The 144,179-nt window shown below is 45.4% G+C and overlaps 1 protein-coding gene and 1 long non-coding RNA gene across 4 annotated transcripts; one reads left to right on the plus strand and one right to left on the minus strand.

The window, feature by feature from the left end:
* The first annotated feature begins 15,433 nt into the window (after positions 1-15,433).
* Positions 15,434-103,894, plus strand: Uaca (uveal autoantigen with coiled-coil domains and ankyrin repeats). Of its 3 annotated transcripts, none has more exons than XM_087562029.1 (19): positions 15,434-15,614; positions 65,366-65,499; positions 70,552-70,640; positions 72,600-72,664; positions 73,422-73,479; positions 74,144-74,214; positions 74,311-74,417; positions 77,904-78,085; positions 80,002-80,039; positions 82,988-83,056; positions 84,881-84,988; positions 86,649-86,681; positions 86,841-86,939; positions 89,696-89,732; positions 90,799-90,851; positions 92,901-95,609; positions 97,071-97,223; positions 100,351-100,416; positions 103,697-103,894. In XM_087562029.1, the coding sequence occupies exons 1-19, from the start codon at positions 15,531-15,533 to the stop codon at positions 103,766-103,768; spliced, it is 4,227 nt and encodes a 1,408-aa protein (XP_087418155.1). In that variant the 5' UTR covers positions 15,434-15,530; the 3' UTR covers positions 103,769-103,894.
* LOC148004179 (uncharacterized) lies at positions 54,931-62,473 on the minus strand. Its single transcript, XR_015627755.1, has 2 exons — positions 62,311-62,473; positions 54,931-55,111 (listed from the first exon to the last, which is right to left on the minus strand). It is a non-coding gene; the product is annotated as an uncharacterized LOC148004179 (long non-coding RNA).
* Positions 103,895-144,179: the final 40,285 nt, after the last annotated feature.

Genomic DNA, 144,179 nt, shown 5'->3' on the forward strand with positions numbered 1-144,179 from the left:
GACTTCTGCGATGGCAGTTCATATGGAAGACCAGGCTTGTCTTCAGCTGCTCACCCGACGTTTATTGTGTGGCTGGCTTTATGCTCTTCCCTCCTGCGAAAACCATGAGAGAAAGGAAAACACTTGTAAATGTCATAATGAAAACCATACAGGATTTGTGTGCCAAACATATTTATGTGTCAGTCATTGCATATGACTGGTAGATTGGTGACCCACCTAGGAAGAGGTGACCGTGCGTGACAAAAAAAAAAAAAAAAGCCATTAAAAATGTGACTAAATCTGAGACTTTGATATGGAGAGATAATCCTGCTGGGCCGGATCTGATCATACCTCCTTAAAACAAAGAACCTTTATGATTGAGTTCAGAACCAGAGGGAGATATGACTTCAGCTGTTTTTCAGGATGGAAGGGACCATAAGCTAAGGAACGTGAGCTTACTCCCAGACACTGGGAAAAACCCAACACTTTGCCACACCTGAACTCAGCTGTGTGAACAAAACATAATCTCTGTCGTAAAGAATTTATCTATTATCAGGGCTTATTCAGGTGGACATGTTTGTTTGTTCGTTTGGTGTGTGTGTGCTTGTGTGTGGTGTGTCGAGCGCACACTCGTGCCAAGATTCTGAGTCTACATCTGTGCACCACATGCATGCAGGTGCCTGAGGCCAGAAGAGCAGGTCGGATTCCCTGGAGCTAAAATTACAGACAGTCGGGAGTTGTAAGCTACGAGCCCTAGGAAGCAAATCTGGGCCCCCTGTAAGAGCGGTAAGTGCTCTTAACCTCTGACCCTCCACTCCAGCCCCTAGGTAGAGATACAGAAAGAATAGAGTAGAGTTGCTAAGGGAGTGTTTACAAAGAGCTATGTACATAAAATTCGCTGGGTGGCATTCTGCTAATATGTTCTATCTTGGAAAAAACTCCACCAGCAACATTGCTCACACTTCTGCAGTCCCCTTTCCCTGTAGGATTCCTTAAAGAACTCACCCATTGAGACAGTCCCCATTCTTCCAGAATTGCCTCTGAAAGTTAAGTGTAGCTGGCTTTTGTGTCCACCATGCCACCAACACTGCTTGCTTGTGGTCCAGGTGGGCAATGACCTCTACTCAAAGCTATCCTGGTTGTCAGTCCTCAACCAGCACACAGCCGCATGACTACAGCTGGCCACACCTCTTTCCCATCATCCTCTTGGTGCTCCTCTTTCACTTCTCTATCTCCTTTGTAGGTTTCTTGTCTTTTCCTTTGCGTCTTTTGTTTACATTGCTTTCACGGGTAACCTCACGATGTCTTGCACCAACCACAAGCTGAGGACCTCCAAATGTTGACACTTCACCTCAGACCTCATCTATGGCCTCTAGATGAGTAGATCTAGCCTGCCACATGGACATGCCATTAACCTGCTGCTAAACATGGGAAATAGGGATGTCCAGTCATCCCAGATCCTCTCTACCACCTGCTCCACCCATAATTGTCTCCATCCTCCTAGCCTGAGTAGATTTATAACTAATTTTATTAGATTTATAACTGACTCTTATATATCCTATCAGCCATTAGAAACTTTGACTGGCTTGTGTATCCAGAATCCAATCACTTCTACTGTTGTAATCCCAGTTGTCTTAAGTTTCTTTTGCTGTGGTAAAGACCGTAATCAAAAGCATCTAGGGAAGGAGCAGGTTTATTTCAGCTTATACTTCCAAGTCACAGTCATCATCATGAAGGAAGTCAGGACAAGATCCTGGAATCAGGAACTAAGGCAGAGACTATGGGGGAGTGCTGTTTACTCTTGGCTTGCTCAGTCTGCTTTTTGAAAAAAAAAAATTATGTGCATTGACGTGTTGTCTGCATGTATGTGTGACTGAGGGTGCCAGATCCTATGGAACTGGAATTACAGATGGTTTTGAGCCACCATGTGGGTGTTGGGAATTGAACTCAGGTCCTCTGGAGGAGGAGTCAGTGCTCTTAACCTTGGAATCATCTCTCTATCTCTTGAACCCTCAACCTGCTGCCTTTTCCTCCTTAATCCAACTCAGGACCAAATGCTCAGAGATGTCATCGTGCTAAGTAGGCTGGGCCCTCGCATCAACTGTCAACCAAGAAAATGCCCACAAGCCAATCTGGTAGAGAATTTCCTCAGTTGAGGTTTCTTCTTCCACAATGAGTGTAGCTTGTGTCAAGTTGACATAAAACAAGCCAGCATATTAATCTAGTCACCATCGCCCCTGACAAAGCCCTGGTGCCTCCTGCCAGGTAAAGTCCCAAGCCCATACCACATCCTACCAGGCAGGTTCTGCACGCTTTACACACTTGCCCACGTGTTACCTCTCAGGCTGCCTCCTCCATGCTCATTCTGCTCCAGTTGCACCAGCACGGGCTATTGCTTGTGTTCTACTTGAGTGTTGGGGTATCATGGCGGAAGAAGGCATGTCAGTGCTTCAGGTGTGATGTTGGTGCCTCTGATGTGGCCCAGATGGGGGAATGCAGAGTAGGCCAGAGTGGGAGGCAATAAAGAGGGGACATTGTGAAGAGCATGAGAAGGGCCCGGGAAAGTCCTTTGGTGGATTTCCAGTATTCCAAACAGCTTTTGGCTCAGAGTAAGCGTTCAGTGAATGTTTAGTGAGCTTATAGATAAAGTTTTGGTCATAAATTCTCACATGGCCTAATTCTCTCTATTTTGAAGAATGCTATTTGTCATGTCACCTTTAAAAGTTTTGTATATTTACTTAGAATCTTGATTTGGAGACACCATTGACTGGGTTTTTAATTTAAGTGACAGAAGTCTATAGGTTTTGGTTGGTGAGAAAGCTCAGCAGGTAAGGGAGCTTGCATGAAAGCCTGGGGATCCACGTTCAATCCCTGAGGTCCACAGAGTGGAAGGAAAGAACCAGCTCTCTTTGCTCTGACTTCCACATGTATGATATGGTGTGGTACAGCCTCCCTCCACCACATACATACATACATACATACATACATACATACATACATACATACATAAAAAATCATAATATTGATGTGACGCCAGGGTCGCTGACATTAAGAAGTAGATGGACTAGAGGACAGATCTAAAAGGAAACCCAGCTCTACCTAAAAGGTTTGTTTTAAGCCTAGAATCTAAGCCTTACCTGTTCCAACATGATCGTGAGGGAAACAGGGAGGACACATTCTGAAGGTTCACCTCCCAGTCACCCCTGCCTCTGTGAATGCTCCTCTCTGGTAAGCATTACTGCCCTAAACCGGGAGCTAGAAGGTCAATGAATCCTTTATTTAGATGGAATTAAGCTAAGTCTCTTTGAGTGAACTGTTTTCATACAGAGACCTCAGCGGCTTACATGGTTGGATAAATTGACAGCAAGCAATGTCTCAGTCTCCTACTCTGGGAAGCCGTGTCAGCTTTTGTTCAAGGACATGGGTCTGAAGTCACACACGCAGACACACATGTATGCATGCACACAAATTACATGTTTCACACAGGAAACGATCACTCTGAAAATCTCTATACAGAAACTTTGCATGCACATGCATACATGCACTCATACACACACACACACTCTATGGTGAACATTTGCTCAGTAGTTGTCTTGCTCAGAGTCCTTTCAGTACTTCGTACAAAGGAAAGACCAGGACTGGAATAACTGCCTATCACGCCTATTCCTCACTCCGATATCAGCAGTACATTCAGATCTTTATAATGTATATTTGGGTCTCCTATTTGGTTGTATTAACTTGGTCCATAGGAGGTTTGGTGCATGATGCGTACTTGGGGGTTCCCCGTTTTGTCTCATTAGCTTGGTCCACGGTGTGTGATGGGGGTTCTATAATCCCAAGTGCATCCTCTTCTCCTCACTTGATAGCCCAGAAAACATTTGTGGTCTCCGGTCTCATCCTACGCTCTTTCAGTGCTGAGCTGCAGTTATCTCACAGAGAAGTTTCCAAGAATTTGGCTGAACCGGTTGGGGTCACACGATAGCTTGAACTCCAGGACGGAAGTATTTACACCCTGGAAATTGGCTGAGATGAGTCAGGTCTCTTCCCACCCAGTTGCAAAAAGCCAGTTGTTAACTACACCTCTGGTGGAGTCTTTCTTCCAACAGGATTGATGATGTCAGAGCTTCCTTTTTTTTTTTTTTTCCCAACAGGGGCTGACTTTCTGTCTGAATACAGCTTTCCATGGCATATGATGTATATATGTACACTGTTTCATTTGCATCTTGGTTTTCCAGTTTTATATGTGTACAAAGTATTTACAGACACGAACACAGCTTCCGGTTGTGGCTTGACGCCCATTTACACTCCCCGGACAGAAGAGCATGGCCTGATTCGTAATTGCTAGCTCTCCGTCCTTCTCCTGGACAGCTCTAATGTTGATATAACTTAGCAGTGTAAGTTTCAGGTCCATCATTTAATAAAACTGGGTTATTATTATAGAATGCATTACCCACTTAGTTGCTGGGAGTATTCAAGTAATGCTTATAAAGAATTTAGCACAGTGCTTGACAGTAGGTGTTACTTTAATAAGTGTTACTCATAGTGCTTGTAGTGTGAGGGGCACAGAAGGGTGGAATATAGTGTGTTGTTCACAAGTCTTTTGATCAGTCTCCATCTAGCTTTTGAACATAAATAAACTGTGCTCCTGGTGGCTCAACTGTTGGGAGTCGGGTATATGCTGCCCTTGGAAATTCATCAGCTGATAAATTATCTCCACTTTAGGGAGAACACTAGTTATTTCTGAGAGCAGGTACACCTGTTGGTGCTCAGGGGCTCTAAGTGTGAAATGTCCTAGCCTCCACATCAGACCTCGCCATTTCTTTTCAAACTTGCCTAAGCACTGATGATTGTGGCTCTTGGGAGACACTTCCTTCTATGTGCCAGCCCATTCACATGGTTCCTGAAACTTTCCCCTTTATATTATCCCTATTCCATGCTGCATAAAAGTAATAGCTCCTACCTCCGAAAGGAGAGCTTCCCACAGACAAGCCACCACTCTCTAGATACACCCACATTTTCCTGCTCCCTCCACACCACAGTCTCTACCTTACCATCTTCCATTCTCCATAAAGTCTACTCTAACCAACCTTCCCTCCCCTCAACTCCTGGGAGCTGCTTTACCAAGGTCATTGGTAACACCTATAGTGTAGAACCAATCGGCTACACTAGATCTCCGTCTTTCACAGGTCTTTGAAAACCCACCCTCTCCTGGCTGCTGTCTCATTATACTCTCTGGTCTGCTGCCCCTCTCTAGCCGTTCCCACCAGGCTCTTCTGCTGGTACCTTGTCTCTGTTCGATTTCTGAACATTGCAGTACCTATGTCATAGGCCCGTGAATCTTAAATCTATGTCTCCAAGACCACCTTACTAATGAGGTTCAGACTTATACTTGAACTCCCTTTTTGTAGCCTCCCTCAGCTGCTCTGTGATCAGCCCAAACTAGTATGGCTGAAGAGACTGTTTAAGCTTCCCTTCAAAACGTCATCATTCCCACCCACTCAGAGTCACTATCCACCTACTTGCTTAATGGCTCCTGTTGAGTCTCTATCAGTGTCTTACACATCAGCTGTGACCAGCCCATAATGGCTATAGGAATGGAGGGATGCCCAACAAAGACATTTCTTAGAGCCGAGATTGCCTCTTAACAATGCTCCCTGCCCTATGTCATGCATGGCCACTCCTGCATAGCATTTATTTCAGAATGCTGCACGGACAATTGCTGAGGACCTGCTGTCTTTGACTTGTGATGCAACAGCTGTCATGCACAGTTTTGTTCATTAGGAATCTAAAGTCACCTTTCAAACTTAAGAGCCACCATCCCTGGTTGTCTAACGTGGACCATGCTCGCCCTTCCTGTGCTCCATTCTCTCCTTAAGGAAAGAAAAAAACACTATGGTAATGAAATGTGTTACCTGTCTTGTCAACTTCTTTTGGGAGAAAATCTGACTTAGGGGAGAAGGGGAGGCAGAAGGGTGGACTGGCGCTCCAAAGTTATAAGTAGATAGAAGAAATAACTTCTGGAATCCTGTCCCATATCAATGATGTATCATGTGGTGGGTTTTTGTTCTTGGTTTTATTGTTTTGGTTTGGTTTTTGTGGGTTTGTGTTATATAAACATTTTTATATAAATCAATGGTAGGTGTTTGAAGAGAGAGATGAACATTGCATATATAGAAACATATCACAGCTCTCCTTGAGTATGTACTGTGTTCATATATTAGTCAACAGTTGCAAAACCGAACTGGGATTTAAATAAAACCATTGAAAACAGGTAGTGTTCAGCTGCTTATTGGAGATCCTGACTTGGACTGGTGTGGAACTGGATGGGAGCTTTCTGGTTGAAAGGGTTATGTGGCAGCGTGAACAACCGTCACTGTTGTCAGATGTTGTCAGATGACGTCCACATTTGGGAATTTCCCAAGATACCACTAGTTAGGGTTTGATTTGCTGCTAAGAGCCCAGTCACCTGAGGGGCTTGGATTCATTTGCATTTTTTACTTGACACGTGTCACTGAAGAGTCACGAGCCAAAAGGCTGACAGGTCTTAGGCATCTCTTGCTCTCTCGGGACTCCATCTCAGAAGTGGGAGAAGGTTCACCTTTTAGTTAGCTTTAGAATGCTATGCCTTGATCTTGGGTAAATGCATGGCTCCACCCTTCTGGAGTTCAAAGGAATGGTTCTTAATTGCTGTTTAGTCCTAGGGTGGTTTTTGAAGTTTATGGAGCGTAATAGACACATACTTCTTCCCAGCCTGATGAAATTAAAATGTCACTTGTTTGAAGTCCAGAGCATGTTGGTGTCTTAGTTTATTGGTTATTATCATATATATTCACTTGTGGTAACAACATTTATTAAAGCAGAGATAGGAAAAAAGTTAAATAAGTTCATTATGTTTGAATATTCGTTGATTTTTTTACTATATAAACAAAGATGATAAAATTTTAATCATGATCAAGCCATGAAAGCACTCCAGCAGGCAGAAGTCTCAGAATAAGAGCTTTAAGAAACAGTTCTAATGTCCTAGATGCAGGACTGACTTGTCCCTTGATTTTAAATTACTTCTATCCTAAACATGGCAATAAAATATGACTTAGCAACTGGATATAAAATTATATCTTAAGTTTCAATGAAATATTATGCATTACTGTAGACAATTTTCTAGAAAGAGGTACACAGAAGAAGAAATCACTAGCCATTCTTTTCCAGGGGACAAAAGTCTTAGTCTTCATAATCAAACTAAAAAAATTTCTCTTGGTGAATGATGTATCATGCAAAAAAAATTAAGATTAATTTTTGTGTGAACTGGTGTCTTCTCCAATAACTCTCATTTTATTCTTGGACCAGGAACTCAGCCACACTGGCTGACCAGCTGGACCCAGCAATCCTCCTGTCCCTGCATCCCCAGTGCTGGGACTCCAAGGGTGATCCACTGTCAGCTTTTTACATGCTGGGTTTTGTTTTAGGGCCCCATGCTTGTCCAGCAAGCCTTTATCAATTCCTCCAGCTTCCCTGCCCCCAACATTAATCTTTTACCAGGTACATTTTATCTAGATTTATACTTTACATAAAGTCAAGATTTACATAAAATTGTATTCATTTGTTAGCATATTTGATGAAAAAATTCAAAATAGCCCATTAAAACGTTTGAAGTGTCTCCTACCATCTCATATAAAGCATTCTGTCATGAATAAAAAAATAATACACTATCTTACAAATGTGTACATGTGACTTTATTTGTGCATTTCTGTGCAACAGAACTTAATATAGTCAATAATAATTTTCAATTTAAGTGACTAGAAAATGGTAAGGTCACTGTTGACCCCCAGGAAGCTTAATTAGGTTGCTTTTTATGTGCATTAGAAAGTGAGATGGACTCCTTTCCGCCAGGGCAGCCATCTTCCAGTAACTAGCCAAAATGACGAACACAAAAGGAAAGAGGAGAGGTACTCAGTATATGTCCTCTAGACCTTTTAGGAAACATGGAGTCATTCCTTTGGCCACATACATGTGAATCGCCAAGAAGGGTGATATTGTAGACATCAAGGGAATGGGCACTGTTCAAAAAGGAATGCCCCATAAGTGTTACCACGGCAAAACCAGAAGAGTCTACAATATCACCCAGCATGCCATGGGCATCATTGTAAAGAAGCAAGTTAAAGGAAAGACTCTGGCTAAGAGGATCAATGTGCGGACTGAGCACATCAAGCACTCGAAGAGCAGAGACAGCTTCCTGAAGCGGGTGAAGGAGAACGATCAGAAGAAAAAGGAAGCCAAAGAGAAGGGCACCTGGGTTCAGCTGAAGCGCCAGCCTGCGCCACCCAGAGAAGCCCACTTTGTGAGGACTAACGGGAAGGAGCCCGAGCTGCTGGAGCCCAGTCCATACGGACTCATGGCCTAATGTACACAAAGGAAATAAAGGAGCTGGACTGCAAAGTGAAAAGAAAAAAAAAAAAAAAGAAAGAAAGTGAGATGGAGCTTGATTTTCTGTTGTTGTTTTTAATAGTGCCTTGCTCTGTAGCCTAGGCCAGCCTTGAACTTATGATCTTTGCTTCATCCTCCTGTGTGCAGACTTATACCACCACACCCATCTTAGTTTAACATATTCCTTGTCTTCACACTTATTTGTGTGTGTGCGTGCGCGTGCGTGCGCGTTTGTGTTGTGTGTATATGTGTGCGTATGGGTGTATTTCTGCCACAGTATTTTTGTGGAGGTCAGAGGACAACTTGCAATAGTGCACTCTCTCCTTCCACCCACATAAGAAAGGGTCAGGCACAGTTTGCCAGGCTTGGCTGCGACCCCTTCACTGACTGAGCCATCCACCAGACATGGCTTGACTTGCTCTTCCTATGAAGTTCTTTGTCGGAACCCAGCAGCATGTGATGTGGAGCTGGCTACCTTATGCACTGGTAGTTTAATCAGCCAATGAAAACTATCGGGGTGGGGTGCGGGGAGACTGAGTACATTTACCGCTTTACATCTTCAGAGGTAGACTGCCATCTTTTCGATTCAAATTCCAAAACCTTTCCTGGTATCTCACAGAGCTCCCCACAGGGCTTATCTTGGCAACCCAGTTAAGATAAAACTCCAGGGTCCAGAAATCTTTCAGCCAGATCCCTGAGCTGAATTCCTGGCAGTTCCCTTCACTCTGGGTTAAATCAGCTTGCTTTGAAAGGGTGATCAGGAGCTTCAGTCTTGAGCCTGGCCTCATGGACCCATCGGTCATCTCATTAAAGGGAAGGCCACCGAATTCCTGGAGAATTCCTGGAGCTCTGTGTGCACGAGCTTGACAACCAAGTTTAACTTTCACAACAGAAACCAGTTGGATTGTCTTCCTGAATCCGGTGAAACAAACAACCTTAAGTATCTGCTGCTTTCAGGTATGAGGCCAGCAACAGCGATGGGGTGGGGTGGGGGGATCTGGCTTCCATCTGGACCGTGACACCCCACTCCACCCCTCTGCTGCTTCTTAGCTCAGTCTTTCCATAATGAAACTAATGGCGTGCTGTGTGTCATGGATCAACGGCAGCCTGTAAACGTCAAGGAAGACAGAAAGCAGCCCTTTCTGAGAGATAACTGGTAAACAGGAGCCATTGCTAAGCTAAACAGGAAGAAACCTTTGCAGGGGGAGAGGAGAGAAGCTGTTTCCGCAGCTAAGAGAGATGTCTCAGTGGGCAAAGTGCTTGCCTTTCACTCACAAGGACCTGAGTACAATTCCTAGAACCTATGTTTTTGTTTTATTAAAAAAAGCCATGCAGGCTGAACACTTCTCCAATTCCAGCATCAGGGAGGCAGAGGCAGGCAGATCTCTGGGACTCGCTGGTCAGCCTACTTGGTGAGTTTCAGGCTCAAGACAGTGGCTGACCACTGCAGTCTGGCCTCCATGTGCACACACATCTGCGTTTATTACACCTGCCCACTCACTGATTTGTTCGTGTGTGGATATTTTCTAAAAGGTTGTTTCTGTTAGAGGGCATTGATAGGCCTAGGAGGTTTAGTGCAAACAAACGTATGCAAGCGCTGAAGGTTTTATGGCGCAGAAACCAGCTCCTATTCCCCCATTCCAGTTTTGCCGGATGGAGTCATCAGACTCAGCTGATTTTACAATTAGGGCCAAAGATGAGCTGTTTATTTTTTAAAGCTCACTCACACAACACGTTTTAGTTTTCAGTATGGCAAGGGAGGAGGGTGTGAGAACTGCCTTGGGGCTCTCATTGTGGGGCTGAGTTCTGGATCGAGGTTTCCTTCCTCATGACCCTGTGGCTGGAGGGTTCGCCAGCTATCTGCCTTGGCATCAGAACTAGGAGAGGAAAATTGATGTCCTGGCCTCTCCGTGGGACTGCTAACTGCCTCCATTAGCCAGGATCACTGAGAAGCCACCAGGCATGCGATTCTGGGGCTTGCTTAGGAGGCAATGGTCCTGTTTGGAGAGGGATCATTTAGGATTTGACGGTTAGGTTCACTGTGTTTCTTCTTTGTGCTCCTCCTCCTGAGAAGCCGTCTTTGTCATCAGATGCCATCTGAGCCTCTTTCACCTAGGGTCTCTTCCCTGTTTCTGCAGGTCCCCTGGGTACCCTGGCCTACCTGGTTCTGTTTCTCACTCTTGCCCTCTCAATGGGTGGGGTCTGCAACCTTGAGGTCTTCTCTCTCTGTATCTTCTGTTTCCCCTCTCTGACCATGGGTCACATCTACAGCCCTGCTATACGGTTTAGGAAGTAGACACCGATCAAGCTATGTAGGATGGCTCTCTGTGCTTTTATCTTATGTTTCTTGACAGGAGGTCAGAGAAACAGAACACTAAGGCAGTGTGAGCCCACTGTAGTGCTGAGACATCTTTGTTAGCTTGTTATTTATGTATACACACACACACACACACACACACGCTCCTACACACTCTCCCACCAACCCCCAGCGTGTGTATTGTAGCATATTGTTGTTGTTTCTCAAGACACGTGTGTGTGTGTGTGTGTGTGTGTGTGTGTGTAGCTAGAATTCCTAGAACTCACTCTGTAGTCCAGGCTGGCTTCGGACTCAAAAATCTGCCTGCTTCTGCCTCCTGAGTGCTGGGATTAAAGGCATGAGCCACCATTTCTTGGCTACTAAAACACTTTTTAATGTGTATCACTAAGGAGCTGGAGAGATGGCTTTGTGGTTAAGAGGACTTGCTGCTCTTCTAGAAGGCCCAAGTTCAGCTGCTAGCATCTGTGTTGGACGGCTCACAGGGGCCTGTAACTGCACCTTCAGGAGATCTGATGCCTTCTTCTGGCCTCTTTGAGCATCCATGCACACAGGCATATTCACCTACACAGGACTAAACATGTTTTATTATTTTTAAGTACATTGTCCTTTCTATTTATGTATGTTGCTAAAAGGCAAAACTTAAAACTGGCTTCTGCAGATTTAGTATGATAAGAAATAATTTTTTAAAAGTTTTCTCTGAAGGTGTGTGTGTGTGTGTGTGTGTGTGTGTGTGTGTGTAGACAGGGTTTCTCTTTTTAGTTCTGGCTGTCCTGGAACTCACTCTGCAGACCAGGTTGGCCTTGAACTGACAGAGATCCTCCTGCCTCTGCCTCCAGAGTGCTGGAATTGAAAGTGTGTTCCACCACTGCCTGGCTAAAATAATTTTTTTTAAAAGTGAGAGTAATGAACCAGACCATACCAAGCATGTCTGGCTAAATGCTGATAATGGTGGCTTAACTTCACACAGGATGCTTCTAGATCAACACGGAAAACTATGCTTCATACTCAAAGCAGTGCTCTTTACTTAGTTGCTCTCAAATGGGAACGAGCAGACATCAGCTATCAAGTTTCTAGACTGGAAAAATCCCAAAAGGCCACTGGACATAGACACCATGGGGACATCATGCAGACAGTTCATAAAAATAACTTGCCCAACATTTTTGGAACCTGATGCAAACTATACTTGTGGCTGTGGCTATTTCCTTTGCTTTATCCAGTAACAAACAAAAAGAAACCACTTGCCCAGGCTACAATAACCTCTGATGCCCCAGGAGACACCAGCAGAGAGTAAGGCCGCAATTAACTTGACAGCAAATTATGTAGGGGAGACATGCTACTGAAGGCTCCACGTGTAAGATTCAGTCAGGAGACCAGGATGCAGGGTCAGGGTGCCCATCTCAGGGCCCGAGTGCTGCAAGCGTTGAGTGAGCGGCAGCACAGCCCCCAGACTATTCTACCTGTGTTCAGATCTGATCGGGTTCCAATTAAAGGGCACATGGAAACTCAGGAAGAACAGCCACAATTCACTCCACTAAGCACAAACCACGGATCAAGTCACTCCAAAGTGTTTATTGAGTGTTCCCTATGCTAGCATTATAGGAGATTCAATACATGGCTTCCGGGCTAGGAGAAGACTCAGTGGCTCAAGTAGTTGCTACTTGTGCAGGAGTTTGAGTTCAAGTCCCCAGTCCCCATGTAGAAAGTCAGACGGGCTGTGAGTCGTAGTTCCAGCCCTGGGAGGTGGAGATGGGTGAATTCCAGGAGCTTGCTGGTTCAGCTGAACCACTGAGCCTCAGGCCCAGTGAGAGAGCTTTCCTTGAGAAAAATAAGGTGAAGAATGACCAAGAGAAACACCCAGTGCTGACTTCTGGCCTCCACATAGCACATACCCCCACCACTCATATATTACACACAACATGCAAAAATACACAATAAAAATGTTGTTATTCTCTTACGTTAAGGGATGAACTTCAAAGACAGTGACATCCGAGAGTCTCAGAACCTCTTCAGAAGGGTGGTGTGTTGTGGGGGAAGGGTAGCCAGCTTTCAGTTGAGCCATCAGGGAAATTATTGCTAGGGAAACATACTTGGGAAGGACTCCTGCTTATTTTTTAAATCGCCTTTTAATTGGAGCACAGCACAGATGAGCTGGGCGCGGTGACGCATGCCTGTAATCCCAGCACTCAGGAGGCAGAGGCAGAAGACTGCGAGGTTCCCTTCCCCGCCCTGGCCCCCTCCAGCCTGACCTACATATCAAAACTGGTCTCAAAACAAACAAGCTAGCAAACTAATACTTAAGCACGCACAAGTCCCACGGATTGTGACAAACTGCCTATACCGATTATGTGACAGGCACCTGTGTATGGGTGTGCAGCTCTTTGGAGTACTCCTGTGCCCTGCAGACTTTTTTAACTGCTCTTGGAGAACAGAATCTTATTAGGTGAATGCAGACGGAGGAGAAACTCTTAGAAGGTTTCGAAGTCTCTGTGCTGGTAGCCATGAGTGAAGAATGGGCCCAGGGTAGCTTGCTTCCCGTGCCAGGTGGAGAAAAGGGTAGTCTGTGCTGTAGGGCCTCGGGTGGCAGTAGTTAGATTTTTACTCAAGTCGATAAAGAGACCCTTTGCATGTTCTCACTTAGTCTTTCTTTCCTTTCTTCTCTGTTTTCTTCTTTTAAAGATTTATTTATTTATTATATATAAGTACACTGTAGCTATATCCAGACACACCAGAAGAGGGCGTCAGATCTCATTACAGATGGTTGTGAGCCACCATGTGGTTGCTGGGAATTGAACTCAGGACCTCTGGAAGAGCAATCAGTGCTCTAAACCACTGAGCCATCTCTCCTTCTCCCCTACCCCCATTCTTCTTCCTCCTCTTCCCCTTCTTTCTCCTCCTCCCTCAGCGTCTTGCCATGTGCCTGGCCTTGAACTCACAATTCTTCAGCCTTAGTTATTTTGTGGCAGTTTGAATACATGGTCCCCATTTGGCCAGTTTGGGGAGGATTAAGAAGCATGGTCTTGCTGGAGGAAACGTGTCATTGGGGACGTGCTTTGAGGTTTCAAAAGACTCCAGCCATTTTAAGTTAGCTCAACTAGGAATCAAGAAAATGCCCCATAGACACCCTTATATGCTAAGATGATGGGAGTCGGGGCAGTTCTTCAACTGAGGTTGTCTCTTCCCAGGTGTGTCAAGTTGACAACCAAGATGAGCCATCTGTTTAGTCACTTGCTGTGATGGGCAGGTGAGAACTAGAATCTGGGACAATGGCCGGGAGTCCAGCATGAGACAATGCTGGCTTTCTCTGCTAGCAGTGTAGACAGAGGGGAACCTGCCACCCACAAACAGCTGGATTACACTCAGCTGAGTCAGACCAGCTGTGGATCTTCACAGGGAGGAGGAGTCAAGATTCCTTAAGTCTCACCAAGAGAAACTTTAGCCATTTTCTCCCTTTTTTTGGTTACTGATTTTCTGCTCAGGATTAATGGTCTCTGAATACTGTATCTTCAGGAGATTTCTGAAAATTTTCTCACTTTTACAATCAAGCCTAGATCCACTCTAAGGGGAAGGTGAAGAAAGAAACTGCCCTTGGAGACAAAAAGGAGCCTTTGTGAGTTCAGGCTGTTTGTCTTTTCATGTCATCCTATGTGAGACCTAACATTTTGGGAAAATCTCACAACAAGGAAGATTTTTTGAAGCCTCCTGTTGTTTGCCAGAAAGTGTCCTCATCCCAGCCTTAAATAGTTTTCCTTGGTTCAGACTTCTGTGTCAGATGAGCTAATGCCTTGCGTACTTATGCCTGTTGTGTCTACAAAAAGGACATGGCACTTTAAAAATATAATATTTTACATTTTTTGGAGAATTTTATATACAATGTATTTCAGTTATACATATCCCCAACTTCTCCTTCCAATCCCTCTTGGTCATTTTTTCCCCCTCACTTTTGGTTACGAGTGAAGTTTTATTGACTACACTCTGTTCCATTTTTCCCTCCACAGCAGTATACTAACACTTAACCACGGAGGCCAGAAGACAGCATCGCCTCCCCTGGGGGGAAGGTTAAAGCCATTTGTGTGCTGCCATGTGGGTCCTGAGAAAAAACCACCCTCCACAAGAACAGCCAGTGCTCATAACTGCTAAACTATCTCTCCCGCAGCACTGCATACACTGACTCCTAGCGTGTTAACTCTCCATCTAAAAATGCAGCTCCCTTTTCTTATAGGTTGTTGGCCCCAGAGATTCCCATGTGTGTGGCGGTAAGACTTGTGGTCCTTTTTCTCATGAAGATCCTAGATGGGAAGTTGCTCCTGCAAGCTGGTTTGTATGTAGGTTAAGCTGGGACCCGATAAGAGGAAGATAATTTTAACCTATAAAGGGCTTGTGTATGGGAAGAAGAGTGGAGCCTGGGGAGATAAGAACAGGTCTAGGCTGGATCTTTCTAACCTTAGACCACCCAAGTGTGCAGGAACCACAGGCCAGGAGCCGGCGCTATGCCTCCGTTCACTGAGTAGCACAACTCTACACGCCCTCATAGCTGAAGTTCTCCAACTTTTCCTCCAGAGGGGAGAGGAAGGGTGTTATGAAGTTTAAAAGGGAAGTCCCGCCCCCTTCCCGGTTTCCGATTGGTTTGGACCGACCCCACCCCAGCCAGGCGACGGGCCCAATTGGCTGCCGGAGGGACGGGGTTGAGCGTAGCCCCCGGGGCCCCAGGTGGCAGGTGGGGCGGGCCCCGCGCGCGCCCGGGCGTCAGCAGCTCCGGCTCTTGCCCTCGCAGCCCGCAACCTGGTGGGGACCCGGACCCTTCAGAGCCGCGGCCATGAAGAGCCTCAAGTCCCGGCTGTGGAGGCAGGACGCGCCCGGTCCCACGTCACCCACATCTCCCACCGCGGTGACCAGTTCGGTGAGCAGCTCTTGAGGAGGGGACCTCGGGGATCCTCTCCTCTCTCTTGCGCCTCTCATAGCAGATCAGAACTTCTCGGAGAAGTCCTGCGTCCCCTTCTCACTTTGGCCTTTGTACCCTATTCCCACCCCTTTCCTCCGGGAGACCCCCTCTCTGTCTTCCCGTGGTGCCATCCCGCTCTTCGCTTGTCCGGTCGCGCTGGGCGCCCGGGATACCGGGCCAGGTAGCTCCGGTCTTCCACCCGGTGCCGCCCGCGCCGCCTGTGCGGACTCCGGACCCACCATTCTCCGCGGCTTTCAGGCGTGCCAGAGTTGGGAGAGACGTTGTGTGTCCTCCGCTGAGACTGTCACAGGGGAAGTCTGGTTCTTAGCCAGGCTGGGCAAGAATAGGGATCTCTCGAATACAGACAAAGCCCCGCTTGTGTTTGACCCTGGAGTTGGCGAAGTCGGGAAGGTGATTGTCCTGTTGGCAGAGTAAATCCCACCTGTGGGGCAGGTGGGTGCGGAACATGGGTGCCGAGCTGAAGCCTGGCCTCCGTGTGCGAGCGGAGAGAAGTGGAGTTGTAAGGCTTCTCTGTAAATTGGCAGAGAGAACAGAAATCTTGGGAAACATCCTGACTGCAGATGTTGGAACTTGGATAGTTTGGCAGGTTAGAATGGCCGTCTCATCATAATTCTGTTATTAAGGAAGTTCTATTTTAAAAGTCTTTCAGAGTCAAATACAGAGGAAATGGAATGTGCAAATTGCCCGATGTTCCTAATTAAAAAGGACCTTTATAATTTTGTGCAGCTTTCAGCTAGGGGTTATATGCTTTTTATGAGATACAAATTCATTTGTGCCTGGTTTTGAACTAATTCAGATCAGTGTCTGTCTAAAGGATTACTTTTACTAGTAGTTTAGTTGGCCTTCAAGGGAACTGGAGAAACTAGACTTAAAAAAAGGGGGGGGGGGTTGGGGATTTAGCTCAGTGGTAGAGCGCTTGCCTAGGAAGCGCAAGGCCCTGGCTTCGGTCCCCAGCTCCGAAAAAAAGAACCAAAAAAAAAAAAAGGAAAAATGTTTTGGAGTCTGGGTGTGGCGATGCTTGTCTGTAATCCCAGCATTTGGGTGGCAGAGGCAGGAGGATCACAAATTCAAGGCCAGCCTGGGAGTTGAAGTCCAGCCTAGGTTATATGAAAACGTGATTCAAAAACGTGATTCAAACAACCAAGGTGGGAGAGTGCAGGGCAGAGAAAGAAATGATAAAATCCGGATGGCAGACTTGTTCTTTGATGTTTGACCACGCCTCAGTGTGTTTTGTAAAGTCATAGAAAAAGTTTTTTTTTTTTTTTTTTTTTTTTTTTGGCCTGGCTTAAAAAAAATATTTGGCAGAAAAATGTAGTGTATCTGGGGTAGCCATGGTTACAGAGTTACAGATCCGCTTCTTTCCCAGTTCCTAGCAGAAGATCTGCCTTTCTCCAGACTTGCAGCTGCATTTGCCCTGGTTGGTTTGCACCAAGGGTTTATGTTCCCAGTTAGAGGAAGCCCTCCGAGGTTGTGGCCACTGCTGCGGCTGGTGTTTTCTGTATGCACGTTGGCTTGACACCCACGAGTCTCTTGCGTTTGCCCTCAGCGTGCACTGAACTGAACATTCTGCCATTGCTTAAAACAACACCATCAACAGTTAAATGTGTGGTGCAAACCGTTCTCCCCGAAGCAACACACACTTTCAGTTTGTAAAGGTGCAGAATATTTTTTGTAGGGTTTTTTTTTTTTTTTTTTTTTTACTGAAAGGAGCTAGATAAACCAGCCAAGCATCAACGATAATGTGGGTGAACAGGAAGAACAGACCCTGTAGCTTTTCAGCCTATATAGCCCAGAATCTCTGGTTTGGTTCTCTGTCTCTGTCTCTCTCTCTCTCTTTCTCTCTCTCTGTCTCTGTCTCTGTCTCTCTCTCTTTCTCTGTCTTTCTCTCTCTCTCTCTCAATAGCAGCACATGTGACAGGTAAGATACAGTGTGTCCTGGTACTTTAATTTTTTAAAAATTGTAATCTAATTAATTAGCCAATTGATTGTGTGTGTTTGCTTGTGTATGCGCACATGTGTGTCTCAGTGTGTATGTAAGAGGTCAAAGGACAGCTAGCAGGAGTCTCTCTCTCTTTCCATGTGGATCCTGGGATCAAACCCAGGCTTGGTTTGGTGACTGACCCTTTTACTCACTGAGTTGTTTCACAGATCCTCAAGATCTGAATTTCCCTTGTGAGTGAACTGACTCTCTTTTGGTGTCCTGAACCTCCTGCATCTTTTGCTAGGAACAGGTCGTCCTTTTTACCTTTCTGTCCATTGTTGACTTGTATATGCTCTTCAAATTCAGGAAACTGAGGCCTTTCATAAAAAGTCTAAGATTAATTCTTAGCTATTTGTTGTTCTTCTTTATGGTCATAGCATTCCTTTGTGCTGAAAGTGGTTGTTCTGATACAATGCAACCTTTGGTTTTATGACTTTATGCTACATGTTGGTCTTCTTAAGTGGCAACATTGAACACAACCCTTCCAAATTTCTTCCTATGTTTTTTTTTTTATTTCTTAATTTCATTACATTTATTTATTTAGGCAGGATCTCACTATGTAACCTTGGCTACCCTGAAATACACTATGTAGACTAGGCTGTCTTAATAGACCTGCCTGCCTCTGTTTCCCAAGTGCTGGGATTGGAGGCATGGGCTGCCCCGCCGGCTTGGCTCAGTTTTATTTTTAAACATTTATTCCCTGTGATTTAAGAGGGTTTACAGCTTGGTTTCTCTTTCTTCTCCCTGCTCCCTTCCAAGTTCTGAATCTCTTAATGTGAGTTTTAAAACATTCATTTAACTTTCATGGGAATGATCATAATTTACTCTGAACAACTTCGGTATGTTTTTACCGTAGCTGTCTCTGCTTAAATCTCAGCGTAACCAGCTGAGCAACAGACTGAGAGCTGTAGATGTGTGAAGATTTGACGATGGTGTGCAGTACACAGCGTCATTCCCTGCCAAGTTACAGTTGCATGTAGGTGAAGTGAGTTTAAATATTCTCAACAGCAGCGGTGTCAGATCAATGCCTAGGTGTTGGAGTTCAGTGACTACGGTGCGTTTATATACTTGTAAGAAAGAAGTAGGTAGGTGTGATGTCACAGCGGTACATAGGTAGTAGATATTTGAACATTGATTGTCTTACTGCTCAAATTTGGAAATAGCCACATCAATTAACTGCAAACTTGGAAATCTCTGTGTTATATTTGTTTTGTTTTGAGATGAGGTTTCACTTGGCTGGCCTGGAACTCCCTATAAAGTCTAGACTTGCCTCAAATTCATGGCAGTCCCCCTGCTTCGGTCTCCCAAATGTTGAATTAACAGGTATGAGCCACTGTAACCCTCCCCCCCCTCTTTCTGTCCTTTTTAAAAGTGATTTATTTATTTTTATATTACATGCATTGGCACTTTGCCTGCATGATGTCTGTGTGAGGGTGCCAGATCCCCTGGAACTACACGTTTATTCTTAATTACTAAATTGGAGCTTCGGATTCCCCGCGGGGTCATTAAATGACTGGCAATACTACATCAGATCTGTATCAGTTATGTGCTGTACAGTAATAGTAGGCTGGCTCATTCTCACGGAGTTCAGATTGGGACATTTGAGCAATAAGTTTAAGGGACTGAGGATGGAGCAGAGGTGCCGCAAACATTCTGTAAGCCCCTTCAGGTGGAGCTCTCTCCTTCAAATCGCACCTATCCCCAGTGCGGTAATGTATTAGGCGCTTTAAAAAATTACTCAATGTGTGAGTTGTGTGTGTGTGTGTGTGTGTGTGTGTGTGTGTGTGCATGCATGTGGGTGTGTACATGCTGGGGTGAGTCATGTGTTTGTGTGTGTGTGTGTGTGAGTGTGTGTGTGCATGCATGTGGGTGTGTACATGCTGGTGTGTATGTGTGTGTGAGTGTGTGAGTGTGTGAGTGTGTGAGTGTGTGCATGCATGTGGGTGTGTACATGCTGGGGTGTGTGTGTCATGTGTGTGTGAGTGTGTGTGCGTGTGTGTGAGTGTGCGTGAGTGTGTGGGGACTGTGCTTGTGGGTGTAGTGTCTGTAGAGGCTAGAATATATATAGGTGCTAAGTTCCCAACTTGGATCCCCTGTAAGAGCATCAAGTGCTCTTAACTGTTGAGCTGCAGCCCGGTTTATTAAGTTCTTGACCGTAAACCTCATTTTGATTTTTCCCCCCATCTGGGCTGTTTGTTACTTAAAACTGTGGATTTTATAAGTCAACTGAAATATCTCTTCGGAAGCATCTTGCCAGTCTCAGTCAGTACTCAACCAAAAACAAACAAACAAACAAAAAATCAGTGTTTCTAAAGGATGAAAATTACAAATGGAGCCACTGAAAAAAAGAAACAACAACAAGTAAAAAACCCAAACCATACTTTTTCCCCCCACCAGGGATATTAGCTCCTAATTAGAAAGCATAAAGGTTTAAACAGGTAATTGTTTTAGTTGTGGCTCTGAGAATGAGGGCTCGTGTGTTAGGCCCTGGGGTTTGAATGCTCTTGATGCGATGCGGTCAGGGCTGCAATGCGGTCAGGGCTGCGATGCTCTCAGTGCTGCGATGCTCTCAGTGCTGCGATGCTCTCAGTGCTGCGATGCTCTCAGTGCTGCGATGCTCTCAGTGCTGCGATGCTCTCAGTGCTGCAGTGACTTTGGGATAATGTGAATAATTAAGACGGGAAATTGTTATGCTTATCCGCTCATTCTAAACTTAGGATGTTACTAAGCACAGTTTACCCATTGTCATCAAGGAACCCACCCTTTAATTAAAAATGTTTGCCTTAATTAATGCCTTGTTTAGACAGCTTCTTATTGTCATCCTGGTGGCCCTGGAAGGGAAGGTACAAACCAGACTCTTCTTTTGAGTTATGGAGATGGCTCTGTTGAGAAAATACTTGCTTTACAGGCCCAAGCCCCACAATCCAGGTGAGAAAAACTGATGTCATGACGCTGCTTATAATCCAACTCGGGGAGGCAGATGGGGCAGACCCTGGGCAGTGCTGACCAGCCTTGCCAGCCTACTTAGAGACTGCGCCCAGGAGAGACCCCTCTCAGAGCAAGGGGGACTGCCACTCCCCAGGCATGGCATTCCAGGTTGTCCTCCGCCTTTCATGTGATGCTGGGCACACACAGTTCTCTCCTCACACCTCAGCACTGGCAATAAGGCCGTATCAGGCTCACCTGGAAACAGATGCACATCGGAGCCGCAGACTCGGACTGTCGTTCCCCTACAGTGTTCAAGCTCGTGTGTGTGTGTGTGTGTGTGTGTTGCACGCGTGAGTGTGGGTGCTCTTAGAAGCCGGATGAGAGGGTCAGATCCAGTGAAGCTGTAGTTCCTGACATGAATGTTGGGAACCAAACTTACATCCTTTGTAAGACCTGCAAGTACTCTTAACTGCTTTTTCCAGCCTATCAAGATCATACATATGAGATATATATATATATATATATATACAAATATATATGATATATATAAAAATATATACACAAATATATATGATATATAAATATATATCATATATAAACATAATATAGTATATAAAATAATATATATATATACACACAGGTATACATGCGCATATATACACTTTCCCCTTCAACATCTTCTCAATATGTCATCCTTCCTGCTTTGTGTCTTTCCTCCCATATAGTCCACTTGAGTGATAGTTTAAATTTTAATTACCTTATTATGCATCATCTATACACGTTCAAAACCATCAGGTTAGACACCAAAACTCACTTTATTTTTTAAATCTATGTGTGTGTGTGTGTGTGTGTGTGTGTGTGTGTGTGTATGTGTATTCACGTGTGTGAGGGTGTGTGCTTGTGCATGTGGAAGGCAGAGGGCAACCTCAGACGTCATCTTCAGGTGTCCACCTTTGAGACTTGTATAGACTGAAACTCATCAGTTAAGCTAGCTCTGCTAGCCAGCAAGTCCCACAATTCCTCAGTTTCCACTTTCCCAGGGCTGGGTTACAAGCACATGCCGTCCCGGCTTTCTGTGTAGATTTAGAAACTCAAATTCAGGTTTCCAAGCTTGCAAGGCAAGCACTTAACCAGCTGAGCCGTCTCTCCAGCCTCACAGTTACCTTATCTTGTTCTGAAGCTATGAAAACATAAATTGGTCTTAAAAATGGGTTAATAATTATACCCTCTTTGGAGAACTAGGTTAATTCCAAGGCAAGGACAGAAAAGCAAAGCTAGAATCACTTTTTAGATTGGAGTGGAAGAATGCTATCAAAGATTGGACTTTGGAACCACAGGGAAGAGCCCCTCCTCCCCCACCAGGATGGGACGTTTTAAGCATCAATAAAGATAATGCTAGGGGCCTGCAGTCTACTAATGATTTAAAATTGAAATCGTTAGTCACCTTTGGAAGATGCTAGGACACAGTTGCACTGTTTTAATCTGGAGAAACAAATAAACTGTTTGGGTTTCTTCCTTTGTGTGAGCTGTATTATCTCAGCATAACAAAATCTGTGAGAGGGAAAGCTCCCAATAGAAGAGGAAGGGCTGAACTAGTATATCGAATATTCTGTTCTAGCTACTGAATGAGGGAGGGGCAGTGGGGCTCACACATTACAGGTTTACAGTTCTGAATGAGTTAATGGATTTAGAGTCAGTGACCATTAGAGGCTATCAGTGTCTCAGTACAGAAAGACAAATAGACATAATTTATTCCTGGTCACTCCCACATTAGAATTCTTAAGAGGAGAGCCACACCTGGACACAAAAGCTCTTCACATTCATCACCAGTGTTTTTAGAAATACTGAGGACAGAGGAACATGGGAAGTAGCCACCAAGATTCTGGCTGTGGGAAACTCTTAGATGAACCAGTTTCTTTATAAGAGGGACGAGATGGAGTAGGAACCTAGTGATCCCAAGAGATTAAGGGTTTAGAAACCATTAACCAATCGGAATGGTGGACATTTTGAGTCCCCAATAAATAACTGTAAAATGTACATACTTCCTATGTGCAGACCATTGTGGAAATGGAACCAGCAGTTATAAACTCGATATGGAATTTTATTCAGCAGATTCTAGTGTGACAGCGGTGGCGATGGGATATCGTTCATAAGGGATATCTCTCAGAGAATATCTAGAAGAACACTGACGGATGTTTGGGGTTTACTTGAGGATGTCCTAGGGTGCGAGAGGGGATACAGTTAGAGCAGGATTGGCCATGAATCCACATTTGAAGCTCAGTGCTCACAATCAATGTGTTTTCTTCAATGGTCTTACTGAATTTAGCTAATGTCCTAAATGTTAGGTCTCAAAGAAACCCAGGACAAACCTCACTCAGTACCTGTGGCTCCTCCCAGCACTTGTCATCCCACTGTCCCTACCCTAAACCCCTCCTTCCCAGGGGTCGGGCTTCTGCTTCCCCTTCCCCATCTTTTCTTCCCTATAGAGCTCAGCCATTTTAGCCGTGCACTCTCTTGGCCTCTTGGTCAGCTTGCCCCTCCTTCTCCTATCTCACTCTCCTACCCTCATAGCCCAGTTCAGTCTGCTGGCCATATTCAGTCTGGACCCTTCTGGAAGCCTCTGACTAAGTTCTCCCTCATATCGACAATAAACCATCTCCTCATTCATACTTTAGAGTGGCCAGTTTTTATTTACTATAAAGTTTCTATAATAAAGATCTAGTCACAGCCTGCAAGAACTTGAAGAGAGGTAGACATAAACCCTCACAAGAAATGGTGTGAGAACCATGATAGAGATCGGTATAGGTGAGGTGCTGAGGGGATGGCTCGACAGTAAGGCGCTCCAAAAGTGTAAGGACTTGAGTTTGATCTGCAAACCTAGGTGTCATGGTACATGCTTGTAATCCTAACCCTGGTGGGTGGTGGGGTAGAGCCTAGGGAATCTCTGGGGCTAGCTGACCAGCCAGCACAGCCTGCTTAGCAAAGTGAGACCCAGGAGAGCCTCTGTCTCAAGCAACTAGGTGAGGGGCCACTGAGGAAGGTCAACTGGGATTGTCTTCTGTTTTTCACATGTGCGTGCATGAACATGCACATATCTGCACACACTCTTCACACACAGTCTTATGCACACAAAGTCTGTACAGATTGTTGTAGGTGCACCCGTGTGTAAGGTGAGCTCAGAGGAAAGATTGGGAACTAACCAACTAGGATGGCCTTCTGAGGCTGAAGAACAGGTACTGTGCCTGCGTTCATACATGTAATTAAGCAGCCCACTCGAGGGGCAGCAAGTTTGGAAAGCAGCTCTGGTGTTACAGTGTAGATGACGCAAACTATCCCCGTTTAAGAGTTCGGGAGGCAGTGGGATGGCAGAAGGCTACCGTGGGGCATTAGGAAACTTTTTTTCTTTAAAACAAACAAACAAACAAAAAACCTTGAATTAAAATTTTGAATTCCTTGACAAGTTTAAAACATTATTTGGAGAAATCTTGGCAGGGCTGTGGGACTTTGATTCTCAGAAATGATTACAGTAGAGAAATAACAGCTTCATCTTCCTCTCTCCTTCTTGGACAGAGCTAAGGGTGAGCAGAATTAAGTTATCAGCCATGCTGAACTTACAGTGGAGTCTTGGGAAAGAGAGCTAAGAAGACTAGCTAAACATCATAGCATGTGTGTACTGTCTCTGACTCCTTCCCATTACTGGAATCCTTTACTGTTCCCTATCTGAGTTAGGCAGGTATTTGCCCTGCCCCCTAAGGGTGCTAAAGTTCTCACGGGCATGAGCAATAGGCCCAAATGATTTCTTTAGGGAACTTGCCCCCAGAACACTTCAGAAATGGCTCTCTGACATCAGAAGCAGGAGCAGGGATGGTTGACTCCTATTGCCTTGCCCTTTCCCCTAAATGGTAACGTGATGGATGGAAGTTCTATATCAATGTTCCATAGTTAAACACAGTATGTGTTTCTTTCATCCAAACAATCAAACAAACAAACAAACAAACAAACAATCAAACAAAAGAACCAACTCCCAAACCAACCACTACAAACAAATTGGGTGGTTTTATTGATACTTACAAGGGGACATCTTTAAATGGTGACATCTCCAACATGGTGCTCCAAAGAGGAGATGATGTGTTAGTGCCACCAGTGGCCGTGGCAGTGTCCTGTGTCGAGAAGTGATTGTGTAATCCAGTGTGACACGGCATAGACCCTTCGGAGAAAGACAGGTTAGGAGTACACCTGTTAGGGTAAAAGACGGTCTGTGATTTAAAACCGTCCACGGCAGGGAACGCCGTTCTCTGGTAGAGCCCTGAATGAGCCCATGTGAGGCCTCAGATTCTTTCCACAGTATCAGAAAGCTTCTGCCTGGGAGGCAGACTTTCCTTCCCATAAGATCATGCATGTTTATTGTAGAAAACAAAATATAGTTGAAGAGAATCAGGTGGATAGGAGTCCATTCTCAGTACCATTAATGGTGGCTCTGTCTGTTTGAGAGATGCCAAGCTCCCTTTTGGTTATCCAATTAGCGTATGATCCCTTTGATAACAGTAATGATTTCTGAATCATATTTTATTCAAATAAACTTTGTACTTGGGATCTGTCCATGGGCTGGCAAAATGCTAAGGGCGTAAAAGTTCTTGTCCCTGAGCTTGATGTCCTGAGTTCCATCCCCCACATACACATAGTCTAAGGAAAGAACCGAGTCCTCCAGATTGTCCTCTGACCTTCACACACAAGCACATGTGCACACACACAAAGCAGATACATACGAGAAAGTATTTTTAGAAAGCTATTAGTAACTTGAAATGACGTGAGCAGCTACAAAGAGCACCCTGATTGCTCATCATTGTTTGCAGATATTACTTATGAGTAAGGAGTTTTAGCGACAGTACCCATAACTCGTTAATTCCTGGGTGTGTTGCCTGGTCCGTGTCTGAGTGATACGTGCTCACTCTGTTCTCACAGCAATTCTGACAAATGGTCCTGTTGCCTTCAGAGTTAAACAATTTACCTGCCTGTGGTTTATAGCTAGTAGCGAATAGCAAGTTTGGTAACCTGGCTCGGAAACTCAGGATACTGACCATTCTGAGTGGATATAGTATAAAATTTAGCACTGGGTATGGTGTACACGCCTTTAATCCCAGCCCTTGAAGACAGAAGCAGGTGGAGCTCTATGAGTTTCAGGCCAGCCTGGTCTACAAAGCTCTATGTAGCCAAGGCTACATAGAGAGACCCGCCTCAAAAAAGGCACAACAAAAATTTAAATCTGGGGATTTGTACCTTGAAAGGAATTGTTTAAGAGCAAGGAAGGGCTTCATACAGGAACTCTCAAAGCCCATTTGTGTTTCTCAGTGATGTATGAAGCTGTGTCTCTGTACCCTTCTGCTGACAAAGACCTTAAGGATCTCTGCCAACTTTATGTTGTATGGCTTTAAGTATGGCTTTAAATGGATTCTGTTAATGGGACGTTCGAACGTGTTCCCTTTCTCTGGCTCCTTGATGTTTAGCGATTACTTGTTTGAGCTCTTTGTTTCTTCCTCTGAGGTCTCCTTCCAGCCATCTGCAGGAGTGCTACATCTTTGCTTTTGCTACTTGGCCAGTTACAGCCTTGAGAGGGAGGGGCTTGTTTCCTCTGTCTCCTTCCCTCCTTTCTGGGAGTTTCTGTCTTAGGTGTTTGATTTTGTGACAGTTGTTACATTAAGGCTTAGCTGTTTTATCTTTACAGAGAGTGTAACTCTCACGGGTATCGGGTCTCTAGTGTGTAACTGGTAGGTATACAGGTCTATGGAGTGTGACTCTCGTGGGTGTACAGGTCTCTAGTGTCTAACTTGAAGGTAGTAGGTCTCTAGTGTGTAACCCATAGTTATACAGGTCTCTAGTGTGTAACTCATAGGTATACAGGTCTCTAGTGTGCAACTTGTGGGTGTACAGGTCTCTGGTGTGACTCTCATGGGTGTACAGGTCTCTGGTGTATAACTCTTGGGCGTACTCTTGGGTATACAGGTCTCTAGTGTGTAACTCGTAGGTATGCAGGTCTCTGGTGTGTAACTCTTGGGTATACAGGTCTCTGGTGTGTAACTCGTGGGTATACAGGTCTCTGGTGTGTAACTCGTGGGTATACAGGTCTCTGGTGTGTAACTCGTGGGTATACAGGTCTCTGGTGTGTAACTCGTGGGTATACGGGTCTCTGGTGTGTTCTGTTAGAACTGCCACCTCTGATTCTACAGTGTCTGATGTCATACTTTCACGCTGCTGTCTGCCCTTTATATACATGTGTGAGTTCACTGGCATAGAATCCATCAACCCCAGTCTCAACAATTGACATTTAAGAAGGTATAAGTCATGAGGACCTAATCAAACTAAATTTGTCCAACTTGTTGTCTGGAACATCTTGGCACGTGTGTTTGTGTTTGTGTTTGTGTGTGTGTGTGTGTGTGTGTGTGTGTGTGTGTGTAAAGGTATATAGTGTTTTTGAGATGACATATTTTTAGTGTTGACTGTATCGATCAGTTGTCAAGACTGACATTTCCTTCCTGGTTAGGCTTTTCCTTTCATGTGCACACAGTGGTCATTGTCCTCATCATCACATCATCATCGTCATCATCATTGTCGTCCCTGTGACTGGGTTGGAATCGCATAGGAGATGGGTGAAGATGCCTCTGGTGCCCTAGTGAAGGCATTTCCAAGGGGACTGAGGGAGGAAGACCCCCGTGAGGGTGGGTGGCTGGGGTCTAGGCACCAGACTCTATTGGGGAAGCCAGTAGAGAGTCCTCTTCTCTGTGCACACTGCTTGGTGTCTGTCAGGCTGACCCAAGCTAAAGGGATCTGAGACAGAAAAGTGAACTGAGAAACACCTCCCTCAAAGTGACCTGTAGGCAAGTCTGTGCGGTATTTTCTTGATTAATAATTGATGTGGGAGCGCTACTGTGGGCAGTGCTACTCCTGGACAGGTGGTCCTGCTTTGTGCAAGAAAGCAAGAGCTAGCAGTGGGGAACAAGCCGGTGAGTAATATTCTTCTATGGTTCCTGCTTCAGTTCCTATCTCCAGGTTCCTGCCACTAGGTTCCTGCCTGAGTTACTCCAGTGATGGTCTGTAATCCAGAAGTAAAAGCCCCTTTCTTCCTGAAGCTGCGTATGGTCATAGAGTTTTACTGCAGCAATAGAAAGCACATTAAGACACCGTGCTTCCTGGTGGAGGCCTCCTCTTTCTCCTTCCCCACCCCTTCTTCTTCACCAGGCGGGTGCTCTAACCACTGTACGGCACAGCCCCATACAGTAATGCTTTCTAAACCAACGAGAGTATATAGTTCTGCCTTCTTTGTTCTGTTATTTCTTGTTTCTCTCATTTGCATGGTGCTACTCTCTGGCGGTTGGGGTATTTTGAAAGTGAACCTTCAGTGAGGAGCCTTTGAGGGTGGTTCTGGTAAAGCAGGCACACTACCGAATTGAAGAGGGATTCTAAGGAAACACGTGCTTCTGGCTTATGGAAGGGTTTGACTGGCTCTTATCTATCTAACCCTGGCCTCAAACTATGGTACAGCATGGCTCTGAACTCCTGTTCCTTCTGCCTACACCTTCCAAGTGCTGGAATTGCAGGCAGGTACCCCCACTCCCCGCCAGAGGTCCCATAACTGAGGTAGCTTTTCTTTAGTCATTTCTGTCCTTTTGGTAGATTTTTTTAAAGAGATTTAAATTTTTACTACTTATAACTGTTTCTGTGGATATATGCCTGTGAGCTTAGGTGGCGGAAAGGTTAGAAGCATAGCATGCCTTCCTTGGAGCTGGAGTTATTTCAGGCTGCCACTGTGGGTGCTGGGAACTGACTTGGTCCTCTGTAAGAGCAGGAAGTGCTTATATCCATTCAAAACAAAGCAAAACAAAACCAGTCAGCCAGCCAGCCCATTGTAAAATGTAAGCAGTAATGGTGGTGATGCACAAGCAGGCATGTGAGGAGAATGAAAGCACTTTTCAGTCTTAGCAATGGCCTACTGAGGACCAAAGGATGTCTGTCCATAGCTTCTGGAAGTACCCGGACAGAGGGAAGGGCAGTGTGAGCACGCTGGTGCTCCCGAAGCCTGGGCAGTTTGAACTGAGTCTTGCTAATTGCTGTCACGACCTTTGAGAAACAACTTAAGTACATTTATTTCGAAGTCTGGAAAATGGGAGCTAATGATTGTGTTTTTCCAGAAGTGAGATAAGGTGTAACCAGTGCTTGGCCAAAAGGGCCACACCTGTCCTGTGGCCACCTCCCGAGAGACACTGTCAGCCATCAACTGTAGCAACTTGGCTCTGTTGCCTTCCTATTTGTGCATTTGCAAAAGTTTTTCCAGTATTTTCATTCTTAAGGAATACAAGCCCTTGTAGGCTCCTATTTAGACTAGACCTCCAGAATTCAGCCACGTCTGCCTCTGGTAGCTCCTGTAGGGACACACTGCAGTCTCTATTTATCAACAACAGGAAAGTAGTATTTCTCGAGCATTCAGTCTCGTAGTTTGAGCACTGGGAGATGAGAGGCTCACAGCTTTTTAAAGGAGCTCTGTCAAGATAATGAACCAGGCATGTGATGGGAAGCTACTGGCCTAGGAGGGAATGTGTGGTAGAGTGCAAAGTACTGACCGGAAGGAGTGTGTGATACAGTGCAAGCTGTCCAGGGTAGGGCCGAGGCACGGGGAGTGGGAGCCAGTCAGGTGTCCTTTTATTTTGAACTGCTCACAGACTCTTGGTGCACTGACAATGCTATCAGATCCAGTAGGTGTTTATATCTACTTAGTTACAGCCTTCACCCCATTAGGCAGTCTCTTCCTACTCTCTCTTCTCCTGCCCCCTGGCAACCACCAATCTGCTGAGTGAGCTGCTTAATCTGAAGCTTAAAAGAGGTGGGTGGAAGCCGTCCAGGATAGGGCAGCGACCGTTGAGAGGGAAACGCTAAGGCACAGGGACGAGAAATAGAGTAGAGCAAGGAAGTTGGTTTGATTGGATCCTACAGTAATATCCAGGACGTTGGGTGGCAAGTAGGCAGGGAGATAAAGTCACGGTATCTTGAAGGACTCCATCTTTAAGAGTATTGCGCTTGGGGCTGGATAGATGGGTCATTTTTTACGAGTACTGGCTGTTCTTCTAGAGAACCTGAGTTGTATTCCCATCGCTTACACACAGTTGTAACTCCAGACCCAGGAGATCTGACAGCCTCTTCTGGCTCCCTGGACGGGAAAAACACATAAATATATATCTACATGTCTATATAGTTTATCTGTCTGCCTGCCTGCCTGCCTGCCTGCTCTATCTATCTATCTATCTATCTATCTATCTATCTATCTATCTATCTATCTATCTATCTATCTATCATATCCAAACACATATGTATATACATACACACTTACATATATTTAAAAATAAGAGAGATTGTTGGTGTGTGCTATGAACACAGAGGTGGGAGTGCCATGTTCAGTGCAGTTTTCGTGGATTTCTGTGGGAGCACTAGTGAGAACGGCTTTGAGAGGGTCAAGCTTGGAGCAGTTCCGAGCAGTTGTAGTGGTGCAGCCTGGAGGTGGTGAGGGTCCGGAGCCTACAGTGCTGGAGAGACTGGAGAGTCGGGCACCCAAGGCCTACAAAGCGACCGACCAAAGCCATCCAGCCAATAGACAGATTGTCAGAATCCCACCCACTCCTAGCCCGAGAGAGTCCCACAAGCCCTGTGTTTGAAGCCCCGGGTGTGACTACCTGGTAATTATGCTCTTAGCAGGTAACCACACATCAGCAGCCCAGGTGGGTGTTTAAATATTCTTATCTATAGTCAGATGAGTGGCTCAGTGTGCTGTTGGAGATGGGAAAATACCCCGACAGCTAAACTTAGTAGGCTGATAATCATTGTAAGCACAGAGTAAGCAGATAGGTGTTTGGCGAAAAATTGAAACATAATTAAAGAGACTAGCACAACAAGCTAGGGGGGAATTTGCCTGCTAGATTCAGAAGCAGATGCTTGGCTGTATTTTCTCTTAAACTTCTATTTTCTGGATTGTGTGTGTTTGCATGTATTGTGTTGTGTGTGTGTGTGTGTGTGTGTGTGTGTGTGTGTGTGTGTGTGTGTGTAATTCAGCAGGTAACTTGAAGGAGGTATTTTTCTCTCTCTTCCACGTGGGTTCAGAGGATTAAAGTCAAGTCATGGGGCTTAGCACCAAATGCCTTAACATGCTGAGCCGTCTTGTGGGTCTTGTGGTTCTGTCTATATTTTCTCTGCATTTGACTATGTATACAAAATAGTTTATATACGACTTTTCAACCAACCATTTGAAGGCAAGTTATAGAATTCTATTTCAGCTCAAATACTACGTCACATACCACTTAAGGACAGGACAGCTTTAGTCAGAGAAATGACTCAGCAGTTAAGACGCTGGCTGCTCTTCCACAGGGTTTGTGTTCAGTTCCCAGTTCTCACACGGAAGCTCCCAACTGCCTGTAACTTCAGTTTCAGAGGATCGGACTCCCTCTTCTGGCTTCTGTCAGCATTGCACACGTGTAGTGAGCAGACAAATGTGTAAGCCAAACACCCATATACATGAAACAAAAACAAATCCTAAAAAAAAAAAGGAATAGGACCCTTCCATATCTCCAGTGTAATGTGCTGTGTGAAACCATAGCTCAAAGATGAGGAAACAGAAAGCTGGTATAAGTGAGAGTCTGAGACAGTGAAGCTTGCTGTCTTTCACAGTCTAGCCCTGCCAAGGCGTGCTGTGGACGATTTCTGACGTACCTGTGGACACTCATGCTAACCGGTATGAGTCCCTTAAAGCACTATAACACCAGGATGCCCATTTAGTCAGGAAACTATGTGTCGGCCAACAGGTGAAGGAGCGCCGGTGCTCCCTGTAGGCTGCGGAGAACAGTCATGATTACTGACAGGACGTGTGAGAACAGGATGTTCATGTGTCAAGCGGGTGGCCTCAGGCTGTGCGTGAGATTTGGAGCTGGCTGCTGTTGGGCCTTTTATTGGGCCTTTTACTTCTACTCCCCCACCTCCCCACAAATGTCTCTAGAGCCCATTCCTTCAGCGGAATGACACGAAACTTCAGATGGAGTCTCCAGGAGACAGCTGCCTGAGAGCCATAGAGACACCACTCTCAGGGGCTCTGAGCCTTTACTCTGATAAGTAAATGCTTTCCTGTGTGGTGTTTCTGCTAGACTGGGTCAGCAAACTTCCTACTGGGGTTACACATGTGCATAGCATTACTTGGCTTTTTCTGTTTTCAAGATTTATTTATGCGTGTGTGCTCGTGTGTGCTTGTTGTCTAGGGAATGCTAACAAAAAAATTCAGTGCATACCTTTACATGTCTAAAGCTTGTTTGTTTTTTAATTTTTAAAGTTAATCAGTCTTAAGGCTATAATATTATTTTCAAATAGCTACATAAACTATTGAAATATTCAGAACAGCTCATATGATTCTGGAAATTAGATTATTATGTCTCATATTTGACCATTAAAATACATTTTCTGGTTTTAATTTTAGCTAACAGTAGTATACTTTCTGTTGGTTTATTTAAGTAGGATTTTTATAAAAAATGAACTCTGATGTAAATTTTTCTATTACTCTACCTTTTTAAAGATTTATGTATATGAATGCTTACCATTTGGGTGCTTGGGAGATAAGGTGGTGATAAGATAAGGTCCTCTGCTAGACCACAAGTGTCCTTAATTGCTGAACTGTCTCCCCAGGCCCCTACTTTGCTTTTTTATTTGTTTGTTTAAATAAAAAAGAAAAATTTAGAAGTGGCCAAAGCAATGTCTTTAAACATTAGCTCTTTTGAGCAGAGACAGTCTGTAGTGGAAAAGACCAGAGATGGCAAGATGGTAGAAAATTTTGCTTTGGGTCTTAGCACCGCATCTAAAACTGGGGCAAAGCACTTTACCTCAGTGAGCTTTCATGTGTTTCTCGTACCTGACCAGAAATTTTAAGGTCTACAAAAGAAAATATTTTGGAGCATTGGTGGCTAATTTGTCAACCATTCAGTCTTGCCAGGTATGTCTGAAGACTGGATTAGCTCAACTCTGAAATTAGAAAACGGGGCTCACACCCTGAGGTAAACCGTGAAATTTGCTGCTTAGGTGAAGAAGGGGGAAAAAGGTGTCGAGATTTTTAACTCAAATTGCTTTTCATGTTGGTTCATGAGTTGTTTCTCTGCAGAGTGGGGTTGAGTGGCTAGTCGAACAAAGTCTTCCTGATAGGGGACGATCTTCATAAAGGTGACAGGGGGCACGTTTTTCCCTCAGCTAACCTTCAGCACAGAGTGGACACTGTGTGACGAAGGGTTTCATACTTAGGGCCGTCTGAATGCCACATTCCTTTGTGGCATTCGTAGCTGTCAATGTGCTCTTTCAATTGGCTCACATGAATGGACACAATCGTCTCGTTTTATTGAGAACGAGTCATTGGAACAACTCGTAGGTTTGCCAGTGTTGAAGTCATAGTTACTTCAAAAATAATAATCCCAGTGAAGATTTTTACACCCTTTTTTCCTTTAAAATCTTGATTCTTTCTTGCCTACTCCGGTGTTATTCCTGGGAACTCCTATTGGTCCCCTCGTCGACTGCCCCTCTCTGGATCTAGTACCAGCATGGCTTGGCATTAGTAGGTTTTGTTTTTGTTTTTTTTTTTCTCACTGGCAGCTCTGACTAGAGGTGAAACACTGACGACTGTAATGTATTTATGGCCTACTGTGTACTGTCTATGTAGCATATATTTACCACCCATTGTATACCAACACGGCATGATACCCATAGGTAGGTAGGTAGGTGTATATATATTTGAATGTTTGGTCATGGGGGGGGGGTGGTACTACTTGACAGGGATTAGGAGGTGTAGCCTTGTTGGAGGAGGTGTGGGCTTACTGGAGAAAGTGTGTCTCTGGGCATGGGCTTTGGTGTTTCAAGTGCTCAGATCAGGCCCAGTGCCCCTCTCTCTTCTTGCGGCCTGCTCATCCAGGTGTAGAACTCAGCTACCTCCCCAGTAAGTGTCTGGCTGGATGACAACATGCTAACTGCCATGCCAATAATGGACTACACCTCCAAACTGTAAGTCAGCCCCAGTTGAATGCTTTCCTTTAGAAGAGTTGCTGTGGTCATGATGTCTCTACATCAATAGAAACCCTAAGACCATGTTCTTCCCTTTCTTTCTCTTCTTCACCCCCACTTCTTTATCTCTCCCCTACTCCCTTCCTCTTCTTCTTTCCTTACTCTCTCTCCCTGGTAGGGATAGGCTATCTTAGCTGGGAGTCTACAAGCTGAGTCCTCGATGTTAAGAGGCCTGCCTACCCAATCCCTGGCTTGGATCCCTTAGTTGTAATTTCTTGTAATGACCCTTAGGCAGGATGCCCTATAAATGGCTTGGTCTCTGGCAGACCTCTTCACCTCCTCTGATTTTGTAGCTAGGATTGGACTGAAGTTTGTTCTATGGAGATTGTCATTGGTTCAGAGTTTTGTGGTTCTAGCCTCTCCTGAGATACGACCTGTCACTCAAGTGGCAGCAAACCTCACCTGCACGCTTATGCTTCTCTCTCCCCCAGATATGCAACCTGTGACCAGCCAGAGTGTTTGCCTACCATGTACAAAGCCCTGGGTTTGATTGCTAGCACTGTACAATTCTAGTGCTGTGGTACACATCTGTAAACCCAGCACCAGAAATTCTGAATCATCCTTGGCTACACAGTGCATTTGAAGCTGGCCTAAACTACATGAGATCTTGTCCTAATAATTATTAATTCTTAATAAATAAATAATAAATAAATAAATAGATAAATGTATGTGTTGTATTCCTATTTGCTTTAGCATCCTTTAAATTCAGGTCTATTTTCCTTTCCAGCACATTACATTGTATTTTTTAAATATTTATTAAATGTTTACAATCTTATGATTTGAAAGGACCTTGCAATTTTCTAGTGCAGTGCTCGTCACCTCTGAGCTTTTTGACTACAGCTTCTCGAATGTGATGCAGAGGTGCTGGGTGATGGACAGAATTCCAGATCCTTGTCCCTAATGCCCAGGACCTAGAATAAGATAAGGAAATGAGCTCATTCGCTATGCCTGGCGAAGGGTCCTGGTTACTTTGTTCCCAGTGAGAGGCTCAGGTCTCTTAGCTCTATTAAGATGAGGGCTTATGAACTGGGCTGACAGACTCAAGAGAATGGTAGCTCTAAACATTGAAACTATAGACTTTCACTTATGGCTCTGGGTGCTGGTTTGAGGCATGACAGTTGCCAGTGATTAGCTCTTGGAAACCACAAAATCCCCAGCCATATATACACAGCGGTTATCAGCAGCATCAGTCCATACCAGCAAACACCTCAGCTCTTGGCTTTGAATGTTGGGACCCTTAGGAACACCTCTAGCCACTGATGCTGGATCTTTAGCTTTCAAGACTTTGTAGCTCCTCAGAGCCTTCCAGTAGCTGCAGCCTGTGGTCTCTCATCAGCTTGCCTTTGGCAGTCTGGACTCTGCCACTTGTTTGTTTTGTATTCTACTGTATCTGCCATCTTGCCCAGGCTGACCTCTGTCTTAGCCACTGCCTCTGCTGCTAACCTGCATGGTGTTGCTGGCTTGGCCTGAACAATTTAGGAAAACAGTCACAAGCAGGCAAGAAAAAAAAAACATCATTCCACAGACACCTTTTTTTTTTTTTTTTGGAGGGGTGGACTGTTGGAATATCTAGGGCAGCATGGGAGGGTGTCTCCTTGCTGACTCAACAAAACAAAACAAAACAAAGCAAAACAAAACAGCTTTTAGTGAATTGGGAGGGCCAGCGTGGGTGGGGCATGCAAATGAAGCACCAATGGCACCAATCACTGGCCTCCTAGTCAGGAAGCCCTCCCCTCATGCAGGAGGGAGAATAGTTGGGGTTATCTGTAGTTCACCAAGGCTTCTGGGTTCCCTTCCCAGGCTTCTCCGGTGGTCTGATGTGTTTGTGACTTGGGTGAGGCCTCTGGAGGAGGAGTCAGGACTTCATTTGCTGTGGTCCTTGTAGCAGGAATGTTATCAAAGGGACAGCAGGATGTCCAGATCACCCAGGCTGCCCTGGGGGTTTCAGGTTGACAGGTACAAGGGAAGAGTGGATCCATGCTATCTAAAAGCCTGATTGGCTCATACTTGGCAAATTTGCTCATTCATGGAAAACAAAAGATAGAGAAGAAAAGCCATGACAGGGAGCTTACAGTAAAGCCGTAATGAGAGCCCAACATAAACATAAAATGCTCAGCATTCCCCAGTACCTAACTCTGCTCCTATGCCTAGTGGGTGTCAAGTCCCTCTGGTCCACCACAGCAACTTTAGTGCAGTCAAAAGAGATATTAGGCGGGTCTCTTCTGACTACACCAGCCCCTTTAAAAGCAATTCAGGGGACCAAGAGGTAACTTAGTGGTTAAGCCAGAGCATTTGTTGCTTTCCCAGAAGACCCTGCACATAAAGACCACATACACGCATGCCTACAAACATGCACAAATAAGTAAATAAATCTTTTTTCCATGTAAAAAAGCAGTCTAGTTTTCTCTGCCTCAAAATAGATCTGCAAGCCTGGGAGATGAGAAGGGTGGGAAGGATTGTTCTATTCTTACTGGTTTGATAATGGCAGGGATCACAGACATGGGATGTTGGTGGCCTTTAGTGGCTGAGAGAGTTTCCTTGGTCACAGCTAGTAAAGAAACAAAGACCTCAGTTCTGTAACTACAAGGAAGCGTGTTCTGCCAGCAGCCAAGTTACCCTGGGTGGATTCTTCTATTCAGGAGCTCAGGCTCATCTCCCCTTTTTTGCCTTGGGCAGACCAGGCCTTAGGCAGAGTGTGGTCAGTCCTACCCAGACTTCTGACCTATAGGACTGTGAACTTACATATTTGTAGTGATTTTTATATGGTATAGAAATTAATATAGGGAACGTTTATGTAAACATACATATGTATACATACACATACATATGTAAAGAAATATGTCAGAAAATTGAATTAGAAGAAGATGTAGTCATGACTCTAAAGGAGTCAGAAAAATATTGCACGCAGGCAATGGCCTGGAACAAATTCACAGATGATCAGAGAGGGTGAGGCAAGGTTTAAAAAATGTAAAGACTTTCTATTTCTTTGTTACAATGCATTTGTAATTAAAATACTTTCCTTAGTGTAATAAACATTTATACAATGCTAGGATTTTTGTTTAGAGAGTAACTACTAGGAAAATACATATTGAAAGGCACGAAAGAAATACTTGCTAGATGGACATATGAAGATACTCTGTGGATGACTTAATTTTGTTTAACCATCAATGTGATAGTTGTCAAAATCTGTAGGTAATAAAAACAGGCCAGTTCACTAGTTTACCAATGAAATGTCTGTAAACACATTTTAGCATATTAATAAAATTTACTTTCTGTGTATGTATGTGCCCACATGTGACACATGTTAGGAGGTGGAAGGTTTTTCCTTCCACCATGTGGGCCCTGAAGGTTGAACTTGGGTCTTCAGGCTTGGTTGCAAGCGCCTTCATCTACTGTGTCATCTCTCCAGCCCCTGCTTTTGCCCAGTGTTGGTAAGGGGGATGCACAGGCCTGTACCTGTTTTAAAAAGAGGTTCTACGTAGGGGTATAGGTGGGAAGAATCATTTCAAGTTGGCTGTTTCGTGGAGGAGTTAAGGGCCTATGTCTGCTGTCTCTGTAGCTTAAGGTCAGCTCTGTTGATCATGGCTTTTTCCTTGTGTACAGCAGAGAATGTAGAAGGAAGGTTTCCTGATTGCTCTGCACTGATTGCGTTTTAGCTTGGGAACCTCTGTTCTTTGTGGGTGAGGCAGAGCCAGGAAGAGGAAGGAACTGTACTTTGGACCCATTACAGACACTTTAGGGTGTGGTTATATGTACCTCCAAGAAAACTCTGCCTCATTTAAGTAGTCTGGCCCACCTGCAGGTTTGTTACATTGGTTCTAACCTGGGAGATATACTTTTTTGTGGTTGCTTCTGACTGCTTAGAATTGAGGATGCTCCTTAAGACGACCATGTTTAGGAAAGGCATACTATTGTGCTCTGAAGAGGAGAACTCTGTCTGCCCTCAATTTTGCATGAAACTTAAGAATTAAAATTAACATTCCTGGGGGCTAGAAAGATGGCTCAGTGACTAAGAACACTTGCTATTCATCCAGAGAACTAGAGTTCATTTCCAAGTAACCACATCAAATGGCTTACAATCTCCTGAACCGCTCCTGGTTCAGAATGGTAACAATATAAAAATATATAACTGCCTAGAATCTAACACCCTCTTCTGGTCTCCCTGGGTACCACACACACACACACACACACACACACACACACACACACACACACACACACACACTAAAGCTTAAATAAAACAGTCTACAACTTGAGTTTGTGTAAACTTTTTAATTATGAGATTTAGGTAAATATAAGAGACAAGAATATTAGCCACCAGGAGTGGCATGGTTGGGTTAGGTTAAGCAAGCATTCTACAAGTCTAGAGAGATGGCTCAACTGTTTAGAGCCATTGCTGCTCTTGTAGAGGACCTGGGTTCCACTCCCAGCACCTCTGTGTGGCTCACAGCTATTCATATTCCTAATTTCCTCAAATCTTCCATCTGTACTAGACACACACACGGTACATATACATGCAGGCAAAAAATTAAATACGTCTAAAAATTTTTATAAAAAGAAAAAATTATAGAGTGTGCAGAATTAACCAGTGGAGGAGAAAGGAGAAGCAGGATGAGGGAAACCAGCCATTAATGTAGCCCAGGATGCAGAGGCAGAAAACACCGTGAGTGGTTGCCATGCTTTTGCCATTTGATGCTATGCTGGTTTTATTCTAGGCTGTTTTTACAGTGTTCATTTGCATATTTCCATATATTTGCACTTGAAGTAAAGAAAACAGTAGAGATGCTGATTAAAAATAATACACACACAAGTTTATTTTAAAAACTCATATTTCCCATCTTTGGTGTGAAGTCTAAAGGAACAGCAAGCAGCTCCAATTCAATGTATACTGTAAGCCAATATAAATACATTCTAACAGCACTTCCTAGAAGAGTCTTCTAGGGCACTGAGTCCTAGTGTCCTGGAATTTATGGAAGCTATGGAGCTACTGGTTCAGAGTGGCAACAATATAAAAATATATAACCGGCTAGAATTCAGGTATGTTCATTATTAAACATTTCCCTTAACCCTGAAGTTAAAGAAAAAAATCCAGGCATGGTAGCTCACGCCTATAATCACCCAGAGTCGGGGGATGGGGATGGGGATGGGGCGGGGACAGGGACGAGAAGATCTTTGTGAACCAGGGTCTATATAGTGAGGCTAGCCATGGCTACATAATGAGACTCTGACTTTAAAACATTGGTGTGTGTGTGTGTGTGTGTGTGTGTGTGTGTGTGTGTTTTACAAAACACTCATAGAAGAGTACTATGGTGGGTATGCAAGCCGCCCGCACCTCCTGACAGACAATACTGGGATGTGAAAGACAGTGAGCTAAAACTTGCACAGAGCATCCGTGCCCCACGATCAGCTAAGACCACAACACTTGCCTCCATCAGACAAGAGGTTACAGATGCCAGCCTTTATGTACTGTAACGTGATATTTCTATCGATATAGGTAACTACAATCTCATAGTAACAAGGACGCGGAACTTTAGGGCCCTGTAACTTTTCAGAAAATAGTAATTTGAAAGTAGGTTGAATTCTTCAGCATTCTCTGCTCCTCTAGGTAGAAATGGTTTTATTCCAATCACATAGTGAGATATAGAACGGTTTGATAGGAGCAAGAAGCTGACCAGGATGCTGAAGACTTTAGGCATATTGACTGATTTGGGGACCACTGATGCCAAGCTCTCATCTTACCTGCAGACTCCCTCTCAGGATGTCCCTTACCTTCCACAGCTGTGTCCTAAAGCATGAAAAGGAAGGGTTCAGGTGTGAACGGCTGGACTGTGTCCAACTTGTGCATCTTGGGAAGCATGAGGAAGTGTGTGCTCCTAGCTCTAAGCTGCCTGAGGGGTGACAGCACGTACTTACCCAGCAGCTGTCTTCCTGTCCACCAAACTCACTTCTTGTTTTGTGTTTGGAGACAAGGTCTCTTTGTGTAACCCAGGCACACCTAGACCTTGCCATCTAGCTTAGGTGGATGTCACCCTAGTGACAACTCTGCTTTAGCCTCCCAAGCAATGCTACCACAGTTGTGTGCCATCATGCCTGTGTGGAGCTAATCTTGCAAAGTCTTGAATTTGGATGGAGGCAGGGTGACGGTGTTCACAGTAAGAGTGGAGGAACAAACCTGGCCTCTGATTGAGCAGGGAGCATGGTAGAGGCCTCTTTCTTACCAGCCTCCCAGTCTTAGCTCTCTGCCCTCTCACTGCAGGCTTAGGGCCTATTGCTGTGGTGACTCCCACTATCAGTGTTCTGTAAGAGTTCCTGTGCGGCCCCTTGTGTCTAAGAGGAATCCTGGGTTTCTTATGGCAACTGAATGGTTCCTTAGTCCTTCCTAGTTAAGACACCTGGACAGAGCAATGCTCCTTGTAGAAAATGTGGCAAATCCAGAGAGTCTAAGGAAAACAGATTTCTTATCCCGCACCTTACAGCGTGAACTTGGTGTTACATTATTTTGTGGAGGGTTTATATGTTAACACTGAGGTTCTTACTAGGTCCAATGTGCCGGGCTCTACCTCCTTATTCCTAGTCCAACTGAGAAGGCAACTGAAGCCAATCGAAGGGGACATACCTGAGAATCTAAGATCTCAATTTTGGAGAGGTTTGCTTGAATGGTTAAGAGAACAGTAGAGAATCTATCTGCTTTTAGCTGTTGAGAAAAATCAGTACTATTGTAATTTTCAGTCTTCTCTGCTTCTCATAAGTTTGTAAAATTTTATTAGGTGACATCCATGACCACCAGAAGACTTTTTGCCACCTCAATACATTCACTTTAGTTTTGTTTAATCAGAGACTCAACCCTGGCTGTGTTTTGAGGTACAGAGTCCCGCTGAAATTTTGCTGATACGTTGAAGTTCCTCTCATCATTACATAATGAGAACTGAATAGCTGACGGGTGGGTGGTACCTTCATCCAGAGCCTCCAGTGGAGAAGGAAGCTTGGCAGTGAGGTAGAAGGAATCAGAACAATGGCTGCACATCAGTCAAGGCTGTTAAGTGACCCTGACAGAGGAGGCATGGTCTCTCCTCCCATCTTCCTTTCTTATGTCTCTGCATGGCTGGTGCCAAAGACCCTGTTAACTGTCCTGAGCATCCCTGTCATTTCATCCAGGTATACCCAGTGTGTCCTGCTCTTGGTCCCCATTTCTGGGTTAAACGATAATTGAGGAAGTATCTTAGTCAGGTCAGGGTCCACCCATCTGCATGGAGATTGCTGACTTAGCTCTACCACAGAGGTCTTTGTTCAGATTGGAAGGACAGTGTGGAAGGTGATGGATTTCCCCCTGTGAAATGTTGGCTGCTGCCTCACGCATGGTCAGCAGTATGCGTTCCCTGTGGCAATTTATACAGGACTCCATGTTTCTTGTATTATTGGTTCTTCGGGAGCCAGGGACGGCTTGGTCATAGGAATCAGTGTTAAGACTGAATTACCCATTTCTCTATCGGAGAGGTCCACAGATTTACCACAGGCCAGTTCTTGTAGCTGAACAAGATGACTTCCTAGGAAAACCCAATTCTATCATAAACAAATATGAACTATATTTAGAAATCTAATGTCCTTTAATATCGCAAGGGGGATTTCTTAGCTATCTGTACCTCATTACAGCTTGTGGGGGAAGATAGTTACTGTTTCAAAGTCGTTAAATTTGCTAAAAATCCACCAGTTAAGAATATCAATTATTCTAACATCACTTTATTGTGAGAGAAGTATGGGGACTCTCAAGGGTTTTTAAATTGAGCATTTTAGGTCTCCTTTCTCCAACACATTTTCCACATGTATATGTGCATATGATAAGAGTGCATATGTCTGGCTATGTGTGTGTGGGATGCACATGCATACGCATGCATGCCGGGGACCAAAGCTGACACCGAGTATTTTTTTTTTTTTTTTGATCACTGTTTATTTACTGAGTCACAGTCTCTCCATGAGCAGGAGAAGTTACTAACTCTAGTCAGCTTGCCCTGGGGCAGTCCCTGGTCTCTGTCTCTTGAGTGCTGGGATTATGGGTAGAAGCCACATCTCTCTTTTCCTTGGGTTCTAGGATCTGAGCTCTAGTCTTCATGCTCAAATAGCAAGTGCTTTATCCACTGGGCCACCTCCCTCTCTCAGGAGCCACTGTTTTAAAAAACAGAGAAAAGTTATTTGGTGCCACAGCCCACTATCTGCTTGGGAATGCTTACCATATGGGAAAATGTTAACGGAATAATAATCCCATTTGAGGCAGTTGCGGGTATGCCTCCGTTTGCATTAGTGCAGACCACGCCCATGAAGCTCTGAGGCAGACGGACGGTAGAGCTAGGTAGGCATCAATACTGCCTGCTGCTGACTTGACGCTGATAGAATCGGAAGGGAACACTCCACGCAGCTATAAACCACTTCTCAGCTGAATATTTATTATAAGAAGCATACTGGGGCTGGGGATTTAGCTCAGCGGTAGAGCGCTTACCTAGGAAGCGCAAGGCCCTGGGTTCGGTCCCCAGCTCCGAAAAAAAAAAAAAGAACCAAAAAAAAAAAAAAAAAAAAAGAAGCATACTCTGTGCACTCCTCAGAAAGATAATGTACTTTTCAAGGATATGTGTTTAGATTCCTGTGCTCTTAAAGATTCTTCTCTGCAGGACACAGCTCGGTCCAGCTATTTATCCTGCCAAAATTGTGTTGTATAATAAGAATATTAACTCAGAAAGTGTCTATTGAACATGGTCTACCCAATCTATGCACCCAAATAATTTAACTTATGCATATGTCCTTTAGTAACAAAAACTAGTCTTGGGTGGATCTTTTTTTCTTTTTCTTTTTTGATTTTTCCACTAAGGCGAAAAACAGGTTTCTCATGGTGGCCACCAGGGGGAGCCAGAGAGATTGACATTTTAATAAAAGCCATGGCAGTTGTTGATAATATTTATCGGCACTTCTGTTGAAGTCATAGTAAGAATAATTTGCTTAAGTGAAATATATGTGTATTATGGTCCCATTTTGAGGTCAAGGTTTAATATGTATTTAGGTATTAAAAAGTCTGTAAATATCAGTAACAAAAATACAACATTAATTTGATCTTTTTAAAAGGAAGATTTATGGGCTGGGGATTTAGCTCAGTGGTAGAGCGCTTACCTAGGAAGCGCAAGGCCCTGGGTTCGGTCCCCAGCTCCGAAAAAAAAGAACCAAAAAAAAAAAAAAAAGGAAGATTTATTTTTAATTATGTGTATGTGTCCCAATGTGAGCATGTACATGTGAGTGCAGTGCCCACAGAGGCCAGAGGCATCAGGTCCCTCTGGAGCTAGAATTGTGGACAGTTGTGAGCCGCCGGACGTGGGTGCTGGAGACGGAACAGATCCTCTGTAACGGCTTACATGTTCTGAACTGCGGAACCATCCCTCCCACTCCTAGTATAGTGGCTTTCATGGCGACTTTTCTTTTCCCCTTTCACCATCTTATTTGGGGTATGTATTAGTATTTTGTTAGTATTTGCTTTTTTTCCTACTGTGATCACAGTGCTGTAGAACAATATAACCCTTGCATGTAGTTTAGAAAGGAGCTTGAAGGCCTCTAAATGATTGCTGGGGTTTAAAGTGCTTGACATGCATCACTCATTAGTTTGATTGATCATTAATTTGCCTTAAACTTTTTGTTCTGCATTTTGAAAAGTTATAGAGGATATCATGTGAATTTGCAGAGCCTGAATTTCTGTGGCATAAACTTAAGATTTATTGAGTAGAGAACAAAGGTTATATTGTTTTAGATTCTTGGCCATTGCATCTATAAGAACAATCAGAGTATAAAAAAATCTGATGAGGGGTTGGGGATTTAGCTCAGTGGTAGAGCGCTTGCCTAGGAAGCTCAAGGCCCTGGGTTCGGTCCCCAGCCCCCCCCCCCCAAAAAAAAACCTGATGAATAATACATCTTTCAACAGAATTTAGCCTTAGAACTGAGTTTTAGGTATAAATACACTCCTGTCTACTTGGTGTGTTTGTTCATGGTGTGTTCGTGTGTGTGTGTGTGTGTGTGTGTGTGTGTGTGTGTGTGTGTGTGTGTGTGTGGTGGGGCACACATGTGTACCTAGAAAGGCTAAAGATTGACTTGGGTGTTTTCCCCTGTCCCTCGTCATTTGCTGAGGCAAGGTCTTTGGCCAAAGCTTTCCCCTCAGCTGGCCGGGCTAGCCAGCTTGTCCTAGGAATCTGTAGATTCTAGGCAGGCCACCACACCTACCTGACTGGGTTCTTATGCTTGCACGACAAGGGCTCTCTCCTGAGCCATCTCTCTCTAGCCCCACTTTTATGAATCAATTAGTAAATCTTTACCCTCTCTTTGATAGTCTGACATAGGAGAAGGGAACTTCAGGGCTAGCCCAGGAACTCCAGCCCAGGGTCGGAGGTTTAGCTGGCATTGGCATCTGTGCAGTGCTGATAGTCGCTGAGCTACTGCGAGACTCTTTTCATGTGTGGAATGAAGATGGTAATAAAACTGTCTTGGTTGTAGCTGAGAGCTGCGTGAGGTGCTGCCTCAGTAAATGCGGATGGACTTAGTTTTTTGCCGCTGTGATAAAATATACTAATGAGAGCAATTTAAGGGAGGAGAGGTTTATGTTCACTTACAGTTCAAGGATATTGCCCTTCATGGTGGGGGAGTCAGGGCACCAGGAGCTGGAAGCAGTTAGTCACGTTACATCTCTACAGCCATAGTCAGAAGAGTGATGGATGCCCATCTGCCTGTGAGTGCTCAGCTCCCTTTCTCCATTCTGACACAGCCTAGGGTCCCCTGCCCAGGGGAATGGTGCCACCCATGGTGGGCAAGTCTTCCCACCTCAATCAGTATGATTAGGATGCCCCTCAACAGACATGCCCAGAGGCCAGAGCCCCAATCTCTGTCCTTTTTTTTTTTAAGATTTATTTATTTTTAGTTATGTAAGTACATTGTCGCTGTCTTCAGACACACTAGAAGAGGGCATCAGATCCTATTACAGATGGTTGTGAGCCACCATGTGGTTGCTGGGAATTGAAATTATTTGGGTTGCTGGAAGAGCAGTCAGTGCTCTTAACCTCTGAGCCATCTCTCCAGCCCCCAGTCTTTGTTCTTGATGACTGACACTAACCATGTGGGCAATCTTGGGTTAATTTTGGCCAGGGCCTCACTTCTAGCAACCAATAAGACTGATTTTCCCTTTAAAGAACCTGCATTCGCCCAGTTTCCCCTTTTCCCCTTGGCTTATCTATTTCTGTGCTAATCACCTTTGCTGCAGAGCAACCCTAAATACTGGAGGATTATCACCATCTTCTGGCTCTGTAGGCTTTGGTTCATTGCAGAATGGCTAAGACCCTTGGTTTAAATAAGAATGCCCTTCATAGGATCATATATTTGAATGCTTAGGGAGTGGCACTATTTGAAAGGATTAGGAGGTGTGGCCTTGTTGGAGGAGCTGTGTCGCTGGGAATCAGCTTTGAGGTTTCAAGGCCAAACCAGGCCCAGGGTCTCTCTCTTCCTGCTGCCTGCAGCTCTGGATGCAGAACTCTCTCGACTTCTCCAGCACCGTGTCTGCCTGTGTGCTGCCGTGCCTCCCTCCATGATGATAATGGCCTAGCCTCTGAACCTGTAAGGCAGCCCCAACTGCTTTCTTTGATGCCATGGTCATGTGTCTCTTCACAGTAATAGGACAGTGATTAAGACAGACCCCCATCTGAAGAAACTGTCCCTTTGTCCACCTGCCCTTGCACAGTGTGAGCAGCACCTGGGCTGGCTGCAATCTGGCATCCCTCCCAAAGCCCTGGAGGGATGTGAGGACGCCCATCACCCAGGGACAGGGACATCAGCAGCAGGGTATGCAAGCCTCTTCCAGTGATGGGGTCAGCAGTGGACAGTAGGTAGCACTCTCTGGATCACAGCTCTAACCTTCTTCTCTGCATTCAAAATATATCTATTCCTCCCTGAAGGAAGGCCTTCAAGACTCTCAGTCACTCAGATCTTGATGTTAAACCCCACCAGCATTTCTCTATATCGGAGCTGGAGAAGTGAAGCATTTGCTGCTGTACCAGAGGACCTATCAGTATGATTCCTGACAATCACCTCTATCAACTCCAAATCCTCAGCACCAGATCCCCTCTTCTGGCCTCTGTGGGTACTGCACACACTTGCACATAGCCACTCAGACACACAGACACACACACCGATGTACAAATTTAGATTTTCAGGGACCAGAAAGCAGGGAACTGAAAGACCAGATGTAGCTCCCAGTCTCCTCCAACATGCTGTGGTAGGGCAGAGTGGGGCCGTCACACTGCAAACATTCCCATTGAAAAAGAGAACAGCGCTTGGCAGCTCAGACCTTGTGGTTCTGAAAGTCACCTTGGGCACAGGTCACCATCCCTTTTCCCGTGCACTGGCTGGGCCCTTTGGTCATTCACAGTGTGGCTCTGTGAGGTGTTTTATTTAGGGGCCATCATCCTCGTCCACATTGATGAGACAATGAAGTAAGGTTTAGGCAGCTTTCCCAGGCTGCTTCCTGTTGGGGAAGTCAGAGGCCCACAGAAGAGTATCATCCTCTACCCTAACAGCCAGGGCTGTTGTTGGCTGCCTGTTGTCTTTTTTATCTATTTGGTAGCGGTCATATCTGTGTGCCAGCAGCTACCTCTTCCAGTCTTTAAATGTACATTTTTATTTTCTTTTTAAGCTCTTTTTAAATATTTATCTTTAGTGTGTGTGTGTGTGTGTGTGTGTGTGTGTGTGTGTGTGTGTGTTCAGAGGACAACCTGCAGGAGTTGATTCTTTCCTTCTGCCATGTGGATCATAGGAATCGGACTCAGATCGTCAGGTTCAGTGGCCTTGACCTGCTGAGCCACCTCAAAGGCCCTGAGATGTCACACAATTTTAGTCTCTTCCCCTTTGCATGCGTCCTCTAAGCATTTGTTCCACTGAAGGGTGTTTTGGAGCAGCATCAATTCAGAGGTCCGTAGTCTGAGCTACAGGTCTGATTTGGCCTCAGCCGTAAATGTGTGGCCTGGCTCTCGTATGGAGGTGGGTATAGACCTCATAAAGGGTCCACATATGGATCGATTTGATCCAAGCTAATAAACTAGGCTTGCCTGGCTGAAGACAGTGCACTGGGCACCTAAAACAGGGATGCAACCTATGACCTACTGCCCATAATGTATAACCTGTCAGGGAGCACAGGAAGTAACATACTGTACTAGTTACTGTGGTAAGACACCGTAACCAGGACAACCTATGGAAAAGAAGTTTATTTGGGCTTACGGTTCCTGAGGGACAAGAGTCTGTTGTGTGAGAGCAGAGGCATGACAGCAAACAGCCTTCACAGGGGCAGGAGCAGGAAGTTGAGAGCCCACATGGTGAACTGCAATCACAAAGCAGAAAGAAATGGCTCAAAGTCCACTTCCAGTGTGGCACTCCTCTAGCAAGGCTGACCACTTAAGCCTTCCCCAACAGGGCATCAACTGGGAACCAAGTGCTCCAATGTCTTAGCTTAAGGGGGACATTCAAATGGCTGCCTATTCTGTCTGTGGCTGTTTTTAATTCTATAACGGCATAGTAGAGAATCTGCAGCTGAGAATGTGTCTACCAAGCTCAAAACATTGCTCAACCTTTCACCAAGAAATTTGCCAGGCTGTGCAGGGTTGCTATGGAGCAGGTGAGAATTACCTGTGCACCTTTGGGGAAAGAGGGAGGAGTATTTCTTCTATACAATTTTATCAGCATTGTATATTATTATAAACAACTACTGAAGTGTGTCTGCCTTCTCTTTTTAAGATAGTAAAAAAGGTTGGTGGTGGGGCCGGAGAGATGGCTCAGTGGTTAAGAGCAAACACCAGTGGAATAGAGGGCCTGAGTTTGTTGTTCAGCACCCACGTTGTAGTGCTCATGATTGCCTGTAACTCCATCACCAGGATCTGATGCCCTCTCCTGGCTTCCACAAGAGACTTCAAACATTTACTTTACATCAGCCGAGTCTGTAAGTCACTGTTTATCTGCTCTCGGTTCCATGTTGTGCTGGTCCAGGGCACTCTCATGGCTACAGCAGTGAAGTGGGACCACTAGCACTAGATGACCTAACATGGTGACATTCTAGAGTGCTTGCTTGGCTGGGCAGCTGCGTGGTGAGCTCCTTTTCTTTCATGATTGCTTATCCTCAAGGCCCCAGTCTTGTCCAGTGAGGCAGTGATATTTTAAGAGAACCACAGTGGCAAGCACAGCTTCCTTGAGGCCTCACTTTAGAGTCCCGCAGGTTACCCCTGCTGCATTCTGTTGGTCAAGTAAAACAAGTTCTCAGGCCAGCTCACACTCAGTGGATGAGGAAGTGTGTGCCAAGCCCTGATGGGAGGAGTGGAGAAGTCACTCTTCAAAGGGATCAGCTTACCAGAGGGGAGGGAAACAATTCTGTGTCACCACCCACCACTGTAAATGAACTGGCTTCCTTAGATCTCATTTACCAGGGAGGGAAAAAGCAATAGAACCCAAACTTAAGGGGCTCGTTTCTGAGTGAGTGTAGCAGTTGTGTGTGCACCTAGGAGTGTTTCTCGACAACTTTGAAGAAGAGAGCTGTTATAGAGGCTATATTTTTAAGATAAACATGACCGCAGGCTGTACACTTTAGTTTTCTTACATGTGTGTTTTGTGAGTGTATGTATGTGTACACATGTGTGGAGGTGCACATGCATATGTGTGTACATGCATGTGGAAGTCAGATCTGGGCGTCGAGGCACTGCCCTCAGTTACTTCTTTAGTGTTTTGAAACTGTCTCTTGCTGAATCTGTTGTTCACCGATTAGCTACTCGGGGTGGCCAATGAGCCGAAGGCTCCCCCTGCCTCTACCTCCCAGCACTGGGATGACAGACTCAACACCAGGCTTGCTTTTTAATATGGGTGCTGGGGATCTGAGCTCAGTCCCTCCTGATTGCACAGCAGACCCTTTACTGATAAAGCTATCTTCCCAGCCCCAGTCATATACCGGGCTCTATGTATGAGGCATATACTAAGACTCCCTGGGACAGGTCCTCTGTGAGGCAGCTATGAGAAAGAGTTAAGCATTCATGTAGAAATACTGACTTGATGTGTGAGGAAAAAACCACTTTCTTACAACTGTCTCCTTTCCTGTGAAGCTTTTAATGTTTCTCATTTTAAATAAAAAAAAAATATTGACCGGAATTACAAGGCTTGCTTCCAGTTTCATTCTTCTCTAATGAAAGAATTTAGTTTTGATTATGTTCGCATGTGTGTATCTGAAAGTGGGTATATGCATATGAGTGCAATGCCCCTGGAGTCCAGAAGAGGGCATCGGATCCTTTGTAGCTGCATTTTCAGGTGGTTATGAGCTGCCTGTCTTGGGTCTGGCAACTTGGGTCCTCTGCAAGAGCAGAGCAAGATCTTCACTACGGATCCATCTCTCCAGCCCCTCTGCTTGATTCTTGAAGAGTCTTTTGAACTCTTGGGTCTGTATTTGGATTTCATTGTTGTATCTTTGCAAACCATACTAAAAAGCAGCTTGTGAAAGGGTTAGACTAGCAATAGATTGTTTCCCCTGTAGTCCAGCTTGAGGCTCTCTCTTGAGCTAGTATATGTGTTTTGCCTTTTACTTAGTACATCCTAAAACTGGCCAGTGTTTGAAGCTTGCAGAAACATTTGTTAAACTGTTTCACATATCTTTGTTGTCTGTTGTGTGTAGGTGCAGAAGCTTTTAAAAGTCTCTCCTTGGGTAAATACTTTAATATAGGTAAAACTCTATATTAAAAAAATTACTCATAGTATTTGAGACATTTAAAAAACTGTAATGTGTGTACTTTTTCAGAAAATATTTGGGAGTTTACTTTTTTCAGTTACCAATTGTTAAACGTTTTAAAGGGGACACTGCCTAAGATCTGAGTAGCCCAAGAACTCTGTTCTGTGCACTGTGGTTTGTTCTGTTTGAGATGTGTGGGAGCAGTTGCCTTGGAATTTAGTGCATTTCCTTTTGGAGAGGTGAGATAAGAAAACAAACAGAGGCATGCATTTGAATCAGAGTGGTATTATGCTAACTAGTTTTATGTCAGCCTCACACAAGCTAGAGTCACCAGAAAAGAGGAAGCATCAACTGAGAGGATGCCTCCAGAAGGTGGGTTGTAGGCAAGCCTCTAGGACGCTTTGTTGATTGGTGATTGGTGGAGATTGTGGCTGGGGCCACCTCTGGAGGCTGGTGGTCCTTTGTTCTGTAAGAAAGCAGAGCCATGCAAGCAGTCTGGTAAGCATTACCCCACTTATGGGCTTTTCATCAGCCCCTGCCTCCAGGTTTCTGCCCTGGTTGAGTTCCGGTCCTGACTTCTGCTGATGATGAACAGTGATGTGGAAGCTTAAACTGAATAAACCTTTTTCTCCCCAAGTAGTTTTGTCCATGGTGTCTTATCACAGCAATGGTCACCCTAACTAAGACAGGCACCTTCCTGGCTTGATTGGTCCCCCCCCCCATCTCTTTGTTTTTATCCAGGGGCCTCCCATTCCCTCGTTAAGTGCTCTACCACTAAGCCATGTCTCCGATAGCCTTAAATTCACCCTGTAGCCCCCACTGGCCTTGAACTTGTGATCTACCTGGCGCAGCCTCCAAGGAGCTAGGATTACAGGCCTGTGCACCAGCCTGGCTGCTCTATTTTTTTTTTAAATAAACCTTTTTTTGAAGACCAGACAGTGCTAATAAAGGAGCACATGTCTGTCTTAGGGTGGGGTGGTCAGTCTGGTATTTAAGTAATAGCCTAGAATAGAATCTCGCAGGGAGGCCAGAACGCTTGGCAGAGTGTTGCTTTCTCTTTTATCTAGTTCTTTACAAAGCATCTTATTCCAGATTCTGTGGCCACACAGCCCTGAAGAGGTCAAATTTGTTATTTAAATCATCATCATTTTTGTCTTTGACATTTTTGTATTTATTCCTATGTATGTGTACAAATGTAGGTAGGTACACTTGTACATGTGCTTGCATACATGCCTGTTGGTGTGAGTGGAGGCCAGAAGTTGATATCAGATATTTTCCTCAGTTGCTTTCTGTGCTGGCTAGTTTTATGTCAACTTATCAGAGAGAGAAGAACCACCATTGAAAAAATGCCCTCTAATACAGTTTGCGTGTACGCAAGTCTGTGGGGCATTGTCTTGATTGATTGTGGGAAGGCCCATCTCACAGAGTCATGCCACCCCTGTGCAGATGACCCTGCATGCTATTAGAAAGCAGGCTGAGGAGGCCACAAGGAGCAAACCAATAAGCAGCTCTCCTCCATGGTCTCTGCATCAGTTCCTGCCTCTAGGTTCCTGCCGAGTTTGAGTTCCTGCCCTGACTTTCCTCAGTGATGACCTGTGATGTGAATCTGTGAGCTGAAATAACCTCTTCTCCCCAAGTTGCTTTAGTCACAGTGTTTTATCACTGCCGCAGTTACCCCCAACTAAGACACCATCTACCTCATCCTTTGAGGCAGCGTCTCTCACTGAAGCTCGAGTTCACTGGTTTGGATGACAAGCTATGGAGTCCCAGGGATCTTGTCTAGCCTGTCCAGCACTTGAATTACGGGCCTGCTGCCTTCCCTGGTGTTTTACCTGGATGCTGAGATCTGAACTGAGATTGTATGATTGTATGAAAGCACCCTCCCCACAGAGCCATCTCCCCAGCCTGTCTTGACAGTAAGTAGAGTCAGTAAAGTAGGATGAAATCTCTTAGTGCCTTGGTCAGAGAGAAGGTAAAGAATATCATCTCTCTTCCCTCTGTTTGTCCCAGTGAGTCCTAATGGCACACTTTCTGGGCATATGGCGGCAGGGTAGGTGGGCAAGCAGGAGCAAGAAAGGCTGAGACAGACACTCTATAGCAGTTGTTTTCCTAGCTCATCCTTCCCGCTTCTCTTCTGTTACGTCAGCTCTAATGCTGTTAGATAAGAGTGGGACCAAATGACCTCCAAACTAAATGGGACCCAGCAAATATTTCTAAGCACAAGCCTGTGAGCCGTAGAGCAGGTCTTGATGAGCAGCCCAATCTGTGAGGAATGCTAATGCAGTGAGCTTTGCTTGCTTCCGAGCTGGGTGGGGCCTGTCTTAAGTTTTATTAGCGAGGCTGGTGATAGCAGGGTACTGTAGAAGCCTGCTGTGCTGTGTTTCAATCAGACACTTGGAGTTTGTCTAAACTTACTTGTTATTTATCGTGTTTGTATATTTTCTACTGGAGAAGGTTTTATTTAGTTCTTTCTATAGTCACCCCCGGCCTCAGTCCTCCCCTGAGAAAGACTTTTGTCTTGAGATTGTGAGCTCCTAGTTTTAATTAACGATATTCGTGTATTTATAGACAAGGTCTCATCTGGAAGTGCAGGGACAGGGGACCTCGGAGATCTGTCTGCTTCTGCCTCCTGAGTGCTTAGAATTAATGGCACATGTTACTGTGCCTGCCACATTTGCTTGTTTGTATTGGTGGGGGCCTAGGGCATGCATGTACCATGGTGCATGTAGAGGTTAGAGGACAACCTGCAGGAGCCCTGGCTCCTTTTCTACTGTTGGATCCTGGGCTTGGCAGTTAGTATCTTCACCTGTTGAATTAGCTCACTGGCCCAACTACAAATTATTTTTGTAGTTGAAATTTTTGTTTATATATTTAGGATTGAAGTGGGTAAGGTAGATTATGATATTTAGTGTAAACATTTCAAATGACTGTGATTCAATATGAAATCTTGGAAGTGGAAATGTAGTATGTCAGGTTAGGAAAACCTGTGTGGTGTAAGTGTATATATGTGTGGTGCATGCACACACGTGTGTGTATATATGTGTTTGGTATATGTGCTTGCTCATTGGTGTATGTGCATGTGTGTGATACATGTGTGTGGTACATGTGCATTTGGTGCATGTATGTATGTATATGGTGTATGCACTGAATCTTGGGACAGGCTAGCAATAGTCTCTGTGCTTCTGTCTACCTCCATTCCCACAGGCATGCGAGGCCACCTTTTATGTGGTGCTGGGGATCCAAACCCAGGTCCTCATGCCCTTAATGCTACCCCCTGAGCTACCTACCTCCTCAGCCCCAGGAAGAACGTTTGCAAATGTGATTCTGACATGACCAAAGAGTCTCATGAAAGAAGTCACCTTAGTCTCTGAAGACGTTGCTTTAGAAAAATGTTTATGCTAAGACAGGGGAAGGATGGACTTTTGGTCTCGGTGCCTGCCTTCCTCTCCATGATGTGTCTCCGCTGGGATATCCTCTGCTTTCTTTGGAACATGCCAGGCCCCTTTCAGCAGTGGTTGCCTGTCTGGGATGGAAATCCCCCTGGCTGGTTCTCATCAGTTAGAGCCTGCTCTGCTGCTGGCCTCAGAGCAGCGTTTCCTGAGTACCCACCCTGACTCCCGTCCAGCTCTCCCATCTCAGCTTCCTGTGCTTATTGATAGTTCCTCATTCCCCTGCTTTACCCTTTGTGTGTCTCCATTAGAGCATCTCCTTCTAATTGGAGGGAGATTTGGGCTTAGCATTCCCGGGGCTGTCCCTTACATACAGTATGCATTTCACAATGGTTTGCTTATACAAGTGCCAATGTTTGTATTCTCTCTCTCTCTTTTCTTTTTTTCTTCCTTCCTTCTTTCCTTCCTTCCTTCCTTCCTTCTTTCCTTCCTTCCTTCTTTCCTTCCTTTAGCTGTAAGGGACATTGGATCTGATTTTATTATGTTTGTTTATTTATTTGAGACAGGTTCTCAGTGTGTTGCCCTGGCTAGTCTGGGACTCAGTATGAAGACCAGGCTGTCCTCAAATTCCCAAAGAGCTATCTGCCTTTGCCTCTTGAGTGCTGGGATTAGAGGTATGAGCCCACATGAGGCTTAAATTTATAATTCTACGTTAGGATTTTTTTTTTTCACTTGTTCAGTGAAGTGGAACTAGCTTAGCTAGTAGAAAGAATACTGGCCAAGAAGTTCTGAAGGTTTCTAAGTGTTCTGTGGCTGCCTCAGAGCCGAGGGGATCCTGAAGGGTAGGTTGACAAGCTCCATAGAAACGGGAAAGGACAGGGCAAGGAGAGCTTCAAGCCCGTACGCCCTGGAGACAGCTGGCCCTATGCACCTCCTTATTCTTACTATTCACCCTGACAGTCCCCTTTAAATCAAAGCCTGAGTATGCCCAAAGCTGTGGGCTGCTCTCATTGACCAGGTGTTGGAGGGGATTGTGAAGACCATGGTTTGTAGCTATCCTGTCAGGGACACAGGCCACAACCTGAGGATGGCAACTGGCATCTGTCTTAGTCAGTTTTTCTGTGACTATCGCAGAATACCCAAGACATGATGATTTTTTTTAAAGCTGTTGTTTTTGTTTTGTTATTTTTTTTTTTTGACTCAGTTCTTGAGGCTGTGGAGTTTAAGAGCATGGAGTCAGTGGCTTTCAGTTTTGGTGAAGGTGTCCTAAGAGCAAGTGCAGGGGAGTGGCACCCACACTCAATAACTGCCGTTCTGCTGGTAACTAACCCAGTTCTTCAAGAAAAGCTTAGTTTCTGTCAGTGACAAATCACCAGTCACACAGAAGACCAAATTCAGTGTGAACAGTTAAACCTGTTTAAATCACAGCATCTGGGAGGTGGGGGCCGCTGGGCTCCTAACCTGGGAGGGCCGGAAGTACCTCCAAGCAAGAGTTCAGCTCTAGGACACCCAGGTGTCCCCTGCTTGGCTCGTGGGAAACAGCCCATGCATCTCGGCTTAGAATTGCTCCATGGGGAGATGAGAGCGGTGGAGTCAGCTTGGCCTTTCACAGAAGGCAGCTATAAAGTGAAATTATCACCTGTGAGGTTGCATGAGAATGCCTTGGTGTGCATGGGGAGGGGCAGAGGGAGGAGTCAGCTCGCTCCTTCTCCCATGTAGATACTGGGGAGCAGACTCAGATGTCAACCTTAGCAGAAAGGCACTCCCAGCTGAACCCCTCACTGGCCCCAACTTGCCTGTATATTAAAGTCTTCCTATTTCTTTACATCTATAGCTTTTTTCCTCAGGAATTCCTATCCTAATACATTCAATGTTGAAATCATATAGATAAAAAAAAAATCTCAATTCAACTTTAAAAAGAAAAACACCAACAAAAGATGGAAGGTCTGTTGGTTACTCTTGTTCCCTGGGACAACAGCCCTCGGGCTGTTGACTTATAAACATTGTGTGATCAGATACCTGGGGGCAGGGGGCTCCCCACATGCCAAAGAACTTTCCAGCAACTATCGATTGTGCATCCTGTGATTTAATTCAACTTGACACTATTTACTTAGAGACAGTACCAGATCCTGCAGGCTGAGGCAGTCGACTTAGGTATTTTGGCTCAGGCTTAGAGTTCCGTGTCCGTGGTTGGCCCAGTCACTTTTAGCATAGTGATGAGTCAGGTGTCAATGGAACAGGAATGAGAGGGCTGTCGGGGAAGAGGAAGAGAAAGAGGAAGAGAAAGAGGAAGAGAAAGAGGAAGAGGAAGATAACCAGAGCTTTTAAAGAGGCCACCCTCCATGGTTTATTTCCCCCACTTGCCCTGCCTCATGTCCTCTGCCTCCAGGATGCCCAATATGTATTCATTAATGGAGAAATCACATCCTGAGGCCAGAGTCCTTGCGACCCAGTCACCTCAGGAAGGTCCCCCTCCAGGAACTGTGCTGGGATCCGAGCCTTTAACACATGAGCTGTTAGGGACATTTCAGAACCAACCCATAGCAGGGAGGTTATGAGTAATCTCCCATTCATTTGTAAGCGTGAATACACTCGAGATTTTCTGGACTGAACATGTGTTTCTTTTGCTGCCGTTTTGTTTTTGAGACAGGGTAACTCTGATTGTCCTGGAATGCAGTATATAGACCAGGTTGGCTTTGAACTCACAGACATCTTCCTGCCTCTGCTTCCTAAGTGTTGGGATTAAAGGTGTGCACTGCCACACTTGGCCGTTTGGCCACACATTACTTTAAATTTTATATCATTTCTGAAAAAGTTACTAATGTGCATTTGGTATGAATGAGGTACCCGTGTTCAGACCTGGGAGGTATTTACTTTGTGTGCTTAGCCCTTGTATTATTTACTTCACTGCTGCTGTGATAAAACCAGGACCCCATGTGTCCTATCCAAGGAAGAGTTTACAGATCCCAAGGGAGAAGCCATAATGGCAGGGGAAGCATGGCGGCTGGAATGGGAAGCTGAGAGATCACGTTCCCATCTGTCCACACTTAGAAAGCTGAGAGCATGAACTAGCTGGACGTGGGGCATGGCCATTTAGTCTAAAAGCTGTGTAAACCGGAAGTGGGGCAAGGCACTGTTCCATTAAGCGCCTTCTCTGAGGGACTTGCTTCCTCCAGTAAGGATCTATAACCTTCCCATACCACCTAGGGACCAAGTTTTCAAATGCCAGAGCCTCTTGGGGACATTCGTTCAAGCCACTACAGGGTTTAAAGTTACCACCCGGTTAGACCCACCTAGTGAAATAGCTGTTTTGTGTTAGAATGTTGTCTTTATTCTGGAGAGACAGCTGTAATTTGACTTTACCATAGGTGTTTTGGATAGCTGCATTTGGAGTTGATTATCTCCTTTTCAGACCAGCACAGTAACTAGCCGTGGAACTCTCTTTGTTGGGGGATGGTTCATTGGGAAACTCTTGCCTTACAAAGCACCGAGACTCATGAGAAAATGCTGGAGAGTCAGAGAGAGGAGGAGTCCCTGAGGTTCACTGGCCAGCCAGTCTAGGAGGTGGCTGCCATTCCTCAGAATGACACCACCGGCTGACTATTCAGCTTCTGGGACCACACACACACACACGCATGTGCACCTGTATACACACAAACACATACAAACACATACAGACATACACAAACACCTAAAATTGAAGAAAGAAATGCATGTGTTATACTGTATGGTCAACACTGGAGCTTCTTAATAAAAATGGGCTTCTTGCTTTCAGGGGTTTCTCAGGGTCACCGTTGCTGTGATGAGACACCATGACCAAAAGCAGCTTGGGGAGGAAAGGGTTATTTCAGCCCACCAGTGAAGGAAGTCAGGGAAGGAGCTCAAGGTGGAAACCTGGAGACAGGAGCTGATGCAGAGGCCTGCTTTCTTATGGAACCCAGGACCGCAAGCACAGCGGTAGTCCTGCCCACAGTCAGCTGGGTCATTCCCCATCAACCATCAACTGAGAAAATGCACCACAGGCCAATCTGGTGGAGTATTTTCTCAATTGAGGTTCCTTTCTCCAAAATGACTCTAGCTTGTGTCAAGTTGAAATAAAACTAGTGAGCACACAAAAGCTTGCACCTGCCCCTGCAGAGCTGTGTAAAATGCCTGGCTGCCACTTGCCAAGATACTCTGAGGTGTGCATGGCAGGGAGGTGGCTTCCTAAAGGACTATGGGCTGTGCCTCCACTGCTAGTGACACATTAGAGGGCCTCCCTGGTAACCGGGTGATACAGCTCGAGGTGTTCTCCACCACATATTGAAGTGTGAAGGAGCAGTACGTGAATGTCGGAGGCGGAGAGGCTGGCTCATAGCACACACAGCAGCCTGTGCCGAGCTATGACAGCTACTGTCGGCTCGCAGCCACTCTCACCCGCCTTGGCGTTGTAAAAAGTTATAAATTTGTATCAATTATATTAATGATATCTAAGAAATCATATTTATTTTTTAATTACTGCTGGGCCAAAAATCCTAACATAATGTAAACTATCAACTATAAACTGTAACAGAGACTCACTGTTGAGTTTTTCGGTCCAGGGTTATGTGTCCAGTGTGCAGCAGATCTGCAGAACTGCCTCAGCTGACAGCCGAAACTGAGACTCCCCTTTTTCATCAGTCGCTCCCCTCCCCCGCCTCGGACAGTCACCGTTTGGTTTTTGTTTCTAGGAATTAACTGCTTTTGATTCCTATGAAGGTGGCCTTATACACTGGGTGAGGGGCAAGGGAGGGAAAGAAGGAAAAAGAGAGGGGGAGGGAGAGAGTGGAGAGGGGGGGAAGGAGGAGGTGGGGGGACTGACACAGTATTCCCACAGGACATGAATGCCTTCACTAAGAACTGCATACTACTCCATTGTATCACTCGAGGACCGTCTGTGCTGCGTCTACTCCTGGCTGTTGGGAGGAATGGTGCCGTGGGCTTGGGCATTCTTTCGAATGGGTGCCCAGAAGTGGAGAGGGCCCATGATTCCTGACATCTCTTTCTTTTCTTCTTTTGATAGTAGTTATCCCAATGAGAATAAGATAATGTCTCAACAAACAGTGTTGGGAAAACTGGTTAGCCACAAAAAAATGAAGCTAGACTCTTACATTGTACCCAGTTGAAAAGTAAAGCCGCCCACATACTCACAGACACAGACGCAGGCCTTACTACTGTAAAACCTTCAGAACAGTGGCGTTCTCACGTATGACACCGAAGCAGAAACTTGCCAGAAGAGTCACCTCAAATGTAAACATGTGTACGTGCGTGTGTGTGTGCACACACGTGGAGGTCAGAGCACAACTTGCAGGAACCTACTCTCCACTCCTGTGTGGGTCGTGGGACTGAATGGGTGCCTCGTCTTGGTGAGCCATCACGCCTGCTGATGAACTATTTTAACCTTGGAAGGCTGACAAAGCCATCGTCGGTCCAGTCACTTGGTGTGTGACACTAATCGATCTTTCTATCATGAATTCTTCTTGCATTACAACGGGGTTTGCCAGTTCCTGATCATAACACTTAATCTTTCAAACGTGCTGTTGAATTTGGTTCACCCTGATCATTTTGATTGTGGTCAAAGCATGTAATCGATATCTTGATGTATCTGAGCATGATATAAGATGTAGTTCCTAAAAATAGAGCTGGAAAATTTATACACCAACATTATCACACAGCACCCTCCATTTTTAATAATTGTTTAACGTCCTTAAGTAGCTAGTCTGTAGTCGCACTCCTAAAAGAGTTAGTTTGGTCAGGGGCTGATACTCACTGCTTGTGTGTTCAGCTGTGAAGGGTCCAGTGTCCCTTTTAAATCTGTCTACTGTCATCTTCCTTTTTTGCTGTTTTTATTTTATTTTATGTGCATGCGTTTTTGCCTGCACACATGTATGTGCACCACGTGTATACAGTGCCCATGAAGGCCAGAAGAGGGCATCAGATCACCTAGGACTGGACTGCAGTTCTAGTTCCTCTGCCAGAGTAGCCAGTGCTCTTAGCCACAGGTCATCTCTTCAGCCCTTTCCTGGGCCGCAAGTCAGGAAACCAGGATTTGCCCTATGCTAGATCTTTCTTTTTATTCTTTAAAAAAAAATTTTTTTTTTAAATTTCTGGGTGGACCAGGGAAGCAGGTCCTGAGCTTCCAGTCCCTCAACTACAAAGCAAAGAGAGCAGCAGAGAAGCCATCTGTAAAAAGTCAAGACTGCAACATCCCAGGATGCACCTGTGGTTTATTATATTTCTCTCTCCCCCTGTATTTTTTTTTGTAAATTATTATTTCTAAAGGTTTCAATGGATTTTTCTTTTTAAAGTTTTGCTTAGATTACGTCAAAGGTGGTGGTATTCTCGGCCATCAGAAGGTGTGTGTGGGGGTTGGGGATTTAGCTCAGTGGTAGAGCGCTTGCCTATCAAGCTCAAGGCCCTGGGTTTGGTCCCCAGCTCCGAGAAATAGAAAAAAGAAAAAAAAAAAAAAAAGAAGGTGTGTGTGTGGGTGACCCCTTTTCTGTGATGTCAGCAATCGTAAGGACCTGGTCCAGAGATGTGGGCTGAGTGAAATCAGAAAGTGAAGTGCCTTTCTGTCCCCAAAACCCATGTAATCTTAAGGGCTCCATTGGTAGTGCTTGCCTAGCATGCAGGAAGCCCCGAGTTAGACTCCCAGCACCTCACAAATTGGGCAGGGCAACACACACCTGTGCTTCCAGTACCAGGGCAGGTGGGCGCAGGAGTCAGAAGTGTGGTGATATCGTCCTGGGTTAGCTAGAGTTCCGGGCTAGCCTGGGTGAGGTGAGACCCCATCTCAAAAGAATAGAACAACCCAAAACAGATAAGCTCTGTCAATGAGTTGGCTACCCCTGAAATAAAGTTGATATAGGAATGAGGAAGAAACACTTGAAAATTTTTTTCTTTCTACTTCTTTCTTCATTTTAAGAAGAATTTTCTTGTATTAGTATCCTTCGGCAGGAGCACTTGTAACTGACTGATCCCTTCCATTTTGGAGGTTATTATCTGTCAGCCCCAGCATCAAGCTTTTCAAATGCATCCAATCTTTGATTTTTTTGCAGATGGCTTTTCTGTCTCCGTCTTTGCTTTGTAGCTGACGGACCTGAGGCAGTATAATCTGCTCCCCTGGTATACGCAGCAGGTGTGAGCTCCTTAAACCACAGCTAATAGCTAAGTCTGTTGAGCCACAAAGGCAGACCCAAGGTACATGGCTCAGGAGGGGAGGACCAGAAGAATGGCTTTTTGACTGGGAGGTCTGTGGACCCACTCACAGCTAGCTGAGCCACCCACAGCTTCCTGCCGCTTCTTGGGGCAGTACAGATCCCGCCTAGGGAACAGAGAGTGTGGGAGAGAGAGGACTAGGAGACTGGAATTCTTCTCACCCTGACTAAGAACCCAGTGGCTACCAGATTACCTATTTAAAAGTCAGTTTCATGGCTTCAAGATAGAGAACTGAGACCTCTGTTGTATATAAACGTTGGAAGGGTCATAGAGGGACGGGTGGAAGTAGGGTATAAGGATAGAGGTGACTATAATTTGAAGAAGGGTCCCTTGTACCAGTTAGAGGGGTGGCGTGGAGTGGTGAGCAGTATGCTCAGGCACAAGGGTCTGGGAGGCCTCCGAGGACATGACATTTGAGAGTGACCAAGTGGAAGCTAGGGAATGGGCTTCCAGGTTTGGGGGCAGCAGAGTCAGGGCTGTACTCCATCTGGTCCTTAGGAAGCCACTGTGGGGTGGGTATGAATAGGGCAGGATGGTGGCATCTGGGGCAGCTCAGATGCATGAGGGCACATAGCCCAGCTCCTGAATTGAGAGGCCCTTGTGTGACTTTGGAGAGTTCTTCCAGCTCCCCTCTTTTTTTTTTTTTTTTTTTTTTTTTTTTAATTTTCTTTGCCTTTGCTGGCCTATTTCTAGAAAGAATGTGCTTGCTCTGTTACCCCAAAAGGTCAAGGCCTGAGTTCCATCCTGGATCTCCCCTGAAGAAGAGAGACTAGGCTAGGCAGAGTCTCCGGGGCCAAGTGACCCTTTGGTATCTCATGCAGTCTGGGAGGAAAACACCTTATTGTTTCCAAAAGAATTCAACAGGGCGTGTGAGACTGTACATGGTTTATAATTAGAATATGGGCCTCATGGCTTACATTGCAACCGGAGGGAACCGGTTCCTTGTTGGAGATCATGTAGCATTTTCAATAGGCGTGTAATCTCTGGTGGGATGGTCACCTCCTTCCTCTAAGCCTGACTCGGAATGTCACATCCCATGGAACAGTTTTTGTGACTATGTTTTTTAAAGGATCTCTAAGTTATTCTCATGCAGATGTAGTATGTAGAACACAGTAAACACACAGACACACACAGATACACACACAGACACACACAGACACACACATACCAAAATTAGACCTCCTGATCTGGCAGAGGGAGCAGCCCAGGTAAAGTGGAGAATCTTGGCGGTGTACAAAGTATGGAGGGGTTGTCTTCTTGCCCGCCCCACATAGCTGTGTCTGCTGTGTCTATCTTTACAAAGCTCAGCTTTGGGATGCATTGTCTTCTGTCAGCTTTAATTAGTTTATTTTACCGTGTTTTGTTCGTCTCCACGAATCCAGAGCATCTGACTTTCCACCAAACAGTGTTTGCTCATTCTCACAGACGGGGCGCTCAGCTTGGAAGTGCAGAGTGCCAAGTGTTAAATTTAAAGTTTTAAATTAAAATTTGTGCCACAGTCTCCACCACCGTGCTTGGCAGTGCCCTTGTCCCTTCTTGTTTGACATGTGAGGAGACAGACTGGCAGCAGTTGTAAGCTGAAACCTGGCTGTAGACAGAGCTAGCCAGCCGGGGGTACTAGCATTCAAGGTGGGGTGTGTGTGTGTGTGTGTGTGTGTGTGTGTGTGTGTGCATTTCCTTAAATGAAAGCATGACACATTTGCTTTAAATAGAATTTTATATCCTGTTTGTTTCAGGCTAGTATAATTCCATGATAGATGACCCTAAGATTGAAACCGGCTTGAAATACTGTTTTGTTGAATAACCAGATTTGTCTGTACACCTCCCACCTCCACGGCGTCTCCTTGTCACACACTAACACTGACTGTATTGACGTGGTCAGCGTGTTTCACAATGTGCTTGAGTCATTTCCCCAGGAGACCTGAGTTTAGTTACTCAGAGGGAAGGCATGCATTGACAACAAGTTCTCAGCCCCACTTCTATCACCCAGCTGTCAGGTTCTATGGAATCTAAAATAGAAACTGCCCTTGTGTGATGCAAGCCACACACTGTTTACCGGTCACTTCGGAGGTGGCCATTCTTGTGCACAGCAGTGCCTGGTCTGCAGCGTGGATGAAGCAGGACGTGGGGTGCCTTCCAACGGGGTCCCTGAAAGGGAAAGACTTTGGAAGCCAGCCACTCGCAAGAAAGTAAGAAAGAGGAGGAGTTACATACCTGACTCGGGCAGCCTGTGTCCCGTGCTCGGCCGCAAGGAGGAGACCCTTTCAGCCTTACGATGGTGGAGAAGGATCCAAAAGATGAAGAGATTAAGCCTGGAGATCCAGGCTACGTGCAGCCCGGCATGTGAGGGGAGTCCCTTGCTGGACATCTGCGGATTGGCTTTGTGAGCTGCAGAGATTTGTAACTTAATGCAGCGTCCTTGATGGTTGCAACACGCCACCAGGAGCGTGGCTATGATGAACTGTTGGCTGCCTTGCGCTTCTAACCACTCAGTAGGTATCTGTGGGACAAGGATCCACACACAGGCTTCTCGTGTGCTTTTGAAGTGTCCTGGTTTATTAATGACAATTTCTGGGCTGATGATTTTCCTTCTGGCCTCGCCCACAGTGTTAGCGACCACAGACAAAAGCGTCTGTGTTTCTGGACTTAGAAGGCACAAGATAGAATGTTAGTAGCGGGGCGGTAGTACTGTTAACTGACTTTGGGGCAGAACTGGAAATGGTGCTTAATGAAGTCGGACGTAAAATTACTCACACAAGACTCTAATCATGTTGAATTGTCCTCCTCTTCCTCCTCCTGCTTCTCCTTCTCCTCTGCCTCCTCTATTGAAAGCCTTCCTGTGGGGTTCTCAGTGGTTTGTGAGCTATGGGGAGCTTTTGTGCTGCCTAGCAAGTTTCTTTGGGGATCACGATGGCGGTTTTAGGTCTGAGGATGAACTAATCAGTTAGGGCAGTATTTGTGTGGTGAGCATGACCTAATCCTCCAGGCACTTGACAGCCCAGCACCTCTTCCGCCTAAATCCACTGCTGCTCCCCAGGCCAAGCGCTGGGCTGTCTTGCTCTAAAGTGAAAGAGGTGAGGCCGAAACCCTGAGTTAGGTTCAGGTTTTGAGTCAAGAGGTCGGCATTGTTCACATGTTGGCAGTTTGGAGTTCGGAAGTTAGAGGAAGACGGGTTGATTACTAAATTTAACCTCGGTGCTTCATTTCTGAAGTCTGTGGATGCTCAGACCAGGGTCCGTTAAAATAATTCTCAGGAGAGTTAAAAATTTCAATTTTTGTATTTTTCTCTTTTAAGTACTTCATGCGTCATTTGGAGGAATTTACTATAAAGATTTAGGAAGTTGGACTTTTTTTTTTTTTCTTGTTAAACATGTAGAGGATTTTGTGGGCAAGGGATTGATGACTTTGCCAATGATGTGACAATGCTTGTATCTTTTTTTTTTTTTCTTTTCTTTTTTTTCGGAGCTGGGGACCGAACCCAGGGCCTTGTGCTTGCTAGGCAAGCGCTCTACCACTGAGCTAAATCCCCAGCCCACAATGCTTGTATCTTACAGAGTTGTAGAAATAGCACTGGCTGAGCATGGGGTTTAGAAGTGAGTTTTATTACGTCGTAAACATCTTTGTGTGTATTCATGAGAGTGCCACATATCATAGCTCGTGGCCAGAGATCAGAGGACAACTTGTGGGAGTCAGGCCTCTCCTTCTACCCTGTGGGTCGTGGGGATTAAACTCAGGTTGTCAGACTTGGTGGCAAGAACCTTTAGTGTTTGAGCCATCTTGCCAGCCCAATGTGGTACTTTCCAAGATTAAATCTGTTGTGCTTAAAAACGTGTGTTCTGTCACCCAATATTACCTTTTCTTCCATCTCCCGTCTAAGTGTTAAACCACACCTGCACTTACATATATTATAATATATGTAAGTGTGTATGTAAGCATAGGTGTTTACATTTTCTTTTCTTAGAAATTTATTTTTATTTTATGTCCATTGGTGTTTTGCCTACATATATGTCTGTATGGAAGTGTTGGATCCCCGGAACTGGACAACTGTGGGCTGCACTGTGGGTCCTGGGAGTTGCCTCTGGAAGGGCAACCAATGCTCTTAACCACTGAGCTGTCTCTCCAGCCCACATGTTTACAGTTTGATCCCAAGTTCTGGTACATCTATGCATTGAGAAAAGATCTATGTCATTGGCCTCCCAGTGTGCTCTCCGACCAAAGCCAACACAACCTTGCTGTGGTCAAACTATATATTGTGTGCCACTTCCTCCTGGTTTTGAAATGACCTTCACCTTCCTTGTAAGTTTATATGCACTGAGTTTTTGCAAAAATAAAAAACGTCTGCTGGCAACGGTGGTGGTGGTGCATGCCTTGGGAGACTGAGGCAGGAGGATGGCCTCAGTTTGAGGCCAGTCTGGGCTCTATAGGGAGACCCTGTCTCTTAAGCAACAACAACAACAACAAACAAAGAAAAACCCCAATGCTTTAGAGTCTTTCTTCTTTAGTTTCTTTTGATCCTAATGTGTAGGTATGATCTATCCTTTATTCTGTTGAATATTGTATGTGTACAGTTGTATTTCGAACACCTTTGAAATAGGAGTCATTATAGTGTGTTACAGTGCACAGAGTTCCACTAACTGAACCTAAGGATGCTGGGAAACAGTAACCAGAGACGTCTGTGAAAGTGTGAGCCATAGGGGGACAGGGAGCTGTCAGAGTCAAGACCCAGCTCCACCACTCAAGTCATTTGATGCCAGGAGTGTGACTCCTCTCCTCTGTTAAGAGTATCTCATAATTGTAGTTCTCTGGGTAGCTTAAGGGGTTACTACTGACTTGGGGTGAATGTTCAGTAATTATTAATTTCCTTTTTTTCCCCTTAAGATGCTAACAGGATATCAAACATGTAAAACATACATTTTCTTTCAAGTTTAAGGCAGATAGACTTCTCACGAGTCATGATTTGAGGAGGTTTTACAGGCCTTTAATCTCAGCACTAAGAAGGCAGAAGCAGATGGATCCCTGTGAGATGAAGGCCAGCCTGGTTCCAGGTCACTCAGGGCTACATAGAGAAACCCCATCTCCAATAAGTTAGTAACTAAATACGTACGTAAATAAATAATCCGCTGTCCCAGCCAAGTGAGCATAGCAGAGAGAAGGGGGTTTGGGTGCAGCTGGGAACTGAGTGATACACTCCGAGGGCCTTCTGTTTCTTCCTCTCCGTAGGAAGCTGACTAACATGGTCTGCCCTGCTTCCTCTCTCCTTTTCTTGTAGCTTTCAGCAGAGTGGAATAAATACGATGACCGGTTGATGAAGGCTGCTGAAAGGGGGGATGTGGAGAAAGTATCCTCTATCCTTGCCAAAAAGGGCGTCCATCCAGGCAAGCTGGATGTGGAAGGCAGATCGGCGTGAGTATCCCCCTGTCACTGAGGTCTGGGTAGAGCCCTGGGGTCCAAATGCCATCTGCCAATTGTGGCTATCCCTGTTGTGACTTTAAACATCTGACACAGAACCGTTTACTGAGAAATGTTTTAGACAAACTAACAATTGCCCTCCATTTGATACTTTTCTGTGTCCAGCTGCTTAGGTAAAACCCAACCTGTGCTATTCGGGTATTCTCATTGGCAAACTTTTCTTCAGTCCTTATCATATTTGATCTTTGAAGCAGCCAAGTGGAAGACGCAGAGAGAAGTCTTCAGAATGTAAATAGCTTGTTCTGATCTCAGGCGTCCTGGAGCTGGGATGTGGCCCCAGCTTTCCACCTGGGAAGCATTCTGAAAAGGACGCTGTCCATGCCCCAAATTGAGTTTTTAATTTAGATCATTTGTTTCAGCAAAACTGAGCAGAACAGAGAGGGGATGGAATACCTGGTGTGCCTCAGGGAGACACAGTTAGAGAGTCCATCTTCTCTGTGTTTGTGTGAACTGACTGACTCCCAGTTTACTCTGTGCCTCTGAGCCAATGTCTCTTCCCTACCATCCCAGATCTGCACCGTTTCCTTTCTTACTGATGCTAAGAGGCAGTTGGGTTAAAGGGTAGATCTTGATTCTGTTAAGACTCTTAATTCCAGCTCTGGCAACTGTAGCTGGGAGCCCTTCCAGCGCCAGAGGTGAAAAGTCCCATTTCCTAAAATCCCTGTCTTAGCCTTGCAGGCGATTTTTTTTCTCTTCAAAATTGTGTAATTGGAAGCCAGATGCTAAATAGAGAAGTGAATATTAGGAATCAAACCACTAATGTTTGATGTAGATTATAACTTTGGAATGTGTAATATTTCAATTGAGCAGAGTGAAGCTACAAATTCAGGTTTTAACAGCAATAAATCTTGAATCTGTTGGCTTCAGTCTGTCAGTTTTGTCCAGCAGCTAGATTTCTGTCTGTCTGTCTGTCTGCTTGCTTTCATTGAGACAGGGTATCTCCAGGTAGTGTTACCTAACTTCACCAAGATGTAAACCAGACTGACCTCAAACTCATAGAGGTCACCCACCTCTGCTTCCCAAGTGCTGGGATTAAAAGGTGTACACCATTGTGCCCAGTCAAGTAGCATTCCTTTTAAGTGATAGATAAGTGAATTTTTATTTTTTCTCCTTTTTTTTTTGACAAATCTTATGCTGTTTGATGCAGCTCGTAGCACAGATGGTAAAATGTAATCTCTACAAGTGAGCTGTCTGACTAGTCTCTTCTTTCCCCAACAGTAAAACAGTACATTGTGTGGTAAAGCCCTCTGTGTGTGTGCCCACAGTTCTCCTTCTTTCGGTGTTTGGAATGGATGGTTGCTTGAGTGTCCTCTCTTGGTCAAAAGTTCATTTGTGGGATTATCTTTGCTAACTGAGCCACACAGAATCAGTGTCATTTGGTGTCGCTTGATTCCTGTTAGACCTCCAGGTTTTCTTTGTAAGAAGTAGCCTTCTACCTGGGACTCATAGGGCAGAATGTTTCTCTTTTCATTTATATGTATATAACTACATATTGTTTCTTAATGAAAGCATTTTGTATTTAGCTAACTTTAATGTGTGTTACAGATTTATCTTCTATATTATCTCTAATGGCAAAACAATTTTAATTTGAAGTATTTTATTTTCAATTTTCAATTTGTTTTGTTTTTTGTTTTTTGAGACAGGGTTTCTCTTTGTAGCCCTGGCTGTCCTGGAACTTGCTCTGTAGACCAGGCTGGTCTCAAGCTCACAGAAGAGATCCACCTGCCTCTGCCTCCCAAGTGCTGGGATGAAAAGTGTGCACCACCACTGACCAGCTTAACTTTGAAAACTTTAAAGACACTTTTATTTTGAAAACATTTTGTTTTCAATTTTTTATTTTTACTTTTAAAAATATTTTATATGTCTATATGTCTGTGTGCATGCCCAAGTGTATGTACGTGGGTATGCAGGAGCCCACAGAGTCCAGAAAAGTACATTGGATATTCTGTAACTGGAGATATAGACAGTTGTGAGCCATTGAGTATGTGTACTGGGAATTGAACCTGTGTCCTCTATAAGAGTAACCAATGTTCTTAACCACAGAGCCATCTCTCCAGTCCCATGTTTTGAAATTCTTTTAAGAAGCAACAAGTACTTCTTAATATAATGTGGTTCTAGAAAGACCCAGGATGGGGGTAGTGGTAGAAACCGAGTTTAATGATCAAGACTATCCAATGTAGGCACACAATCTTGTAACTCTAGCTTCAGTGGATCCAACACTCTCTCTGGCCTCCAGACATCCTCAAGCACACAGGCATAAACACATAGACATACACAAACACACACATATACACAGACGGATATGCACACAGACATACACACAGACAGACACACAACAATAGACATGTATATACAGACACACACACATATACACAGACATACACACAGACAGACACACAAAACATAGACATGTACATTCAGACATACACACACATACACAGACACACATACTTGTACAGACATATACACACAAAGACACACAATCATATAAAGACATCCCCCCACACACACTACATATATTTAAGAAGAAGAGGTTCTCTTAGTTACAAAGCAGTGTTTCTGTAAAGCTCTTTCTCATATGTCACGAGCAGCTCTGCACACACGTTTCTATGATTGACATGTCTTCTCCCTGAAGCATGTCTGCTATTTATAGGTCTGTAGTGTAGGCAGTGGATTAGCTGGGGATCCTGCTCTCGTGTGCACGGTCAGTGTCATGTTGGGCTGTTATGTAGACCACAGTCTTTGTAAGTTGGTGAGCTGAGGAGTGCAACCCCCCAAACTGGCATTTCTATAGTCTTAGGAGTCTTAAGAACCTCAGTGTAGAGGAGGCACTCCTGCTTCCCTCCAGAGGGCCACACAGTGTGTTACAGGGTATGATTTCCTTCCATATCTCGGGAGACAGAATGATATCCGTGGCCCAAATGTGTTTGTCCTATTAAAATGGAGAATGAATTTGGCTGTTAAGAAGGGCTCTTCTCCTGTGTACTTGGAGCTGTACGCAGCCCTGCTGTCCTCACAAGGAACTTGTTCTCATCTGTCTTAATATAACTAGAGTCACATAATGACCTGGTATCTGAGAATGGATTTGCAGGCTATTGTGGATTTTGTCTCTTGGCTTTACTTGCTCAGACATTTGCGAGTGTGACCTCACACTTGTGTCTGGGAGTGTAACAGAAAGCAAAACAGACAGTAACTCTGCTTTTATTGAGTTTGCAGTTGACTGGGAAGAGAACCGCAAGCCACAGAAAGAATCAATATTGGACTTATATGGCATAAAATGTTACTTCTACAGAGACTAGTGAAGGTAGGGATGGGGTGCCAGGAGAATAGGGGTTCAGCAGTGGGAACATGAGCTCCTCTGTTCTGAGCAGGGAAGGAGCCTCCTGCTGAGAGTGAGCCCAGCCTGAGCCTGCATTTTCATGCCTTCGCCTGACATCTTCAGGGGAGGTCCTCTTGCCCAGGACCTCCTTCCAATGTCACCTTGGATTCTGTGTCTTCTACCCACAATGCCTATCTCCTCACAAGTTTATATTTGGATGAGTTCTAGTCAGTAGCAGTTTATTCAGTAAAAGGTTTTATTTTACATGGATGTGTGGATGTGTGCACACATGTATATGGGAGCCAGTGGAGAGCAGAAGGGGTGGGCTCCTCTGGTGCAGAGTTATGGGTTGTGTTAAGCCAACTGATGAGGGTGTTAGGAATTGACTAGAAGAGCAGCAAGTACTCTGAACTGTGGGTTCCTCTCCCTAGCCCCAAAGTTAGCATCTTAAGCAGGCTTGACCCTCCTTGTTAGGGACCTTGATCAATGGCGTCTGCTTGTGTGAAATGTCAGCCACACGGGTGGAAGAAGAAGAATTCAATGTTGATAATAGTCACTGTTGGAGGGAGAAAGCATGGGCTAGCTAGACAATTCGGAAGAGAGAAAGTCTGGTCTACTGTGTCCTTAACCCTCTTCTGTAACTTTCTGGGGGTAGTTTCAGTATATTTTAAATCAAACAAAATGACCTTTAGAAATGTTCCAGTGTGGTTGCTGGTAAAGTGGCTTAGTGGGTGACTGCTTGTTACCCAAACACAAAGACCAGACTTCTTACCCCTGAACTCATGGAGATGGAGGTGCAGGGAGAGGTCTGTCTGTCATCTCCTGAGCTCAAGCTCAGGGAGTGGAGATGGGTGGGCCTGGGGGAGGCTGGGCAGGCTCAAGTGAGATACCCTGCCTCAGTGAATAAGACAGAGCCTGATAAAGGAAGATTCCCGGTGTCAGCCTTGGGCTTCCATGTGCATTCACATACCCTCAAACACACACACACACACACACACACACACACACACACACACACACACACACACACACACCACAGACATATACACATACCAACCAAAAAAAGCAAGAAGATAAATTCCAGTGTACATTTATTTATTCAGTTCCAAGCACTAGGGGTTTTGATAGCAAAATAGTAAATTACAGGGCTAATGGCATTATATAATGACATTTTCTCTTATCAAAGCCATCGAACATTAAAGTGTTTCATACTAAGGAGCTATTTCTAGAGTCCCCTGGCTAGTTTTTTAGTCAAATTTTTAAGCATTTCAGATGGAAACTAAAAATGTTGTATTTATAAAGGTGTTCTAATAAAGTGACGCCTTCTTAACACTGTGTTTGTGCCTCTGTGTGTGTGTGTGCACATGTGTGTGTTAATAAGGGATGATGTTGGTAGAACATTTTTAAAAATGTGTGTGGGTGTTTTGCTTACAAATATGTCTGTGCACATGTATGCCTCGTGCCCAAGGAGGCCAGAAGAAGGTGTTGGATCCCCTGGGAGTAGAGTTACAGATGGTTGTGAGCTGCCATATGGGTGCCAGGAATTGAACCTGGGTCCTGTGGAAGAGCAACCAGTGCTCTTAACCACTGAGCCATCTCTAGGTCCATGAACCTTTAAATTACCTTCCTTAGTTTCCATAGCATAATGGGTGTTCTCTTTCATTCAGCTTCCACGTCGTGGCAGCCAAAGGGAATCTGGAGTGTCTGAACGCCATTCTTACTCATGGCATTGATGTTGCAACCAGGGACAGTGCAGGTACACCTCCTCCAATATTAACCCCTCCCTTCCTCCTCCCTCCCTCACTTTTCCCTTCCCCTTTCTTCCTTCCCTCCTTCCTTCCCTCCTTCTCTTTTTCTTTCTTGCTAAAGATTGGGCCTTTCATATTCTGGGCAAACACTCTACCAGCAGTTATATACTCCACACATTTAAAATCAAACCTAACTTAAAAAGTAAAATAACTGTTTCTGCTTTAGTTTATTGTTTTACTTACCATTTATTTTTAGATTTATTTACGTGTACGCATTGTGTGCCTGGCTATATGTATGTGCACCATGTGAGCACAGTACCCATAGAGGCCACAAGTGGATGTAAAATCCCCTAGAGCTGGCTGTGAGCTGGCTGATGTGGGTGCTGGGAACTGAACCCAGGTCCTCTGCAAGAGCAGCAAGTGCTCTTAAACCACTGAGCCGTTGCTCCAGTCCCGAGTTTCTGAGTTGAGAAAACATTTACTTCTGAGTATCACTATGAGAGAGGTCAAGTACAGGGGATTTAGACTGCGAGGGCAGCTGCCCGCTAATTCTAATGCTACAATGCCTGACTTCAGAGACTTTAGGGGCCGTTTCATTTATATTCACATCCTGTGCCATGTCCTCTTTGCGATGAGGGTATTTGACACTCAGTTGGCTGTCTCCATGGTGGCGGTAAGGATGGTGACAGTTGACACTCTACAGCAACTGGGTGGTTTCTCTTTGGAGCTGCTGAGTACCTTACAAGCTTCACCCGTGTTAATTCATCTTCTCTGCAGCTCAGCCAACGAGGGTTTGACATACTGAGCACTCAGTCACTTGCCCCAGACCCTACAAGAGACTAATGCCATAGGGATCCTGTCCTGGGTTTGCCTGTCTCTGTCACAAGTTGTTTAGACAGTTGGATCCTTTTTTTTTTCCCTCATCTCTTGCTACCCCTGTCTTTAAATCTCAACACTTTGTACATTCAAGGTAAATATGAAAGTGTTTGGACACAGCTGTTGGAAAAGCTACTGCTTTTCCTTCAGCGAGAGCTTTAGATTTTGATGAACTCAGCTGAATATTATTTATTGTTTGCATGGGTGAGTGTTTGCAAGTTAACACTTACATGCCCCAGGACACATGTGGAGGTCAGAGTACAAAAGCAGAAATTGATTCTCTCCTCCTACTGTGTGGATCCTGAGGATAGAACTTGGGTCATCAGGTAGGAAGCGATTGCCTCTGCCCCCTGAGCCCTCTTGCAAGCTCTCTGAGCTGCACTTGCAGCTTGGGTTCTGAAATGTAAAGGCCGTGTCTCACAGACTAGTGGGAGCAGCTGCTTGTGCTGTATCCAGACCTGCTTATAGACCTGCGCTCTCTGTGTTTTGTGTTAGAACCTGGCTGATCAGACCCGGGGAAACATTCAGCTTATTTAAACTCACATTGAATTGTGTGGATACTGAAAGCCTGTGTGTTTGCCTCTTCTCTAGCCGATGTGCTTGTGAAAGCAAGCTGCACCTTAAGATATCTGTGATACTGGAAAGAGCTGAAGGGCATCGCAGGTTGGATATTGGCATAGCCCATGAAACCCTTATGCCTTTCACTAAGTGAGATGTGTGTGTAAGGAAACACAGTTAGGAGGGACAATAGGATGGCTCAGTGGACAAAGGTGGATGACCCGAGCTTGATCCCCCATGAATCCACGTGGTGGAAGAAGAGAACTGATTCCTGTAGTTGTCCTGAAAAGCTTGATGTAACACATGGATACCTCCACCCACAAATGTGTGTGTGTGTGTGTGTGTGTGTGTGTGTGTGTGTGTGTGTGTGTGCTACATTACTAAAATGTCAAACATCTCAGGAACTGAAAGCCTGTTTACAAATTAAATATACTGTCAACCAATTGGGGGAACAATTGTCGTATTATTTCTGTGAAGATTGCCATATGAAGACAATACTCCTTCTCACAGACTTGAAATGTTTGCTTTCGTAGGGAGGAATGCGCTTCACCTGGCAGCTAAGTACGGACACGCGTTGTGCCTACAGAAACTTCTACAGGTAGACATGGTGGGGACACTCCCTTCCAAATGAGCCCCCAAAGCTCGAGTGTGCTCTTGGTGTCTTAACCTGAGGTCAAAGAGTGGCAGACGAACCCCAACCATTCACTTAGCTGGTGACTTTTCCATCCTCTGTGAAAGAATGTGAACAATAAGGAACAAAAGTGGGAGGGAAGTGAATCACATAACTCAGTGTATTAAAAATAAACAATGAAGACCTGACCTTCCTGTTGATGTGAGCTGAGGGGCCATAGCTTCTGCTGCCTAGAGCAGGCGTGAGACAGAGGAGAGCACCAGCTCGTGTGCGACTGTGTCTCCACACAGGTGGCTCACACACCATAAGAATAGCGTCATGAGTTTTCACCAGATAGCCGCAGCCTTGTGCTAGCCACTTGACTTCACAAGGCCTTTGGCCAAAGTGTCCAGCCCTGTGTTGATCTTAGAACTGGTTTGTTCTCCAGATTCATTTTACCTCTTGCTGGGGGAAAAAAAAAAAGCCCAAACAATGCCATCTTGTCAATACTCCCGGCTATTGTGATGGCATACGTTTCCTGCTGGGTGAAATACTGTTCGGTTCACAGTTGTGTAGCATGATTTTATTTGTTTCACGTCAAAATATTTAGTGTGTTGTCTGAACGTCTTTACTTTCTTTGATAAGTGGAACATTTTAAGATTAAATAACAACTGTTCAATCGAGTGTGGATCTCGAATTTTAAAACAAAGCCTTCCCATATCACCCTGTCGCTCTGTCACAACAGTACAACTGTCCCACTGAGCATGTGGACCTTCAGGGAAGAACCGCCCTACACGACGCAGGTGAGTGGACATTTGCTCCCAGACGTGATGGTTTCTGAATACAGTGAATCCCTGAAAGTAATCTTAAAGGGTTTAACATGAATTCATTTGGGTAATTGGTGGAGAAAAAGTAGTAGTGAATTTGTATGCTTAAAATTGAAATTTAATAATTGCAGCTGAAGAAGCTTCATTCAGGGGCGGGTGAGATGTCTCGGCAATTAAGGGAGCTTGCTGTTCATCCAGAGGACCCGAGTTCAATTCCTTATATCCATGTTGGGTGGCTAACAACTGCCTGTAACAACAGCTCCAGGGGATCCGATGGCCTCTTTTGGCCTCTGTGGGGACTGCATACATGTGCACACTGTTACCCCACCCTACACACCTGCCCACATAGTTACAAGATAAAAACTAAAATATTCATTCAGTCAGTATTTCAGCTGGCCCAATCAGTAGGTAGGTGAGGTGTGGGGAGGGACAGTGCAGATGCCTGTTGGCCAGGAGTGCAATGCAAATGAATAATTCTCCAGTCATTCAGGACTCCTCTTCTGTGCTGAGCTGAGAGAGAAGGATGTGCAGTTTGGCAGCTTGCAGAGTGCACTATTTAGGCTGTCTTACTTGGACCTAGAAATGCACCCCCTGTCAGCAGATCTTCACTGTTTGTCACTGTCCCCTTTGTTTCTCCAAGCAATGGCGGACTGTCCTTCCAGCATCCAGCTGCTTTGTGACCATGGGGCCTCCGTGAATGCCAAAGATATAGTAAGTCTGTTTCCTCTCGCTTCAGCTGACATGCTATGACACTCACTTCCTGAAAGACCACTGCCTTAATGTCACTTTGTTCTTCTTGTCGCTTAGGACGGGCGGACACCACTTGTTCTGGCGACTCAGATGTGCAGGCCGACAATTTGTCAGTTGCTGATAGACAGAGGGGCGGATGTCAATTCCAGAGACAAACAAAACAGGTAATTTTTTTTATGGTGGTTCCTCACAGCAGCTGGAGGTCTGTGACACTGTTGCTAGGACATGGTCTTCCCACCTTTGCTCTCCTCTGACTAATGCTGACAAAAGCAGCAACTTGGGTGTCACCGTACTTTTATGGGGTTCCCTTCTCTACCGTCCTTCCCCACCCTCTCCCTTCCAACCTCCCAACACTGGGTGGGAGAGAAGGAAGGTTAGAGGAAAGAGGTGTGTTGCTGGTACTCAACTATTTTCTGCTGACAAGGGGCATCGAGTTCCTTGGGGGCAAGTCCAGTCTTCATTGTCAGGATATTGCCAACCAGCAAACAGAATCCAGCAGCAGTAGCGGGGGGATCCAGGGGGGCAGCAGCCCCACCTCTTGCATTCCTTTACCCTCTCAAAAGTCCCTAGAATTCCAAGCATAAGCTATCTGCATCTGGCAGAATCACGACCCTGCCAGAGCAGGGCATAAGTCATTGTCAGCTGCTGTGGAAGGAGCCCCATACCCCACTCCTGGGATTAAAACAAGAACATTCCCATAACATAACTGCCTTTTTAAAGAAACCTAAATTCTCACTAAACTGAGGCCCATATTTTGGTTAGAAACCTAAGAAAAGAGGAATCCTACCCTGGCTATATAAAACTTTCTAAAGGTATTTAATGTTATAGGTCCACTTAAAGACAATTTAGGACAGTCTGTTCTTTTTTTTTTTTTTTTTTTTTTTTTTTTTTTTGGTTCTTTTTTTCCGGAGCTGGGGACTGAGCCCAGGGCCTTGTGCTTCCTAGGCAAGCGCTCTACCACTGAGCTAAATCCTCAACCCCTACAGTCTGTTTCTTTACATGAGAGAATATCTTGAGATTAAAGTGGTTCTTGAGTACCCTGGAGTTTGACAGTGAGCCACTTTGGCTTCTTGTGGGGTTCTCCTTAGCCTGCCAGGGCTCAGTAATGTTGCCTCCAGGCCTGACTCACTCTGTGCCTTAAATGCTTGTTCTGGTTCCCTTCCTGTGGCTGGGATAGAGCAATCTGACCAAAAGCAGCCTGAGGGAGGGAGGGAGGGAGGGATGGGTTTATTTTAGTTTACAGGACACAGTCTACTACTGAGGAAATCCAGGCCAGGGACTTAAGCAAGAACTTGAAGCCGAGACCCTGGAGGAACTCTGCTGGCTGACTCTCAGGCACATGTTCAGTTAGTTTTTATATACAGTTCAAACTCACCTGCCTAGGAATGGTGCTGCCCACAGTGGGCTGGGACATCCTATGTTAATTAACAATCAAGAAAATCTCCCACAGTATGTCTACAGGCTAGTCTGGTCTAGGTAATAACTCAACTGGGGCTTCTCTTCTCAAATGACTCTAAGCTGGTTCAGTTGTCAATCAAAGCCACGGGGGGGGGGGTTGGGGGGCTGGGGATTTAGCTCAGTGGTAGAGCACTTACCTAGGAAGCGCAAGGCCCTGGGTTCGGTCCCCAGCTCCGAAAAAAAGAACCAAAAAAGAAAAAAAAAAAAAAAAAAGCCACCCGGGACAGAGTCTCTTCATTGATATTTCCTTCTGTACTTAATGCTGTTTCAGTTGACATGGTCTAGTAATTTCTATCTTTAATTGCCTTATTTCTTGATTAATTATGTCACAATGCTTACTTACACTAGAATTATGATTTTGGTTTTCTGTTGACATATAACTGGAAGATATTCCCTTAATTATTTTATTTGTTATAATATTTTAGCCAAAATTTCTGAGCACTTATAATTACTAACAAATGCTCATTTAAAGCAACTGAAGATTTAGTTTTAAAGTTAAATTTAGGATTAAAGAAGGGCAACCAGGCAGACCCCATTATAACGCTTGATATTTCTGTCGCTCTTGGGTATTTCAAAGCATTTTGCTTTCATTGGAAATTCAACTCCAAAATGAGGAGAGGTGATGCATATTTGTATAAGCTTGCAGCAGATGGTTTGGGAAATAAATAGACTTTTTGATACTATTTAAGTTTTTATTCTTATATCTTTAGCATTTTTAATCTAGTAAGAAAAATTTTATTAATTTAAGTACAGATGTTTATGGTAGCAGCTATGGAAGGGCATGGCTACAGAAGAGAGTGTGCATAGAAAAACAAGACAAGGATATCCAGTGTTCACAATTGAAACAGGAGTCAAATACAGGATAAGTTACTTTAGTGGCTTTGCGCTAAGTCACTTGATTGGATATGGGGCCAGTCACTTAGTCGGTGTAGGAAGGAGCAGACACTTTAGTGGATGTAGGATTAGTCCCTTCATTAGGTGTAGGACCAGTTGCTTTAGTAGATGGAGGGTCAGTCACATCAGCAGCTGTAGGATCAATCAGTTTAGTAGATATAGGCTCAGTTATTAGCTATAGAGGGAGTCGTTCATTAGATTAATTCAGCCGCTTTCAGAGATGCAGGATCTGTCAGTATTTCATCGGGTGTCTGTCCCCTTAGTGGTAAGGGTAGATGTGACAAGACTTTCTGGGAACTTAGTTGTACTATCACACAACTATTCTCTGTAGACCCGAGTCTGAGATGCTCCTGTGCTGACGGTGGGAACAGGACAAAGAGATTTACCATAGTGAGGGTGTGCTCCTGAAAGGCCTGCAGGCAAGGGAGCAAGGCGCTTTTCATCCTGGCCCTATGCTTTATTCATTATTTGCTTGTTTGTTTATTTATTTATGTATTCGTTTATTTATTTACTTAGGACTGGGTCTCATGTATCCCAAGATGGCCTCACAGTTGCCATGACACTAAGGATGACCTTAGTCTTTTGATCCTCAGGTCCTTATCTCATGGGTGCTGAGATCACAGGCACATACAGCCCTGCCTGCAGGATACTGGGGATCAAACTCAGGGCCTGGTGCATGCTAGGCAAGCGCTGTGCAACCGAGCGGCATCCCAGCCCAGCAAGACTCCTTTAAACAGGACATCAAGAACAGAATCTGATTTCCTCCGCTGGGGCAGGGATTTGTAGGAAGAGTCAGTGTGAATTTGGTTAATTCACCGAAGCGTTTGAACATTTGGGCTTTGGGCAGACAACTGAGGTTCAGGGCGATTTTTGCAGTAGTTATTTATAGGACATTGAAGAACTGGAACAAACTAGGTTGATTTAGTGGTTGACGTAGTTAAAGTGTGTAAGGGGGTGGGAGGACAGGCGTGGTGGGCTTACTTGTAAGGCTAGCGCTAGGGCAGAGGCAGCAGGAGCTGGACTCAGGGTCATTCTCTGCTACACAGTGAGCTCGAAGCCGGGAACCCCCAAAAAGCAGTTAGATTTCTCTCCCTGCAGCTAAACACAAAGCTACAGGATTTTTGTTTATTTGGGGATGCGATGAGTTAAAGACACAAAAAGATTAATGTCTGAATCTGTAGGAAATATAACTTCCTGAGGCGCCACCTGCTCGTTAAAGGGGAGGCTTTCCTAACAGGGCATTTCTGGACTATTCCTTGGAATTCCCACAAGGTCCTGGATTTTCTGTCTGCTTTCAGGACAGCCCTCATGCTGGGCTGTGAGTACGGTTGCAGAGACGCTGTAGAAGTCCTCGTGAGAAATGGGGCCGACTTGACCTTGCTGGATGCCCTTGGCCATGACAGTTCTTACTACGCGAGAATTGGTGACAATCTGGACATCCTGAACCTGCTGAAGACAGCGTCAGAAAGCACCAGCAAAGGTGGCAGTGGGCTTCTGGAGTGGGCGCGTTTTTAAGTGCTTTGACGTTTTGGTTTTAATTCTGGGTCTGCGCACTGGTTTGTAGAGTGGGAAACAGAGGGGGCGTCAGGTTCCCCAGATCCAGACAGAGCAGCTGTGAGGTGAACTCCTGTTTCAAGGTATCTGAACCCCACTACTGTCTGACTCCTCAGGCTATCTCTGATCACTGCAGCCTCACTCTAGCCGAGGAAGAAGAGGCAGCAGGAGGTCCTACTAATACTGCGATGGACACATAAAAGCTGCTCTGCTTACGTTAACGAGGAGCAGGGAGGTGATCAGCTTTTACACTCACCAAGCTTTTCACTTCTTCGTTTTGAGACAAGGTCTTAGGATGCAGTCCTGGCCACCCTGGAACTTAGTAGACTAGGCTGGCCCCACAGAGATCATAAGGTTGTTTTAGGTATGTTTGTTTAGATTTTTAAAAAAATATATGCGTATATATCCGTGTCCGGGGTGGGGAGGTCATGTGCACACTGATGCAGTTGCCCACTGAGACCAGATGAGGGCGTCAGATCCCCTGGAGATAGAGTTACAGGCAGTTGTGGGCCACCAGAGCAGACGCTGGGAACTGAACTCGAGTCCTGGCAAGCGCAGTGAATGCTCTTGACCACTGAGCCCTAGGCTGTCAAAAAAATAGTTTTAAAGAAAGTATCAGTGTGTTTGAAATATTCACCTAGCATGTGACAAACACCTGTGCCAAGTGTGTGTCCGTTTCTTCAGGAAAAGCTGAAAACTGTAGAACAACTCGGTGAAGTTAGCTGCTCGCTCTGTCTCTGGGGAGCCGCTGTCCTTCCAGTCTGTCCTCACCCGTAAAGAAACAGTCAGATGCCCTCACTCTGAACTGGGCCGTAGCTGTGTTATATGATGCATTTGGAAGGCTCTTCCTGCACAGATTCTTACTGACACACAACATTTCATTTATTTAAACTTAGCAAAGCAACTTTAGATAGGTGGTGTTTAAGTTATCTAGGTTTCTACTGATGTGTATGTAAGTATTTTTATATATTTTATTATCACCTAGATTAGTCCCTGGAGGGCAGGAGAGATGGTTCAGCGGCTGAGAGCACTTACTGCTTTTCCACAAGTAACGAGTTCAGTGCTCAGCACCTAAGTCAGGGGCCTCCTAACTGCCTGTGACTTCAGCTCCAGGGGCACTGCTGGCCTCTGTGGGCACTGTACCAGTGAATCCCCCAACATACTCATACATAAAAGATAAAGCACATCTTTAAGAGGGTTATTCCATACCATTTGAATCACTCGATTACAGGCTATGCATATTTAAGTTTTTGCCTAAGTCAGTAAGTTACCTTTATATTTATATGATATCATCATTAAAAAAAAAATCTTCTTGGGCTGGAGAGATGATGGCTCAGTGGTTAAAAAGCACTGACTGCTCTTCCAGAAGTTCTGAGTTCAAATCCCAGCAACTACATGGTGACTCACAACCATCTGTAATGGGATCCGATGCCCTCTTCTGGTGTGTGTGAACAATTTAGTTATATATAACAAATAAATAATATATGATAAATAAATAAATTTTTAAAAAAATAAAAATAAAAAAATCTGTATTTTGGTAGGTAAGACAGATTAGCTCACTATTGTTTTAAACATAAGTTTTGGGAATAAATTAAAAAATAACAAGCTCTAAAGGAAAATTATAGCTGTAAAGGCAAATTGGAGGTTGTCTCTGTGGTACTGTTGGGGAATGCCTATCAGCCTACATTACCCCAATGGTATGGATGGGGAATGTGTTTCAGTCTAGGTCACCCTGATGGTACGGTTGGGGCAGCCTTCCCTAGGTCACCCTGATGGTATGGTTGGGGAAGCCTTCCCTAGGTTATGCTGCTGTCTGATGGGTTCTTCTCTTTAAATCCTTAGGGAGAGAACTTTGGAGGAAAGGACCGCCTTTGCAACAGGTGTGCCTTTATTTCAATTTTTAAACAATATTGAATTATACCATTAATGTCTTCTTTAAAACTGGTTAATATTTGCACGTGGGTATTTTGAGTTCTACCACATGTTGTCTGCCCTCAGATTGTCAGTGCCCACAGAGCATGTGTTCAGGGCTTGAGAACTTGTTAATAAGACTATGCCATTCAGCTTGAGGCAAGGGGCTTTGGTTCCTACTTTCAGTAGGAAGTCACATCCTGGCCAGGGCCTTGAACATCTCACCTCTTCCTGTCTGAGAAGGGATTCCTTCTTGTATGTATTGGGAGTTTTCAAGGCATTTTGAACTTAACAACAGAGCTGATTATACTGTTAGAGCAGATTCTTCTAATGAAATAGGAAATGAAGGAAAAGGGGTTTGTTTGTGTGTTTGGAGACAAGAGTCTTGCTGTAGAGTCTAGGCTGACCCTGGCCTTGCTATCCTCCTGTCTCAGAGAAGATAGGTGTGTGCCAACACACCCTCCTGAACACAGTTCAAAACTGACTATATATTGTGATTTCAATACCACTGTTAACGTCTTACTTCTTTTTAGTGTCTTTTCTATATGCGTTTAATTGGGGGCTTGACTAATTTAAAAATATCACACCATCCACAAAACTGTAGCTGGTACTAATTTTAAGGAACCTCATTGTGACCCATCCCCTTTGCATCACAGTTTGAGGGAAACTCTTACATTGTCTTCTGTCTCTCCAAGTTAGAACGGGGTGTGGTTCACGACACCCTGGCTCCAAGGCTTGAGCTGACAGTTCTCCTCCTCCGCTGACTCCCTTCCCGGCTCCCCACTTTGCTCTAGTCAGGGAGTCTGGCCACTTCCCAACTCTGAGGAGGAAGGAACAGGTACTTTCCTGGCGTCTTTCACGCTCATCATTCTGTCCTGTCCTGTCACACCATCTGAAGGCCATGTCGTAGCTGCAGCATGCCTGCCATTCACCCCATCAGAACGCAGCTCACAATCATGGGTCTTGTCTGTTGCTGATGATTCTGTGGGGAGCAGCTGCTTCCAGTCTTCCTGCTGACCAGATGAACTGAAGAGCAGAGTTCTGGAATGCACATGTATTTAAGATAAAGTGTTACCGATTATCAGTATGGAAATCGCTCCCTGATGTAGGAATTAGCTCAGTGAATGCAAGGAATCGAAATTTTGCTGGGAGCATAAGGGCTCCAAAGCCCATGTTTCTTTGCTATATTGAACATATTTATAGATTGTAGGCCAGTTGTAGATTGGATTTGTTCTTTGCTGTGTGTCTAGTGTCAGAGAAATGTAGCCGACAGAGGCAGGCTGGCCTTTGTTCAGAGGGGATTTGTTGAACCTGTAGGGTGCCAGTTGCCCATTCTAAGTGCTGAGGGATGTGTGGTGTGCTGAGCGCCTGCCCTCCTGGAGCGCTCTGGTTAGTGCCAGAGATGCACAGTGAGCCAAGGAGGACACTGTCATGACAGATCTGTGAAAAAAGACTGCACAGAGGGATAACGGAGCTGGGAGCACACGCTGTGAGAGGAGCCTTCCTGAGGCAGGGAGGGAGAGAGGGAGGGAGGCCAGTGTGACAGCAGTGGTGTGCACGAGTGTAAGGAGGCCAGACGCCAGGTTAAGAAGGGCTTTGCATGCTCAGGACTTTAGATGCCTCTCATCCCAGGACTGCTGACGAGCAGAGGCAGGATGGACATCCCCAGTCAGTGTGCAGCTCTGCCACAGGGAGCCAGCAGTGCCTGGAAGGTTCTCCTGAATCTTATTGGGTAGAACTGATGTAATATGTTTGAGCCTGGCAGGGTGAGAGTGGACAGTGTGAGGGTCAGGAACAGAAGAAGGGAGAGAGACCGTCGAATGGAGTGAACCAAGAGCTGTCAAATGCCACCTGGTGGCCGAAGCCGGGAAAGGAGTGCTGACCAAACTGATGGCTACAGGACGTCTGTAATGGAGCCCTGCCCTCTCATGCTCCATCCAGACCTGCTCAAATGATGGCCTAAAGCTCGATTAAACAAACCCCACTCATATAACATATAGGAAAAATAGACCCTTGGAGAGGAAACAAGGATAACCCAAGAACAGAGAACTAGCTTTCTGGAGTAGCCGCCGTGCAGATTTAAAGGGGCGTGGGTGAACCTGAAGGGAGATTGTCCTCAACTGCTGCGTTGTGGTTTTGTTAAAGCTAAACTGGAGTAGCGTTTCAGCAGCAGGTGCACAAATCAGAGGCGTACCCAGCTTAGCTCTGCAGAGCTCTCAATGAGAGGCTGACATTGTCTGTCTCCTCCTTCACTGGCTCCTTGAGCTCTTGCTCCAGCCATGTTTAGAGACCTAAAGAAGCCCACACTGTCTTTCAAACTTGGCGTGATTTCCTCTCCCTCCACCAATGTTTTCAAATGGATTTGTTCCTTTGGGTGGCTGGTGGCAATTTATAGAATGACTTTTGTTTTGTATCTCTCACACATTTTTCGTTTGTAAACATTTGCGACTTTAGTTAAGAAGCATCCTTAGTAGAAGTTTAAAATTTTGATTTCCTAAATGCCCGTATGGCTCAGGAGTTCCATTTGGCAGTTTTAAGTAGAAACATTGCCACCTTGTGGTGAGGATGGGGAACTGTAACATTGGATGAGCTGAAAGCCACCTATGGGTGTAATACTCATTAAGGTAGTGAGTGGTTCTCAACCTGGGGTGGGACTACCCCTTCATAGGGGTCATCCAAGGCCATCAGAAAACACACATATTTATGTTATGATTCATAACAGTAGAAAAGTTACAATTATGAAGTATCAATAAAAATAATATTGTGATTGGGGGTCACCACAACACGAGACACTTAATTCCATGTGTTAAAGGGTCTCTCAGCATTAGGAAAGTTGAGAACCACTGCATTAAGAGAAAGTGTCCCTTTCTGTCACCTTATGCATCCTAACCACTGTTTTCTTAATGTTTTACAAAAGCGGAATTTGTCACACACTCAAGATGAAGGAAATGTGAAGTCAAATCAGAGAGAACACCACAGCTTTCAGGTAAAGAGAGAAGCAAGCACATGCTTCCTGTCTGGCAAAGCACCGCATAGACTGAGGCTCCTCTGACACAGGTGCCTGCTGCCAAGTGTGATGACCTGAGTTCAGTCCCCAGGTCCCACAGAGTAGGAAGAGAAAGCCTAGCTTCTGCAGGTAACCCCCCTCTACACACATATTAAATGAATTAAATAAACAAATACTTTTACTTCAAGAAGAAAAATGATTTGAATGTTGCTTGAAGCGAGAAGAAGAGAGTACGTAGATTGGCGGGTGAGACGATGGGAACCTTAAGGAAAACTCATCATGGTCTGCGGCTGGCTTTGCACCAGTCCCTTCCTTAGGAATTGACTTTTCTTCTGAGTTTTATATAAGTAAGTCCAAAAACATTGAAAATAAATATATGTGTGATATAATATATTATTACCATATAAACCACACGTTTATGTTTACTCTAGAAATTTATAGTCCTTAAAGTGAGAGTCACTAATGCTAAGGAAATAAAGCCCAAACTTAAAGTAGTATTTGTTTTGATTAGGAAAAAGAATTCCACTGAGCTAACTGCCCGTTCACTTCATGCTGGCTAAAGTTATCAGAAGGAATTATTACACAGGTTATATTGTAGAAAGAACCTTAATTAGTGTCCTTGATTGAACTACCTTTGGACTAAATGACGCAGTCTGACAGAACGAGAGTGTTTGTTTTGGGTTCCCCCTTTGTGGGGTAGCATTAAGAAAGTAGACTGATGCTGGATGAGGAGGCTCATGCCTATATTCCCAGCATTTGAGAGATGGGGGCACAAAGATTGTCATAAGTTCAAGGCTAGCCTGAGCTACTGAGGGATACTCTGTCTCAAAAAAGGGCTTGGAGAGCAGGGGTGAAGAGATGGCTCAGTGGTTAAGAGAACACACTTCTTTTTCAGGGAACATGAGTTTGGTTTCTATCACATATGAAAAGTGGCTCCCAACTTACTGTATCTCCAGCTCTTGGGGATCCAGCACCCTCTACTGGTCTCTGAGAGTACTTCACTCATGGACACACACACACACACACACACACACACACACACACACACACACCCCTAAAGCTAAGACCTAAAACATGTAAACCGAGCCCTTATATGGGAGATGGCAGTGCTTTGTCAGAGCCGTCATATGAGGGTCAGGTCAGGAAAAGGACTGCAATGTTCTCCTAAGTTTGGGAGCCTTAAGCAAAGGCTGTCAGTGCCCATCCACCTGCTACTCTGTCTCCATAAGTTGCTTTCATTTTTCACTTTTCACAATGACAACTATGTGTTGTTTTGCGTGGACTTACAACCATTACAGCAGTGGTTTTACTGTTGGTTGTCAGACTTCTCAGTCCTGAGAGAGCTGTTGAAGCTATTCCATTGTGAATGAGGGGTGTGGCTTGTGGCAGGGCATACTCGGGGGCCTGAGCTTGAAACCCCCCATTGTCAACAACACAAAATGCACAGAAAACTTTTTAAAAGATTTATATTAATTTTAGTGTGTGTGTGTGTGTGTGTGTGTGTGTGTGTGTGTACCTGTGTGCATGTGAATGTGGGTCTCTGAACCAGAGCTCCGATCCCCTGGAGCTGGAGTTGCAGGTGGCATCTGCCCAGCGTGGGTGCTGGGAACCTAAGTCAGGTCCTCTGCAAGAACAGAACGCACCGAGCTGTGGGGCCGCCTCTCCAGCCCCCACAAAACCCCTTTTCTATCATTAGTGCTTTAAAGTGCTCTCTAGACGCACACCTGCGTGTGGTAGCAATGCACTGTCAGCATCTCCCTGCATTAGCGCTGTTTTGTTGATTCATTTTCTTTATTATTAAAGGATCTAGAGATGGAAAATGAAGATTTGAAAGAGAAGTTGAGGAAGATTCAGCAAGAGCAAAGAATACTCCTGGATAAAGTCAACGGCTTACAGTTACAGCTGAATGAGGTAAATAGTCTGAATTAAAAAAAAAAAAATCCAAAACCTGTGTTACCGCTGGCAACGGTCATCCTTAGTCATTGCCTGAAGCTCTTCTCAAGTCAAGACACTACAGGAGGTGAACTTGGTCGTCGCCCTTACTTGGTATTGTAACCTTATAGGGATCACAACCTTACCTGAAACTTTTAATGCTATCTATATGCAAATTAAAAATATATATGCACATTGGACAGGTGACAGGCTGACAGTGGGCATTTAGATGAGAGGACAGATCACCATGGTACACCCAAGGTAACTTCTTGTGGGAGATTCTGCTTCATTGAGTTTTGAAGGAAAGCCAGATGGAGTGAGGAGGTAGTCCAGGGGGCATTGTCCCAAGCAGATCTCAGAAGCAGTGACATGTGGCGCATCCTCCGGTGTGTGCAGAGCTCGGTGTATGGACCCGATGGGTGTTTCAGCAGTCAGGAGCGTGGCTACCCTTGCTCATGAGGGCTCAGCATCCACACCCAGCTGCTCGCCATCTGTCACTCCGGTTCCAGGGGTAACCCTTTTCTGACCTCCACAGGCACCTGCACTCATGTGCACACCTGCTTACACATAAATATGCATAATAAAAATAAAATAAGGTCTGGGGATTTAGCTCAGTGATAGAGTGCTTGCCTAGCAAGCGCAAGGCCCTGGGTTCAGTCCCCAGCTCCGAAAAAAAGAAAAAAAAATAAAATAAAATCCCTTTGCAAATGGATGTCTAAGAAATTTCAAGTGTAAGAAATAACCAGAAGTCATTGCTTTTATGAGGAAAGGAGAAAATATAGGTAATCCAGTTTAGCTGAGTCTCTCTTTGAGTGCATGTCTTATCTAGGATGAGTTAGTTGTCATGGTGATGTCTTGAGTGATGTTTGTGTTCATGAGGAAGAGGTATGCCATGGTCATCTTTTCGATGCTACCATTCCCTAATCTTGTAGCCTGAGCTAGTAGGCCCACTAGCATCATCTTGCCTCGAGGCCACTTTGGAACACTCACCTGTATGGCTCCTGAGTTGTCGCCTCACTCTTGAACGGGGGAAATCCCAAAGTGTATCCTAAGAGAGCCTCAGCCCCAGGATATGGATACCAAGCACACACTGGGGAAACACAGAAGCAATGGATTGTGCAGGGAAAGGAATCCAAAAATAAAACTCCACACTGTCCACTGTTAGTATTATCCATGTGGCAAGAGGATGTTTCATGTATACATAAAATAGGATGTTTAAAGAGGGAACATTCTGTTTCCAAAATTAAAACTGGAAAGTGTCCTATAACCTCTGCAAAGATTAGGGACTTGGCAAATGTGGAGAATGGGAGACACAGCAGATGAGAGCCTCGGCCTCTGAGCTGATAGGTATCCCAGAAAGAGAGCAGAGCCATGAAAACCAACACTTGGACTGAAGATTGACGGAGACGGAAGAGCGGGTGGGTCTAGAGTTGCTTGACTCAAGAGTCAAGATGCTTTTGCAGTTAGAAGAATGACTGAGAGCTCACAGAACAGATGTGGTGCCCAGAGACTTGTTTCCTCACACCCTTGTCCCCAGTTTTAAGGACAGGCGCCACTCCTTCTCAAGCTGTTTCCCTGGCTTATGCTCACCAAGGTAAATGTTCAAGAGTTAAAACGTGTTTCTTCTTCTCTATCTTAGGAAGTCATGGTTGCAGATGATCTGGAAAGCGAGGTAGGCTGCCACGCTTTATCTTAAAGCTCACATGTGTTGTATAAATAGTGACTGGGACTGAAGCAGAGACTCGAGTCCTGACCGAGAAAGACATGAACACAGGTTCCCCTGCATCTCAGGTCTGGGGTCGGCTTACTCTATCTCTCCCTCCCATTTCAGAGAGAAAAGCTGAAGTCCCTTTTGGCAGCTAAAGAAAAGCAGCACGAAGAAAGCTTACGAACCATCGAGGCCCTGAAAAACAGATTTAAATATTTTGAGGTACAAAAAGATTCAGTTCTCTTCTCTTATTCTTCATCTTCACAGTGAATAGGGCGAAGGTACCTGGCGTCGGAATTGACCTTGAATTATAAGTCCACTACTTAGTGTCCCTGAATTGTTCCCTACCTGCATGCCCCCTTGTAGGCTAGGTGAGAGCATTTCAGCCTGTGGTGCGTAGGTGACATTTTGTTCCTTTCCAGACCCTTCCTGAACCTTCTTCCCTGTTTTGTACTGTCCTGTGAACGTGTAGTGTGTGGCTCTAAAACTGAGGGAATGCCATGTAAGTGATCAGGCTCTCCTGGGGCTCTCGGGCAGGGATCTGCCGGGCAGGCTCCTCTATCAGTGCAGTCTGCATGGCGATGCTCCCAAACTGTTGGTGGTTAGACAGATGCGCACATGTGGAAGGTCATTGCACTACACAGGGAATGTTGGGGTACTTTAGTGAATTTTAAAATGTAAAACAAAACTGTTTTAGGCTTAGGAGTGCCCTCCACGGTTATTTAGAAATAGCTTTGTTGGGGTTGGGGATTTAGCTCAGTGGTAGAGCGCTTGCCTAGCGAGTGCAAGGCCCTGGGTTTGGTCCCCAGCTCCGAAAAAAAGAAAAAAGAAAAAGAAAAAAAAAAAAAAAGAAATAGCTTTGTGAGCTTCCAAATAAGTTGAGTCACTAAGGCCATGGATGGCATTTTAATAATGGTAGTGAAGTCCAGTGGTGGGCGATGTCACATGACACTCATAGGAAGGCTTCCTTTCTATCTGTAAGTAAAGGGCTGCCAGACAGAGATCTACCCAGTAAGGGGCTCACACACCTTCTGCAAATGAGTCCTTTAGAGCTCTCACTAGGCTATGATAAAACTATAGAAAAGTAACTAATATTTCATATATCAAAACCAGCATGCAAGTTTTCTAAAACATGTATTTATGTGTATGGATGTTTTGCTTGCATGCTTATCTCTGCATCATATACTGGGGTCCATGGATGCCAGGAGTGGGTGTGGGATTTCCCAGAAGTGGAGTTACACACAGTCGTGAGCTGCCGTGTGGGTACTGGGAATCAAACCTGGACCCAAAGCTATGCTTATGCTTTTAATGAAAAGTTAGAAGTAGGTGGTGTGGTCTTAGCACAGCGCACACGCGGCAGAGTCTCTCACTTCCTTTGCACGGTGGGTGTGCGCGCTGCTTCCTCTAGCAGGGGTGTGACCGTGCCCTGTGTCCTGTTTAGTCACTTTCCCGTCAAGACGCTGGGGACATTTCCCCCGGTCAGTACGTATTCATTGTGACGCATTTTTATATAAGCAATGGGTTTTTAAACAAAAGGCAAATCCCAGGCCCTGGTTCTATGTACTTATGAAATTAGGAATTTAGATCCAGTACAAATCATTTAAAGTCGGCACTCCATATCCATGTTCCTGAGTCTGCATCCATAAATGAAAGGATGGTAAAAAAAAAAAAAAAAACAGTGGGGAATTCCTCTATTGAACATGTGCAGATGCGTATCTTCTTGTTATTTTCCCCAAAATAATCCCATATACGACTTCTGTAGCACTTCCTTTGTGCGGGGCATTATAAGCAGTGTAATCACTTAAATCTGTGGGAGGACACACACAGTCCAAGTCTCGTTCTGCACTGCGGCCTGGGAGGGATCCGAGTGTCTGTAAGTCTGTACATCTCGATACCCGTGGACACACAGAGCTGACTTGAGTGTCCACAGTATTATGACAGACTGAGTGTAAACAAAATTGTAAGAAGGCATTTATCTTGTTCACATTTGGGGGAAACCTGGGGACTTTAGAATGAGGCTAGTTTATGCTGTAATTGAGAAATGAAGACAAGAAGACCGAGTTAGGTTTTAAACTCCTGTATGTCTTGTGTGCGTCCCACCCCCACGTACACATGTAAGCGTGTAAATGATCACAGGCTCTAGTTTTAAATGCCACGTAGAATGAACAGCCTAAGCTCACACGTTTCTCTGTCCGGGGCACTGCAGTTAGTGGAGGTGAGTTAGTTTCGCTGTGAAATGCTGGGCTATGGGTGACATTAATTTAGGGGTTAAGCACTGGGCTGGTCTTGCTATGTTTCCTAAGCGGAGGTTGGTGTTAAGCTGTTGAAGCTGACACACCCTGTCCCTTGGGGTATACTATTCTCTCCTGTGCACTGATCTCTGGACACCCACACTGGGACAAGGGACAGTCCTAGAGTGCTTTAACCCTGGGTATCTGAGGTGTCTTCCTGCTCTTTTCCCTCACCACTGGTGTTCTGCCATGTGCAGGCCTTTGCCCCAGTTTAATTTGGCAACAGCCATGCCTTCACCTCAACAGCCTGCATCTCAGTAGCTTGGAAAAAAGGCATTACAATACCCCAGAGCCAGTCCCAGCAGTGGGATTTCCAGTTCCAGGAAACCCAATTTCATATCGCCTCGCCTGTGGCCACTTCCTTCCTTTCCCTCCCAGGCACAGCGGGAATGAGAGGGAGGCGTCGGGTTCTCTGTTACTTTACAGCTCATTCTTCTTGGGTTCCTTGAACCTCAAAGCTGAGTTTGTCAGAGCACTCAGAGAGGTGCTGCGTCCAGCTGACCCTGTCACTGTAGGCTCTGTACAGCCTCTGTCCTCTGTAGGCTCAGGTGGAGGAACAGGCAGAGGAGCAAGGCATGTGCCAGGATGTTTTCCAGGATGGGATTCTTGAGAGCGGAAATAGATAGAGCATTTGACAAACTGGGACTGCGCACACCTAAATGTTTTAATTCACACTTCTGATTTCAGAGTGATCATCCAGGACCCGGAAGTTACTCGAGTAACCGTAAGTATGAACGCATGGGGTTTTGTTACAGTTGAGAGTTCAGGACAAAAGGCTGTGCCTGTAGCCTATAGCTTCCTATACACACTGCCGCTCCTGCGAGTGTCAGCAGCCTATCTGCAGGTGTCACCCCAGCAGACAGAGGGGGGCGGCTCAGAGGAGCACTGTAGCCCAGGGTAAAATGTGGCAGGCACAGAGGCCCTGTATACACGCCCACGGAGGCCAGAAGAAAGCTTGGGAGCCCCTAGAGATGGCATTCAGATAGTCGTGAACAGCTATCGGGGTTCGGGAATTGAACCTGGATCTTCTAAAAGAGCAGGTGGTTCTCTTAACTGCTGAGCCAACTCTCTGACCCAGAACTTACTTTTTTTTTTTCCCCAATGGAAAGAAACAAATACAGCTTTGTGACAGGGAGAAACTGACCTTGGTGTGGGCAAACATTTCACACGTTTATAAGCAATTATTAGTTATTTTAGAATTACCCACAACTCACTTCCTATGTTGTTTTATTCTGTAATTTGATACGATTTCCCTGGAAAACCTATCTTTCTGTTTCTCTATTAAGATCCACAGTAATGCTGTAAATTTGACTTATATATTTCATTGTAATCCTGTAGCCTATTTAACCTAATAGTCTTACAGACTTCTTTTTTTAAAGGACATACTTTATTTTAAAATGTGTGTCTCTCAGTGACTGAGTATTCCCCTAAGGCAAGAAGTGAGCACCAGGTCCCCTGGAGCTGGAGTCACAGGCAGGTGAGACCTACGTGGTCTGAGTGTTGGAAATTAACTCATGAAGAGTAGCAAATGCTTCTGACCACTGAGCCATCCTTCCAGCCCAGCCTTAGGTATTTTTAAAGGCCAGCCTTAGCACCTGTTGTTCAGTGACTGTAGGGTCTTCCCTTTCTCTGAGAAAGGAGATAAGCCTGCTTTAGAACAAGAGCAGGTTCATACTGTGCTGCTTTTGTTATGATTATATAATAAAGGACAAGAATTATGCCTACTTTTAGCCTACACTAGGCCAACTTTGGCACAGATGTGTAAAATATCATTTATTGGTTTTAATTAGGAAAAGAAGACATGCTTCATAAACAAGGTCAAATGTACACGGCAGATTCACAGGTAAGACTTTTGTTATTTAACTTAAAAACCTGTCGGAAGGGGCCAGATGTGGTGGCACTTGCCTTTGCAGGTGGATCTCTGTGAGTTCAAGGCCAACCTGGTCTACAGAGCAAATTCCAGGCCAGCCCAGAACGTAGTGAGACCCTGTCTAAAAAGAAAAGTAAAACAAAACCTTTTTTTAAAAGAAAACATTTGGTTCTGTCTAAAAAGTAGAAACCGTTGCATAACTCCTAAGTACGTTATCACTAAGTGGTCATGGTTTCATGGTCCCAAGTTGGTTTTGCTTTTTTAGTTTAATACAAGAACATGTTGCTATTTCTGGGGTCCTGTGTTTGTGGTGCCACTGCCGTTTGTGATGTCTTAAACAAGAGGTTGGCATTTCTGCCCATTCTCTTTGATTTCCAGTTTCCTCACAGAATGATAATTCTCCTCATGTGCCCATTTAGAAGGGCACAGGTGTGAATCATTCAAAAGTAGTCCCGGCATTGAAACATTCTTCTTTGCAATTAAATATTCTTTGTTTTGAAAATAGACTCCAAAATAAAATTTCCAAGAGGTAGAATGTTGGCTAGTGTTTGTACCTATGTATCCACCATACATGGGCCCTGGATCCCATCCCCAGCACTGCAAAACCTGGTGTGCTGGCAGATGTCTGTGAGGCCAACCCTTGGGAGGTGAGGGCAGGAAAAGCAGAAGTCCGAGGTCATCTTCAGATGCAGAGATTTTTGAGGCTCGCCTCAGCTACTGAGACTAAGAAACGAATAATGGTGAGAGAGTACATGATGAAGATCCACCAGTCTTCAGTGGGGAGAGTAGTCAGAGTATTTGGGAAGACTGGATAAATATCTGATTGAAATATGTATAATGGCATGACGGTGTGACTCTGTACATGTGATTTCTTGGCAAATTATACTAGTGTTAGTCCAAAGATAATTGCACAGTTGAGAGCTGGTCTAGAGGCAGCCCAAGGCTAGGAAAGTATTCTATGTTGGCAATTTCTTCCTCTTGATTCAGAGCAAGGCAGTTTTAATTTACCCAAATAGCTTAAAACAGAAAAGTCTGCCCATTGAACAATAGGATGTCTCCATGGCCCATGGCATTTGTCGATGAATTAATACTTATATAAAAAACATTGTTACTAGATGGGAAAGTAAAAATAGTTACATTGAGTCTTTCATGATTATATGTCTGATAGTTGAACTATCTCTCTCATAAGTTTAATTATACTTCTTTTCTGTCAGTATTAATTAATCGTGGGAACAAGGTATCCATCAAGTTTTATATTATGTGCTAAGATTTCTATTTATCTTCCTGCTAGAAAGGAAACATATGTCTTTTTTGTTAGTTGATTGACATTTTCCTGACAGTTCCGATACAAGGCGGGCTTATTTTGGTGGAATTTTTTAAAATTTAAAGAGCATTATATTGGAGTTAACAGTGAGGGTGCTCAGAAGTCACATATTTTATTAGAAATTTAATAATGTGTGCAGATCAGCCAGGTGGCTGAGCTGGAAGAGTCGAGTGCCTGCAAACCTGACGGCCTGAGTTCAAACCCGGGGAGCCACCAGGTGGAAGGTGAAAAGTGGCCCTGCATTTGTCCTCATTTGTGTATACCTCACAAAGCAAACAAGGGAACAAACAAACAAACAAGTTTAATAATCTATAATTCTATGAGAGTATGTACACATTTAAAATGCAGAATTTACTTGGGGGTTCTGATGCCTGGCTTTAGACCCTGAAGTTCTGGGCACAGTGTTCTAGCCCGCGGGCATGCTGGCTGGAGAAAGTAAACGGAGCCCAGGGGCCATAGCTGTTTCTTTAGAAATTGTCTTAAAAGAATTTCCAAGATGTTTGGAGTGCAGTACGGAATTCCTACTGTTTTTCTTACCCCAAATCGATCCTTTCTTGCTCCTTCCACCTCTCCCATCTTCCTAATCTGAAAAACCCTTTGATTACTGATGTAAATATTGTGTAGAGCCGTCTATAAAATAGTCACCATAGTGACTTTAGGTTTTGGGGTTAATGTTTTTTATTTATTTATTTTTTCAGTGTACATCACCGGGCGTACCCCCCCATATGCAGAGTAGGTCTATGTTAAGGCCTCTGGAGTTGTCTTTACCAAGTCAGACCTCATACTCTGAAAATGAGATTTTAAAGAAAGAGTTGGAAGCTATGCGAACTTTCTGTGACTCGGCGAAACAGGACCGACTGAAGCTCCAAAACGAGTTGGCGCACAAGGTTGCGGAGTGCAAAGCCTTGGCTCTGGAGTGCGAGAGAGTCAAGGAGGACTCAGACGAGCAGATCAAGCAGCTGGAAGATGCCCTCAAAGATGTGCAGAAGAGGATGTATGAGTCGGAAGGCAAAGTCAAGCAAATGCAGACCCACTTCCTGGCCCTCAAAGAGCACCTGACCAATGAAGCAGCCACGGGGAGCCACCGCGTCATCGAGGAGCTGAGGGAGCAGCTGAAAGACATGAAAGGGAAATATGAAGGCGCTTCGGCAGAAGTGGGCAAGCTGAGGAACCAAATCAAACAGAGCGAGATGCTGGTAGAAGGGTTCAAGAGGGACGAGAGCAGGCTGGTGGAAGAGAATAAGAGATTGCAGAAGGAATGCAGCACGTGTGAAATAGATCGGGAGAGGAGGGGGCGGAGGGTCACGGAGCTGGAGGGCCAGCTCAAAGAGCTGGGGGCTAAGCTGGCCCTTTCCGTGCCCACAGAGACATTTGAAAGCATGAAGAGCTCGTTATCCAATGACATCAGTGAGAAAGCGAAAAGGCTAGCGGAGGTGGGGCGGGACTATGAAAGCTCTCAGGGGGAGATTCGACAGCTGAAGAGGGATCTGGAGAGCGTTAGGGCCCAGCACATCAGACCGGAGGAGCATGAGCAGCTCAGGAGCAGGTTGGAGCAGAAGTCGGGAGAGCTGGGGAAGAAAGTGACAGAGCTAACCCTGAAAAACCAGACACTCCAGAAAGAAGTGGAAAAACTCTACGCAGACAACAAACTCCTCAACCAGCAGGTGCACAGCCTCACGGTGGAGATGAAAACTCGCTATGTGCCTTTGAGGGTCAGCGAGGAGATGAAGAAGGCGCATGATGTGAATGTGGAGGATTTGAATAAGAAGCTTTCGGATGCAACACAGAGATACGCAGAGAAGAAGCTAGAAGCAGAGAGACTGCTGGCAGAGAACGATAAGTTGACCAAGAACGTCAGCCGCCTGGAAGCTGTGTTTGTAGCTCCCGAGAAACATGAAAAGGAGCTAATGGGTCTGAAATCCAATATCGCTGAACTAAAAATGCAGCTGTGTGAGCTTAATAAAAAATGTGGTGAGGGTCAGGAGAAAATACGTGCGCTTATGTCTGAAAACACCAGCTTGAAAAAGACTCTGAGTAGCCAGTACGTGCCTGCCAAAACCCACGAGGAGGTGAAGGCCTCCCTGAGCAGCACTTTGGAGAAAACCAACAGAGCTTTATTGGACTCGAAGAAAAGGCTTGACGACACGAGCCAGGAATTTTCAAAACTAAGGGAGGAGAATGAAGTGTTGAGGAGGAACCTGGAGAACGTTCAGAATCAGATGAAGGCTGACTACGTGAGCCTGGAGGAACACTCGAGAAAGATGAACATGGCGAACCAGAGCCTGAAGGAGGCGCAGGATGCCCACACTGCCCTCCTGGCTGACTACCGCCAGGGCCAGGAGGAGATCGTCACGCTGCACGCAGAAATTAAGGCCCAGAAAAAGGAGCTCGACACCATCCAAGAATGCATCAAGCTAAAATATGCTCCCCTCTCCCGAATGGAAGAGTGTGAACGCAAGTTCAAGGCTACAGAGAAAGCACTGAAGGAGCAGTTATCAGAGCAGACACACAAGGGCCAGGTGAGGGACGAAGAGGTCAAGAAGGGCAAGCAAGAGAATGAGAGGCTGAGGAAGGATCTCGCCGCCCTTCAGAAGGAGCTGAAGGATAGGAATGTTCTGGTGGAAGAGGCCAGGGAGGCAGAAAGAGCACTGAGCAGGAAGACAGAAGAACTCGGCAAACAGCTGAAGGAACTGTCCCAGAAGTACAGCGATGTGAAGAGCGAGAGAGAGAAGCTGGTGGAAGAAAAGGCCAAGCAGACTTCCGAGATCCTTGCAGCCCAAAATCTTCTGCAAAAACAGCCAGTCCCACTGGAGCAGGTGGAGGCTCTCAAAACATCTCTCAACGGCACAATCGAGCACCTAAAGGAGGAGCTGAGGAGTAAGGAGAGGTGTCTGGAGAGAGAGCAGCAGGCGGTGAGCCAACTTCAGCAGCTGCTGGAGAATCAGAAGAGCTCCTCCGTGACCCTGGCGGATCACCTGCAGCTAAAGGAAGCCTTGGAGAAAGAGGTTGGGATCATGAAAGCCAGCCTGAGAGAGAAGGAAGAGGAAAGCCAGAAGAAAACCAAAGAAGTCTCCAAACTCCAGACCGAGGTCCAGAACACCAAGCAGGCGCTGAAGAACTTAGAGACCAGAGAGGTCGTCGACATGTCAAAATACAAAGCCACCAAGAATGATTTGGAGACCCAGATTTCCAACTTAAATGACAAACTGGCCAGTCTGAACAGGAAGTACGACCAAGTGTGTGAGGAGAAGGTCTCTGCCAAGGACGAGAAGGAGCTGCTGCATCTTAACATCGAGCAGGAGATCAGGGACCAGAAGGAGCGGTGTGACAAGTCCCTGACAACCATCATGGAGCTGCAGCAGAGGATACAGGAGTCCGCCAAGCAGATCGAAGCAAAGGACAATAAGGTAGGCCGATGCAGACCGGGAGGCCGGCGGGGGACCCTGGCGTAGCGCCCCAAGTCAGGTCCACAAAGCCATTAGTTAAGCGCCACCCTTCCAGTTTGACCACAGGCACGCCAAGTAATTCTCCATTGAAAAGGCACAGAAACCAAAGGCCTGTCTTCCGTCCATCCCCTCAGCTGACGGTTAAAGAAGAAGGGGAGACTGAGGTTCGCTTTCTCCTATCGAGGAGTCAGAACCTTGTGGGCCTCTGGCTGTCAGAAGTGAGGTCACTGGGGAACATCCGGACTCCATCTCCCTGCTCACCTATGCCAGTACACTGAGCCCAAGTCACCGTGCATTCTGCCCTCAGGTGTTTCTGCAAACCTGGTCCCTTTTGTGCTTTGCTGTGTCCTGTGCACCTTTAACCCTTCACCTTTACCCTGCAGCCCCCAGTGCCAGTCCAGCCAACAGTTGCTCCCAAACCACAGGCTCCATCTTGGCTTTGCCATTTGTTAAATTAAAACATTTTAGGGGCAGGATTTTTAATTTATCTTTTCCTCTTGGTCTGCTTCCTTATGGTCCATTTTTCCAGAATATGTACACAATAATATTGTCAGAGCTGTTAGGTGTCTAGGTTGTACCATGGAGATGAAAAAAGGAAGACCGATCACAGCTCAATGCACTCACTGAGTAATCATGAAATGGCCTCTATGCGCTGGGGAGATTTGGAATGAGTGAAAGCAAGCTCAGACTCAGCCTTCCCCAGCAGCACGTCTTCCCATAAGCTCTAGCATTTAAATCCACTCGGCCTATGTGCAGAGCTGTTAGGATGCAGTAACATCATTGTGAGAGCCGAGTCCTGCATCTACTTATACACATCGCCAGTTCTTAAACGGCACAACTCCTGGGACCGCAGAGGCGGCTTAGCTGTTAAAAGCACTTGATGGCCGCTCTTCCAGAAGACAGCACTGATGTTTTGATCAGCTCACAACTGTTCTGGCGTGGGGGGTGCGGGTGGGGAACATGACGCCATCTGCTGGTCTCTGTGGGCACTCCACACACATAGACAGAAATAAATTTTTAAAAAACTTGTTTGGATAAATAATACAGCCCTTGATGAGAAGAAGTTAATCTGTGTGCACATGAGTCAAACTTTTTTAGTTCTTACGCTCCATCTAATAAACCCCTTTCCAGTGTTCAAAACATCAGAGGACCTTTCATGCTCAGAGAAAACTGCTCATGCTCCAGTCTTAGGACATTCACGATGTTTCTTCTTAATTTGGTGTTGTCTTTGGAAGAAATTTACTGGAATTAAGTCCAAGAAACTGTATGAAAGTATGCCATGTATTCTGTAGGTAGAGTCTTGACCGCATCTTACTCGATGTTTAAAGTTTCTGTCTCAAGTGAGGAGTGATTTCTGTGGAAGGATTTTCATCTGCAACGATGGTGAATGCTTTCCTACCATTTCTTTCTGTCTCTCAAAAGATAACTGAACTTCTGAATGATGTCGAAAGACTAAAGCAGGCGCTCAATGGCCTTTCCCAGCTCACCTACAGCAGCGGCGGCCCCACCAAGCGGCAGAGCCAGCTAGTGGACACCCTGCAGCAGCGAGTGAGGGATCTGCAGCAGCAGCTGGCTGTGAGTGTGTGTCCAGGGCACTGAAGGGTGGGGCCGGCGGAGTGAACTAGTATGTGTGAGTGAATGAGTGTGTGTGTGGCTGTGTGAGTGTGTGTGTGTCTGTGTGAGTGTGTGTGTGTCTGTGTGAGTGTGTATTTTGTGTGTGTGTCCATGAGCGTGTGTGAGTGTGTGTGTGTGTGTCTGTGTGAGTGTGTATTTTGTGTGTGTGTCCATGAGCGTGTGTGAGTGTGTGTGTGTCTGTATGAGTGTGTATTTTGTGTGTGTGTCCATGAGCGTATGTGAGTGTGTGTGTCTGAGTGTGTGTGTATGTATGTGTTAGTGTATGTGTATGTGAGTGTGTGTGTGTGTCTGTGAGTGTGTATTTTGTGTGTATGTGAGTGTGTGTGTGAATGTGAGTGTGTGAGTGTGTATTGTGTGTGTATGTGAGTGTGTGTGTCTGTGTGAGTGTGTATTGTGTGTGTGTCCATGAGTGTGTGAGTGTGTGTGAGTGTGTGTGAGTGAATGTGAGTGTGTGTGCGAGTCTGTGTATGTGAGTGTGTGTGTCTGTGTGAGTGTGTATTTTGTATGTGTGTCCATGAGTGTGTGAGTGTGTGAATATGTATTTTGTGTGTGTGTCCATGAGTGTGTGAGTGTGTGTGAGTGAATGTGAGTGTGTGTGAGTGAATGTGAGTGTGTGTGAGTGTGTGTGTATGTGAGTGTGTGTCTGTGAGTGTATTGTGTGTGTCCATGAGTGTGAGTATGTGTGTGAGTGTGCGTGTGTGAGTGTGTATTGTGTGTGAGTGTGTGAGTGAATGTGAGTGTGTGTGTGCAAGTGTGTGTGTGAGTGTGTGTCTGTGTGTGTATTGTGTATGTCCATGAGTGTGTGTGTGTGAGTGTGTGTGTCTGAGTGTGTGTGTGTGAGTGTGTATTGTGTGTGTATGTCCATGAGTGTGTGTGTGTGAGTGTGTGAGTGTGTATTGTATGTCCATGAGTGTGTGTGTGTGAGTGTGTGAGTGTGTATTGTATGTCCATGAGTGTGTGTGTGTATGTGTCTGTGTGCGTGTATATTGTGTGTCCATGAGTGTGTGTGTGAGTGTGAGTGTGTGTGAGTGTGAGTGTATGTGTCTGTGTGAGTGTATATTGTGTGTGTATGTCCATGAGTGTATGTGTGAGTGTGAGTATGTCTGTGTGAGTATGTTATATGTGTGTCCATGAGTGTATGTGTCTGTGTGAGTTATGTATGTGTGGGTGTTACGTATATGAGTGAGTGTATATATTGTGTGTGTGTATGTGTCCATGAGTACATGTGTATTTGTCAGTGTGTGTGTTATATGTGTATGTGCCCATAAGTGTGTGTGTGTATTTATGAGTGTATGTGAGAGTGTGTGAATTTATTTGAGTGTATGTGAATACGTGAGTGAGTGTGTATGTATAAGTATGTGTATGTGTCTATGAGTATGTGTGTATTTGTGTGTATGTATGTTATATAAGTGTGTGTGTGTGTGTGAGAGAGGGGGGGGAGAGGGAGAGAGAGAGGGAAGGAGAGAGAGAGAGAGAGAGAGAGAGAGAGAGAGAGAGAGAGAGAGAGAAGCTTCCATGGAGTTGAAATGCATTTGAAGCTGACTTCACATTCATGTTTGATCCTTGTTTAACGCTGCCACTACTTACAGTATGGTAGTGTCATTTATTTGCGCCTAATGTATGCTACTCCAATACGCATCCGTTATTTCCTCTCTGAACTGTGCCTCTGTTACCATTCTGCAGAGCAGGGTAGTTTAAGGGGACTTACTTGGCTCATGGCTCTGGATGGGTTGCATCTGGTGAAAACCTGGCTGTGTCACAGCATGGCCATATCACACCGGAAGGCAAGAGCAAGAGGGGCCAAGCTCACTGCCCATAAGGACACCATTCTGGCAGGAAGAAACTTGTGACAGTGACATTAACAATGTCATTATCAATATTGGATCGAATTACCTCTTACCTGTGGGTGGTGGTGACTGGGAACTCTTTCTAACACGCAGAGTCTGGGGTCACATTCTAACGGCCGTTTCCCAGAAAGGAGAGGCTAGCGTCTCTGGTTCCAAAGAAGAAGGAAGAACTTGTGTAAAGCATTTTGGTGTGTGAAAGGGAGGTAGAGGATCTTCCAGGACACGAAAATAGTATGAAAAGATCCAGAGGGTGGGATCTAGCCACCACGACCGAGGATAAGAAAAGGCAGGCCGAGTGGCGGTAGTGCACCCCTGTAGCAGCATCTGTAGAGGCTTGGGAGCTGGCACAGCATGTGGTGCACAAGCCTGCCAACCCGAGGAAACCACTGAAAGGGGGGCGGGAAGAGACAGCTGTCCTCTAGTATCACCTTCTCGGGGTCTAGGACTGAGCTACCTCTTCCCTTTTGTCAGCGCTGGCTCAACGACTCCAGAGGGATGGATGCCTCCCTATGTGTGAGAGAGTGTCCAAGCATCTGCTTGGTCTGCAGAGTCCAAAGAGCAAAAGCCATGTCTTTTTAAAATCGTTTTAAAACTATTATTTTTATTATTTTGTGTGTGTGTGTGTGTGTGTGTGTGTGTGTGTGTGTGTGTGTGTGTATCTATACGCATCCACATTTCCATTCATGTCCTTTTACCCTAAAACAGTATTCATGGTAAGTAATAACAACAACAACAACAACACAACAACAAAACCTTTCTTGTTGTTTTGTTTTGTTTTTTATGTTTAAGGCCCAGACTTGCGATCAGCAGTTAGAAGTATATACTACTCTTGCAAAGAACTCAAGTTCGGTTCCCAGATCCCACATTGGGCAGCTCACAGAAGCCCATAACTCCACTTCGGGGAATCTGGTGCCTTTAGCTTCTGTGGGCTCTTCATAGATACAGTCACATACAGACACACAGACACACAGACACACAGAGTCATCCCTTGTGCCTTGCTGGCATTGCTTCCCCAGGAACAGGAATGTATGTTAAGGAAAACCTTACACCAGCTCCATCACGTATGTCAGCATCTGCGTGCGCTTCTGTTTTAAGGGTGGCAGAGCCCTTTAATAACCTGCTGTGTGCAACCAGAAATCTCACACTCATGGCTCTGAGTCTCCTGGCCTTGCACACATGCGTGCTAACGTTCTCCTCTGTCTGCTTTCCCACGGCTCTAGGATGCTGACAGACAGCACCAGGAAGTGATCGCTATCTACCGGACACACCTCCTCAGTGCCGCACAGGTAGGGTCGGCTGTGTCTTTGGAAGAGACTATTCATTTTAGGGGAAAATAAAATTCTGTTTTTATTTTTATTTGAGTAAACTTACATGCACGTAATTGACATTTGAAGTTGCTCTAGCCCATATGCTTATTTAAAAATAATTGTGTTTCTTTTAATCATGGCTTGCATATCTCCCAGAACAATTTACAAAGCCACACAGCAACACAACATCTTAAATTTAGTGTTGTCTCCATCTGCTTGCCACTCATCCGCTAGACAGTTTGGCAACACACGATGGCAGATCACGTTAACAGTGTCGCTAGCTGGGATAATGCCTTGACATCACACGTGGCTGTCAGCAGGGGCTGGGTGGGAGAGTAGAGGGGGCTGCATATGTTTCCTGGTGGCTGGGGTGGGGGTGGGGGTCTTTGAAGTAAAGAACACTAAAAAGTTGGAAAAGGACAAAGGGGGTATCATAGAATTGTAAGAATTAAGGGAGAATTGGTCCGTTGTAATTGATTATTTACTGATGGCGCCGTACACTCAGTGAAGCAGAAGATGGTAATCCTCTTGCGGCCTGTAAAAGAAACATGCTCAGGAAATGTTCAGGGTGTGAGAGACAGGCTTCTGCTCTGTGGCAGCCATGCGAACAGTCCCACATTCTCAGAATAGACTGAGCAGGAAGACGGACTGGAAGAGACAACGTTGGATTCACGAGTGAGGGGTACTAGAAGTTGATTGGATTTGAGATGTGTTAGCCACACTGTTCTGTTAAAACAAAACAGGAGCAGGAGAACTCAGCTAAATAATAGTAAACATACTTTCTGACATCAGATTCTTAAAACCAGTGATTCACATTTCCTATAGGCTTGGGAGGGATACTGAAAAGAGGGACGGCAGGAAGGATGCTTCCCTGCTGCCCTCTGAGCGGGTGAGACATTTGCTGAGCTCTGAAAGATTATGTCATTACTAGAGCTGTCAGTGGACAACAGAACAGGACGTTTACTAGAGGTCAGAACAGCCCAGATCAGACTGCAGGGGCATGTGGTACAGGACCTGATATACATGTACACATGTATATGTATACAGAGACACATGCGCAGACACACACATACACACGCATACACGCACAAACTTGATACTAGAAAGGATGAGAAACATCCTAGTCTTGGCCAGGGAGGGCAGAGCAAAACACCGTGACAGCTTCTGAGCCCTTCCTACTCTGTAGAATGTGCCCTTCTGAAATCTAAAACTGTTTTCTGCTGAGTCCTAATGAAGCAGCAGCAGCACTTGGCATCTGAAGACGTCTTGCCGTCTGGCATCATGCAGTTAACTATGGATCCAGTGTAGTCAACTGTGGCTAACATTTGAAATTTAAACACCCTGCCGCTGTAAAAACAGATTTGGGAGGCAAAACTTTTTATATTCATAGATGTGTCCTGCCAAAACCTATTCAGATGCTCCAGTAATGAATTAATAATAAAGAAGAGAGTAGAAGCGTGCAAGCCTGCCACAGATTTGCATCTGCTTAACCCTGCTACTTAAAAGTATGTGCGTGTGTATCTGTGTATGAGTGTGTATATCTGTGTATGAGTGTATGTATGAGTGTTTATCTATGAGTGTGTATCTGTGTATGAGTGTGTGTACCTGTAAGAGTGTGTGTATGAGTGTGTATCTATGAGTGTGTGCATCTGTGTATGAGTGTGTGTCTGTATGAATGCGTGTATCTATGAGTGTATATATGAGTATGTGAGTGTGTATCTGTGTATGAGTGTGTGTATCTGTAAGAGTGTGTGTATGAGTGTGTATCTATGAGTGTGTGTATCTGTGTATGAGTGTGTGTCTGTGTATGAATGTGTGTATCTGTCAGTGTATATATGAGTGTGTGAGTGTGTATCTGTGTATGAGTGTGTGTATAGGTGTGTTGTGTGTTTGTGTGTTGTACACACAGGAGTATGCAGGTGCATGTGGCGGCCAGGACAGGACACTGAGTGCCTTTCTTACTCTGCTCTGCCTTATTGCCTTGAGGCATGGTCTGTCACTGAACCTGAAGTGCAGTTGAGCTAGGCTGGTCAACCAGAGAGCTCTTGGGATGTGCTGGGGTCGTAGGCACTCCAGCTTTCCCAGAGCTTTTGTGTGGGTGCTGGGGATTCAATCTCAGGGCCTCACATCGCAGAGCCACTACTCTTACACACCAAGCCATCCCTCTAGCCCCTACTTACACACCCAGCTTTGCAACAGGGGAGATCCCAGGATCTAAGAGGTACCATTCATTACCGATAGTTTTTGGCCAAATGTTTGGAAGATGGATCTTTTCTACCCTGTCGGGTGGAAGTGTAAATTGTTGTTTCTAATAAGGAAAAAGTTGTAGTCACTTGAAAATTCAGATATTGAACTGGCTTTTTGTTACTGTGTCTTTTTTTTTGAGACTGGTCTCATGTAGTCCAGGTAGCCCTTGATTCCTGACTTTCCTGCCTCTGTTTCCCGAGTGCTGACATTGTAGTTGTTCACCGTACACCCCATCTTGATCCAGCTATTTCTTCTCAAAGTGTCTGGTGTGTGTGTGTGTGTGTGTGTGTGTGTGTGTGTGTGTGTGTGTGTTAAATATTATACACATATATTAAATGTCTGACATTATGAAGAGGCCAGGAAATTTAATATGTCTGTATAGTGGATGTTACATAAAACGAACAGCGACCTGGCTCTGGAGAAGGATTGCTATGGCACAGAGAGGACGTGCCACAGGGATGTGTCATCCTGCTTATGTAACCTAAGTATGGGGATTATTTTTCCTCAGTTGCTTCTCTCCTCAAAGGGGCCGGGCAGGGAGATGGCTGAGTGGGCAAAGCACTTTCCTACAAGCTTGAGGATCAGAGTTCAGATCCTCAGCACCAAGGAACTGCTGAGTGGGTGTGGCAGCCTGGCTGTAAGCCCTGCTGCCAGGCCAGCCAAATGGCAAGCTCTGGTTTCAAGTGACAGACTGCCTCATATAGAAGAAAGAGAATGCTCGAGGGTACATATGCACATGCTTGTGCACACACACACACAATGCACAACAGCCGTGGGAAATGTTCATGTTGCTTACTGTTTGTCACGCACACAGCAGAGGCCATTGTTGCCCATTGGTTTTCTGGTCATAATGTTTGGAGCTCCCGCTGTGTACTTAGTGCTTGTGACCTGACCTTTATTTCCATGGTAGAGTTCCTGGGGGCCACTCTTACAGTGACGAGGGGTGCCCTAGGATAAAGGCCTCAGCTCTGGAGCTCATAAAGATGACATATACCCTCTTCCTTCTCCCCAGGGTCACATGGATGAAGATGTGCAGGCAGCCTTGCTGCAGATCATACAGATGCGACAAGGCCTCGTGTGCTAGCGTCAGCTGACTTGGAACCTGCGCTGCTGGTGCTATGCATTCTGGGTGCAACTCTGTGGCTCTTCTGGGCCTTACTCTGATAGTATCAGTAAAATAAACTATATTTTGTTCCGTTGTTGAATTTTATTTCTCTGAGACGAGTGTGTTACTGAGTTTTCCAGTGGATTCAAAGCTGATTCATTTCACACAGTGGCAAACAGCTCGTGCTTCTTGCCTTCCCTCAGCTATTATCTTTTTATTTGTACTTTTTAATTTTTTTCCTTTTTTTTTTTCTTTTTTTCTTTTTTTCGGAGCTGGGGTGGAACCCAGGGCCTTGCGCTTGCTAGGCAAGTGCTCTACCGCTGAGCTAAATCCCCAACCCCGTACTTTTTAATTTTTATTACTTTTTGTTTGTTGTTTTGTCTTTTGAGACGGTTTGTCTGTATAGCCCTGGCCATCCTGGAACTCATTTTGTAGATCAGACTGGCCTCAAACTCACAGAGAACCACCTGTTTCTGCCTCCCGAATGCTGGGATTAAAGGCCTGTGCCACCATGCCCTGTAATTATACTTTTTAAAACTACATTTTAAAAGTAGTTGCGTCCCTGAGCTCTCTGATGGGACTCCATATAAAAAGGAGTTTAGGCTGAAATTAGCAGTGAAAGATTGGTTTGGGAGAAAATAATTTATCGGATAGCTACTTTAAATGGATCAAAAACCCTTCCAGGGGCTGAGGAGCTGGCTCAGTAAAGAAAGTGATTTCTAGGCAAGCATGGGGGTCTGCACTCAATCCCCAGAACCCAGATTCTCAGCCTCAAGTGCAACAGAGGTGTCCAGTGCTAAAGAGGCAGACACAGCGCGGACTGTGAGCCTCACAGGTGGCCAGTCTAGCCAAATCAGTCATTAGCTGCAGGTTCAGGGAGAGACCCTGCCTCAAAAAATGAGATGGGGAGAAGTGGACAAAGATGCCAGACATCAGCCCCTCCTCCACATGCACATTCACATGTGTGCACACACATGCAGACAAATCACATTTTCCTCCCCGTGATTCTTAAGCCTTAGCTGCTTTGCAGGAGTGGCTGGTGTGGCTAGGCAAGTGCATCTCCGTCGAGCAGTCTAACAAGTGCTTTCCCTCTGTCTTCCTTCGTACACTAATACCGTCTAAGTAGATTTCTTTTCTCCTCTGTTGTTGCAGTGCTAATTTACACAGCTCAGGAACAGGCGGGAGCAGGATGGTTGAGGCATTGGTAAGACGCTTGCCTCCTGGTCTCCACAGCAGCTCTCTAGCCTTTCTTTACGGAGGCTGACTTTTCTCGCCATGGTCTTTAGAGTGAGAACAATGAGAGATGATGTGCGAAATTTTTCAAAGTGTCAAAAACTTGAATATATATATATATATATATATATATGCCATCGCTTTGACATTTGCAACTGTTGTAATCAAGCGCTCCTTCTACATGTGTCCTCCAAATGTTTCAGACTTATTTATAGGAGCATCATCTGATGGGATTAATAACAGGAGAACAAGTTTCTTGGAAAATTAGCATTAGAGAATTGGTCTGGGCGAACATCTTGAAGTTTTAGACAACAGTGCCACAATGCGATGACACTTCCAGAATGCAGACAGCAATAAGATAAAAGAATTGGACCTATTAGTGGTAAATTCTCTAACCAGCTATTTCTACTAACTGCATCTTACTAAGGAGAATTTATATCTTTTATTTTGATTAATATTTTATTTGTTGTTCACACTAAAAAAAAATCTCTAGTTTGACAGTTACAAGTAATTTCCCAAACAGATCATATCAGCTGAGCTTGTGTGTGTGTGGTGTGTATATGTAATTTGTTGTGTGTGTGTGTGTGTGTGTGTGTGTGTGTGTGTGTGTGTGTGTACACATGTAGAGTCTCTAAGCTGATGTTGGGTATCTTCTATTGCTTACCACTTTCTTTATTGAAGCGGGGACTCTTGAACCCCACTCCAGAATCAGCTGCATTAGTGAGCCAGCTTGCCCTAATCATCGCCTGTCTCTGCTTCCTTGGTGCTTGGGTTATAGGTGGCCATTATACCTGTCTGGCTTTTATAAGTTGGTTCTGGGGAATCTGAACTCTGCTCTTGACACATGCATGACACATGCTGTACCCGCTGAGCCATCTTCCTGGCCTCTGGGTTTTCTTCCATTGCAAACTATGCCTTAGTAATCCTTGAGCATCTGAATCAAGTTTGTTTTTAATCCTAACTCTAGAATACAGTTGGAAAAATCACCACTCACACAAGGGTATGCCATCATATTTCCTTTTGGAAAGGGCATGTTCTAATGCGGGGTTACATAAGGGCACGTCCGTGCAAGCACACAATGAATTATAAGCATACCCTGACACCCCACCCCCACCAATCTCCCGTGTCCCCTTGATAATGTGATTTCTGCTTTCAGGTCATCTGAACACCCATGATCTTATGTCTCTGTAAAGTCTAGGAACCACAACTGAGAGGAAATAGGTGCTGTCTGTCTTTCTAAGACTAAACTGATAGCTTAACCTAGTGACCTCAGTTGTATGCATTTCCCAGCAAGTGGCATGACTTCATTCTTTCTAAGTCCGCATGTTCCACATACCGTCAGTGTATAAATGATGAAAAGTTGGATTGATTTACTTTGAATTCTTGAGGCAGGCACATAAATTTTACAGGAGGGACATATGTTTCCTTAAGTTGTTTAGTGTTGTCATTTGTCCTGTATTCTGTTTTTAAGATTTTTGGGCCACATATTGAAGTCCAACAGACTGATGTTCTGAACTGAATGCTTATGGTCTGAGCCATGTTCTCCTTGATAGTTGGGGAAGTAACCTTATGCATATTTTATTTGTGTTTTAAGGTTTGTTTTTTTTTTTTAAATTTGTGTATGTGCACATGAGTGCAGTGCCCATGGAGGCCAGAAGAGGGTGTCAGATCTCCTAGAGCTGGAGTGACAGGTGGTTATGAGCCTCTTAACACAGGTTCTGGGGACAACTGGAGTCCCCTGCATTTTATCTCCACATGTCAAAAACTCTTTAGAATTCCTTTGAGTAAGTATCCTTATAGAATACTTAAGTTGTCATTCATGTCTTTATTTTAACCACTTTTTAAAAAATTCTTTAATCTTTTTTTACAGTCCAGTCTTTATCCCCCTCCTACTCCACCCCCTGACTGTTTCACATCCCATTCCTCCTTCCCCAACCTCCGACTCCAGGAGGATGTCCCCACCCCACCACCACCACCACCCCATCAGACCTCCCCACTCCCTGGGGCCTCAAGTCTCTTGAGGGTTAGGTGCATCTTCTCTGACTGAGTCCAGACCCGGCAGTCCTCTGCTGTAGATGTGTCAGGGGCTTCATATCAGCTGGTGTATGCTGTCTGGTTGGTGGCTTGGTGTCAGAGCAATCTCTGAGGTCCAGGTTAGTTGAGACTGCTGTCTTCCTATGGGGTCGCCCTCCTCTTCAGCTTCTTCCAGCCTTTTCCCTAAATCAACCTCAGGGGTTGGCAGCTTCTGTCCACTGATTGGGTGTAAGTATCTGTGTCTGTCTCAGTCAGCTGCTTGTTGGGCCTTTCAGAGGGCAGTCACCTAGGCCCCTGTCTGTAAGCACACCATAACATCAGTAATAGTGTCAGCCCTCGCTTGGTGCCTCCCCTTGGGCGGGATCCCAGTTTGGGCCTGTCACTGGCCCTCCTTTCTCTCAGGCTCTTCTCCGTCTTTGACCCTGCAGCTCTTTCAGACAGGAACAATTCAGGTTCCTCAGAAAATTGGAAATAGATCAACCTGAAGACCCAGCTACACCACTCCAGCATATACCCAAAAGATACCCCACCACATCACAGGGCTCATGTTCCACTGTGTTCATAGCGGCCTTGTTTGTGATAGAAGCTGGAAACAACCCAGATGCCCCACAACAGAAGACTGGATCCAGAAAGTGTGGTTTATCTACACAGTGGAAGTCATCCATTTCTTATCTCTGGAGAATTCAGAGTAAAATCTGACAGGGTCCCAGATATGGTTGGCTATCTGAGGCCCTCTTAGGCCAATCCTGTTGTCACCCACTCACCTCTGGACATGCCAGGCTGAGATTGCATTTAAAGCATTGGTGATGGAGGCCTTTGAGTTAGAACTCAGTAGAGCATAGATCATAGACGATTGTCTATTTTATGTTCAGAAAAACAGATCTGAAGTGACCAGTTGTCATCTCAGGATCTGCAAGTTTTCTGGGAGAGCCACTGAATTTTTTCTTTTTAAAGATTTATTTTATTTATATGAGTACACTGTAGCTGTCCTCAGACACACCAGAAGAGGGCATCAGATCCCATTTCAGATGGTTGTGAGTCACCATGTGGTTGCTGGGAATTGAACTCAGGGCCTCTGGGAGAGCAGTCAGTGCTCTTAACCACTGAGCCATGTCTCAGCTTGAATCAAGGAATTCTAACAGCTGTGAGCCTTTATCCTCCAATCCTTAGGGGTTGTTGTTTGTTTTATCCTATGGCCTTATCAGGCCTGCTCGTTCTTATTTACCTGCTGTCAATATTAAGAATTATCTATTAAAATTGAGTCAGTGAGGAGCTGAGGGGCTTGGTTCCAGGTCATTCTCCACATGAGGCTGCTCACATCTACCCGTAACTCCAGTCACAGGGTATCCAGTACCCTCTCTCAGTCTCTGAAGGCTCCAGGCATGTACTTGGTACACATACATATGTAAAGATACATATACAAAAAATAAAATTTAAAAAGATCGGGCTGGTAAGAAGGCTCACCAGGAGAAGGCACCTACACTAAACCTGAGTTTGATCCCTGGAACCCACGTGGTAGAAAGGGAGATCCCATTCCCCCAAGCTGTCCTCTGATCTCCGCATACTTGCAGACATGGGGCATGTGCCCGACACTATACACGCCAAGCCCCCATGCTGTTATTTCTTTTTTTTCTTTTTTCTTTTTTTTTTTCCAGAGCTGGGGACCGAACCCAGGTTCTTGCGCTTGCTAGGAAAGGGCTCTACCACTGAGCTAAATCCCCAACCTCCATGCTGTTATTTCTTAAAACGAATATTCCTGCGGTGAGTAACGACTGGGCGTACCTACGTCGTTCTAAAATTTCAGGTGAAGTTAGTATAGCTTTGTTAGGAGTCAGATCTTAAACGTTCCCTCAAACCCATGTGTTAAAGGTTGGTTACCAGCTGCGATGGTGTGGGGGCTGGCATAGAGGAATGCTTTGCAGGGCCAAGTAGAGCGGTGTTAAGGTATTGGATGGTACGCACAAAACAGCTCCCTGACCCTGCCCTTACCTTTGCCATAAGTGAGTATATAGATTCTAAAATAAAAGGACGAAGCCAGGACAGAGATGGCCTCCCACACATCTCCCCCAGCCAGAGCAAGGACCATGGTTAGCATAATTGGGCGTGTGGCATCCTTATGGATCCCAGTGTATTTTCATTATCTATTGCTTGAGCAAACATCACCAGTGAGTGGATCCAGCCAAAAGAAGATAACAGAAATGTCATACGTAAAAGGAAAAGAGGGAGGCTTTTTGAAGTCTGCTTCCCTAGTCATACAGACACATGACTTGGTCACATATATATGTATACATATTTATGTGTATATATGAATTTATATTCAATGAAACAGAGGAGGCATCAAGAAAACAACGCCTCCATAATTTTTATTTGCTATCAGGTCTTATTTAATAGGTGCGATTCTTATTTATTGTATGCAGGTTTGTGGATTTATTTTTTTATGATAGCAGACCTGGGAATATCCTGAAGTCTGAAAAGAGTTTAGAGAGGTTATTGCCTTCTTAATAATTTAGAGCGTCTATTGCCGTGCCAAGTCAGAAGATTAACATTTAATAGAAAAAATTATATATCTATAATTCAGTCACGGCTATTAGATCAGATGGATTTTACATTAAGTGAAAAAGATGTTGAGCATTTAAGGACCATTAAACTACAGGACTCTTTTATTAGGTTTTAAGGCCTCCGAGCCAGAGTCCTGCTGTGAGGAGTATTTATTTTACATATACAGAACGCATTAAGGATAGGGAAAGGGCACACATTTTCAAAGAAAACAGGCCATGAAAAATTGTGATTTTCCACATTGTGAGCAGCTGCCGTGCAGAGTCCGTCTTATTTTATAATAATCCGTTTTATGCATCATTAAGTAGCTTTCTTGGAGATGAGGAGCATAGGGTGAAGGCCACTTCCAAATGGTACCCTGCAAGAAGGCGGAGTGATGGCATCTCTGTGGTGACTGGACTTTGAAAAAAAAATGTATCCCTGAGAGGATACTGAAGGTTACAGGTCAGGGTGAGAATGCCTTCTCCAGAAATCCTTCAAGGACCCTAAAGACAGGAGAGATACTAATAAATGTGTCCTCTGCCTCTGCCTCTGCCTCTGCCTCTGCCTCTGCCTCTGCCTCTGCCTCTGCCTCTGTCTCTGAGTGTGTGTGTGTGTGTGTGTGTGTGTGTGTGTGTGTGTGACCTTGTATTTTGAGTCAAGTTCTCACAACTGAATCTGGAGCTCACTGTTTTTGTTTGTTTGTTTGTTTGTTTGTTTGTTTTTTTGGCCTAGCCCAGTTGGCCAGCAAGCCCCCTATGTGGGTGCTGGGATTTGAACTTGTACCGTATGCTTGCAAGAAGTGCTTTGCCAACGGAGCCATCCCCACTCCTGGCATTACCCTCTTTCTAATGGCACCTCCATTACCAGTAAAGGACTAGAATTTGGCCCGTGAGAGGGATTGCATGCTAGTGAAGAGAAAGCCGGAGCCATCATTTTTATTATATACATGCTCAGAACACATCTTATGTGACTGGAACAAAAACATAAGATATCAGACATGCTTTTCTTAGTCTCTATATCATTACTGCCGTCCCCCCTCCCCTACCTCCCCTGACCAAAAACAAACCTGGGGACCAGGTTCACATGAGGGACTCGGAAACACTGTGGGAAGGAAGCTGGTCTCATTGGTAACCTTTTCGCTCTACGTTGTCCAAATAAATTTTGTGCTTTTTCCCCCGCTCCCTCTCGCTTGCTATTCTAAGCTTTTTTTAATTGCCTGAAGTGGGACCTTATGGGCTGTTTAGGCATTTTCCTCAGGATTTAAAAATGAAGCCAATTTATATTCTCAGTCTTCTTGCTAAAAAATCTGTTAAACCACAATAAAAAGGACTGCTACTTAAACCCTCCCCGCTTTGTCGTTGCCATAATTATTGGCTCTTTGGAGCTGCAAGACCTCGTTTCCGCACAATTAAAGAGGTGGGCAACTGGAGAGGGCCGAACTGGTACAGGTGGAGGACTCAAAGGCTGAGGTCTCCCTGCTGCGATAGGAAACTGAGAGCTCTGCCGCTTGGAGGCTTTTTTTTTTTTTTTTTTTAAAGCAAATTGTTCCAGTTGGCCCTAATCCCTAAGCAGTTCAGCTCCTTTAAAACCATCTTTATTCATTCACACCAATTGACACTTAGGGGAAGAAAAAAAAAGCCCAGCGACTATTCATCTGCGTCTAAATATATCCGTCAAAGTCGAATGTGTTTAAGGGGATTTACCATCTGCTTATTCAAAATACTATTTGTTGTCAATATTTTTGGTGTACCGGCGTCGGGCTTGTTATTATAATGTGCATAGCCACTTCACAGCGGCAGAGCCCCAAAGCCATGGCAGCGTCGGAGGAGGACTTGGAGGGCTTTCCCCCACCTCTGCTCTGTCATCTGACATGGCTGCTGCAACTCTGCGCACCAGGCAGAATTCCTTAATAAGCGCTCGCTCGCTCACTCTCCTTCCAGACCCTTTTGGGCAATCACACCCTCCATGTTCTCTAAGTAGTGAGCAGTTACCAGGACAACAGAGACTTTGAGGAAGGTTTAATTGTGACTTGATGTCTAGCCAGAATAAAGCGCTAGTGCCTTTCTGTGTGGATTCTAGGTCCCCAAACAAATGCCAATGGGCTTATTTTATTAGGTTAAGGTGGTTTGCAATGGTTTTTGTTCTTCCTCGGTATGAAAGAGGAAAAAGCAGAGATAGTCAATGCTAAAAAGAGCAGGGAAGCAAGTAGCGACTTTGACCCAGAAAATATTTGGTTAAACACATCCTGTCTGGCTTGCTTTTCTGGAACTGACCTCGGTGTGAACTTCCTTGTACCGAACAGGAGGATGAGAACGCATGCGTGCGTGCACCGCAAGCTGCATCCATTAAGAACACTGGTTCCTACTCGGTCCCTGTGGGTCCATCTCACCAGTTGGGATTCTTATCAAGCCTTCCGGAGTACTTACCTCTAAGGGCACATGCAATGGATGGCACAGCTTCCCCAAGTGCTTCCACTGGCCTTGCTGGAAAGAAGGCTCAGCAACTAAGAGCGTTTGTTATTCTTTCAAAGTTGCAAGTTTGGGTCCCAGTACCCATGTTTATGGTTCACAGATGACTGTAACTCGCTTCGGGGGATCTAGCGCCCTCTTCTGGCTTCCATGTGCACCTGCATGTGACAAACATAGGCATATAAATTATATATGTAACATATGCATACACACACACAGATGGACAGTGCCTCTGGAACAACAAACGTGGTTGCACATTCATGGGATTTAGCTCAAGTCCCCGTGCAGTCTCCCAGGCTTGTGTGTGTTATGTTTTTTAAGGAGTAGATGTCTACACCGTGAGTCTACTTGGGTGCACAAGGAGACACCATTCTGTTCTCCTTTTACTCCTGGCCCACGGATGTTTCAAACTGATCCCTAAAGTCCAGTGAATTTGGTTTGGGTTTTTTGGTTTTTTTTTTTGTTGTTGTTGTTTTGTTTTTGTTTTTGTTTTTTAACCGTCCTCTCTGCTTTTTCCAGAACCCTCACCTTCAGGCCTCCTCTGTGCTTAAAAACATTTTTTTTTGTTTGTCCAAACTTAAGGCCGGCTCCACAAGCCTACCCTGGACCCCTCCCCATCTACGACCTGGCTTTCTATTTTAGCTAACAGCACTGCTAAGTCAGGCTGGAAGAAACCCCTCGCCCTAACATCTGTGCAGACCCTCTCTTCATTCCTGGGGAGGGCCGATTCTTCAGGAAGAATCGTGTCTAATCTAACTGCGTAGAATCCCAGGTAACCCTGAGGTCTCCTCAGAGTAATTCTCAGCTACCCGACTCCACCCCGGTTCTTAGATATACAAGCCCACTGGTTCAGGCTATTCCGATCTAACCCCGTCTCTTTTCCAGACCCGGCGGTTCTGCACAGAACCTTCCTTGCTTTAGAGTGTCATTGTCACCTTTTCCTTTGCTATACCCTAAATTCCCCATTTTTGTGCCACTATGCCCAGGTCCTAAATGCCTGTTCTCTAGTCCCCTCCGCTCTGACACAGAAATCTGTATCACTGTCTGAATGCAGAGTCCAAATTAACCCAGATAGCTGTAAACAAATTATCACGGACGCGTTCAATTTTATTTTAAACAGGTCTAGCCATCACTCTGCCTTGTGAGGCTGGAGAAGATGAGGAGCCCAAGCAGAGAGGCTGAATAGTCAAATAGTTGCCTTCCCACAACTCATTGCTTCCGGTGCTGACAGGCCAGTTCATTCTGTGCCTGATCCGTAGTATTGATGTTGGGACTAAGTACCATTAGAAGCAGAGGCAGGGCTGGGGGACATGGCCCTGTGGTTTAAACTGTTGGCTGCACAAGTGTGAGGACCTTTGTTCAAATCCTTAGCGCCCACACAAAGCTGGAACGCACATCTACAATTGCATAGGAACAATTGCAGTGTTCCTATGGTGAGACAGGAGACAGAGACGGGAGGAACCTTGAGCACTCCCTCCCAGGCCTGCCTGCTACACACATGCAAACAATGGAGAATAGATGCACAGAGATGTGCACTGCACAGGCCGGATCTACAAGATCATAGACACGTCGCCGGGAGGTAGGGGGGCAAACAAGCTGCAGCAGAGACAGTAGGAATCCACTTTTGTGACCAGGAGGGTTGGGGTCACACCAACGTAGTTCAGTTCCTGGTGCAGGGATGAAGGTGACTCAAAGAGCGTCTCATGTATGATGAGACAACTGTGGTATTCTCAACAGACATGTTTTCCGCATTATCTGGAAGCCTTTTCCTGTTGTTCCGGCTCACCTGCCTGGGATAGCACCATCCTTACAGGGCAGACCTTCCTACATCAATCAAGAAAATGCCCAGCAGACTTCTCCACAGGCCATCTAAAGCAGGCATTCCTCCGGTTAGGGTCTTTCTTCCCAGGTGTGTCAGGTTGACGGCCGCGGCACACTCCACTTCGTTCACAGAAGCAGGGTCTCTCCTAGAACTGGGCATTCTCTGGTTAGGCTGGTTTGTTACCCAGCTTGCCCTGGAGATCCCTCATTTCCGCTCCCCAAATTCGGGGATGACAGGTGGCTACAGCACCCATCTAGCTTCTTATCTGGCTTCCAGAGATCCAAAGTCCAACCCTGGTGCTTGCACAGAAAGCATTTTATCCCCGAATCGTCCCCGCAGCCCCCTGTAGCTGTTACTTTACCTAGTTCTTATATTTTATTGTTGATATTTAAACCATCATTTGAAATGTGTTTCATAGTCTGGTATCAAAATCGTTGTCCAGTTCATTTAATCTAACATTTTTAAAAAATGGCTCAAAACTCTTTATTTTACTTACGGATTGATTATACAACGTGGGGTAGTAAGCGGCCTCCTCCCCATGTCTGGGGCTGCTTCGTTTGTTTATTTATTTCCTTTGTCATTTTCTAGGCATCTTTTACCTCCACTCTGGAATCTATTACTTTCTCTCAAATGGTTCCACAACTGTGTCTGAAAACAGTAAGCGACAACCTTGAACAGAAGATGAGGGTTTAGGGGACCTGTGAGAACCAGATTGTCCTCAAGAAAAACAAAGTTGCTTTTATAATTGCTCTTCTTGTTCTTGAGATAAAGTCTCAGGTAACCCAGGCTGGCCCATACACTATGTATCCAAGGATACATGAACTTCTAGTCCCCACTCTCAGAGTGCTGGACTTCCAGAGGTTCTGGGAACAGACCCCAGGGCTCCATACACATGGGAGACAACCTCACCCATTCTAGCTCTGTCTTTCTTTAAAACTAGCTTTTTTTTTTTTTTTTTTTTTTTTTGGTTCTTTTTTTTGGAGCTGGGGACCGAACCCAGGGCCTTGCGCTTCCTAGGTAAGCGCTCTGCCACTGAGCTAAATCCCCAGCCCTAAAACTAGCTTTTGATGTGAGGGAGAGAGCACATTCAGAACATCTCTGGATTCTGGTGTGTTGACAACTGTATTAAAGAGATTTGCTCTGTGTTTGAGAATCCATTAGCTCAACTGGGACCATCTAGTGACATCACTGAGGTATAGAGCGATGTGCTCTTCACAGATGCCGGTCCCTTCTGATTGCCCTGTGGGTCACTATGTCCACATCAAGCAGACAGATGGTGTGCCTAACTCACGACTGTCCCACAAAGGCAGTTAAGAGAATGAGAAACAGTTGGGCAGTCACCCACTCTTAATCACTCCCTCGAAAAGGAGCCAAACAGACTCACAGGTAGGACTTAGGTGTAGCTTGTCAGAACCTTGTGGCCTGTGGGCAGGCTGCAGGAGATGGAGCTGAGACCACTGACGTGAGTGTGTGCGTGTGTGTGTGTGTGTGCGCGTGTGTGTGTGTGCATGTGTGTGTGCGCGTGCATGTGTGTGCATGCGTGTGTGTGCGTGTTGTGTGACGTGTGTGTGTGTGCGTGATGTGTACTATGTGCTGTATGTGAGTGGTGTGCATGTATGTGTGGTGTGTGTGTGTGTGTGTGTGTGTGGTGTGATATGTGTATGTGCGTGTGTGTGTGATATGTATATGTGTGTTTGTGTGTGTGTGTGATATGTGTATGTGTGTGTGCATGTGTGTGTGCGTGTTGTGTGATGTGTGTGTGTGCGTGATGTGTACTATGTGCTGTATGTGAGTGGTGTGTATGTATGTGTGTGGTGTGTGTGTGTGGTGTGTGATATGTGTATGTGCGTGATGTGTACTATGTGCTGTATGTGAGTGGTGTGTATGTATGTGTGTGGTGTGTGTGTGTGGTGTGTGATATGTGTATGTGCGTGATGTGTACTATGTGCTGTATGTGAGTGGTGTGTATGTATGTGTGTGGTGTGTGTGTGTGGTGTGTGATATGTGTATGTGCGTGTGTGTGTGTGTGTGTGTGTGTGAAGAGAGCCTGCAGAAACTGGTGTGTGGACTGAGCAAGGAGCTGAGGTGAAGGTGCAGCGTGGCTCCCCACGGTTCCCCAGTTACTAGCACGTCACCCAGGTTCTCCAGCCTCTCTGCCCTGCACAGCTCACCCCCACCCATTGAAATATTGGCTGTTCTGTTCATGAAATGTTGACTTCCATTCATACTGACTGCTCCTTTCATTCCTACTATAACTCCCTCAGCCTTGAAGGAACAACTCAGATTGTACTTCTGGGAAGTCCCTTGTGAGAGAATTTTCCATTTTAATCTGAACCCCTTGCCTATGGAATGTACTAATTTCCTATGATCAGGCTTAATATATTACTCTGAACTTGGAGACCTGGGATAACGGAAATTTATTCTCTCAGATTTCTGTCTGGAAGAAAAAAAAATCAGAAACTGGTATCCTAGGTCAAAATCAAGGCATCTACAAATTTCAGCTCCCTCCAGTGGCCATGGGATAGCATCCAGTCCTTGCCTCTCTCAGCATCCCTTGGCTTGCAGCTCTGTCATTCCAAGGTCTGTCTTGGTGGTAACACTTAGTAACTAGCCTTGGGTTGAGAAATCAGCCTCCAACTTTCCAAGAAGCCCAGAGAAATCTGAGACTGTGAGGATTTTCGTGCCTCGCCTTGAGCAACCCCTAATCCAGGGGGCGACATCTTTAGAACTGTGGGGATGAGAGCCTTTCTGTGGGTTTGTACTTCACTGGGAATGCGGATCACTGGTCCTCACAGAACATCCTTTCCCTCCTGCACTCCACTCTGGGTGTCCCTCACTCACAGGAGAAGCCAACGCACACAATGGAAGAGCATGCGCAGGAGAATTCCCCAGGAGAACCCTGCCGAGACCCTTCAGAAGAGCACCGACCTGTGGAGGACATGTACTGTGGGGAGGAATTCACTCTGAAACAAGTAAGAGCTGCGTTTTCTGGAATGTCAGATTTCCCTTCTGTTCTGTATTTTTTACTTTTGTGACTCAGGGATGGAAGACCAGGGCCTAACCTCTTGCTAGGCAAGGGGTTTGTCTTGATGCAGAAAGCTCCTGCTTATAGTCAGACCAGCCGGTGGAGGCCTATGTCCTAGCTATTAGAGGCGTAAGCAGGAGGGTTGCAAGTTGAGCCCTCTCTAGGCTACACAATGATCGCAAGGCCAGCCCAAACACTTGGTGAGACCCCATCTCAAAATAAAAATAATGGGGCTCTGAGTGAAGCTACTGGTAGACACATCTGCCCGGCATATGCAAGGCCTTTCCCTCAGAGGACACCCTGTGAGTGTGGGTGTGAACTAGATAGTATCAATGGACTTGACACTAGCCAAAAGCCAAGAAGCAACTTCCCCCCACACCCCGGGACATAGTTAATGATGAGAACTTATAAACTCCATGAAAGGCAAAGCGTCAGCAAGATTTGGTTCTGTCTCTCAGCTAGATTGGTTATTGGCGTGACCTTGAATAGCTAACTTAACCCAGTGTCTGGATCTGAATAAAAAGAGAGATGCTTTAATATCACAAAAACACGTCTTAGAACACCCGTGTTATGAGATTCTAATCTCGCAGTGATTATCCATTCTCCACAATATTGAACTAATAATAATCTCATCCTTTTCTCTGAATTACCAACCTCGGAGTCGCCGTTTCTGCCGCTGAGCTTGGCTGAGATGTACGTGTGATCACACAGGTCTTGAACCCTCGAGCAGAGCAGAACACAGCGGTTCTGGGGGTCAGAGCCCCTTGCTGCCTTCATGACAGCAACGGGAAGAAGAACTGCATGAAGGGAGAGACCACGGGCAGAGGTGCTCACTGGGTGAGGAAGGGCAGAGACAAGCCTCAGAGCAAAGCGCCCTGCTTCTCTTCAAGGGGCTCACCTCACTTCTGAGAAGGCTCTACTTACCTCTCAGAGCCCCCTTAGTAGTGGGAACTAAGAACTTCAGATACATGAATATTTATGAAAGAGAAGTATTTGTTGAAAATGAATATTAAACGGTTAGTGGGATAACTGGAAAGAACAATACTGGCCTCAGGATCTGGGCAGACAAGCCTTAGAAGTCTTTATGCAGCCCAGATGCTGGACTCAGGGCAGCCTTGCCATTCTGGTGGCTCTGGACTATGTAGCTGAGACACTAGTTACAAAGGAATCCAGGATGGCGGGTGCTGGGGGTTCTCAGCGGGGACCCCCTGAGATGGGAACCCCAATTAGAGCAATCAGCTCAAGTCTGGGAAGCCAAAATTAAATGATCAAAACATGCTTATCTTTGGAAGTCTTTCTCACACAAACAGTTGTAAAATATGGGCGGTGTTATCAAGAAGCAGACTTAACAAGGAGAGCAGTTCAGGTAACTGGATGCAGGTTCTGTTGAGTCCCGCAACAGGGTTTAGTGGTGTCCAAGTTCTGCAGGGCTGTGGGTTGCCATTTGGGGGAGTTGTGGGCTCCAGTTTAAGTGTTCAGAGAATAGTTCCAGGCACCTGCCGCATGGATACCAGTGGGTGTGGGAGCAGGAGACTACCTCAGTGGGAAGGGATTTTGGGATGGTACAGTGATTCTAAAGCTGTTCAGCAGGGCTGGTCCCCATGTCCTTGTCCTGCTCCAGGAAGAGCACGATGGTGTGGGTCATGCTCTTCATCTCTTGCTTCCGTGCAAGGTCACCTGCCATGTCCTCCCTTGCTTTGATCTCGGCCCTGCATCCTCTGTTCTTACTGTAGAAACATGAACTAAGAGAAGGCTCTTAGTCACTGGACCTTCCTGGTCATCACCTACTGCACCACAGGTAAATTTGCAATGTGGTATGGTGCTGGTTGTAGGGTTTTTCTGAACCAACTATGTCCCTTCTGTCTACATTGACACTTCAAAATATGCAAAAACAAAACCCCACCCTCATCAACCTCATACCCTACCCTCAAGGGAGACAACCCAATGCGTCCTAAAAGCTGTGGCCAGGCCCCGAGTGTGTATGCACAGGTTCTCTGAGACTGAGAACCTTCTGTCAAATTCTTCTTAAGACTTCTAGGTTCTGGTCTAGCGACTTGATTGTAAAGTTGATGACACTAAGATGGGGCTACGATGACAGGAGCAATAGGGGAAATTAGTTAATATTTATGAGTCTAAGGAGAAGCTGGTTCATAGTCATGCTTACATGTGGATTCAAGGCTACACTTAGAAATTTTGGCATCCACACCAGTTAGGACTCACTGTGCCTGCGGCTGGATCTGCTAACTCTGGCCTCTTAAAGCCCTTTTCTGTACAGAATTGCCACATCAGTGGTGTGCTTGACTTGTTTATCATTTTGTACGAGTGGACTAGTAAAGACAAATGGACTGCTGTACAGCAATGACTCTCTCATCTGTGAAACTGTCCAAATCTGAAAACATGGGGCTGACCAGAATCCATCCTGCTCCTAGCCCCACTGGTAGCCATGCTGTATCGTTCCAGGGTAGACCCCTGTCCTCCTCCTGAGCCACACACGATGATGAAGATGCTGGGTGGGACGCCTCCACCAGTGTCTGTCCCCACGCCAGCAAGCTTCTCACCACATTGCCCTGTCGCTGAGGATCTGCCACCCCCATTCTCTTCTCCATGTCCCTGCCACTGTTCCCCATGGCCTTTGCAATGACACCCAGGTTCTTTAATGTGCAGAATAGGAATGTTCAACACCATCTGCCTCTTTGGCTTTGTGTTCTACCTTGCTCAGCTCTTGTGTGGCTATACAAGGCCACTGACCATACTAAACGCTGTCCTCTCAAACTCCTGTCCCAGTCTCGTCCCTTCTCATGCTTTTGTCTTTCCATGATTCCTCTGCTGGGCCCTGCAGGGATTTTCTTTCTCCATACCTCTCCCGACACAAATGGAAGTGTCCTTCCAGTCACTCACATGTCACCTCGGCTGATTATTCTCTGCACGAGGCTAGAGGGAAGGATGGATGAGTGCTACCCAAGTATCTACTGCAGTGGCTGTGGTGCATATGGCTGGAGACAGAGTGTTGGCAAAGAATCATGGGAGTTCAGGCCTCCAGCTCCCATGGCTTAGAGAGTGTGGGGCACACTGGCTGTCCCAGTGAATACAAGCATTGCCTCTCTGTGATTAGTGAAAAACGGCCTCAGAACAGTGTGAGGGCTCACCTTAGGAAGTAACCCCATATCTTTCTATACCCTTCAAGGTCTCTGTGCCCTAAGTGACCTCAGAAAGGAGGGCCCACAGAGGCTCTCTTTCTCCAGGTGCCTCTTAAGAAGAGGGGACTACATCTCCATGGGTCACAGCGGTGCCATCTGTTCTTGACCTCCCAGCAGCATGTGTCCTTGGATGACAACTCCTTTGGCAAAGCCTTTTTTCTCATTTTGACCCGAGCTGTCTTCTTGAGGTGCCTAGATCAGTTCCTCTCCCTCCTCCCTCCCTCCTCTATCTCCTTTCTCCCTCTTCTTCCTCCTGTTTCCCTCCTATCCCTCCTCCCTCCCTCCTCTTCCTCATCCCTCCTTTCCTCTCTCTCAATCCCTCCCTTCCTCTTTCCTCCTTCCATTTCTCAGTCTCTCTTCCCTTCCTCCATTCCTTTGTCTCTCCCTCCTTCTCTTTCCCCGTTCTCCCTCGTCTCCTGCTTATTTAGACAGCCTTGTTCTTCTGAAATCTTACTCGGCATATTACAGACAAAGGCCTCTGGTTCTACTTTGGCAGGTCTGTCAGCATTCCATGCAGGTTTTTGAGAAGAAACTGTGTGGGTACTTTACTCTTAACCCCCTTAAATTTCTTCATGCAGATTTAAGCCCAACTTCCCCCAAGTCCTCCCAGCTTTGGAAGGGTTATATGAGGAGTGTCACAGATATTGCAAGCGGGCAGGAGGTGGCAGGAGAGAGCCATGGTGGCCTCAACAGATCTGTGAAGACTTGAGTCACAGGAACTAGTCCATAGGGATAACAGGGAGCCCTTGATGTGAACAGCAGGAAGAGAAGGGAGGGCACAGACACCCTGACAAGGCTACCAGGACGGAGGGTGCAGGTGTGGTGAGAAGATAGGGAAGGGGGAAACTGCATGAAGAGTCTGCGAAAAGACTCATCAGCCCCACATGGCAATGCAGCCCCAGACTTTAGCATGTCCTGAGGACACTACAGGGGCAGTAAGAGGGTAATGGGTAGATCAGTCACGGAACCGGGGGTGATGTAATGTTATGCCCTGATCATAACAGGTATCACCAAAGACTGTTGTGTGCCTGTGTGCATGCGTGTGTGTGTGTGTGTGTGTGTGTGTGTGTGTGTGTGCATGCATGCGTGTGTGTGTGGGTGTGTACATGCTGGTGTGTGTGTGTGTGTGCATGTGGGTGTGTACATGCTGGTGTGTGTGTGTGTGTGTGTGTGTGTGTGTGTGTGTGTGTGTAGACCAGTGGAATCAAGGGGTCAATGAGGGGTATCTTCCTCTATTGCTTTCCACCTTTGTTTCTGAGACAGGATCTTTTATTGAATGTGCAGTTCACCAACCCAGCTGGATGGCCAGGGAGCTGCACTAAGGCTGTAACCAACTCCCCAGGACTGGAATTACAGGTGTGCATACTGAGCCTGGATTCTGCAAGCTTGGGTCCTGGTGCCTGTGCACAGCTGATAATGAAAGTCTCTTAATGATAGAGAGTTACTTTTAATTTTAAGCTGAAGATTATACTGTCGATCCCAATTATGTTGTAAGAAAATCCGTGGAGTATGTGTGCACTTATGTGATTGTGTGGATGAATGAATGAATGAATGAATGAATGAATGAATGAATATTCATACCATACATTCTATATGGAGAGAAAAAGAAAATGTTCACAAGTTAACAATGCTTATTTTTCTAAATCTGGGCTCCAGAGCTTGTGTGAAATGTGTAATTAGAGAATGCAGTGGAAGCTTCCAGGGTGCTGTGCTCAACTTTTGAGGATTAGGGCACAGTGAACAGAAGGCTGAGGACTTTGCTTAGTACTCAATATCAGAATGGATCTTCCTAAAGGAAGGTGCCCAGTGTCCAGTGGTCTGGACACTTGGTGGTCCCTGAGTTATTTCTCCAACACTGACCATGGGCTGGCACCCTGCTGGTGTAGATGGACAGGAAGATGAACTCCCTACTGGATTCTGTTCACTCTACTATCTGTCAGGTATCAGAGATTGGGATAAACTTCTGACAAGGACCCAGGAAGGGTCAAGCAATGGCTGTCACTGAAGGACCACAAAGTACAGGCCAGGGCTGTGCTTCGAATGCTGGATGGTGGGTCTTAGGTGAGGCAGCCTGTGGAGGTGGGGCACCTTCAAGGGATGAACCTTAGTGAGTGATAATTAGATAATTGTGCTGTTGCCAGGAGGGCATTGCCTTTGAAAAGGTTAAGGTAGTTCTCTTGGGACCCTGGTTTGTTTTACCAGAGAATTGTTATAAAAAAGAGGCACCCTGGTCCCTAATCTTCTTGGCTCTCTGTCTTTCTATGTGACCTCTTCTAAGTATTGGCCAGTTCTCTGTCTGTTTCTTTACCGTGCTGGGACACAGCCAGGAAGCCCTCAGCAGGATGCCCATACCAGGCTGTTTGAAGACTTCATCCCCCAGATCATTAGCTTAGAAATATTCATTAACATATAAGTAACCCAGACTTCACCATTCTGTTACAGCAGCACAGAATAAACTAATACGGTTTGCACAAGGGAACGACGAGTCCTCTCCTCTCGGTGTCCTGTGGGGAGGCCTGGCAGCGAGTGGCTGATCTGTTTGGCTTGTCTGATAGAGAGAGTCCCCAGAGGAGTGAACTTAACTGTACTGTCCCGGGAGGGACAGCTCCTCCTCCTGGGCTGAAGAAGCCCTCCATTCTACAAGAAATTGAGAAGAGCCTACCCCTCATAACTCAGAACAGTGGCACAAGCAAAATTCGGATGGCTTTTCCTGTGTCTTTGTAGATACCACACCATGAAACAACCAGCACAACACTGGCCATTGGTTCTTACCAGCATGATCTGCCCATGGCCCACCATTTGAACTTGCTGAGACTGGTTAGGATTTTGTTACCCGCAACCTGCTTTGTGCCATTCATACACTCAGCAAATATGTTACTATTACCCTCCTCCCAGAGTCCTAGAAGCCAGGCTTCCAGCAGGCCACCATCAGTGGCTGGGCATGCTTGGGTCTGTTGGACACCAGGTCTTGTCATGCAGGTCTGAGTGTCTCCACAGTTCCATTCAGCTTGCATCCTCTTCCTTAGTCCTGTGGGAATCTGGCCATGTCATAGTCTTCTCTCTCTGCCCCCCAGACCTGTCCCACGAGCATGCCTCCCAGGTTGCCCTCCTGTACCTGGCTCCGGGCCCAGTTGCTTCCCACCTTTCCCCTCTTGCTTGTTACTCAGCCATTCTTCTTCTATTCGCTCCCCCCTCCCAACCCCCCCCCCCAAATCCTTCATTCTGTCACCAGCACGGACTTTTACATAGGTAGGGGACTGAGTTATCACTCAGCGATAAAGAGGGACGAACCACTGATTCACGCTAAGTGAGAGAAGCTGCAGGCACCAGAGCAGGGATCCTTTGGTTCCATTCGTCTGAGTTGTCTCGAAATGACAGCTGCGAAGAGACAGACAGCAGATTGGTAACTGCCTCAGGCTGGGGTTAGGAGTGGCGATTGAGTACAAATGTACTCGGGGGAGTGATTGGGGTGACAGAAATATTCTGAAACTGGATTATGGCGATCATTGCACGATTCTGAAGATTTATTAAAAATTACTGAATTGTACTTAGGAAATAATCGGACACATCTCCACGGGCAGAGTGTTCCAGGGTATTCTCCAAGGTTCCAGCGGATTCTACTGTTTGGTGCATGAGGTCACCAACCTCGTGGATGAGATTACTGTGCTAATTCTTGGCTGGAGGGAAGAATTTTTCAACCAGAGCTACTAAGTATATTTACTGTGAACAAGCTCTGACCGTGTGACTGGGCTCAGTAGCTTTCCTGAGCCTTGTACCTGGAGGACAGCACTAGGATCTTACGGTAGCACTCAGCCCCATCTTCGGCCTGCCTCAATTGCTCCTCCCAGCTGTGCTCCAAGCACACTGGGTTACATGTGGTGTTCACAACCTGCCAAGAACATGCTGTACCCCCATTTACCCTTTAGCTCCACCTCATGTCCTGCTCCGGAGTGGGAGCTCTTGAGGGAGAGACCATCTTGCCCATCTGCATTCCTAGGACTTGTAACAGTGCTGAGTCACATTCTTCATTCATTCATTCATTCATTCATTCATTCATTCATTCTACAATCATTTGTTTAGACCAAGGATTCTTGAGCGACATCACTACTGACATGCTGGGCTAAGTCAGTTTGTCCTGTGGAGTTCTTCATTTAGCATGGTGTAAAGTAATGCACCATGTCCAGTTTCTATCCACTGGACACCAGCAGTGCCCTCTGTATATCTGTTGTAGTCCAAAGTGGTCTCCGGCATTGTCCAAAGCCCTTTGGCAAGGCATGGAGTAGGGAGGGAGGGAGGGAGGGAGATCGGGTGTAACATTGTCCCAAGTTGACAATAGCTGGTGTCAGGTCTTTTCTGTACCAAGTTCTGTGCTGATCTTCATTCAGCTGTTCAGAAAAACTGCTGGGACTGAGAACAAAGCCCTGAAGTGGTTCCTTGTCACCAAGAGCTTGTCAGCCTAGGAGCCCAAGGCCTTGCTGGCTGCTGCTGTTTCTGGCTGGTGACCTTGCTCAGCCAGGAAGCCTCTTAGGCCCCTAATCTAGTGTTGATTTCTTCTTGACTCTGCCTGTCTTCACCTTTTGTGTTCCCTGCCATTCACCTGCTGAGGAGGATGGAGGTCAGACAGATGCTCTGCCTTCTCTGCCCAGCACTGGCTTGCTCTCTGCCCATTCTTGCTTTGTTGGGCCTACCCTCACAAAGCTCTTTCTGTTGCTCTCAGGAATTTGCAAGCCACAGCACATTCTGGGGTTTGGTCACCCCATCACTCATCTTACAGGCTGAGGGCGGGAACTTGGTCTCTATCTCTTATGGCTGCATCTCTTGTCCTTTGTCCTTTTATAAAAAAATAAATAAATAAATAAATAAAAATAAAAAACCCGACTCCCCTGAAGCATCATGGGAAAACACAGGATTTCTGCATTTGCTTCTGTAAAATGACTTATTTCTGTCTTCTCATAATTGGGAAGACGTCAGCCGTCCTTCTGGAACTGTCTTCCTTTTCTAGAGTTCCCAGCTCTGCTTCTCTTGAGCCTCTTTCTTGAGTCTATAAATAGCAGTAATGTTAGCATTAAATATTTGCATACTAGTGAGGCAGATTCAAACACAGTCTGTCTGGTTCCCCAGTGGGGGTGGGGGGTGGGGGGTGGGGGTGGGGGGATGGAGGGTAGGGGGGCTTGCATGACTGTTTGTTGTGAGGATTTCCTTGTGGGGGTTGGGAGAATGAGGTAATTACTTACATCCCCTCTTCAAAAGGCCTTAATGACAAATAGGTGTGATTCAGCCCAGGTTCACTCTGAGAAGCCAGTGAGTTCATTAGGATTACTCACAGATCAGTAAGTAAAGGGTTATGGGAGGCATGGGTGGCCTTAAAGCTGCCACACTGGAAAGTCTGCGCTCAGCAAGCATGCTAACTCCTGCATGGACACTAAGCCTGTCCCTAGTCCCTCAGCCTGTAGCTCCTTGCCCTTTCCTGAGATCATGTGCAATCAGGGCAGAATGGTACATTACTGGTTAGAGGAAGGGCTGGATTCTCTCAGCTCCTCCTTCTGTGGGGGATGGCCAGCCATGAACGAGCCCAGCTGTGATAGAAGCTTTTGCAAGTGAGCACAGCTTGATTTCTGAAAGTGAGTTTGGTTTGGAACGTATTCCTGTACACTGGTCTACTGTGTCCCTGGGTTTCTGGAATCTGCCTTCATGGCTCTCACACTGTCTTTGTTTGAGTCTCACTAGACATAGATGCCAAGAAAAGAATTTGGGCACAATAAGGGTTGGGAGAGAGTAGGAGTGTTAATGGAGAGATGACTCACTGGACACAGTGCTTACTCTGTAAACATGGGGACCGAGTGTCAGCCCCAGAGCCAATGTAAGCCAGATACAATATTGCAGAAGTGGAGATAAAGGACCTCTGGGAACTCACTGTCCAGCCAAGCAACGAGAGACCTGTCTCAAAAAACAATACAGTGTATGGGTCCTGATGAATGACGCCTGAGGTTGTTTTCTCCCTCTCTCCCGGCTTGCCTCTCCCCACTCACCACACCCCTACGTGGATATGGACATATGCACACAGAAGCAAGAGGTTTGTGGGAACTGATCTTACAATGGGTAGTGAACTGAGGCTAGAAAGAAAAGAACCTATCACAGAGTGTGTGTTATCCTGCAGGCTGCTGCTGTGGGCAACCAAAGCTCAACCCACTGAGGAATCTCAGGGAGATCCCCTAGAGCTCACTTCAGTGTCCCCCAGCAAAGGGAAAGAAATGATTACCCAATTCCCCAACTCTGAAGGCAGTGAGAAGCTTCCGGAAGCATTAACTCCTGACTGCCTAGGTTAGATTCAATGCACAGTCTTGGGTGTTCCCAGTAGGTAGGCGAGGACTCTCGTGGGCGTGGCCTGATCTACATATGTATTCTGAGCTGCTCAAATTCCAGGCTAGCACTGAAGGGCTTTTGAGTGCCCAAGCTCCTGGTAGGACCGTCTGTGGACCCGAGCGCATCTCTGCCTCACCCTCTCCTAACTCCTGTCTCTTGTCCTGAAACTCGCCCCACAGGGGACTTTCCAACAGCATTTTCAACAGCTTCCCACCCACTAAACTACAGCCGAGGCTCTACTTCAGCAATGCCCATCCCTGTTCTTTCCCCTTTGCTGTGCCTGAAGTTCTTCCCAGCCCCAGATGGAGAGTGTGTCCGCACCTCTGCAAGTCCGTCTGGCTTCTTGACTTGCTTTGACCAAGAAGTGTATCATATTTGCTTTTGAGTTTTAGTCTTAGCGTATTTCAGCTTCCCTTAAGCTCCCTGAACACCCTTCCTCTGGGATGTAAACAAACTCCTCCAACTGTCTCACTCAAGGGCTGTGTGGGGGAACTGAGGCACCCAGCCAGTGCCCAGTACCATCTGAGGCCTGCTCAGCTATTCCTGCTGAGCCATCCGAATGTTTGCTTAATTTATTATTTATTTGTGGGCAGATGTATGTGGGGGTCTTTTTCAGGTGCTTCTCACCTTCTATTTTTGAGAAAAGTCTTCTTTGGATGTCACCAATTCATCCAGTTGACCAGCAAGCTCTGAAGTTCTGTCTCTCCATGTCCCCTGTCTTCTTCTTACCATAGTGTGCTTGGGGTTACAGACATGCCACGATGTCTGAAAGTCCTTGGGTCCGCACTTGGGTCCTTATACTTGTACAGACTGAGTCATCTCCCCAGCCTTGTGAGTTATGCCCCGAGAGTTATAGCTTCAAAACCTCAATATTTCGGGGGTGTTTGGGATTCGGCAATAACTAACATAGCATGGCCTCCAAAATGAAGGGTCCAATGGCTTATGATCAAGTAGGGTGGCCGCCCACGTATCGCCAAACCTCCAGGATGTCTTCCTCCCAGGCAGCTCTATCCACAGCCACAGAATGGGGTTCCGTTCCCTTGTTGCCAGGAAAGACCATCGGCGTTCTTCCCTCAGCCTCTCTTAAAACAGGGAGGTGCCAGGGCTGTTGCGTCTTAAGCTCCCTGTGTTGAGGGAAACAACTCGCAGCCAAGAGAGCAAACAGAGCCCACCCTTCCCCAGGAACATCCAACGCCCGTCGCTGCTCCAGGCAGAATCCCAGTGCAAAATAATTCCCTTCCATGGGAGCTGGCTCAGAGTGCATCCGTCTTCACAGGCTCATAATTCATCTGATTATTCTCATGCCGGCCCAGTGGGGACTCAGAGTCATCAATAAATCACCACATTGCTGCAGATTATGCTAAACGACCTGGGTAGAGGACTGGATGTGCCTGCCCGTCTCTATGACCACGAGGGAGGGCTGGAGCCACTCACAGATGATGCTCCGCTCCGTGGGGCTGGAGAGTGTGCTCCCTGGGCGACGGTGCACCACCCTCTTGTCCTCTTTTGCTGTACCGTGATCATGACCCATGAGAACAGGCACCCAGGGGTTGTCAGGTGACGCGAGTTCTGCCTTGTGATAGCCCTGAGGCTTCTCATCTGCAAAATGGTCAGGAATTCTTGTAGGAACTGAAGGAGAAGAGAAATGGGGGTTCTATACACTGTTCAGTCTCTCTGTATGTACGTGTGTTGGGGAAGGGTTCCTGATGGCCATTCTTCCAAAGTGACCCAGGGATACCTTGGGGAGAGTAGACAGGACTGGAGGTAAAACTACTGTGAGCCTAGCACATCTGAGCCTAATGCTAGCTCCTTCTCTTGTGTTTCAGATAGGCTCAGTAGGGAATCAGGGCTCAGTGTGGGGAACCCTTTAGCAAAGGCCTCACAGTGTGATGATTGCTGAGTTGCTCCTTCTCTAAGCTCATACTTCCCTTTGCTGTGTGTGTTGTTTGCCCATATTTCTGTTTCTTTGGTTTCCAGTATTATCGAGAGGCTTCCCCGGGACTTCCTTCAGTAAGCAAGAAATAAAGTCAGGGGTTATGATTTTCTTTTGAAACAAAAAGAAATGTACTCATGGAACTCTCACCATGTCACAGGTCTTCCAGTACATTCCTCACTCACCAGCTCCTTCTCAGTGGGCTTCACTTGGCTCTATTTCCACAGGGGAGGGAACAAGACCTTTGTAAGGCCAGGCATATCTGCTCCAGGTACAGAGAAGGAGTTTAACCTGTGCTCTGTCCTGCTACTTCACATTGGAAACCGGAGACCTCTGTCTTCTTTTTCATCATGTATCCTCCTCAACTTACCCCAGTTTTGATCTTTTTACTACTCCCTGTTTTGGGACCCTTCCTTCCTTCCTTCCTTCCTTCCTTCCTTCCTTCCTTCCTTCCTTCTTTTTTAAGTTGCAATCAAGACTCCCATAACTTAAACTCATTTGTAGATTTCAGAATCATGTGTTGTTGTTGCTGGTCCAGGCAATCAGTTGAGAGTAAATGAATGAATGGGTGGATGAATGAATGAATGAATAAAATGACCTGATTCATGATGTGGAAAATTAGAGATTTTCGTTCAGGGGAATTTGATGAAGGATCATTAGGGGATCTATGTGCTCTGAGTCAAAGGCCCTCCTCAGTAGATCCATGACCTGTGTATGGCACACTTTCGAGCACATGACTACGTTCTTTTAAGACAATGAGCAGGTGGATCACTTCAGGAAGAAGTTGGTCCAACTGCTGGATCCGGGGCATTCAATAAGCAGTGCCTTCCGATCTCCCCAGGGTCTGAATACTGTGATGAATGGAGAATGTGTCACATACAATGAGAGCAGCTACTCATTATGATGCGCCTGACATTTGGGCTTTCTTATCCCGAATCTCAGATGTTGGTGGATCGCACAGACCTGGAACTATTGCTTCCAGAATTGAAACTCTTGGAGGAGCCTAACGGATCTGTTTCCTTAAGGCAGCATTTTTTTTTTTAATTCACTAATCTGAGTGAGACTGGAGGTAACAAAGAATGGTGTCTCCTCTTCAAGAGAATGATGTGTGTGGATGGGGGGAGGGTTGTCACCTAATACATCAAGGTTTAGGAAAGCTATAGGACTGCCTTGATAGAGCAGTAGGATTCTCTAGAAAATGTTTTTAACAGTTGAAGAGGAATATGGTCTCAAATGAGGGGTTTAGGTTGATAGAATGGGGGTCAAATGACATAAGAGAGGAAGAGGTGCAGTCGGCCTTTCTCCAGCAAGACTTTTTAAGTAGTAAACAGAAAATGAAGACCAGCTGGGATGGAGGCCCCCGCTTTTGAGCAGGTCTTGGAAATCCTCATGAAAAATGTTTGATCCTGAATTTGGGGCCAGAAGAGGGGGTAAAAAACCAAACCAAACCAAACAAAACAACTCACAAAACCTTGGGGTCCAAACTGGCTCATATCTCGAGAGCAGAGCAGGTCCGCTCAGTCTGGCAAAGGTGACCAAGGTGACTCGTGATGTTGATTGATGTTAAGGAGCCGGCTTTGCCGAATGATCTCCGACCATAAAAGCAAATGCAGTGTGGGACTAGGTAACTTGGATTAACTCCCCTCCTTGGAGCAATAGGAAAGACCAGACTTAATATGTATGGAGAATCAGACTGAAGGTAAAGTGGCGGTGGGCACGGCAGAGGTCCAGAGAGGGAAGGCGATGGCCCACACTGATTGTCAACTGATAACAGACACAGTCACCTAAAAAAAGATCTGGGCGTGTCTGTGGGTGTTATACAGGTCGGCTGGCTTCTGGGCCTGTCTGTCTTACCCAAGTTAATTTGAAGTAGGAAGACACACAGGAAATGTGAGCACCTCCATTACATGCCTGGGGTCCTGAGAGGAAGAACAAAAAGGGAGCTGAGTACAAGGGAGCCTCCATCTTGCTGTCTGCTTCTGCCCTGTGGCCAGCAGCCTCACTCCTGCAGCCAGGACTTCCTGTCAGCATGTACCACACCTGCAAACCCATCCAAAACAATGTTTGTCACTTAAATTGCTTTTTTATTTGAGGTGTTTTTATTACACCAATGGGAAAAATAACTGAGATGGGTAACTTCAGAATTGGGAACTTTTAAGATGTATTCACTGACAAAAAAATTGAATTAAATGAAAATAAAACACTTAAAACGAACTTTTAGAGATTATACAGTACAGCCCTACACAGTACAGTCCTACGTAACCTACCCATCAAAGGAGAGATCCAAGGAAATCAAAGAACTGTTTCTCAGACTGCAGCCTGAGGATACACTGACATGTGAGAGACTTGACTGAAACAGGAGCTTAGAGAGGGGCGCTTCAAACTCATCTACTAGAAGTGTTCGGAGGTCCAAAGTCACCTTTAAAGTCTAAAAATAACACAAAGAGAAAAAGAGCAAAGCAAATCTCCACTATGTATAAAAATACAATAAAGACGAAATGAAAATCCACTCGGAAGAGATGTGATAAAGCTGAACTCACAAGGCCATCCTTGAGAGGACGGACAAAAATTGATAAACTCCTACTTAGGGAGACTAAGCCTGAATACAGAGGGGACAGATGACCAAGACCAGGGGTAAATGAAGGCGATTTCTATAGATGATAGAAGGAAGGGGGTGCTAGCAATAACTTTATAACATCATACTCATAACCACTGGGGGGAAAACAAACATTCAAACTGGTGGCAACATTAAAACAGAAACTCAGAACAGCCTATCTATTAAATACATTTTATTTGTTCTGTAGTTGTGTGTGTGTGTGTGTGTGTGTGTGTGTGTGTGTGTGTGTGCAGGCCAAAGGTAGATGTTGGAGTGCCTCCCTCTATTCCTGCATTCTCGTTTGCTTTCTGTTGCTCTGATAAAACACTGACAAAGAGCAACATAGGAGAAAGGGCATTATTTCAGCTTACAAGTTACAGTCAGCCACTGTGAGAAGCCAGAGAAAACTCAAGGCAGGAAACACTGATGGTGGGCTGAGCCCTCCTGCATCAATTAACAATTAAGAAAATGTTAATTCTTTTAATTTCTTAAGACACTCTCTCTCTCTCTCTCTCTCTCTCTCTCTCTCTCTCTCTCTCTCCCACTGTGGGGTTCAACAACTGTCTAGATTGGCTGGTCTTGCCAGTGAGCTCCAGAATTTGCCTGTCCCTGCCCTGCCCCATCTCTAGTGCTAGGGATACAGAAATGCAACACTATACCTGGCTTTTACGTGAGTGCTGGGGATCTAGACTCAAGTCCCTGTATAATAGGCACTTGGCTGACTGAAGCCATCTCCCAAGACCCTCATTTGCTACATTCAAAGGAAATTCCTGCAGAAGAGACTCCAAGATCAAATAGCTTTATTGGTAATGTCTGCGGAGAAACCCCAAGGATGAAATAAAATGCACCAACTGTACACGTTACTTTTCTCATCATTGGGACCACATACAAGAACAACTTAAAGTGGGAGGGTTTCTTCTGGCTCCTGGTTATGGTGCTATGGTGGTTGTGGCAGTGTGAGGCACCTGGTGACCTTGCATTTGCAGTAAGGGAGCAGGGAGTGTGACAGTCAGTGCTCACCCCACCCTCTCCTGTTCTGTTTAGTCCTGGACTGAGGCTCACAGATGCTGCAACTCATGTTTAGAGTGGACCTTCATACCTTAGTAATCTGTTTCAGAGATATCCTTTGGGGTGTGTCCAGTGGTCTGTCTCCTAGGAGAGCCTACAAGCAGATAGATTGACCGAAGACTATCAAACCAATCTGACATAAAACCCTTTAGAAAATGTAGTTGATTAGCATAGCTCTAATGTCAAAAATCTGCAAGGAAGAAAGCAGTTTATACGTAAAATAGACCAGATAAAAGCGTCAGTACCCACCTATAATCCTGGGACTCAAGGGGTTCAGCTTGGATTACATAATGAACAGGAAGCTAGCCTAGGCTGCACAGCAAGACCCTGTTACAAACAAACAAACAAACAACAACAAACCAATGGATTAAACAAAGAAGACCAATATTTTTTCATTAAATCCAACAATCTAGAAAAAGGCAAACACACCATGACCACATAGGGTTTGTGCAGGAGTAACATAACATCTGAGAATCAAACAATATAATTTGTCATATTAATATAAATAAGTAAAGTGATATATAATTTCAATAGGTACATTTTACTGGATAGAAGCTTGAAATAAATGAAAGATAGTGTCTCTGTAAACTAGAAAAGGATAGATGCAGTAGGTCATCTTTGAAAACTCAGTCAGGATGAGGTTTGTCATTCAACTCTGAACTAGAGATCACGGGTACTGCAATAAGGCAAGGGAGAAATAGGAACTATGCATCTCTATCGATATAGACATAGATTTTTTTAAAAGTAAGAATAATCTGCCCTCATTTGTAAGTGACATGATTGTTTATATAAAATATTTCAGGGAATCTCCAGAAAAGCTACTAGAATTAAAAAGGGAACTTAGTAGTTAGGGGTGGTGGTGCTTAACTACAATCCCAGTCCTCAGGAGGCTGAGGCAGAAATGTCGGGTGACCAAGTCCTCCAGCTGCAAGTCCAATTCAAGGCCATCCTGGGCTCCACGAGATACTGCATACAAATCAAAACAGTGAATTTAGCCAAGCTGCAGATAGAAATACAACACATAAATTGATTGTAAGTGTACATATTAGGACCAAACAATTGGAAAGTGAAATTAAAAGATGCATTTCACACTGTGTAAGAAAACGTGGACATACATAGGGCACTGCCAACAGAAATTGAAGGTCTAAATACACATAGATGTGGACCATTTTGTGTATCATAGAAGTCAGTATTGCCACGTGTCGGCTCTTTCCAAGTAGGGCTGATGAACCTATAAATTAACAAAAATCTTAGCAGAGGCTTTGAAACCAGGAATTGACAAGATAATTTGTAAAAACAAGAAAATTGAAATTGCAAAAAAAAAAAAAATTAGGAAGACACAGTTTTGAGAAAAGGTAAAGGCCTGTTGCTGTGATAAAACACTGTGGCCCAAAGCAACTGAGGGAGGGAAATGTGTATTTCGGCTTACACTCCCAGGTCACAGTCCATCAGTCCATCAGTCAGGGCAGGGCCTGAAGCAGAGACAATGGGGAGACGCTGCTCACTGGCTCACCCAGCCTGCTTCCCTGTAATACTCATACCAAAGAGTAATCAAGAAAACGCACCACAGACTTGTCTACAGCCAATTTCACAGGGACATTTTCCCAATTAAGATCCCTCTACCCTCACAGGTTTGTGTCTGTCGACAGAAACCAACTAGGACAAGGTCTGAAGCCGTCTGGCTTCATACCACAGAGTCACTCTGAAGACGATGTGAGGTAGGCAGGGATGCAGAGCAGAGGAGGGGAAGAGAAGGCAGAAATGTCACGATACAGAGTTACAGTAACGTCGACGGTGAGACAGGTCGTTACATAGAACGGAGGGACAAAGAGAATCCAGAAATGGACCCAGGCACAGATGACTGGACCTCATCAAACTGACCATGAAAATTCAGTAGAGAAAGGGCTGTCTTTTTCTTGTTTTTTTTTTTTTTATTAACTTGAGTATTTCTTATATACATTTTGAGTGTTATTCCCTTTCCCGGTTTCCGGGCAAACATCCCCCTAATCCCTCCCCCCTCCCCTTCCTTATGGGTGTTCCCCTCCCCATCCTCCCCCCATTGCCGTCCCCCCAACAGTCTAGTTCACTGGGGGTTCAGTCTTAGCAGGACCCAGGGCTTCCCCTTCCACTGGTGCTCTTAGGGCTGTCTTTTTCAAAACTGATCTCTACATACGCCAACACTCATTGAACTAGACACATCAGAGGAAAGTGGGCTCCTATATTCAAAATATGTTCAATGGTATTAAAATACATAATGATACGTTAAAGTCAGTGAGGAAAAAAATAAATCAAACAGGGACCTAATGGGAAAAACGCACAGGCTAGACACTTAAAGGGAGACTGCTAAACAATCATAGATGTGCCCAAATGCCCTGGCAGGGTGTCTGGAAATGACTTTAGATACAAGTGAGTGTTCCCTACACGTCCCTCAGGGTGCCTGAAGCCCAGAGATCCTTAACACCAGTTCTAAAGACGGGAGTGTAAAGTAGTAAAGAGGTTGGCTTTGATTTTTGTCTCCTACACTGGAAGGCCCCGGTGCCGCGGTGACTCAGCTGTTCTCCTTAGGTGCGCGGTGGACAGAAGCGTGCAGGTGCGCTGAGAGACAGGTGCTGGAATGCTTGCATCAGCGTCATTCAAATAGTCCCAGTGGACAGCCCAAATGTTTATCCACAACAGAATGCAAAAAAATTAAGTGTGAGCGATTCATACAAAGAAACTCCCGGCAGAGGAAACGAGTGAGCCACAGCTTCTCCTAACAACGTGGCTAAAGCTTGCAAACAAACCGTTGGGTAAACAAAGCAAGACAAGGAAAACAAACCAAACCAATTTACTCGCCTCGAAGACAGTACACGCGCAACCAGACTGCTGTGTTTAGGGATGTGTGTCTAGCTGATAGCAACACTGCAGAGGAAGGGAAGAGAGTGGTAACCACGGACACCCAGGGAGTTATGCTGTACCAGGGAAGGGGAGCCTGCGATGAAGACCCAAGTGAGGGGATGAGCCCTGCAATCGTGGGGGAAGCTGGGAGAGAGTAAGTTTGGGAAAGGTATTTCCCAACAAGTTAGTACATTACATTTATTTATATAATTTATACGTAATATAATAAACATATAATAATATAAACAATAAATATAAACAAACCAGCAAGCAAACAAAAAAATAAAACATAGGAGCTTGGAGAAACTTCTTGCAAGACTGTTAGGGTGCAGTGGACTCTTCAGAGCTTCCTGGGAGATCCGGTACCCAGACACTGAAGCTGCTGGGCAGGGCAGGGCAGGGCTGGGCAGTGGTAGCTGCTGGGGACTGTATTAGTTACTTTACTGATGCAGGGATGAAACTCTATGACATGGCAACTTGCAGAAGAGCTTATTTGGTCTTATGGTTCTATAAGGTTAGAGTCCATGATGACGGGAGGAGGCAGCAGGTGACAGGCATGGCATCTCGACCAGAAGCTGAGGTCTCACATCTTGAGCTATAAGCACAACCACACACACACACACACACACACACACACACACACACACACACACACACACATACACACACACAGAGAGAGAGAGAGAGAGAGAGAGAGAGAGAGAGAACCTGCCTCTGAGTGACACACTTCTTCCAACAAGACCACACTTCCTAAACCCATCCAAACAATGCCATCAACTGGGACCAAGCATTCAAATGCCCAAGACTATGAGGACATTTCTTTTGTTTCTCATTCAAACCATTGCATGGGAGGGAGGAAGTCAGTAGAAGGCTATGCCTCTACAAAGCTGCCAGAGTGATTGCATAGCTGAATGTCCAGCCATGAGCTGTGGTCACTGTTGAATCAGTATGGAGTGCATTAGAAGGAAGAGTTGTCCATAGAACATAGAAGAACAAAGACCAGATCCCCAGTCCAGGGTCTATCTGTGCTATGTGACCTGAATAGGTGTTTATTATTTCTAGGTAGGGCACTAATGGCAGACTAAGGAAACCATCTTACCCAAGTCTACTCTGGCAAACCAACAAGTTTATTGGTCGTACTTACAGAAGCACAGAAAGAGATTGTCGAGAAACCCTGTGCTAAGGTTGGAAAGCCCTGAACTTGGTGCAAGATGCAGATTTGCTTTGTAGAGAGGCTTCTATTCTCTACCTATGGGGTCCTGGATGCCACACCCTCTCCCTGAGCAATGTCACTTAGTCCTTAGGGAAATTACAGGTCCAACTCCCTTTCTTCCTATAAGAAACCCTTTCAACAAACACCTGAGATACTCGGAATGCTTCCCCATGCTAATGAGGTATCTCACTCCTACCCCTTCCCCAGAGTTGTACATAAGCATTGTTAACCCCAGATGAAATTGATCTGCCTCCTGGAAGCTGATCCTGGAGTGGCATCATTTCCATTCCTCATAGAGGGGCTTCTGAACTCACTGTTTGTAGCCTCTGCCCCATTTGCCATCATGGACCGATATTGGCTAATCCCTGATCCCTGGGAGCAAGGAGGGTCTTACAAGAGCCTGGGCGAGCTGTATCATCGGAAACCCACCCTAGGATGAGTGATAACTCATGAAAGCTGTATCCCTAGAACTCTCTACCCGTCTGCTGACCAGCCAGTGTCTCCTCTCCCCAATATTACTGCTTATATGGCCTTGAGGCTTGAGCTTGTGAATCTTGTATGTTTCAAGAACTTCCTGGGCTCTGTCAGTTATGTTTACTTCCTGAGCCTTAAAGCATCCCTCATCCCTCCTGGTGAGAATATTTTAACTGACAGGAAATAATTATACAACACTCTATCCCGTCCTCTGGATCTTAAATCCCTCCCTATTTCTATGATATTCCCTAAGCCTTGGCATGGAAATATAACAGATACCTGATTTTTTTTTTTACCTTCTATGGCAAAGCATTGGCTTCTATGCCACAGCATAGGCTTGGCCATTTATGTATCATAGCAGCAACCCACCCACCCCATACACACACTACAAAAAGAAGTTTTTCTCCATGATCAAACTAAAGCTAACAACAGCAGGAAGCTATAAATATCAATGAAAATGTTTAGAAAGCAATATGACAGTCACATCACATCCACTTAACAAAATACTAGTATTGCTTTTAACTAGGGCCTATGACCTCCCAAACCATAGGTTTCTGCCTTGACTCACCATGTTAGACATGAGTTACTGGACATTAAATGGGCCTTAGATATAATCAGTGAGTAGCTGGTTCTTCCCGTAACAGCCATACCACAGTTGTACCAGAGGACACATCTTACCCAGCATGTTGGTACTATAGCTCTCAGAGTCCGCAGCAGATCAGGACTATCTGTGACAGTTTCCCTCTAACAACATGCATATTACTTGCTAACACTATACATGCCAACCATATGAGAGTGTCGGCGCCAGCACCGACCTGGTACCGAGAATCGGGCGAAAGCCTACGGGATGAAAGAAACACACATACACACACACAGGTTATCATGTCAAGCCAGGAGAGGAAGAGAGGAAGAGAGAGAGAGAGAGAGAGAGAGAGGAAGCTGGGAAGGAAGAGTGAGAGTGAGAGGAATAGTGAGAGTGAGAGGAATAGTGAGAGTGAGAGGAATAGTGAGAGTCTCCTGTAGCTTTATTCACCACTTATATACCCAAGTCTCCAGGTAGAAAATAACTGGGAAGCACAGTGGGAAACCCTGGCTCGTGACTACCTGGCTCGTGACTTCGGTAACAAAAGACCAACTACGAGACCTGAATTAATTAGGGGGAAATCCCAGAAGACCAGCCTAAATCTCAAGGATAAAGGCTGAGGAAGTAAAAGGCAGAAGTGAATTGACCACCACCCAGGTGTGGTCCAGGTGTGTCAGTTCCACATGCATCAGCCGGGCTCAGCAGAGGTCATGCAGTGGAGATATCGGGTGTTTACTACTTGGTCTTTTCTTCCTGTGCCGTAAATACATGGGAGAGGCCTCTGTCCAACAATCCCATGACTTCTTAACTGTGGCCATGCAGTTACAAAGCAGCCAGGCCCAAATCCAATATGGCACTATATCTCCCCCGTTATTCTTTTATAAAAAACCATTAGGTGGAAGTAGTGGTCTGAGAGAGATCAGACATGCCTCACAGAGTGCCCAGCTCGACCATGGCGAGCCACTCTTGCAGTTAGGACTGCACCCCAATGGCTAGAAATGAACTTATGCTGTAACACACCGTTCTGGGCTATACGTGTGTGTTTATTGGGGGAGAAACTGGGCAGAGGAGCATTTGACCGGCCCGTACGTTTAAACGGGGTGTAGCCACCTCTGTCTTAGGATCGACCTCTCAAACCCCAGCCTTATCTGTCATAGGATCACCTTGTCGCCCCCAAGGTTCCTGCCTTAGATTGGTCAAGGGTCAGAGGAAGTTGCCCGTCCCTGAGGATAGCTACATTGGATCATCTTGTCATTCCTCTTACTTGAGCCCAGGGGCGAAAGAGTAGGAGCCAGATGGCATTAATTTAAGAGATTGTGGAAGTTGAGCCTCTCCCGATAAGTAGTGGGCACCTCATCTGGTTCTCCTCAGCTGCTACCACCAAGGGCCGTAGTCAAGCCGCTCCTATAATAAAAATTTAGAATTCCCAATTGTTAGCAACTACTCCAGAAAGTTCACCCACTGTGCTTGCCTAACAATAGATTGGGGGAGGGTAACTCCAGACACTGCAGACACAATGGCTGCAGCAGTAATGGCTGCCACAATAGCAGCGAAAATGCCTAGGTCTTTCCCAGGACAGTTCAGGATCAGTCATTCTTCTCTGGACCAACCAGCAGGCAATGGAACCATGTACAGGACACACTGACTGCAGCAACGCCAGAATTTCTGTGATGACAAAAGATGAGGGGGAATCCTCCGTCTTCCTCTAAGGGCACAGGAATGACTCCAGGAACCAGAACCACGAGAGCTGAATTGAATCTTCATGCTCCCAGGATCAGCATGGCTCACCAGACTCTCAGGCAGCTGGCACACTCCTGTAGCATTCTGTAGAAAAAACACAAACATTCCCTCTTCCCCATATAAAATACCTGGACAGGATCATGCCAATATGTGGGTCTTTCTATTTCACCTAGGCAGAAGTATGCCTAGTTGTAGGGTGCCATAAACCTTGGCATCCAAATTTTAAAATTGAAATAAAAGGAGCATTATTAGCATTCAGGGATAGTTCCCCCTTTTATTTATTAAAATTGTTAAAATATTTATTAAGATAAGTCCTCGAGGATTAAATTGAGGACACTGAGCACTTGTATTTATAAATTGACTTGTATACCAAATTATTGTTTCCAGCATTATTGTTTTGATGATATAAAGAATGAGACTTTTTGACTAATTGTTTCTATGTAAGGCCTATAATCTGCCTGGTATTATTGTCCTCCCTTGCTAAGGGGTCCAGGCAATACAGTTTGAGTTTTTAAATGGCCTATAAAGGAACAGTACTTAGTGCTCTTAACCACTAAGCCATCTCTCCAGCCCCTCACCAGCTTTATTTACCTAAACATAAGCATTAATTAGAAATGTCAAATCCTGTAAACAAGGTCCAGATTTAGCCTTATTTAGAAATCCCTGAGTTGGCAGGGTGAGGCTGGGCGTTGAAAGTAAGCAAATGGAGTCTTCCTCTTTTTGTGAGGGTGTGTTATCAACTCCATTACCATTTTCAAAGAGCTGGGTCTATGGTTTTGTTTAGTTGTCTGAGCCAGAGCACTGAAAGGACAGTGAGTTGTCAGACAATTTACACTGAAATCATCACTCACTGATTTTATGTAGAAAACCTGCCTCTAATAAAGCATTAAGTAATTGTAAAATTTGAGGGCTAGTAGTATCTAAAAAAAAAGGAAAACTTTTTAATCAATTGTAAAACCACAAGCCACACATTGGCTATCAGTATATGAATTGAAAGCTTGATTTTTAACATTTAAAAACAGTGGCTACAGCACGTAATTTAATAGTCTGTATTGAAGCAGGGGAAACTCAAGAGAATAAACAAGTGATCCAATCATACATGTAGCCTTTTCATTAGATGAACCACCTATAAATACACTAAGCGCATTTTCTATGGGTTGCATGCACAAATTTACAGGAAATACAAAAGCATGTAAAGAGTAAAATTATCAATTTTGCCTGAAATTTGTATATGTAATAGGCCAAATATCAGTATTTTGTAATAACCAATTAACTGTTGTTTGGAATAAGATATGTTTTACCAGGTTTCTATTTAAAATACTTTTATGACTCCAGTCCACAACTCTGTACTAACACAGCTGAAGCTTTATCTCCAATGTGCATAACAAAGACCTAAGTCCTCTGGTAGGGTGAGGTACTTAGCCAATTAACATATCCTTAGAAGCTTAAAATTAGCTTCAAATATTCTTTTCTGGAGTAGTGTAACAGCTACTCCCCAAATATTAAAGCTCATTTTGAGAGCAAAGGTTTGTAGTAAAAATTTCCATATACATTGAAAGATTTAAGGTTCTAACTTCTTACATCGAAGAAGCAACAAAATTACATAATACAAGGCTGTTAGCAATCCTCTAAATCTATCTTGAATGGCGGTTGAAGTAAGCAAACAGGCTATAATGCTCTCACAAGTTCTAAAACCTCATCAATCCTTCGTAAATCTTGTAACAATCTCTACCTGTTTGATTTTTTTTTCTCAATTATAAATAAGTTTGAGTTACTCAATGTAACACTGGCAATCCTTAATCACAATCCTTACGTTCTCCTTGTAACACCAGAGCACAACCACAAGGTCGCCTGAGTTCTGAGTAGTGACTAGGCAGCTGTCCTTGGGGCAGTGGAATTAGCATTAAAATACAGATAACTTCAGGGCAAACCAGAACTATGGAAAGCAAAACTTAACCTCTAACAATCTAGTCTCCAAAATCCAGTCTCCAAAACACCGAGTCTATCCTTCATGCTACAAAGTTTGACTGCCAATTCCTACATATGAATGCACGATGGTGCGGTCTCCAATACCTCAACAAAGAGACATTGCCCTAAATTCTTTTAGAAGCCTGGTTTCTAGAATAAGAGTTCCATAAAAATATTATCTCAATTTAGACCTGTTTCCCTAGGTTGGCTCATGCCACATGTTGTCTAGAATGACTCCATCTAAATTACCAGCTTTATGTCAACTTTCTGTTACCAATATTATACTTTTTTAACCATATCCAATAACCTAAAAGCCAATAGTCCATAACCAAGGCATGTAGAGCATATTTATACATTTAAAACCAATCAGAAACAAAATTGAAGTGGCTACACCTATCTTTAATATTTAGACCAAGCACCATTTTTACTTTTCTAGCTATGATTTTAAAAGCACCTTGTCACCTGTTGAGTCAAATAATAAGTCAGGGATTTTTCTAAGAGAAACAGCCATCCGCTCCCTTAACATAGAAGCTGAGGAGCTGCTGGCTCCTTTAAGATTGGCTAGTGTAAACATTTAGCCAGCCCCCTGGGGAGCTTGCCCAGCAGATTTAGGCTTCTAGCTACAGATGTAGGCTCCAAAAGCCAATTGAAACTTTTTATTTATTTGTACCTTTTTTGAAAGGAGTTAAAACTACATCAATGGGTGAATCAACCAGCATTTAAAATTTTAACCTTTTCTTTTAAACATGAAACACAAAACATTTAAACAACGAGAAACAAAAACCACAGACATAAACTGACAGACATGGACAGCTTGGTGCACCAAGGACAAACAATAGACATAAAGGGAAAAAACTAGATGGTGTCCCACCGAAGGGACCCACATATCCTACCTATGGAACCCAGAACCAGAAATAAGCATTTCTCCAATAGGAGCCAGCAGAGAGGCAGGACGTCTCCTGCTTTCCCTCTGTTCCTAGGAGAGCTCTGAAAAGGTTTTTCTTTCTCCAAAGCAACCGCGGAGAGTCCGGGAGGACTGTTTTTCCCCAACCCGTTCTCTCTCATGTCTAGGGTGTAAACTATCTCTAGCCAGGGTCCAAAGACTAAAATATAACTCTAACAGAACGCATATGCAAAAACACTTTACCGTTACCTTGTCCCTTTTTTTATGACAAGTTTTACTCAGGCTAGCCCAAATCATCCAGGCCTTTCCTGACCCATCTTACGTCCAATCCGTCCCTTCTCCTCCTATGCCGGCCGGGCTCCAGGGACGTCCCGTAGGTGGTACCCCCTTTCTTCTCCGATCTCGGTGGGACCTCCATTTGTCGGCGCCAGCACCGACCTGGTACCGAGAATCGGGCGAAAGCCTACGGGATGAAAGAAACACACATACACACACACAGGTTATCATGTCAAGCCAGGAGAGGAAGAGAGGAAGAGAGAGAGAGAGAGAGAGAGAGAGAGGAAGCTGGGAAGGAAGAGTGAGAGTGAGAGGAATAGTGAGAGTGAGAGGAATAGTGAGAGTCTCCTGTAGCTTTATTCACCACTTATATACCCAAGTCTCCAGGTAGAAAATAACTGGGAAGCACAGTGGGAAACCCTGGCTCGTGACTACCTGGCTCGTGACTTCGGTAACAAAAGACCAACTACGAGACCTGAATTAATTAGGGGGAAATCCCAGAAGACCAGCCTAAATCTCAAGGATAAAGGCTGAGGAAGTAAAAGGCAGAAGTGAATTGACCACCACCCAGGTGTGGTCCAGGTGTGTCAGTTCCACATGCATCAGCCGGGCTCAGCAGAGGTCATGCAGTGGAGATATCGGGTGTTTACTACTTGGTCTTTTCTTCCTGTGCCGTAAATACATGGGAGAGGCCTCTGTCCAACAATCCCATGACTTCTTAACTGTGGCCATGCAGTTACAAAGCAGCCAGGCCCAAATCCAATATGGCACTATATGAGAGCTAGCTCCCAGCTGAGTCTCAGACTGATTTCTCCATGTCCTACAGTCAAAGTGTGCATTGTCTTTTTTTTTTTTTTTTTTTTTTTTTGGTTCTTTTTTTTCGGAGCTGGGGACCGAACCCAGGGCCTTGCGCTTCCTGAGCTAAATCCCCAACCCCGTGTGCACTGTCTTTTTTTTTTTTTTTGGTTCTTTTTTTCGGAGCTGGGGACCGAACCCAGGGCCTTGCGCTTCCTAGGTGCACTGTCTTTAACAATAGAGTCTTACCATTTAGTTCTGGCATCAGCTAACAGCAGTAGACTTATGGACTATGCAACCCTACCCCATAACTCAGAGAGAGGTAGGCCATCCTGGCCCTGGGATTTTTACTCATTATATTATGGATCTTGGGAGAGCCCTTTCCCCATACTCAGGGTACCTCATTCAAACTCCTTAATTGCTATTTTTACTGTCCTTCCAGATGTTTTTCTACATCTGTAAGGCACCTAAGAGCTAGAGTTATATAATGAAAACGTTTTACGGAGGGCAGGCAGGATCTCTGAAAGCCCACTGTCATTCATTCTAAGCGCCTGTTAGCCTTGGGTGGCTAAGAGAATACTAAAAGAGAAACATTAGCAAGGCCCAGCACAGCCTGGAACAATCCAATCAGCCGTATCAATTGCTTCATCAAAAGAGCACTATCGGGCACAGAGGTGTTGAAGTGTCTCTCAAAGGCTCATGTGTGTAAATGCATGGTCCCCAGCTGGTGGCATGTTTTTTTGGAAAGTGCAGAATCTTTAGGAAGTGGAGCCTCCTAGAGAAAGTGGGTGAGTAGAGATGGGCCTTGTGGCTTTAGACCTTGGCCCTGTCTGCTCTCTGTCTGCTCTCTGCTTCCTGAGTGCAGGGCGATCAGCTGCCTCATGCCGCTGCCACAGCCACACCTTCCCCACCAAGTCAGACTATCCTCTCTTTAAACTGTGAGCCAAAGGTACACACTCTTCCTTCCTGAAGCGCTTGCCTGTCCGTCAGGGACTGGTTGCCCCTGTGTTGAGTTGGGTCACGAAGCTTTTGTCTCAATGGGAGGTGGGCAGTTATCTTCTTCAGATTCTCTGCCTCCTGGTACCTAGGATGATCCCACCCACACCCATGCCTCATGGCCTCCTGCGCAGAGCTGTGAGAGATTCTTTAGCCGCTTACTTTAAGGTTTTCCTATCTTAAACAGGTAAACTTAGTGAACTGGGCGATTACTAAGGCCCTTGACTATATGTGGAATCATGGGTGTTTTTTCTTCCTAGGAGGGGCATCTTCTCTGCCTTCTGTCT

The sequence above is a fragment of the Rattus norvegicus genome, chromosome 8, assembly GCF_021556685.1.
Source record: "Rattus norvegicus strain SHRSP/BbbUtx chromosome 8, alternate assembly SHRSP_T2T, whole genome shotgun sequence".
NCBI lineage: Eukaryota > Metazoa > Chordata > Mammalia > Rodentia > Muridae > Rattus > Rattus norvegicus.

Excerpts from the sequence above, each read along its gene's own strand:
- Uaca (XM_087562029.1), top strand. The coding sequence starts at position 15,531 with ATGAAGAGCCTCAAGTCCCGGCTGTGGAGGCAGGACGCGCCCGGTCCC. Across the intron at positions 72,665-73,421 it reads GCCTACAGAAACTTCTACAG|TACAACTGTCCCACTGAGCA; the intron begins GTAGACATGGTG and ends CTGTCACAACAG. Across the intron at positions 80,040-82,987 it reads AAGGACCGCCTTTGCAACAG|CGGAATTTGTCACACACTCA; the intron begins GTGTGCCTTTAT and ends GTTTTACAAAAG.